At 45.7% G+C, this 144179-nt stretch overlaps 4 protein-coding genes across 5 annotated transcripts; 2 read left to right on the top strand and 2 right to left on the bottom strand.

Moving 5' to 3' along the window:
* Positions 1-32148: 32148 nt before the first annotated feature.
* On the bottom strand, positions 32149-42048 carry LSM3 (LSM3 homolog, U6 small nuclear RNA and mRNA degradation associated). Its single transcript, XM_079712879.1, has 4 exons — positions 42026-42048; positions 39482-39592; positions 37167-37262; positions 32149-32558 (listed from the first exon to the last, which is right to left on the bottom strand). The coding sequence occupies exons 1-4, from the start codon at positions 42044-42046 to the stop codon at positions 32478-32480; spliced, it is 309 nt and encodes a 102-aa protein (XP_079569005.1). The 5' UTR covers positions 42047-42048; the 3' UTR covers positions 32149-32477.
* A 330-nt stretch (positions 42049-42378) lies between these two features.
* On the top strand, positions 42379-78338 carry XPC (XPC complex subunit, DNA damage recognition and repair factor; the record flags this gene model as incomplete). Of its 2 annotated transcripts, none has more annotated exons than XM_079713006.1 (16): positions 42379-42463; positions 49338-49533; positions 51506-51624; positions 53883-54006; positions 54913-54997; positions 56514-56671; positions 56948-57068; positions 68351-68440; positions 69268-70164; positions 71371-71531; positions 74036-74117; positions 75088-75222; positions 75336-75505; positions 76272-76365; positions 76871-76960; positions 77689-78338. In XM_079713006.1, 16 exons carry the CDS (start codon positions 42379-42381, stop codon positions 77896-77898), a joined length of 2817 nt encoding a protein of 938 aa, XP_079569132.1. In that variant the 3' UTR covers positions 77899-78338. The 2 variants fall into 2 exon arrangements, with proteins under 2 accessions (XP_079569132.1, XP_079569131.1); XM_079713005.1 differs by having other exon boundaries at positions 42379-42526.
* Positions 78339-81009: 2671 nt separating this feature from the next.
* Positions 81010-103173, bottom strand: TMEM43 (transmembrane protein 43; the record flags this gene model as incomplete). The annotated part of the gene is made up of 12 exons (XM_079712967.1): positions 103036-103173; positions 90999-91148; positions 90095-90229; positions 89434-89528; positions 88595-88644; positions 88271-88340; positions 87451-87521; positions 86311-86432; positions 85973-86047; positions 85385-85486; positions 83899-84016; positions 81010-81212 (listed from the first exon to the last, which is right to left on the bottom strand). The coding sequence occupies exons 1-12, from the start codon at positions 103045-103047 to the stop codon at positions 81010-81012; spliced, it is 1203 nt and encodes a 400-aa protein (XP_079569093.1). The 5' UTR covers positions 103048-103173.
* A 378-nt stretch (positions 103174-103551) lies between these two features.
* Positions 103552-110591, top strand: CHCHD4 (coiled-coil-helix-coiled-coil-helix domain containing 4; the record flags this gene model as incomplete). Its single annotated transcript, XM_079714024.1, has 3 exons — positions 103552-103573; positions 109395-109493; positions 110305-110591. 3 exons carry the CDS (start codon positions 103552-103554, stop codon positions 110589-110591), a joined length of 408 nt encoding a protein of 135 aa, XP_079570150.1.
* Between the last annotated feature and the right edge of the window lie 33588 nt (positions 110592-144179).

The following is a 144179-nucleotide window of genomic DNA, read 5'->3' as shown; positions in this document are numbered from 1 at the left end:
ATGGTTTCATATCCCAACTCCGACATTTACTCTTCAAGTCTCAATTAAAATTGGAATGATAATACCTATGTTAGAGGGATGTTGTGGGAATGTAAGAACTATTACTAAGCGCTTTACTTTTGTTATCTTGTCATATTGCCACTGTTATATTTGTTACCAGACTGTGAGGCTCTAGACATCAGGGACCTCAGATTCTCCAGCACCCAGCAGTGGTTGCCACAGAGCAGAAACTCAATAAATGCTTGTTCAAATAAATTTGACCTCCCACCTATAGACAGCTATTTGGGGACAGCTGATCTGTCACTCCGAATCTTCTCTTCTTGTCCCTGCCCTCATCTTCACCATTTCTTTAAGTAACACAAATGGTTTTTCTTCTTAAAAAGTGTATTAACTCAATTATTCTGTGAATATTTATCAGTTACAACCAAAGGAATGAAAATAAGATCCCATGGTACAAAAAACCTAGATGTTTAGGTTTCTAACACAATATTCAACTATTTTACTTATTTAATGTTTTTCTCAAGAAACAGAACAAAACCAATCTGCCCTACAATTTGGAAATGAGATCCCTTTCTCACAGTATCTCTTGCTGTCTGTTGGGAGTGGTGTGGACACACTTGGCAGTCACAACAGGCTGCTGAAATGGGACGAGCAGGTAATAGGAAACAGCTGCTTGGCCTGCACTGTCTCTAAGCCCCAAACTGGTGACAAGGTGCCGCAGACAAAAGACAGGCAGTTATGATTTGGGTGGAGGGCCCACAAGCAGCGATGAACTCCTTGCCAAGTTCACCAGGCGAAGCAGCATCAGCTCGGCTGGCCACTGTGCACCAGGCAGCACGCCCCGCACACGCTCTCTGTCTTCAGAGCTGTGTGCACCCAGAGATGCTAAGGGAAAGCCTCACTGTCCTCTGTGTCCTGCAGTAGCTTCATAGCTCTAGTCCAGGATGCTACCCACACAGTAGCCAGAATAACCTCTGACAGCAGCAACTAGACCAGCAGTCAGCAAACTACCCTGTAAAGGGCCAGAGAGTAAGTGTCAAAATACCTAAAGGCTTTGTGGGCCAGGTGGCCTCTGCCACAACTATGCTGCTCTGCCATTGCAGCCTGCAAGCAGCCACAGACACTACGTAGACGAACGGGCAAGACTGGGTTCCAATAAAACTTTATTTATAAACAACAGGCATTGATCTGGACTTGGCCCTCGGGCTATAGTCTGTGGCTCATTGGTGCCTCTGTTCAAAACCCTGTAGTGGCTCTCACCCCCGCAGAGGCAAACCCAACTCCTAACCTGGGTAGCAAGGAGTGGCCTGGGCAGGTCCCCCCGCACCACGTGAGCTCATTCCTGCCTCAAGGCCTTTGCACTTGCTGTTTCCTCCGCTTAGAACAACCCCGTGCCCACTTCTCATTGTCACATGACTCATCATTCCCGTTATTTAGGTCTCAGAAAGGCCATCCCTTCAACCCTCCAAAGTGACCCTTGCCTTCCTCCCTAGTAGCTCTTTATCAGAGCACCGTTTTATCTTCTGCATAGCACGCATCACAGTATGAATGGATCTCTTCTCTTTTTAAAATTTTTTTACATTTATTTATTTATTTTTATTTTTTTGGCTGCACCACATGGCTTGCGAGATGTTCCCCAACCAGGGATTGAACATGGGCCGAGGCAGTGAAAGCCTGAAATCCTAACCCCTAGGTCGTCAAGGAACTCTGGAATGGATCTCTTCCCTTTGTCTGTTTACTTTTTCATAGTCCTTCTGCCATAAGCTCAAGAAGGGTAGGGAACCTGATGTCCAGTGCCTCTGTCCACAGGGTTGGGTGGCAGCACATGCGTGGAGAGTGAGGGAATAAATGAGCGGACGGGCATCCAGTAGCCTCCTAAGCGGTTCCCCTCATCCTCTAATTCCTTCGATTCCATAGCCGTCTGATGACAGAGGTATCTTTTAAAATGAATATCAGATCATGCCCTGCCACAGCTTTAAACACTCTAGTAACTTCCCACTGCTCAAAATCCAAACTCCTCACCACCGCCCCAGAGGTCCTGCACAAGCGATTGCTGCCTGTCTCTCCCAGCCCGACTCTCTGTTCTGAAGACAGATTGCCCAGAGGGTCCACTGATGGGACCCCAAAGGATACCACTTGGCGGTAGAGGGGTTTTTGCATGATCAGAAAACAGGTTACGTTCCAGGAATTCACTTCGAATCAAAGGGTGAGGCTATGAACACCTGACTCATGAGAGGCCGGGAAGTCATCCAGTTTCCTCAGATCACCCCGCCCAGGTCAGGCTCTCGCTGGGACGTGCTCTGGGCAGAAAGAGAGAACGTGATCTCTTCAGACTGCTGCCAAAGCCCAGAGGGGTTCAGCTCGGGGTGTGTGGGGATGTGGAACATAGAGCTTTTAGTGCTCTTCTGGCCTGACTGGAAAGATGAGTGTGGAGCTGTCAGGGGAATGAGGACGCAGAGTGGGCAGCCTGGTGCTGTGGGCTCCTGTGCACCACGCAGATCACACTGCATCCTCCGCTGCTGCACTCAACTCCATGAAACTGGATAGCAGAGACGAGACCATGTGGGCAGCCCACATGGGTCGGATATAGCCTATTGCTTGGCTGTATTGAGATGAGAGATTAGAAAGCCACTTTATGGCTTCTTCTCAAATCAGTCTAGACAGTAACATCTAAGTGGCTAAAAGTAGTACAGATTCTCTCATGGATGCTGCATAAAGTAGGTACTCGACATTAGAAGAAGATAACAAAGGTATTTTCATTTCAGGTGTGTGTCGGGGAATGAAGCATCTGTTTTTCTGAACTGACGCTCAACATGCAGTGTTAGCAAGACACAAAGAGCACCCACTTTGGGGAATTTTTAAAAGCCGGGCCAGTGTACCAGGCATTCACAACCTAACAGGCTTATAAAAGTGACTACTTCCTGTTTCTGACCTCCCATCCTATTTGATGTCTACTTGTTTTCACTTTATCTCACTGCCGTACTGTGAATTCTTATCGCCTTGCCCTGAATTCCTCCCCTTTTCTCATGATCTCTAGCTTTGGCCCCGCCCTGACTCCCGGGTGCTGGCTCTCCTTCTAAGGGTTAGCCTAGCTTGCTCACCGTAACTGCTGCCTGGTAGATAAGCCCTGGCCCTGAGCCCCTGAGCAGGGAGGAGAGGGACCGTGCTAACAGAATAGACATGGTCTCCCCACCCTGGGCGTCGGCACCTCTTCTACAACATCCCAACTGTCGGTTACCCTGCTCCACCAGGACACCTCCAGGGCCAGGAAACTGACTTCCTGGGACTGCCCTTGTTGTTTTCCGACAACTCTATCAGAAAGCATGAGCTGTTGAGCTGTCGACAGGCTTTAGAGCGGCCCTGAAGCCATCTGTTTCCTGCAGGGTGCTGACGCAGGGGTGTGAGCTCCGAGGCGGCTGTCAACATCCATTTTGCCTCTCACTTGCTGAGACCAACACTGGAGCCTGCGACATAAGTTAATCACTTCCTCTTCTCTACGGCACAGGCTGCTGTGCTTTTTCTGCCTCTGGCCATTCATGCGCAGCAGATAACCACAGCCAGAGCACCGTGTGGAACACGGTCAGGATTCTGAGCGAGCCAGATATAGCCCGTTATCAGTGCGGTTACAGTGTGTGGGCTCATTGAGAAGTTATGGGACATTTTATCAATGAGGGATGCTGTCCCAGAAACTCTGGTGTTGTTCATGTGAAGGAACGGAGGTGAAGATGAAGGCCGTGGAGATAGGGGGGCTGGCTTATCTGGCATGTTTTCCCAGTGAGGTCAGACACCAGTGCCACGCCATCTCCCTGGGTGGAAACAAACCATAGGATGCCAGAGCTGGACGCCCTGGGAAGCTTTACAGAGGGAGAAATGAGACCCAGCAAGAGGACAGAACTTGCCCAAGGTCCCTCAGGGAGACAGTGTCAGAGATTCAGGTCTATAAGCAGAAGAGCCCTGCTGCCCTCTGCAAGCAGCGTCAGGCTTTCGAAGGAGGAGCAGGATCTTTGAGGGTGTGAATGTTTTGCTTTTCTGCCTTTAAAACATAAAGAGGTCGGTAGGGAGTCAGGAATGAGGTGTTTCTTTAGAATCCCAGTTGGAAGCATGACTTTTCATTTACATCAAATGTCTGTATTTTTAAAAATAATTTCACTCATTTTCAGTTTCAGGTTTTCTTGCGTACATGTGAAAAATAAAACGACAGTGATAAGTATTGGTTCCATTAGAGGAAGCACGCTGAGAACTATTAAATATAGTTTTATATCAATGGCATTACATGATTTAAATAGAAAATTTGTTAATTCCAGTGATGTTGGTTTTTTTAAATCCAGTTCATTGAAGTTCATTCAGCCAAAGGTGATATGACATTATTGTGAAGACTACTGTAAATTTAGTTTAAAGTGCAACTCTAGAGAAAAAAACCATCTGTTTTTGAGGTGATAACATAAACATTTTATTGGCGTACAGCATCATGATAAAACAATATTCTACTTAAATAGAAATAAATAAGATAAAAAGCCTAAGGAACAGAAATATACTTAGAGTTAATTGTGGTACATACATACTTCATAGTTTTCTCCAAAATAAGCTGCAATATTAAATATATGAATATTTGTGTATCCCCATAATTAGAGTAACAAAAGTACAAATATTTTGATGATAAATGATAAAAACAAAAACAAAAAATTCCCAGTTCACAACTCTAATTACTAGAGAGTTCAACATATCCGTGAGATCCACAGGGAAGGAAGACACATTCCCATACTCACTGATCTGTCTATAACTATGTACTGAGCACAGCCCCATCCATTCCTTCAGCAGTCCTGTTCCAGGCGCAGGGGCTGCTGAGGTGAACCAGACATGCAGCTCCCACTTCCACAGAACTCACGTTCTAGTCAGGGGAGGTGGAAAATAAACAAATAAGAACATAGAATATAGAGAATAGAGAGAAAACAGAATACTGAATAAAGAGAATTTTGGATGGTGGAGGTGCTTTGAAAAACAATAAAGCAGATTAAGGGCACAGGAAGTTCTGAGGACATGGGCTGTTGTTTATACAGGGTGGCCAAGGGAGATATTGCAGAGAAGCCAGCGTTTGAGCAGAAATCTGAAGAAATAAAGGAGCAAGCTTCAGGGGCATTTGTGGGGAGTCCCGCAGGCAGGAAAGAAACAGTGCAAAGGGCCTGAGGCAGGAGTGAGCTTGCAAGCAGGCATCTGAATATAGAGTGTGGAGTCAGGGAGGAGACCCAAGCTGGTGATGCTGATTTGGGAGTTGTCAACCTATAGGAGGCATTTAAAACCTTCTACATGAGATAGGATGAAATCACCAAGGGAGTGAGTGTGGTCGGCGCAGAGGAGTTGGGGAGAGACAGCTTCAAGGAGAGAGTCAAAGCAGTGTCCACTGCTGCTGAGTGGTCAAAAAAGAATGAGGAGTGACCACCAACCATGGGAGTTAGCAACTTGGAAGTCATTGCTGGCCTTGATAGACCATCTCAGTGAAGTAACAGGTACAGAAGCCTGATTTTGAGAATAGGAGGAGAGTAACTGGAGAGAGGAGGTGAGGACAATTCTTTTGAAGACTTTTGCTATCAAGAGGAACAGAGAAACGAAGCACTAGGGGTTATAGGGTCAAGACAGAAGACAGCTGTCAAAGTTCCTGGAAATGCAGCCCCTCCCCAACCCCACATCCCCATCACCAGGAGAAAAGCCACACCCCAGAGCTCTGAGTGCTCCTGCAAGGCCCCCTCCCTACCTCTGAACACTCAGAGCCTTGCCACTGCCATCCATCTGCTTGGAGACCTTCAAGGCCCATCTCAACATTTCTATGTGGTTGTTGAAGAAAGATATTAATCATATATATAATATACAATAAATGTACCAAGACAACTTACTGTAAACAGAAAATGGACAAGCAAAGTGCCCTCTGAAAGAGAACAATGGAGGAAAATGATTTATATTAGAGGGCTTGGAGAAGGCCTTTCTGAGGAAGTGGCTTTAAAGCTAAAATCTGAAGGATAAGTAGTAATTCACCACGCAACAAATGATGGGAAGAGCACTGTGAGTGGAAGAGCATCTGCAAAAGCTCTGAGGTGGGACATGGCATCGCATGCTACAAAACTGGAGGAAGAATGGGTCCAGTGAGAGAGGGATATGGGGCCTGAGGGGAGGATGGAGTCAGATTTTGCAGGGTCCTACAGAGGACTCCTGTGTTAAAGAAGCTTTTGGTTTTAATTCTTCTTTCCAAGTACAACGGGCAGCCACTAAATGAGCAAACCATTATGTCTATCTAAGTGCGCACTATTTTATGCTTGAGAAGAAAGGAAAACAGTCGGAAGCAAGACATGAAGCTTCCCTGAGGAAATGAGGACAGACAGGGCCTCTTCTACTTCCACTCCTTGGTTCCCATGTAGTTTACCTGGTGGGGTAGACCCATCACCATATAATGGCTGCTATTTCAAAGTGCACATTGAATCTTAAAAGACAGTGCCCCAGAGTGAAAATGGCTCATACATAGGAAAAAAAGAAATGAATAGAAGTGTTCCCTAAGGAAGCCAAGACACTGAGCTCACTTTAAAAAAAGACTATAAGTCAACTATTTAAAATGTGCCTGGGACTTCCCTGGTGGTCCAGTGGCTAAGACTCTGCATTCCCAATGCAGGGAGCCCGGGTTCGATCCCTGGTCAGGGAATTAGATCCCACATGCTGCAACTAAGTGTTCGCATGCCACAACTAAAGATCCCGCATGTCACAACAAAGATCCTGAATGCGGCAATGAAAATCCCATGTGCCACAGCTAAGACCTGACGTAGCAAAAAAAAAAAAAATATATATATATATATATATATATGTATATACTCAAAGAACTAAAGGAAACAATGAGAATGATGTGTTGACAAATAGAGTCTATCAATACAGAGATAGAGATAGAAATTAAAAGAGGAACTAGAGAGAAATTCTGAAGTTGAAAAGTACAGTAACTAAAATGAAAATTTAATTAGAGAGGTAAACAGCATATTGGAGCTGGCAGAAGAAAGATTCAGGAAACTTAAAGACAGGACAATTGAGATTACCCAGTCTGAGGAGCAGAAAGAAAAAACAGTAAAGAAAAATGAACAGAGCCTAAGAGACCTGTGGAACAGCATTAAGCATACCAACAGATGTATAATGTAAATTCCAGAAGGAGAGCAGAGAGAGAAAGGAGCAGAAAGAATATCAGAAGTAATAATGGCCAAAACTTTTGCAAACTTGATGAAAGATATAAATATATACATCTAAGAATCTGAGTGAACCTCAAGATCCTCACTGAGACACGTTGTAATCAAACTGTTGAACGCCAAAGGCAGAGCCCTAAAAGCAGCAAGCAAGAGACGACTCATCACGTACAACATCTGCAATAAGATTAACAGCTAATTTCTCTTCAGGAATCATGAAGGCCAGAAGGCAGTGGGAAGATATATTCAAAGTGCTAAAAGAATAAAATGGTCAACCAAGAATTCTATACCCAGGAAAACTATCCTTCAAAAATGAAAGAGAAATTAAGACTTTCTAGATAAACAAAAACAGAGAGTTTATTGCTTGTAGACCTACCCTACAAGAAATGTTAAAGGAGATCCTTCAGGGTAACTGAAAGAATACTAAATTGTAATTTGAGTCTACAGAAGAAATAAAAAACACCAGTAAACATAATTTCATAAATAAATATAAAAGTCAGTATTAAGGTATTTGTGGTTTGTAACTCCTCTTTTTCTCCTGTATAATTTAAAGGATAACTACATAAAAAAAATTCTTAAAATATATTAATGGGCACACAATGTATAAAGATGTAATTTGTGACAATAAAAATGTCTATATGCTGTCTACAAGAGACCCACATTGGATCCAAATACACAAATAGGCTGAAAGTGAAAGGATGGAAAAAGATATTTCATGTAAATGGTAACTTAAAGAGTTGGAGTGGCTATACTGATATCAGACAAAATAGACTTTAAGACATAAATTGTAACAAGAAAGAAAGAAAGACATTAAATAAAGATAAAAGAGTCAATCTACCAAGAAGTATAACAATTATAAATATATAGCACCTAGTAACAAAACCCCAAATTTACAAAGCAAAAACTGACAGAATTAAAGGGAGAAAAGACTGTTCTACAATAATCGTTGGCAATTTCAACACCTCACTTTCAATAAAGGATAGAACTACTAGGGAAAAGATAAACATAGAAATAGAAGACTTGAACAACACTATAAACCTTTGAGACCTAACACAAACAAAACACTCCCCCAAACAGCAGAAAAATACACATCCTTCTCAAGTGCACATAGCACATCTTCCAGGAGAGAACATAGGTTAGGCCATAAAACAAGTCTCAATACATTTCAAAAGAACAGAGTCATAAAATGTTTATTCCATGACCACAATGGAATGAAACTTGAAATTAATAACAGAAGGAAAACTGGAAAATTCGTGAATACGTGGAGGTTAAACAACACGCTCTTAAACAACCAATGGCTCAAAGAAGAACCAAAACCTATCAGATGCAGTGAAAGCAGTGCTCAGAGGGAAATTTATAACTGTAAATGCCTACTTTATTTATCTTTTATGTTTATTTTTATTTATTTATTTTTTCTTACTGGTCATCCATTTTATACACATCAGTGTATACATGTCAATCCCAATCTCCCAATTCATCACACCACAACCCCCACCCCCCACCGCTTTCCTGCCTTGGTGTCCATACATTTTTTTCTCTACTTCTGTTTCTCAATTTCTGCTCTGCAAAGTGGTTCATCTGTACTGTTTTCTAGGTTCCACATATATGTTTTAATATACGATATTTGTTTTTCTCTTTTTGACTTACTTCACTCTGTATGACAGTCTCTAGAGGCATCCACATCTCTACAAATGACCCAATTTCGTTGCTTTTTATGGCTGAGTAATATTCCATTGGATATATGTACCACATCTTCTTTATCCATTCGTCTGTCGATGGGCATTTAGGTTGCTTCCATGACCTGGCTATTGTAAATAGTGCTGCAATGAACATTGGGGTGCATGTGTCTTTTTGAATTATGGTTTTCTCTAGGTATACGCCCAGTAGTGGGATTGCTGGGTCATATGCTAATTCTACTTTTAGTTCTTTAAGGAACCTCCATACTGTTCTCCATAGTGGCTGTATCAATTTACATTCCCACCAACAGTGCAAAAGGGTTCTCTTTTCTCCACACCCTCTCCAGCATTTGTTGTCTGTAGATTTTCTGATGATGCCCAGTCTAACTGGTGTGAGGTGATACCTCATTGTAGTTTTGATTTGCATTTCTCTAATAATTAGTGATGTTGAGCAGCTTTTCATGTGTTTCTTGGCCATCTGTATGTCTTCTCTAGAGAAATGTCTATTTAGGTCTTCTGTCCATTTTTGGACTGGGCTGTTTGTTTTTTTAATATTGAGCTGCATGAGCTGTTTATATATTTTGGATATTAATCCTTTGTCTGATGAACTCTGATTAATCCTTTGTCTGATTACCAAAAGCAGGAATGGTGGAGACAACATAGCACAGTTGTTGAGAGTCTGGACTGTGGAGCTAGACTGCCAAAAGCAAAAATAAAAGTGGGGACATCCTAATGACCTTACAGAAATAAACAGGATTATAAAAGATGGCTACGAACAACTACATGCCGACAAATTAGATAACCTAGATGAAATGGACAAATCCCTAGAAACACACAAACTACCAAAACTGGCTCAAGAAGAAACAAACTTTTACAGACCTACAACAAATAAAGATATTAAATCAGTAATCAAAATCTTCCAACAAAGAAAATCTCAGGACCAGATGGCTTCGTTGGTGAATTCTACAGTGTTAAAGAAGAATTAGCACAAACAACCCTTCTCAATTCTTCTAAAGAACAGAAGAGGAAACACTTCTTTTTTTTTTTTTTTGCGGTACGCGGGCCTCTCACTGTTGTGGCCTCTCCCGTTGCGGAGCACAGGCTCCGGACACGCAGGCTCAGCGGCCATGGCTCATGGGCCCAGCCGCTCCGCGGCATGTGGGATCTTCCCGGACCGGGGCACGAACCCATGTCCCCTGCATCGGCAGGCAGACTCTCAACCACTGCACCACCAGGGAAGCCTGAGGAAACACTTCTTAGCTCATTCTATGAAGTCAGTATTAATCTGACCAAAGCCAGACATAGACATCAAAGAAAAGAAAACTAAAAACCAATATACCAATAAGAGTATAGATGCAAAAATTCGTCAACATAATACTAGCAAACAGATTCTAGAAGCATATTAAGAAGATTATATATATAACCAAGTTGAATTTATCCCAAGAATGCAAGGGTGGTTCAACATACAAAAAGTAATCAACCAAATACACAATATTAATAGAATGAAGGGGAAAAAAACCCAACTGTGATCATCTCAATTTATGCAGAAAAAGGAGTTTACAAAACCCAACATCTTTTCATGATAAAAAATGCTCAGCAGGGCTTCCCTGGTGGCACAGTGGTTGAGAGTCCGCCTGCCGACGCAGGGGACACAGGTTTGCGCCCCAGTCCGGGAGGATCCCACATGCCACGGAGCGGCTGGGCCCGTGAGCCATGGCCGCTGAGCCTGAGCATCTGGAGCCTGTGCTCCACAGCAGGAGAGGCCACAAAAGTGAGAGGACCGGCGCACCGCAAAAAAAAAAAAAAAAAAATCTCAACGAATTATGAATAAAAGGGAAATTCCTCAACATGGTAAAGGCCACCTATGAAAAACCCACAGCTAACATCATAGTTAATGATGAAAGACTAAATGCTTTCTAAGATCATGAACAATACAAGGCTGTCCACTCTTACCATTTCTATCCAATATTGTATAGGAAGTCCTGCCTAGGGCAATTAGTAAAAAAAAAAAAGACAGCTAAAAATGGCAGGACTTCCCAAAGTGATCAACAGATTCAGTGCAACCTTTATCAGAATTCCATCTGCCTATTTTGCAGAAATGGATGAACTGATCCTAAAATTCATATATAATTGCAAGGGACCTTGATTAGCCAAAACAATCTTGAAAAAAATACAAAGTTGGAGGACTCACACTTTCCAATCCCAGGACTTACTAAAATGCTATGATAATCAAGGCAGTACGCTAATCACACACAAAGGAGTGAAGTTAGAACCTTACCTAATAAAATATTTAAAAATGAACTCAAAATAGATCAAAGACCTAAACATAAGAGCTAAAACTATAAAACTCTTAGAAGTAAACATAGGATTTAATCTTCATGGCCTTAAATTTGGCAATAAATTCTTAAATATGGCACCAAAGCACAAGCAACAAAAGAAAAATATATAAATGGGACTTCATCAAAATTAAAACTTTTGTGTAAGAAAGGGTTCTATCAAGGAAGTGAAAAGGCAACCTACAGAATGGGAGAAAATATTTGCAGACCATATATCTGACAAAGAATTAATATCTAGAATAAATAAAGAACTCCTACAACTCAACAACAAAAACAAGAAAACAACCCAGTTAAAAAAATGGGCAAAGGACTTGAATAGATAGTTCTTCAAAGAAGATATAGAACTGGACAATAAGTACATGAAAAGATGCTCATCATCATTAATCACTAGAGAAATGCTAATTAAAACAACAATAAGATATCACTTCACACCCACTAGGATGCCTATGATTTTAAAAAATGAAAAATAACAAATGTTACTGAAGATATCAAGAAATTGGAACTCATATTACACACTACTGGTGGGAATGTAAAAGGTGCAACTGCTGGGAAAAAGAGTTTGGCTGTTCCTCTAAAAGTTAAACACAGGGACTTCCCTAGTGGCGCAGTGGATAAGAATCCGCCTGCCAATGCAGGGGACACGGGTTCGATCCCTGGTCCGGGAAGATCCCACATGCCATGGAGCAACTAAGCCCGTGCGCCACAACTACTGAACCTGCGCTCTAGAGCCCGCGAGCCACAACTACTGAAGCCCGCATGCCTAGAGCCTGTGCTCCACAACAAAAGAAGCCACCGCAATGAGAAGCCTGTGCACTGCAACGAAGAGTAGCCCCTGCTCGCCGAAACTAAAGAAAGCCCGCACATGGCAACGAAGACCCAACACAGCCAAAAATAAATGAATAAATTTTAAAAAAATTAAGAATAAAAACGTTAAACACAGAATTACCATGTGAACCAGCAATCCACTTCTAGGTATATACACAAAAGAACTGAAAACAGATGTTCAAGATAAAACATCTACAAGAATTTCATAACAGTACTATTCACAATAGCCAAAAGGCAGAAACAACCCAATATTCACTGATGGATGAATGGATAAACAAAATGTTGTATATCCATACAATGGAATGCTATTAGGTCATAAAAAGGAATGAACACTGATCCATACTTCAACATGGATCAACCTTGAAAACACTGTGCCAAGTGAAAGAAGCCAGATACAAAAGGCCATATCTTGTATTATTCCTTTTATACAAAATATACAGAATAGGTGAATCCATGGAGACAAAAAGCAAATTAGTTGTCAGGGGCTGGGGTAAGGAAGAAATGAGGATTGACTGCTGAATGGGTATGAAAATGTTCTGGAATGAGATAGTGATGATGGTCACATAATATTAGGAATGTACTAAGGTCACTGAATTGTAACTTTAAAAAGGCTAAAATGGTGAATTTTATGTTATGTGACTTTTACCTCAATAAAAAAACACAGCACCACAATCCCACAGAATATCACCCCTAGGCTGGCATCTTAACTTTGCTTCAAAGAGGCCCTTCCAACACTCTAGTGGGCCAACAGTAGCTTCTGGTGACACATTCCCTGGGAAGATCAGTGGGTCCTGGGATCACGTGCCCATTGCCATACATCCTTTGTCATTAAGTGAGTCCCTTGGTATAAGACAAGGTAATGTGGGATCTTATGAAGATAAGTCAGACTCTTTGTAAGTTCTCAGATGGTGGTGCTGGCTGTCACCCTGTTGGCAGGAGAGGCAATGAGAAGCAGATGCTGGCTGCCGGAATTTGGGTCTGGATACAATGCACTGTAAAGGCCTGATGGGATAAGGGTGAGAAACCAACAGTGCATCTTTCAAAAACAGAAGTTCAAAACAAATGACAATGAAAACACAATGACTCAAAACCAATGGGACGCAGCAAAAGCTGTTCTAAGCGGGAAGTTTATAGCAATACAATCCTACCTCAAGAAACAAGAAAAATCTCAAATAAATTACCTAACCTTACACCTAAAGCAACTAGAGAAAGAAGAACAAACAAAACCCAAAGTTAGTAGAAGAAAAGAAATCATAAAGATCAGAGCAGAAATAAATGAAATAGAAACAAAAAAAATAGCAAAGATCAATGAAAGTAAAAGCTGGTTCTTTGAGAAGATAAAGAAAATTGATCAACCTTTAGCTAGACTCATCAAGAGAAAAAGGGAGAGGACTCAAGTTAATAAAATTAGAAATGAAAAAGGAGAAGTTACAACTGACACTGCAGAAATACAAAGGATCGTAAGAAACTACTATAAGCAACTCTATGCCAATAAAATGGACAACCTGGAAGAAATGGACAAATTCTTAGGAAGGTACAAGCCTCCAAGACTGAACCAGGAAGAAATAGAAAATATGAACAGACCAATCACAAGTAATGAAATTGAAACTGTGATTAAAAATCTTCCAACAAACAAAAGTCCAGGACCAGATGGCTTCACAGGCGAATTCTATCAAGCATTTAGATGAGAGCTAACACCTATCCTTCTCAAACTCTTCAGAAAAACAGAAGTTCAAACCCATGTAAATCTTCCTAACTGAGGTAACTTAGGCAATGCTAGCGCTCTGGGCAGCGGACCCCTGGAAAAGTGAGATGTCTTTCTACTTCTAAAAAAACCAAAGCTCCATTTATGATGCAACATGGTTAGCACCTATCTATGTACACTGTCTCCACTGATTCTTTTAGAAGTTCTTCAGGATGAATGTCCTCACTGTGCAAATGCGGGAACTGCTGCCTATAAGTCTAAGTAACTGCAATGTTATCACAGGACTAAGAGGTGGAGGTGGAGGTGAACAGGGCTGTTACACTCCATGATCCATGCTGTTTCTTTAATGAGGTTTTGCAAATACATGGCACATCTGCTACCATCACCTGCTCCAGTGCTCCTGGAACATATTATTAATCAATCATGGCTTCCTTTCCCTCTGAGTCTGGACTCAGCTGTACCATCCTCTGCAAGGCAGCCACTCTAAAAAACTAGCACTTAGGATGAAAACTCCTCTACTGCCCTAGCATCACACACCACACTGCCTCCTTCTGTCTGAACTGGCATTTCCTGAATCTACTTTTGAGCCAACAGAAAGTCCCAGGTCTATACAGAAGACCCCTCTAGGATGTGGCCACTTCTTACCTGGAGCCAGAATGATGTGTGGTTGTGAAGCCCGGGAAGCAGTGGGCCAACTGAAGACAGAGACAAGGGTCAGGAACTGAAAGAAACAGGAAGAAATAAAGGCAGGAGGTGAGGGTCCCAGCCCCATGTCTGCTTCATTTCCAGGAGGAAGCAAGTGGCTCAGGCCTGGCCAATCAGTCCCAGGAACTGAAAGCAGCACATGACCTGGGGCCAGGCCCATCATAATGAATCCTGGAACTCTGTTTGAAATTTTGGGAAAGAGGTAAGATGGCTAAGTTGTAGAATGTCCCCTTGGCGCTTCTGTGGCCATCTTGCCAGCATGAAGGGAGCGCCTGGCTGAGAACAGTCAGCAGAACTAAAGCAGAGCCAAGGGATAGAGCGAGAGAGTCCTGCTGAAACGGCTCGAGCCCTGGATGCAGCCATGTCTAGTCAGCTCCTGCTGCTCCTTTCTTTTTCCTAAGCCAGTTGGAGTTATTTGTCAATTGTCAATGAAAAAAATCCTGGTTAAGACAATCTATTTGTCTTCCATAGCTGTTCTTTGCCTCAATTATTGTTTAAAAATATGCGCCTCATCTTCTGTGTGGATTGAGCATCTCTTCACTCATCTTTGCCCAAATCACTACCCCTGCCCCACTCTTACTGCTGTGTGCCAACCTACAGGCCCCTCCTGGGCTATCTGCTCAGACTCCCCCAGGTTTATGAGATAGCTGCCTGGTGAGCCTCTGTGCGTCTTTTGGAAAACCTCCTTCTTCTAAGACAGGAAACATTGTGTTTGATACACAGTGTTCCCGATGAAGAAATCATGACATCAAATCCTCTCAGACTGCAGTGCCAGGAAAATATAGGTACTATTAATCACACAGTTATTCAGTGATGGGGCCAGGATTCAATCAGGGTGTGTGGCTCCCAAGCTCACTGCCACCAGTGAAGTATCCTGTCCCTATTCAGTAAGTGGCTATGATTGTTGTTACTAACAATGATAATCAGTCACTGCAACGTAATGGCCTGATCACCGGCCCTACCCCATCTTCCAACTACTCCAATTCGCTTTATAAGAAATAATCTACAGCTGGATAAGAAGTAAAGTAGCCATGTTAGGACCTGTACTCCAGAATGGAGAAAGTCACCTGAGGCAGACACAAAGTTTCCTTGTTCCATAGCTATCTTTTTCAATATAACAAGCTTCAAAAAACCAGTTTTCCTGGGCATATATCTAGAGAAAATCAGAATTTGAAAAGATACATGCATCCCAACGTTCATAGCAGCACTATTTACAATAGCCAAGACGTGGAAAGAACCTAAATGTTCATCAACAGAGTAATGGACAAAGAAGATGTGGTATGCATATACAATGGAATATTACTCAGCCATAAAAAGAAGGAAAAAATACCATTTGCAGCAACATGGACGGACGTAGAGATTATCATACTAAGTGAAGTAAGTCAGACAAAGACGAATACCATATGCTATCACTCATATGTGGAATCTAATTTTTAAAAAATTATACAAATGAACTTATTTACAAAACAGAAACAGACTTAAAAGATACTGAAAACAAACTTATGGTTACCAAAGGGGAAATGTGGCAGGGGGAGGGATAAGTCAGGAGCTTGGGATTAACATAAACACACTACTATATATAAGATAGAGAACCAACAAGGACCTACTGTATAGCACAGGGAACTCTACTCAATATTCTGTGATAACCTATATGAGAAAAGAATCTGAAAAAGAGTGAATATATGTATACGTATAGCTTAACTGAATCACTGTGCTGTACACTTGAAACTAACACAACATTGTAAATCAACTATACTCCAATAAAATAAAATAAAATAAACAATTTGGTACAATAAAAGCTGGGTCAATCCATACTTTATTACCTGGCTATCTCTCGTCTACCAATCTTACCTGGGCATTGTAGGTGATATGAATTATGAACCTAGGAGCTAAGAACTGTGTGGGTTCCAGGCCTAGCTCTCATGAGCCGTGTACAGCTTCAGGGCACTTTCTTCTCCTCTCTGAACATCACTTTCCACATCCGGAAAATTGGAAGGTGGGTATGTGTGCATGTGTGTGCGAGGTCTGACTAGAGTGATATTTCCCAAAGTGTTTTCCAGTAGGCATTTTTCAGAAGTTAAAAAAAATCCTCCCCCATCCCCCTGGTCCAGTAATTTTGGGAACACTGGGTGGGACCAAGTTAAACAACAGTATATTTACTGCAGGGCTTCTTGGAAACTTCAGTCTGCTCTTATGCATTGTGGCTCTGACAGGAAGGCAGAGCACACAGCAGTTCCCAAACTTACTTGACAGAGGAAATTTTTCTAGGTACACTCTCTTACGGGGGAGTTGTTTTGTGAAACAGAATTTAGGAAAAGTTAGATTAGGGGATCTGTAGGATCCCTTTCAGCTCTGAGAAGTTTTAACTCAAAATTCACTATTTTGGCCTAGGGCTCTGTGAGATGTTAAGCTACATCCTGAATCATGAAAGAAAAAAATAATTATGGTCAGTAAAGTTTAGATGGAGTTCAGTTGTAATTTATAGAATTCCAGTTGCTGAAAATGAGAGAACCCATAAGTGGATGGATGGTAACGATCCAATAAACCAAACATTCAATGAACTTGGACCATGCCAGTCAACAGAGGGAGCTATATTGTAAGCTGACATCGTTACAAGTTTCCCTTTTGGAAATTCGAGGATATACAGGTTACCCTTTCTGTACTCCCAGAGTCTGGAAATATATAGTCACAAATTCATGGCTTGAGGAAAGTGACTTAGAGACTCTGAGTCGTAAAATCAAAATGGCTTTGAACCATTTCAAAAAGGAAAAAGAACTACCTGTTAGCATGCATGTTGTCTGCAGGAAAGCAAAGAAGCAAAATGAGCTAACGAGCATCTCATTGAACCTGCCTGGGGAAGAAATTAATTCTGTAGCAGCCCTGATTACTAATTGTAAAAACGTGCACAATGCAATGTACATTCTATTCAGGGAGCTTTCTTCATTGTCTTATTTTGGTAAGTATAAAAAGTACTCATAGAAAAGGACTTCATGGATTCATTCTTGACTGAAGTCCTCTAAATCTATTTTCACTCAAAACTGAATTCTCCCGTCATGGGGGTTTTCAAGAGGCAGCTAGGTGTAGGGCAACGGGCGTGGCACTGGAGTCAGACATTTACTCGATGAATCTGTACTGGGTGGTCACTACGTGCCAAGCACTGGGAATACAGAAGTGACCAAAGCAGCCAGAAATCCCTATCCTGATAGAGTTGCCATCCTGGCTCTGTCACTTATCAGCTGTGTGAGCTTGGGCAAGTTATTTAATTAATGAGCCTTAGCTCATTATAGCATGGTCACAGGATTGTTGGGAAAGCTATATGTCAGATTTTGTACGTGGAGTATCAAACCTAGGGCCAGGCACCTAAATGTCTTCTAGAAAGGGCAGTCAGGATAATGGCTCTTGCAGCCAGAGGGGGAGAAGGGAGTTCAGATAGATCCAGGGAGGCCTCACACTACAGGCAGATCCTTTGAAGAAGGTGCAGGATGAGCAGGGGCATCTGGGAATAATGGCTCACCTCCCCAAAGAAGCCCCACTTGTGTTCCCTGCCTTTCAACCGATCCCCTCACTTTTCCCAGGTTTGCCAGCATGAGCAGCTGCTGGGCTTGGTGACCTCTTAACCCCAGGGCCTGCCTGCTGGTCCACGTCCTCATACAGGGAACCAGCTTTCCTGACAGAAGTTCAGCCCTCACTGCTCTAGCCCCGTGGATACTCTCCAAGGTCACAGGCCTCACCGCAGCCTCACTGCCAGGCCAAAGGCATCCAGGAGGTGGTCAGCACAGATCCAGTCCCACTCCATCTGAATGCCATTCACCCGCACATCCTGCCCAGCCTGCCGCCGTCTTGCCTCATGTCCTTGAGCTGCTAGCTTCCCCCTCTGAGTCAGGTTCTCCTCTGTAGACTGAAGGGATTTGGTCAGACTGCCCTATGGATGTCCCGCAGTTCTGGGGTTCTACAAGGTTCCTCTCACAGGATACCTGGCAGAGATCTGGAATTAGTCAAACTTCAGTTTTTCCATTATTACTTGAACTTTCGGAGCTCAGTTTTTCTACCTGTAAAAACGGGGTTAATAATCCCTACTTCTAAATCAAGACTGTTGACATGGTGGAGAGAACATGGATCTTGAATCGGACAGACTTGAGTTTGAATATTGGTGTCACTATTTGCAAGGCAGGTCACTTCTGCTCTCTGGAAGCCTCAGTTTCTTCATCTGCAAAATAGGCATATGGCACCTACCTTGAAGAATTGGAGAAGTGAGGCAAACTACGCATCATACCTGCACATAGTAGATGATCAATAATTGGCAGCTCTTATTATTATTGTGGTTGTTATTTACTCTAAAATAAGTGCCTGATTAAAAGCTGGTACCATCTCCAATTTCCACCACCACGCTCACCCTCTCTGGGTCTCTGAGGCTGGGGTTACTCCTGCCTCTAATCAGTGATGGGGCTTCTATGGCTGAAAGCTACATCCAGAGGGGTCTCAGTGGCTGCAACAAATTCCTTTTAGGCTGCAGAGTCCATGGTCCATGCAACACTTCCTGTTGAAAGGTGTGTTCTCAAATACATATGATGTGCCCTCAAATACACAATACCCTACTCGGCCTCTTCTTCTGGGATCCTAATTCTGGTTCATGCTTTGTAGTGGATATAAAGCCATCCTTTCTTTAAGAGATTTGAATCTCAAATTTTCCCATGACCTCACCCATCGCCGCCATTTGTCCCATGCTCTGCTGTACAGCTGGGACTGTCGTTTCAGAAGAGCACGTGACACCGAAAGGGACTAGAATTCCTGAATCTCAGGGTCAGAGGGGGATGAATGGTACTTAGTTGAAACCCTCTTCTGGCGCTTGAACTTTCTCTACTCCACCCTCTGATGAGGGGTCCTTCAGCCTATCCTTAGTTACCTCCAATGACGGGGAACTCACTAAACACAAAGGTGGTCGCTTCATCACCTACCCGGTTGCCAGTTAGCTGCCTGGCTTGCTTGAAAAAGCATCGATCAACAGTGAAAGAAAAGCTTCTCTCACAGGTAAGTCATCTGTGAATTGTAGTTCCGAAGAACAATACTGTTTTCTTGTCCACCCCCCCTCTAACTCTGAACTTTGTGGCCACAAGAAATAGAGATATGACAATTTTCTCTAGAATAACAAAACTGTTAATGTGTCTCTTTTATTCACCCACTCGCTAGACATTCCCACAAGGAATCTACTTTAGATGCCCAGAGAGAACGCATTTCAACTCTAAACATAATTAGCTTGCTTCCAGAAGGAGGAGGAGAGGCATTTATGGGCATAGATAAATCATATCCTTGGCCAAATACCCTCTTCTATTTTCCAACAGGGAACCCAGAGCAATTTCAGAACACAACACTGTTTTCCTTGTGCAGCTTCAGAAACCAAGGCGCAGAGAAGTGAAGGTCACCCAACAAATCAAGGGCAAAGGCATGAACTAAATCCCAGGAATCCAAGACCTCCCAGCATAGTAATTGATTCTCTAAGATAAATGTTTGTCTTGCTAACTAGGGAAATTTATTGTGGTCTTTACAGAGGGATTCTTGAGGCTCAAAATTATAAACAGGGAAACAGGGCCTGGTAATAAGTTGAGTGATTAATTGGCAGAGAAAGCTTTCAAGGAGGGAAAGGATCAATGAGCTGAAAAAAAATCAAACATCTTTTAGGAAGTTTCCCCGCTCTCTTACATTGTTTTAATTCTTCATGCTCGGTCTCATCATTAAACATTTTTGAAGTGGGTTTTTATTTTGTTTCTTGTTTTTTGCTTTTTCAGTTATTCTTCTGGTAAGGTTATTTGATTACATCTCCCACTTAGATTATTTCTTAGGTTAAACTGAACTTAACCTTTGCCCAGTGAAGCAGAACAGAGCCTTGCTTATCTGAAGTAAATGGGACCAAAAAGCCATGGAAACATAACCAGAAATGGCTGAGATACAGCACATTTTGTTTATTTGCTGAGGAAAGGGGCACAGTGAGGGTTAGTGTTGAGGTCACGGGCCATAGGGGCTGTGACAGCTCTGAGGGAGCCACCTGAAGAGTGGACCCACTCACAGCAGCAGCTTCTTGGAGGCAGCAGATGCCCAGCAGCAGGAGAGTATGGGCTCTGGACTGAGATGATGGTTACCTTCCCAGCTCTGCCTTGCGCTTGCTGTGTGACTTCAGCAAGCTGGGCAACCTTTCTGAGTCTCAGTTTTCTCAGCCAGCTCTGGCTAACCTGGGAAGCTCCATGGGGGTAAGGGCTGTGTCTGTTGTGTTAATCAGTGTTTTCGTAGTGCCTAGTGGATAACAGGCCCTTGGTAAGTGTCTGCTAAATGAATGAATGGAAAAGGGTCATTGTGAAGATTAAATGAGAGATTGTAAGTAAAAGCCTAGGACATTTTAGATGCTCTTTAAACAGTAGTTCTTACATTGCCAGACTCCTTCCATCAGTGTCTAGGCCGGAAGGAGTCTGGTGTTGCATCGTAGAGCAGCCCCTTGTCCTGCGGATGAGGAAACTGAGGTCTGTCTGTTCATTCATTTAACACACACACGTGAGGTGCCTCCTAGCTGTCAGGCACTATACTGGGGGTATACCAAGACAGATAAAATCTCTGTGATGATGAAGCTCATGTCCGAGTGGGAAGAGACAGTAAATGAGTAGACAGGTGTATAAACAAGAATACTTTTACATGCCAACCAAGTGCTATGAGAATAAGAAAGCAGGTGACGTGATAGAGAGGGTCTGACAGTGGTGGCTGGGGGCTGCATTAGATGGGGTGACCAGCTGGGGCCTCTCTGAGGAGGTGACAGAGCAGTAGAGACCTGAATGACCAGAAGAAGACAGTCAGACTTAACTCGGAAGCCAGAGTGCTCCGGATCACTGCTGCTTCCTTGGTTTATTTTGGTGTTTGTTCTCATAGGTCTTTTTTCGAGGGGAGGGGACATGACTCTTATTCTGATATAATTTTAAATTATAGAAAAGTTCTGAAATAGAATAAGAAACTCACATCTTCTAGATTCACCAACTGCTAATGTTTTGCCCTCTTCTCTCTACTCTCTCTCTCTAAACATATTACGTTATACACATATACATACACACTCACACACGCATACTTTTTTCAGACCATTTGAGAGTATATATTACAAACACACTGCCTCATTACCCTATACTTCAGTGTGTATTTCCTAAAATAAGAACATTCTTGGGACTTCCCTGTAGGTCCAGTGGTTAGGACTTCGCCTTCCAATGCAGGGGGTGTGGGTCCAATCCCTGGTTAGGGAGCTAGGATCCCACATGCCTCGCCGCCAAAAAACCAAAACATGAAACAGAAGTAATACTGTAACAAATTCAATAAAGACTTTAAAAATGGTCCACATCAAAAGAAAAAAATAAATCTTAAAAAAAAAGAACATTCTCTTACACAACCACAGCCCGTATTTAAACTTTGTCAATTGCTCCTACAATGACCTTTTAAAGTGACATATATTTTTCTGGGTCCAGGATCTCATACAGCATTTAGTCCTTACATCTCTTTAGTCTCCTTTAATCCGGAACACTTCCTTAGCCATTCTTTGTCTTTCTCGAACCTTGACATTTTTTAAGCACGCAGGCCAGTTACTTTGTGACCTGTTGCTCTTATTTGGGTTTCCTGATGCTTCCTGAGGAACAGATTCAGGTATGCCTTTTTGGCAGGAACGCCACGGAACGTACACTCTGCCCTCCTCAGCACCTCACAGCAGGAGGCACGTGGTGCTGGGCTGTCCCAGGGTGGGTGATGCGAACTTTGACTGCTGGGTGAAGGTGGTCTCTGCCAGGTTTCTCCACTATAAAGTTACTATTGTCCCCTTTGTAATTAATAAATCATTTGTGGGGAGGTACTTTTAGAATATAAATATTCTGTTCCTCAAACTTTCACCCATCAGTTGTAGCATTTGTGGCTGATTTTCTTACTCCATCTTTCCTTCTATGCTTATTTGTTGGCATTCTACTGCAAGGAAGTTTTTCCTTCTCTTTCATTTATTTATACAATAATTTATTTCCTTATAGCACTACAAACCCATTGGCTTTTATTTTATTCAACAGGTTATAATCCACTACTGCCAGATTTGTCTCCTATTTGGCCAACGAGAGCCCCTTTATCCCAGCCCCTGTGTTTTTTTGACATGTCCCCATCATTCTTCAAGCATTTCCTTGCTTTCTGGGACAAGATGTTTAAGACTCATCTTGCACTTTCCCTGCACGAGCCATGGAATCAGCCTTTTCTCCAACAAGCCTTTTGGTATTAAAAGACACTTAGAATCCAAGCTCTAGGTGCCAGGTAGGCTCCTGCTACCAGCGCGTTACTGCTCTTAGGCTCTCGCAGGGGACAGAGCTAGAAAGCTTCTCAAATGTTCATGTGCAGGAGGCACTGGGATATCGTTAAAGTGCAGATTCTGATTCAGGTGGTTGCATTTACCAGCTGGTGTCAGGTTCTGCTTTTCTAACAAGCTTCCAAGTGATGCTGACGCTGCTGGCCCACAAGCCACCTCTTGAGCACCAAGGATATAGGACAATGGTTCTCAAACTTAGGCACGCGACAGAACCTGCAGGGTTTGTTCAAATACATACTTCCAGGCTCTACTTTTAACGTTTCTGATTCAGTAAGTTTAGGGTGGGGTTCCCAGGTGATGCTACTATTTCTGATATGGGACCACACTTTGAGAACCACTGATCCAGGACATTGGTTCTCAAACGTGGCTATATTGGAATTCCTGGTGAGCTTTGTTTTGTTTCGTGTTGTTCTTTTTTTGTGTGTGGCTGCGTGGCATGCGGGATCTTAGTTCCCTGACCAGGGATGAAACCTGCACCGTCTATAGCGGAAGCGTGGAGTCCTAACCACTGGATGGCCAGGGAAGTCCCCTGGTGAGTTTGTTTGTTTTTTAAAAATACTGATCATTAAGGCCCCAGAGATGATGATTTAATTGGTATAGGATGCGGCCTGGGCACTGAGAATGCTATGACTTGCATAAGTGTTTCTACTGCTCAGCACAAGTTGAGAAGACTGTTCTAGAAAGAAGTAGGAGTAAATACAAAGGCCTTTGAGAGGGAATGAGCTTGACATTTTCAAGGGTCAGCAAGGAGGCCAGTGTGAAGGCCAGAGGAAGTGAGGTGAGAAAGGTGGGCAGGGGTAGGATCAGGGCGGGATGAGATGGGTGAGGTATGCAGAGGTCACTCTGGTGAGATGGGAAGCCACTGGAGACTTTAAGCACAGACGACATGACGTGAATGCCTTAACCATGACCCTCATCTGACAGTCCCAAGGCCAGCCCTCCTTATGCAGGTCCACAGGCTTTCTATCCAAATGAGTTAGAACTGTGACAAATAAAGGATGAATCATCTTCACAGCCTTCTCTTAGTGTTCCCTATATTTTAAGTACTGCCCATGGATTTTGTTCAGAATTACTTTCCAGAGCTTTGAAATCCTGAAAAAGTAAGTGTAGGCGTAGTAATAAGGTATTACCTCATGGAAGAAACACTTGGCAGATAGGGGACATCTCTAATCGTTGATAAACACACCCCAGAGCGCTTTGCTTTAAGAAAACACAATGTGTGTGGCACGATGTCAACATACTTAATGTTACTGCACTGTACACTTAAAAGTGGTTAAGATGATAAATTTTATAGTTTTTTACAATTTAAAAAAGATAATATTCATCATATATGTGAAAGACAAATCTACAAAGCTCTGAATTCTCTAATTTAACTTTTTTTTTGTTCTTCAGGAAAGTTACCATAGGTATTTCACTACCATATGGAAAACTCTATCATACCATTAAGAATAATGAAGAATTTAAGCCAAGAAAAAAAAATGTATAAAACCATGAATTTGGGAAATGGATAAAGTTGAGAGCAACCACTCACTTTAACAAAAGGATTCTTCATGTGAGGGATTTTGCCTCAGGTTCACCTAAGTAACAGTGTCCCTCCAGGGCACTAAAAACAGGATTCACCTGACATGCAGCAACTGCGGAAACATAACCAGCCTGGAGAGAGAAGCTGATGAGAGGCCTTCCGTGATGTCAATTCCAACAAAGTGAAAATAACTTTGAGATTTCGCTTATCTGCTCTATCCCCTCAAGGTCATTGCACAATATGAGTGTGCTTGGATCCGACAGGATTCCTGGGACACAATTCACATTCTATTTTGATTCTGGCAGTTGGTAACCTTTCTTCGAGGAAATGGAACAACAACAACAAAAAAAAACACCTGTTGGTGATATTCATGTCCTGAGCATGCGAGGGCAGGGAGGCTGCCCAGCGCAAACTGAGCAGAGGTGGGTGTGGCCCCGGGTAATTTTTAGCAACACTCCCGGGCCTGATAGTTGATGGCGGCCTGCAACCAGCTCTGTCAACCTGCCATGAAGATGACCTGTCCTTTCCCTCGGTTATTTGAGCCCTGGGTTTTTCCTGGGCAAGAGCTGACAGTGATGTCATCGTCTCGTGATGCTGCTGGGTGACCTTGTTCACAGACCTGGTTCCACTCATTTCTCTTGTACCCTAATATTGAACTGAGAAAAACACTGCTGAGAATCAAGGAGGGAGAGGGTCGAGACTGTGCACAAGGGAAGACCCCTTGACCTCTCATCTGATTTCCAAATCCTTGTCATGATTAGCTTTTATCCGACCCACTTCCTAGCAGTCCTCAGACTGGAAAAGCCTTTAAGGAAAAACAATGCAAAAAGAGATCAATGAGATTATTATTTTTTTAATGCTGTAGTAGACTCAGCCAGGCAGAAACTATGAACTCATAAAGAACAGCTTTGATCCTTATTATAAGACAGAGAAATATTTATGACTGGTCTTTTGTACTATGGACCAACCACAGAGGCCTGAAAGGCAGACAGGAGGAGGCAAGAAGAACAGTACATGGAGCTGCTGGCTTAATTAAGGAAAACAAAGATATTCTGGGCTGCTACTGCACGCAGACCCTGAGCCAGATCCTGGGTGGATGCCAGTGAATGCTTAGCCTCTTCATGAGGTGGGCATGGCTACCATCCTCGGTTTATGGAGGAAGAAACTGAAGAGCAGAGGCCAGACCTGTTGTTCACCTAGTAAGCAGTGGTGCGGGGAAATGAATGCAAGGCTTCTTGACTCCAGGTCTGTAACGTTCACCTAGCACACAATTGTTGGCTTTCGAATACTATAACCAAGAGTTTTTCAAGAACTCCAAACTGAGGCTCTTTTAATCAGTAACAGAATGATCGCAGCCTTCCCCCCAACACACAATGCTTAAGCTGAAAGGACACTGCACAGATGAAGGCACTGAGGCTGTGAGCAGGTAAGAGGATCTGTTCAACAGCGGCAGCATCTGGACTCAAACCCTGACAAAAGCTCTCTCCGACCACCTGTCGACCACATGCACACACAGGACAGAGTGCTGACAAAAGGCATGTTGTTTGGGATGTGGTCTTGTCAACAATCTCATTTTAATTCAGTAAGATGTGGGCACGAGGGACATTTCACCCTACAACTTAGTCCCTGGGGCCTAACAGCACGCTGTTTTCTTTCCTTCTTTGATCCTGGCAGCAACAGATATTGTTGGGTTAGAGCTCCACAAACTGTGTGGATTTAAGGAAATAAGTGGCGCAGACTTTGCTGGCCAGCACGAATCAGCGCTGACTGCAAACCAAGAAACGTGGAGGCAAAGTAGAGAGCACAGCGCCACCTGCTGCCGACACCTGAGATGGCAGTGGAGGCACGCTCTGAGCTGGACGCTGGGTTAGGAGCACAAGCCCATGGTGGGGGCGTCAAATTCTCCCTGCATCTCCCTCATGTGAGGCCAGAAAGGGTGCGCGGCTTGCCAAAATTCACAAAACACGGATGAGAGATCTATTTCCACCTCTGTTCTTCCCACCAGGCCACCTGAGGGGAGAGCAGTCATTTCCCCTCACGGGAACGGACTCCCAGCCGTCCCCGGCCTCAAGGAGGAAGATCCTTCCCTTTGAGAAGGGAAGACCCTTACTGGTGGTAACACCTCCCATGAGAGGGAACATGCCTGTGGCTCAGGCCCGCCATCTCTCTCCAGAAGAGAAGAGGAAACACAAGGAGAAGTGCCTGGTGCACAGCCCCAGGTCCTGCTTCATGGGTGTGAGATGCCCAGGGAGCCACGAAATCACCCACTGAAGCCACGCACATGGCAGCTTTGCACGTTGGCTGCTTCACTGTCCTCACCAGGCCACAGGAGGAAAAGCAGAACTTGCAGACACAGACAGCACTAAAAGCACTCTGAACCAAGATGAGTGCGAAACCATACCAATAAACAAGTTTTGAATTAAAAAAAAATGAGAGAGAGAGAGAGAAAGGAAGGGAGGGAGGGAGGAAGGAAGGAAAAGGAAGTGAAGTGTTACTGTGTGATCAGGAGGGGACCGTGCGGACTACACATCACGCAACGCCAGGGGCTGTGTGTGGGCCCTCAGGTCTTCCCCCTTCCTGCTGTTGGTCTCCCTGCAGACCCCTGACCAGGCAACACTGCTCTCGCCTCAGAGCTTCTGCATGGCTCCCAGGGGCCTGGACTAAGGCTCCTTCCTGCTGCTCAGACGTCTGTTCAAACATTACCTACTTAGACCACCTTCCACTGAGTCGCGCTGTGTGTTCAACACCTGACCCTCCACGTGCCTCACGGCACCACCACTGCACACTCAGCTTCTGTTTTCAGTCCTCCATGGACAGAGCCTGGCACTGAGAAGACATTTGAGAATAAATTTTAATTGACTGAATTAAATTATTTCACATTCATGGTCCTCCTGGAATCTATCTGGGGAGAAAGAGTGGGGATAGTTGAAATAAGATGAGTGAGTGACCACAGCAAACTGAACAGGCCTCCCAGTACTGCCTCCCTTTCTGTGACTTCTGAACCGGGGGTCTGTGATGTGTCTGCAACACTCCAGGCTCCGTCCTGGGCTTCTTATAGAAAAGCTTTCCAACCCTTACAGGCTGACCTTAGGGCATAAGTAATTTGCCCAGCTGGCCCGTGGCACAGCTGGGATTTGTAGCCAGGTTTATCTGACTTGACCACATCTCCAGACTCTGTGGTCAGTCTTCCAACCCACCAAGGGCAACTCCAGGGGTCCTGTCAACACCTAGAGCCCAGATCCCCATACCACTGTAGGTGGGTAGGATGACTGCCAAGAAAAAAATTCCCTGTTGTAATCAATATCAGAAACTGCGGTGGGGCATGCTACTTCCACGTCCAGGAAACTTCTAGAAGCAGCCAAGAAAATAAGAACCTACGTGCTCCAGGTATTAAAATTGAGCAATGGATCTAAAAGGAATTAAAACACTTGGCAGACTTCCCTCGTGGCTCAGTGGTTAAGAATCCACCTGCCAATGCAGGGGACACGGGTTTGAGCCCTGGTCCAGGAAGATCCCACATGCTACAGAGCAACTAAGCCCATGCGCCACAAATACTGAGCCCGCGCTCTAGAGCCCGTGTGCCACAACTACTGAGCCTGCGCGCCTAGAGCCCATGCTCCACAAAGAGAAGCCACCACAATACGAAGCCTGTACACTGCAATGAAGAGTAGCCCCTGCTCGCCACAACTATAGAAAGCCCGCATGCAGCAATGAAGATCCAACGCAGCCAAAAATAAATTAATTAAAAAAAATAAAACGCTTGGCTTTCTTATTTTCTGGTGTTAGTTTTCCATGTAAATTGATAATTAGTTAGGTATCTACTGTTGGCATATACTGCTATTCTCAGGTAAATGGTAATGGGGGCAAGATGGCTAGAAGGGCAAAGTGTCCAGTTGTGGGCAGGACATCACAAGTATCTGGAAAACAATGTGCAATGGTACTTTGAAAGTACCATTTGCCCTGAATGGATAAAGAAGTTGCAATCTACATATATATATATATATATATATATATATATAAATGATGGAATATTATTCAGCCACGAGAAAAGAAGAAATCCTGCCATTTGCAACAATGTAGATAGACCTTGAGGGCATTATGCTAAGTGAAATAAGCCAAACAAAGACAAGCACTGCATGTATCATATGTGGAATTAAAAAAAAAAAGGAAAAAGTCAAACTCATAGAAAAATGGTTTTCAAGGGCTGGAGGGTGGGAGACACAGGGAGAGGTTTGTATAAACATACAGACTTTCAGGTATGAGTAATATCTGACAATTTAATGTAAGCCATGGTGACTAAGCTGACAACACCGTATTACATAATCTAAATTTGCTGAGAGTAGAACTTAAAGTTCTCATCACACAGACATACACACAAAAGATGAATATGAGGTGACGGATGTATTAACCAGATGGTGGGACTCCTTTCACAACGTATACTTAAATCACCACAATGCCCACTTTAAATATCTTACAATTTTGTCAATTATCCAATAAAGCTGAAAAAAAGAGTACCATTTACCCTTTCCACCCATAGTGTTGTCACTGGCTTTCTTATGGTTTAATTACTCAGTCATTCAGCATTTATTGGGGACACACTCTTGGCCAAGCCCTGGGCCGGGGTTGTGACGATGGTCCCTGCTCACAAAAAGCCACTTGTTGGGTGGGGCTCGCTGTTTCTCACTCATATCATGCAAGTATCCCACCCTCCTCAGAGCTCTGAGGACTCCAATACCTACTCTCAGCCAAATACCCTCTTGTGTTGCAGGTCCCCCACCTTGGCCCCCCAAGAGGACTCGTTACTATCAGGCCCAGTCATGGAACACATCTAAGCTCCTTCCACACTGACTGACCCTGCTCAGGGTGCTCGAGGGCCTCTTACTAGATTCCAGAGTGATGGTTTCAAATCATGTCTGCTATGAAGTGTGTTCCAAGAAATTTGTTACTAATAATCAAGTATCAAAAGGGCTTATTTTTGTAGAAGTTAGAGGAGACTACAAATTACCCTTACGTAGCAGGCATTCTTTGTCTCCAGCTCCCATCCACTCTTTCCCCTGGTTCCCTTTAGAGAAGCTACCCCTCTCCACCCTCAGACCACATGGCACAGGCAGGGATAATCTGACTCTTAGTTCCAATCAGGACCCTGCATTCTCTTGGCCATGATGACTAGCCATGGATCAGCACGTGAGCCAATTGAGAATGAGATCACTGCAGCTGGCAAGCAGGTAGGTTGTAAGCCTGGATCTGCTACCGGGCAGGGCTTGCCCAAGAATGAAATCCACATAGCTCAGCAGAGCTGAGGGACACAAACATCAATGAGTCTCTGGTTTCTGCCGGGATGACTCCTGGAATTTTCAGTGACTCTCCCTGTCTGGTGCAGGTGAGCAGTGCTCACAGCTGGCAACTGCTCACACAATGGAACATTCCTCCCCTCTGACTACAGGCTAAAATCAGTGTAGGTATATATTACAGGCATTTCTTGTTTATTGTGCTTCACTTTATTGCGCTTTTTTACAAATTGTTTGTGGCAACACTGCATTGTTTATTGGCGCCATTTTTTCCAACGGCATTTGCTCAGTTCATGTCTGTGTCACATTTTAGTAATTCCTGCAATATTTCAAACTTTTTCATTGTTATATTTGCTATGGTGATCTGTGATCAGTGATCTTTGATGTTACTGTTGCAAAAAGATTTAGACTGGCTGAAGGCTCAGAGGATGGTTAGCATGTTTTAGCAATGAAGTATTTTTTAATTAAGGCATGTACATTTTTTAGACCTAATGCTATTGCACGCTTAATAGACTACAGTATAAACATAACTTTTACATGCCCTGGGAAAACAAAAAATCTGTGACACACTTTATTGCAGTGGTCTGGAACCAAACCTGCAATAGCCCCACAGTCTGCCTGTATATGTAATAAAAGGAAGTGTGAAAACAGCCTAGTTTGGGCAGATCTACAAAAAGCACTATTTAAAATGTGTGAAAATTGCCCACTTGTAGCTAATGCTTTTAGTCTTACTTGCGATACTCGTTACTCAGATTTCAATTTGGGCACATTTCATCTCAAAGCTGAGTGTGTAGTTCCACGTTCTGTCTGTCCATCTTTCTTTCTGGGAAGCCGTGACAATTCACGACAATCTCTTTCAGGAATCCACCAACACGGGGATCCAGGTATGGCATCTGCTTGAGAGGTTTCCAAAGGAAAAACGGGTAGAAGGCTCCCCTTGAGTTACGTGACACCGCGTTGCAGAAACCACGTCACCAGCTCCAACGACAGGCCGTCCAGCTGGCCAGAGCTCGGTGTGCTATGTGGCACCAGAAGTCCAAGGCATGGCTCCGGGGGCCCTCTCAGAGGGCAGCGCCCCTCCAGACCTGGAGAGAAAGCCTTGATGGGGGTCTGTGGCAGGACGCTGCTTGAGCGGCCCCTGCTGTGGACCGGGTCCCAGCTCCAACCCTCCAGGCAGGTAGCCTGAGCTCCAAAAGGGCTCGCAAAACCCCCATCTGGTAACATGCAGATAGTTATCCTGCAGTTAAATCTTTTGTTGCCCCCTCCCTGTATCTTAGCAGCCAGGAGTAAGTGGACATTTGTACGGGGCTGCTGAGTTTTATGTGCACGCGATGGCAACTGTGTCCAATTGTAAGGTTCATGGTTTTCAGAAATGTGTGCATGTATACAAGTCCTCACAGCCAAAAAAAGTTCTGCTGTAACCTATCAATTTTAGGAGAAAAAAGAGAAAGATGACCAAGAACCGAGTAGAGGAAGTACTCAGGAATTAGGCACAGATATCAGATGTCACTAAAAATAAATGCAACGCGGAGAGAATCGCAGAGTGGCCGTCATGGCTGTGGTGGACATTAGGAGCCAGAGCACCACACGCCTGGCCCACTCACTCACACAGGTACTTCCTCAGACCCACAGACAAGCAACGAAAGCTCGTGGAGCTTCAGTTTCTCGTAACATCCTGCAGGAGAGTTGTTGCAGGAATTAAATAGGAAGACCTACACAAAATGCCTTTGCCTGGTGTACTCTGTTCGACAAAAGGTGGCAATTATTACATGTATCACCATCAGCAGCACTCAGGCAAACATTCTACTCAGAAAGGGTGATCTAAAGGATCAACCACTTGCTACCATCAAACCACAGTCCCATTCCTTCAACAGTGAACAGGCTGCTGTAAACAGGTTGTGCCCTGGGACTACTGAAGCCTGTGGACAAAGTGCGGGGTGGCGGGAGTGGTTCTCTCCTGTCTACTCACGTAAGGTAAGGCATCTGTCAGCTTGCCCACACTAGTTTTTTTCTTCTCCACGAACTTGCAGGAACAGGCACAATAAATACAATGAAACTTATTACACAACATCTTAACGAAAGCATCTTTCTTGCATGTGGCTTAAAATATTGTGCATATGTTAGCATATTGTGCTAGATAATGGATTAACAACCACTGAAGCCTGGCCTTAGAAATAATCCGGCCAGAGAGAAGAGAACCAGGCTCCCATGTTTCACTGCAGTGCCAGTGTTTACGACGAGAGCCCCACCACCACGCCCGCCCACCCACGGTGCTCTTCTCTGTGCTCTCACGGCATCCCACACATGCACAACGCCATCAGCCCTGACCTCACTGTCCTGCAGTTACTGGCTTCAACAAACAACTGCCTTTCCAGAAGACTCCAGGGAGGGAAGCAAATGGACAAAACTGTCGTTCCCAGGACTCAACTTGGTGCCACAAACACAGTAGATGCAACACAATAGTGTACAAATAAAGTGAATGGAACACATGTGCTTATTTGAAAGAATACACAAGACAGGAGACTGCGTTAAAAATCAAAAAAGGAAACATCAAATTTAATTTAAAGAAAGAAACCCAGAAATTGTCTGAAAAAACAATGGAGCAAATCAACTCCTGAAAAAGTTCTGCATCTTGGTGATCACATTTATTGGAAGGGTTGGAGAAAAATAAAAATGCCATTTAGCGTAAGAATTTGTGAGTTATCTGCAAATCAAGTTATTTCAGAAGTGGAAGAATTCTTGGTTATTTCTTAAAATCAAAACGTACGCCGGTTTCTCTTTTGAATATCTTCTACATTTAAAGAGGCAATCATACAAAATCTCCTATTTTCCACACAGGATAAATTCTTTGTTTCAACCAACTCTCAATGGTGGGGCAACTAGCACAACACCGTCTCCCCGGACAAAGAGCATCGGAATATTCCGTTTTGTTGACTGGAAGAGGAAAAAAAAAACACAGAACACATTTATACAAATTTGTAGTAGTATTTATTTTTCGAGAGAGAAATTTGAAAACAAAAAACCATAGATTCATCATAACACAAATAAATTGCTTAAAAAACCTGTTCACTTACCTTTGTGGCACAAAGAACCACCTACTAACCGTTTCTTTTCCTGGAACACAACTGGGGCAGAGGCGTCAGCTATCCCCCCAGCCCTTTCTGCCCCTCTTCTTGGCACACAGCTAGACCACATTTCTCATGCTCCCTGCCAACCAGATGGTGCCGCGGACTGGGTTTTAACCAATGGAAAGTGAACAGAAGTGATGACCAACTTCCCACAAAGACGCCCCTGTGTTCTCCCCCAGCCATGGACTCAGATTATGGAGAACCCTGGGGATGGCAGAGCCAGGAAGCCTGGGTCCCTGACTGAGCACCTGCAAGAAAGCTACTGCACTGACCGAAAACCTCACCAAAGACTGTTGTGTGGGTACAAATAAAATCCTACTGTGCTAAGCCCTCATGTGTTGCTTCTATGTGCTACTGCACTCATATACAGAATGGATACCTTTTGCATTAGCCTAGGGGACAAGCCTCAGGCTGTAAGGAAACAGATATGGAAGGTCTGAAATTTTCTCATGCCTCCGCAAAACATTAACTAAAACTGTTGCCTGCAGTGACTCCAAAAGTAGCCCCAAAGATGTCCCAAACCTATAGGTTCTGGGGAAGAGGTTGGAAAAAGCCAAACATTAGTAGTGTTGCTGTTAACCTGATGCACTGGGCGGGGCAGTGTAAGGAAGAGATGAGCTTAGTTGAGAACTAGCTGGTTTTCAAGCAGAGATTATAAGAAACAGCATTCATGAGGTCATAAAAGCCAACTGTTTTTAGACTCCAAACTGTGGACAATAAGCAGGAAAAAAAGCTTTGAGGAACAAAGCAGCCCTGTAAATTTTCTCAGTTAAACAAACCCAGCCCTGAGGGGAAGATCAGATTAAGAGTGTCCCTTTCCCACCCAAATTTACTTTAGCAAATGACCCAAGGTAGTCAACATTAATTTGTGGGAGAGGAAGTTACACAAATTAGAGGTGAGGAACCAAAGAAATAAAGGTGTCTACAAGTTCTGTACAGAAAAAGACTTTGAGGTGACTGGCCCAAAGAACTGATTGGAAATAAACAGATCAGAGATATATGAAGTCATAAGTTTTTAAAGAAATGGTATTGCCAAAGAACCCATACATAGCCTGGCTAAAAAAAGCCTGTGACAATTTGAGTCTTCCAGCATAAGTGAGACGTTTCTGTGAACGTTCTGCAGCCCCCAGATTTACGAAATAAAAATACAGGTCGCCCAATTAAATTTGAATTATAGATAAACGAAAAAGAATTTTTTTTAGTATGTCCCAAATATCGCACAGGACATACATGACCTAACCAAGAGATTTCTTCTACTACTCATGCCTCCCCAGGGGATCCATCACTGCGAAGGACCAGTAACTGCTCTACGTTCCCGTTCTTTCCTTTTCTGAAAGGGAGTTTTTATGGCAGCAGATATCCTGTCCCTGCTGTGCTACAGTGGAGGTGGGAGGGGCAATGACAATTAATTTATCCTTTTTAGCTTACAGGAATCTGTACCACAACTGAGCACATGTAGATCCAACAGAGAACTCCCTCTCCGCCAGGCAGAAAATATTGGTAATAGCTATGTCTTCAGAACTTTTTTAAAATGTAAGAACCATGTTTTATGAGCTTCTTGGGTACTGGAACTAACATAAAAGGAGAACCCCCAACAGTAAATTCAAGTAGTACCTATAAATGTAGTATGCTAAATCAAGTACACTTATGTGTCATCCATGAATGTATCTAACTCTTTCCCAGATAATACACTCTCAGGGCAGTGGTTCTCAAGTTTCAATGTGCATAATATCACCTTTAGCGCTGTTTCCTGGCTCCATGCCCAGAGATCCTCACTCAGTAGGCCAGGGTGTGGCCCATGAACCTGCATTTCTAACACACTCCAGGTCTGCCCATACTCCTGGTTTGAGGAACACACTCTGAGAATCACTCTCAGAGAAACAAGGATCATGTCTGCTGTCTGCTACTAGGGAGCAGCACTGCCTTCTGGTTTCCTTCTAGTTGCAAAAGGCAACCTAGTCTTACCATAACCAGTTAGTGAAGGAGTCAGCGCTCATCAAAATAACTGATATATTTTACTCAAATCCCTCACTCAGTGGTCATACTTCTGAACTAAAAAGTTCCAACCTTACCTTCATTTGGAAACCACTTCATCCGAAATGATTCTCTATTAATTCAATTATAGTTTTCTGGAGATACAAGTAAGCAGCTTCTATGATCATCCCCAAAGATCCCTGCCTCGTGGTGTTCACCCACTTGTGTAACCCCCTCCTTCTGAGTGTGGGTAAAATTTGTGCCTTGCTTCTAACCAGTACAATCTACAAAGTTAGTGGGATGTCACTATCATGATCAGGTTACCTAAGACAGTTACTTCCACCTTGCTAGCCAGCTCTCTTGCTGGGTTTGATAAAGCAAGCTGCCAGTGGTAGAGGCCCTGCAGCAAGGAACTGAGGCGCTCTCAGTCCAAAACCCTCGAGGAAATGAATCCTCTCAACAACCACGGAAGTGAGCTTAGAAGCAGAACCTTCCCCACTTTAGCCTTCAGATGAGACCCCAGCCCTTGTGCAGCCTTGAGAGAAACCCTGAAGCAGAGGACCCAGCTGAGCCTGGACACCTGACCCACACAAACTGTGAGCTAATAAATGTGTGTCCTTTTAAGCCACTAAGTTTTCGGCTGACTTGTTATATAAAATTCTGAGATATAAGGTCCAAATAACTGAGAAAATCATGAACAAAAACAGGGAACTGAGAATGACCTCATTTTGAAGGTGAAGAACACCAGAAGTTTAGTTTTAAAGATACTGAGTTTGAGATAACATCCATCGTGGATATAGTTTCAATAAGAATATTGGAAATGAGAGAGTGAAGCTCAGAAAAGAAAAAAGCTGGAGACACAGATTTATCCATAATCATAATGGCCACCAATCACCACCTGCCACCAGCTTTACAAGCACCAAATTCAGTGCAACCTGTGAAAATCCTGGGAGGAAGGCACAATTATTGTATTGGCATTTTACAGAGGAGGTCCCTGAGGCTCAAAAAATTTCTAGAACTTGCCCAAGGTCACATAACTAATCAGCAGCAGCCAGGATCTGAACCGAGATCTGTTAAGCCAGAGCTCAAGCTTTCATGCTATACTATTATTACAGATTGATGGCTTATAACAAACAGTAATTACTAAATGACATCTGAGGGGGAAAAAGAAAGCAGATTAAAAAAAAAATCCCACGTTCAGAGGGAGAAAGAAAACTAGCCACGGAGTCGGGAGTGGTTGAAAAGAGGAGGAAAGCCGGGATAAAGCAGAACCACAAAAACCAACAAAGGCTGACATGTGAACACTTACTATGTGCCTGTCGCCACCTGAAGGCTTTTCACGGAATCTCTCAATGAATCCTCAGTAGCTGTATGAAGTGAGTCGTATTACCATCCCCATTTTACAGATACAGAAACTTAGTCACAGACAAGTTGGGTAACTGGTACAATTATATAGCTGGTAAGCAAGGGAGTCAAGATGTGAATCCAGGCAGTCCTGAGGGCCAGAGTGGCTTCTCAATACTTAAAAGACTGAACAACAAAATGTGCCAATATCTGGAAGATCTGCATAATTCAGTGAACCAATATTTTCCAAACGACCAGAGCTTGATGTTACAAAATCATGCATGTATTAAAAAATCCATTCCAAGCGCAAGGTAGACCAATGAATTTGCATATAACAAGAGTATGAAAAGTTCACTGATATAGTTTCAGATTCTACACTACAACTAACCTTTAAGAAACTACCGCTTGCTGAGTTTTGGTGTAGTATCAAAGGCAAGTATCCACAAGAAATACTCCTCCCTTTCCAACTACCTATCTGTGTGACATTCACAATACAGCGCAACAGATTAATGCAGAAACAAAGATGTGAGTAACTAGCTGTTGTCTATTAAGCCAAGCATTTGCAAAACATAAAACAAAGACACTTCTCACTGAATATTTTGTTTTAGAAAACATAGCTATTATTCATAAAAATGTTACTTATGTCAAAATGTAATAGATTTATTATTTTTAGTGAGTTAAATATTTTTAAAATTTCTCAGTTTTAGTTTCTAGTAAGTATTGATACATAAGTCCACATCAAACAAAACATTGTCCAGTATTACTGTGATACACCAGCACACAGAGGTATCTTACACAGCCGTATCTCAACGAATCTTGGCAACCCTACGACAGAAGTGACTGTATTCCTGCTTACCAGCGAGGAAGTTACATCTGCAAAGGTACTTCCCTTGCCCAACGTACCCCAGATAGGAAGCGGCCAAGACAGCACTGGAAACCAGGTCTGTCCAACCCCAATGCCTTTGGTTTTTTTAATTGCTACACTCTACTGAGTCCATGAATAGGTATCAAAACACGACAGGCTTTCCATAAATAACTGTTGGATTCTGAGAACAACTGACATTTTAAAAGCGATGAATGGAACTGCATGACTTACCTTATATATCTCTTCATATGTTTCTTCATCAATTTCTATAGTTGTCACAGTTTCTTCCACATCTCCCAATATCATATTTAAATGCTGATCATAAGCCTGAAGTGGGAAGGTGAGGGACCAAGAAATGTAATAAGCAAATTAGGAAATAATAAATAGGGGCTATAATATGCAAATCACTCAATTACAAGTAAAACATAATACTTACACCACAAACTTTTACATGCAAATAAAAAATAATCCTGCTGTGCTAATATACTGTTTCTCTGCCAATCATCTCCAATGATAACTTAATTGACCTGATACAAATATAAAACTGTTATGGTCAAAAATGAATTACTCAAAATAATTTGAAATTATTTTTTAAAGTGCCCACCCTATTTGTTATCTAAGGCAGTCACATAAATATTTATAATATTTAATTATGATAAAAAGCCAGTTCATATACCTTTCAGTCTACTTCTTTCAATTCCATCTGTAATAGTGTGACAAGAAAGATACAGTAAAGGAAATAAAATTCTTTAACTGCTAAGATGACGGCAATGCAGTCTCCTAAAAGCACAAGACCCTGTCACTCAACACGCCCTGTCCTAAACTAAACACCACAAAGTAAAGTAAGTAGAGCAACACCCTGCACATTATAGCCTCACCAGAACTAGCTTTTCGGCACCTGTGGGCTCGATCAACAAATACTGCAACTCAGATATTCAGGGATGTCCTCAATCCAAGCTCTAAGGTTCATGCATTTTACTAAAAGGTGGAGCTCCAGGGGGTGGGAGGGAGGGAGTGGCTTGTTTAGAACGCACTTATGCTTACTTCTAGTCAAGTGTTAAATGGTTCACCAGCTCACATCAAAATAAAAACAGCCAATTAGCAACATGGGGAACTGCTAGGCAAAGCAACGAACGGGGGCAAAGATCTACAGATGAGGGCCAGAAAACAAAAGGTTGGGGGTCATTTAGTACAGAGGCAATTGAGTGTAGGCAGGGAACTGAAGAAGCCTCCAAGAGTAAAGGCAACACGTCTGTCCTGGGGTGTTTGTCTACTTGCCACTGGCCCATGTGATTAAGTTCAATTCTATTTTTCTCTGCGAAGTTGCCACTATTCCATTACCTGGGGTTCCTGTTCCTTTCTTTAATTTAAGACTACTAGGTCCCCACTTCCTTTCCAAGCACAGGAGGTTCTTTACCTTTAGGTTTCATGTTAGGTAGAATCATAGTACTTAAGAGGGGGCTGAAGTCAGACTGCCTAGGTTCCTAGTCTGGCCCTCTTTTTACTGGTTGTGTCACCGTAAGCAAAGTAACTTCATCTTTCTGAGCCTGAGCTTCTTCAAACGTAAAATGGGATAATGAGTATCTACCCTCATAGAGTTGTTACAGAGATTAAATAAGATATTACATGCCAAACACTTAGAGTAACAGTACCTGGCATATAATTAATGCTCAATAAAAAGTAGCTATTTTTAATCACTTTAGGGTAGAACGGTAGTAATAAAAACAACTTACTCAGGGAAGTAACGAGTTATCAAGAAGAGGCAAAACCTTTAGTATAGTCTCTTTATGAATAAATGGGACCACCTCAAGGGACCAATCCCATAGAAATATTTGCAGATATACACAAAGGTCGATGTATAAAAATGCTTAGAGTAGTAAGAAATGGAAAACAATCCTAATATCACTGCTACCATATACAGAATTCTACATAATCATTTAAAAAAATAAAGATTTATATGCACTCATGATCAATAATTTCCAAGAATAATTAAGTGAAAAAGAAAGGTGTTCCCAAAAAGTATAGCAAGATCCCATTTATTTTTTTTAGAGGTGGTGTATATAGTGCAAATATATACATACAGACACACATTCTTGTATATATGTGTAAATATACAGAAAAGACCTGAAAGACTATAGACTCAAAAGAAGAAATGGCATTTCCCCTTTTACTCTATGTATGTCTGTGCTGCCAAATTTTTCACAACAAAACACAAATTTATATATATGTCAGTAATTTAAAGAACACTTAAATAAGAATGGAGGACAAATAAATGTTATTTACAAATAAACACAGGAAAAAATGAAAGAAATGAAAATATTGTTTAATAAACACACCATTTCCGTTAAGAGAAATAAATGTTAACAATATGAATAAAACACAGTTGCATTTGGCTTTTGGAAATATGGCTGAGTTTCCACCTCCTCCTTTGTCTACATTCAAACACTCTTCCAGAGTGGACAGTTTTTACATTTCAAAGGGGTGGGAAGAGGGAGCAACGGTAAGGAAATAATCTGATTTCAAGGTGATTTAGTAAACTTACTCACATGTAACCTGCCTCGAAGCTCTCTGTCGTTTCTCATTTTCACATAGATTCGTTCATCCAGACTGAGCCTGATGAGATCCAGAGGCTCTTCTACAGTGTTGGTAGTTTGTTGCTGATAAAAGAAACAGGCTTAGTAATACAGTATTAGAGAGTGAAGTGTCTGAACCATTGGTGCCCTGCATGACTGTGGGCAAATTACTTAACCCCTCTATGCCTCAGTCTTCTAATCTGCAAAATGTGTATAACGACAATGCCTACCTAACACTGTTGTTGTGAGGCTTAAATGACATATTTGAAGGCATAGAAGAGTGCCTGACACAGAGTAAGTGCTAGATAAAGGAGGGCTCAAACATACGTGCACAGAAAGGAGTTCTATGACAAAATAATCATGACGGCACTCTGTTCCCTCAAAATCCAAACTGACCCCATTTCAGTGTGCAGGGAGTCACTCTCTCAGAGACTTCAGCTTTATCTCAAATATCATTTAGTAATCTGAAGAACTTACATTTAATGACTACCACATACTAGTCAGAATGCTAAGCAGAGATGAATGTTTGAGGGAGGATTATGAGTTCAGTACAGGGCAAGTTGAGTTTAGGGTGCCATTTGGTCAGTAAGATGAATATATTTAGCAGGCAGTATAGAATACTGGTTGAAAGCATTGGCTTTGGAGTCAGGCAGTGTGGGTTCAATTCCTGACTCTGACACTTATGAATTGGGATTAAAAAATCATGCCATCTCTAATTCTCAGTTTCCCTGTTTACAAAATGAGGAAGCCACAATCTTCCCTTCATAATTCTTGTGAGGATTGGAGCTAATGTATTTAACTGAAGTATTTGATGTATTTTAAATAGTATCTGGCAAACAGAAGAGTATTATAAATGGTTCTTTTTATTACTATTAAAGAACTGTTGGAAACAAGTCTCAAGGAGATCAGGGCTAGGATGACCGGGGTCCATATGGAAGGGATGCTTGAAGCCAGGAGAGTTGATAAGATTATTCAAGGAGAGCTGCTTCAGTAAGTACATAAGGCCAGTGGAGGAAGGTGACTGAATGTTACAGGCTCTACAGCCCTAACATAGAGTAAAAGGGGGGGAAAAAAAAAGAAGAAAAAATACTGACTCACCTAGTCCCCATCCCCAGTTCAATAGGTGTTTGTTAAGGACCAGCTAACCAAATACTAGATTACAATGATACAGAAGTCAGTCCCTGCCCTCAAGCAGTTCATTCTAGTGGAGAGAGGCGTATAAATAAGTAATCATAACACTGTAAGGATATATACGTGACTGAGCCCTATTACCCACTGTCCACCCTTTTCATCCCGCAGTTTTAAACACTGCCTTCTCAAAGCGGACTCCCTGATCATTCGATTCATTCACCCAATAAATATCCGTTGAGTGTTTCCAGCACCGTTCTAAACCACGAGGACAGAACAGTGCACAAAACTCTTGCTCTTAAGGAACTCACATTCCAGTTGGGGGATACAGGCGTTAAACAAAGAAGCATATGCTTAATATGAAGCAATAACATGCTATGAAGAAAAATAAAGCAGACTGGGAGAGTGCCGTTTGATGCAGGTGGCCAGAGAAGTCCTCTTTGAGGAGGTGAGATTTCAGTAGAAAGCTGAACAAGCTGTAACCTGGTCCACAAAGATATCTGAGGAAGGGCTTCCCTGGTGGCGCAGTGGTTGGGAGTCCGCCTGCCGATGCAGGGGAGGCGGGTTCGTGCCCCGGTCTGGGAGGATCCCACATGCCGCGGAGCGGCTGGGCCCGTGAGCCATGGCCGCGGGGCCTGTGCGTCCGGAGCCTGCGCTCTGCAGCGGGAGAGGCCACAGCAGTGAGAGGCCCACATACCACCAAAAAAAAAAAAAAAAAAAGATATCTGAGGAGCATTTTGGAAAGAAAGGAGAGCGGGTGAGAAAGCCTGCAGGACCATCAGTTATTCTGAATACCAGTTCCCTGCTTGTTGCCTTCATACCACATCACAGCCCCGTATATCGCGCACACTTATGTTTACTTTTTACCCGTCCTTCCCCGAATATAAACTTCAAGTGGGGCCAGGGACCACGTACGTCAATGCCAGTGTCCCTGGTGCTCAGAACGGTGTCCAACCACACAAAGACGATGCTCACCAGGTGTTTGCTGACTGTGCAACAACTTCTGCGCTCAGTAACGATAACAACTCCTTAACTGTACTATCAGGCTTTCTATCAGAATCCCGACAGGTCCGTGAGGCAGGCAAGGATAATTATTCCCCACCCTACAGAAAAAGGTGAGACTCAAGAGAAAGGAAGTGACGAGAGTGAGGAATAACTAGTTTCCAGCGGACTTCGAACAGAAAAAAAATCTCAGGGCCTGAGGCAAAACTGGGAGGAGGCGCGGTTAACCAAGAGGCAGATTAAGGCCGTGAAGACCCAGAAAGAGGCGGCGTAATTGGCCACCTTGCCGTGAGCTTGGAGAAAGCAACCCTGACAGGCAAAGTGGGGTAGAGCCAGGTCTGGGCGTGGGGAAGCCGCTCCGAAGCGAGTTCTTCAGAAGACACTCACCTGATCCACGTCGTCCGCCATCTTTCAAACCCTGCGCTCTTTCCCGCCTCTCGCGAGAGCATGAGAACCCCCCCCCCCCCCCTCCCGTCTCTGGAAAGGCGAGGACGCAATGCACCGGAAGTAGAAAAAATCGGTTTTGCTGCTTCTTGCTTCCTGCAGTTGGCATTGGTCCTTTGGGGCTGGGGCGGAGCTTTAGCAGGGGCGCCGACGTTGGGGCGGGGGGAGTTGGGTACCTGGTGTCTCAGTGAAGGGGCGTGGCCCGCCTCGCCCCGCCTAGGGGCGGAGCCAGCGCGCGGCAGCGTCCCGGGGAGGCACGGAGCGTCAAGTGTCCGGCCAGTCCTGCCCAGGCAAACATGGCTCGGAAGCGCACGGCGGGCAGGGAGCCGGGGGGACGCGAGTTGCGCGGCCAGATGGCCGCGGGCAGGGAGCCGCGGGGACGTGAGTCACGCGGCCAGACGGCCAAGGGCGAGAGCAAAGCCAGGCGCGAGGAGAAGGAGGCGGGTGAGAGCGAGGCCGAGCCGGGCTTAGGGGGAGAGGCTGGAGGAGGGCGGGAGGCAGGCCGGGTGGGGGAGGGCGAGGCCAGCCTCCTGCAGGTGCGGGCGAGGCAGCCTCGCGCCCACCTGGGCCAGCGAGACGGCGTTCCGGTGACCGCGGGAGGCAGGCGGCATGCGGCTGCCCGGGGCCTCCCCGACGTCGCTGCGCCTTTGCCCTCCGTGCCGGGAGCGATGCGCCCTGAGCGGTTCCGCGGAGCCTGGCCGGACCGCGAGCTCCCCTGCTCAGCCTCTTCCTGCTCCGCGTCACCCGCAGGATCAAGTCCGGCCTCCTGGTAGATGCAGAGGGTGAATAGGCAAGAGGCACTGCAGTTGTTTTTTGTCCCCACAAGACGAACGGACCAGGACTTAGAGTGCTGGAGTGTGCTGATCTCCTGAATAGTACCTTCAGCCAAATCTCACCTCAGAGCCCCAGCTTCGGATCCCACCTGACTTCTTCACGTGCATGTTGAATAGGCTTCTTATATTTGCCCTGGGCAAAGCAAAACTCTTGATTTTCCCCTGTTAAACCTGTCCCTTCCCCACTTTCCCCCTTCTCAGTAATTGATCCCTTCACTTGTTAAAGCAGACCCCTCCTCTTCCTTACACACACACCTCCAGTCCTTCAGCAAGTCCTGTTAGTTCAACCTCAGAACCATATCTCCAATCTCTCCACTTCTCTTTATTCCCGTGGCCACACCCCCTGCCCAAGCCACCCTCACTTTTCAGTTGAGCGACTGCAGTTGCCTCTTCACTGGCCTCCTTACTTCCTTTCATCCCTCACCACATCAAGACACACATCAAGAGTGCTCCATGCAGCAGCGCAAGTGATCTTAAAAAAAATTCAGATCTTGCCATGCTCCTACTTCAGATCCTCTGTGGCTTCCCATTGCTCTTGGCATAAAATCCATTTTCCTCACCATGGCCTACAAGATCCTACGTGATTTGGCTCCTGCTTCTTCTGTTGTCTGCTACCACTGTCTTCTTTGCCAGATACCCTCCTTGTTGGCCTCCGTTTGGTTCCTCAGATACGCTGTTATTTTTCACCTGAGCCTTTGCCTTTGATGTTCCTTCTCCCTAGAATGTTCTTCCGTGGCTTTTGCCGTGGCTCACTTCTGTTCCTCCAAGTCTCAACCCAGGCACTCAAGTATCCTGCCTAAGGTGGTCTCTCCCAGGTACCCCTCGTGACAGAGGCTCTGACAGCCTATGTCACATCTGTAATGATCTTGTTAATTTATTTGCTTCCTTTTTGACCTGTCTTACCAGAATCTAAGCTTATGAAAACATGTTTTATTTTTTTGCTGTATCCTATCTTGTCGTCCCCCCTTCTCTGCGTATACTAAGTGCTCAATAAATATAAATAATTGCATAATGCATGCTGTAGAATGGATTTCTGGGGTACCTGATATAACTGGGTAGATGATTAGCCTAGGTCACCAGCCAGGGCTCCTGTGACATAGATTCAGTAATTCTGTGATTCTGTACATATTTTAGGAAATAGTCAAATGGTAACCATTTCTAAACTTAAAAGGTGATTTACCTCACAGTTAATACTACAAGTTCCATTTTATTCGTTGACTCATTCCTATAACATTTTTTGAGTACCTAATGTCTGCTGCACACGAGCTAGGTGACATGGGAGATAGAGGTTTTTCTTGGAGATGAGAGTAGGGTAGTGTTCACATTTACCAAAAAAATATCCAAGACAGCGTGTGATTTCATGGGAGAAGGTATAAGGCTTTCTGACTTCTGAAGGAATAATCAGGAGAGATTGGGAAATGCTCTCTGAAGAAGTTATGTTTGGTCTGCAACTTGAAGAATAGGTAATATTTCAGCAAACGACTGTGAAAAGGGGTTGTCATTCTAGTTAGAGGGAATGTATTCTGAATACGTGGCAATTAAAATTGTTTTTTGAAATCAAAAGGTATTGGAAATGCCACCAGCCTGGGTAGCATTCCTCCCTGCTAAACACTTCACCTTGGCACCAGGTTGGTATAGCTCCAGCATTTAGTAGTTATATGTGTTTGGGTTGTATATGAGAGGCAAATAATTTAGCCTCTCTGGACCTCGTCTGTGAAACTTAATTCTAACCTGCTGGGTGGCTGTGAATTTTCATCCCGTAAGGCTCCTGGCATGGTCCAGGTGAGGTAATCAGATAGGCTAGCTCATATCAATTCAGCCTACACGTAGGCAAGGATGCACTTCAGCTTCACTCACGCTCTGCGAGCCAGTGGAGCTGCAGTACGTTTCCAAGGTAGCTTCTGGGAAGAGTTATCAGCTTTGATGTGGTTGGGTAGAGGAGCAATTTGGTTGTGGTTTTGGCCGCAGGTGACACTGATTTGGTGACTCTCCAGTGTACTGTCTAACAGCACCATAGTGTGGGTTTTACCAGAACCTCAGTGCATGCACATGAACGTGACACTTGGCTGCTATCCACAGCTGGGGACAAAGAAAATAGTCTTCCACGTTATATCTTTGTTTCCATTAGGGCACCTCTGGTTTCTCCATATTTCATCGCAATGTTAAATCCTTCATCGATGTAGTTCATTAACTCCTTCAACAGATACTTACTGAGCACTTGCTATTTTCAGGCCCTGTGCTAGGCACTGGAATTATATCAGTGAACAGGATAGGCAAGGTTCCTGCTCTCATGATGCCTGTAATCTTTGGGGAAGGGTAGGTAGGACAAGTAAGTTAAAAAATAAATTCACATGGTGATAAGAGCTATGAAGAAGGTAGAACAGGTTGCTGTAATAAAGCTGACATGGGGACAGGGAAGAAGCGGCTGTCAGAATCGGTGGTCAAGGAACTCCTGTGTGAAGACGTGGCACTTTGAGCCAATTACTGTAATGAAGGAGCCTTTTGTAGGACGTTGTGCGGGAAGAGAGCTCTGGGCAGAGGAATCAGTACGTTTAAAGACCCATAGGAGGGAATGTTTTGGAATTGAGGTGAGAGACGTGAGTAGGACCCTTAGGTTGGAGACCAAACTAAGGAGTTTGCATTTTATTTTTTGTGCTATGAGGTGCTGCTGGCAGTTCTAAGCAGGTGGTTTTTTTAGTAAATCAGTGGCTGGCCAAGCAAGCCCCAGTGGTTAATTCATGCCCTGCTGAAATAACTTGGTTAAGGTCAAGGAGGCCGGTTAGACAGTTGTCCCTCGGTATCTGCAGAGAATTGGTTTCAGAACCTCCGTGTACACTAAGATGTGCGGATGCGCAAATCCTTTACGTAACAGTGTAGTACAGTCAGCCCTCCATATCCTCGGGTTCCACATCTGCAGATTCAGCCAATCCGAGGTTGATTGAATCTGTGGATTCAGAACTAGGGGGGTACGGCGGGCTGACTGTAGTAGACAGCTCTAGATCTTGGAGAGTCCTGGAAAATGTCCTCTTTTTTTTTTGTTAATTATAGTTGACTTACAATATTAGTTCAGATGTAAAATGGTGATCTGATATTTGATATTGGACTTTACTCCATATAAAGTTATCAAATATTGGCTATATTCTCTGTGCTATACATTGCATCCTTCTAACTTACTGATTTTATACCTAGTCCTTTGTACCTCTTAATCCTCTTCCCCTATCATGCCTCTCCCTGCACCCCTTTCCCCACTGGTAGCCACTAGTTTGTTCTCTGTATCTGAGTCTGTTTCTGTTTTGTTATATTTGTTCATTTGTTTTATTTTTGAGATTCCACATATAAGGCAAAACACAGTATTTGTCTTTCTCTGTCTTATTTCACCAAGCATAATACCCTCCATGTTGTTGCAAATGGAAAAATTGCATTCTTTCTATGGCTGAGTAATATTTCTAATTCCTTTAGATTATAGGTTAGGTTGTTTGAGATTTTTTCCTGTTTCTTGAGGTGGGCCTGTATTGCTGTAAGCTTCCCTCTTAGAACTGCTTTTGCTGCATCCTGTAGATTTTGTAAAATTGTGTTTTTATTTTCACTGTCTTAAGGTATTTTCTAATTTCCTCTTTGATTTCATGATTCATCCATTGGTGTTTTTGTTTTTTAGTAGCATCCTGTTTAGTCTCCATGTGTTTGTGTTTTTTTCTTTTTTTTCCTGTGACTGATTTCTAGTTTCATACTGTTGTCATTGGAAAAGATGCTTGATACATTTTCAGTCTTCTTGAATTTGTTGGGACTTGTTTTGGGGTTAGCATGTGATCTATCCTGGAGAATGTTCCACGTGCACTTGAAAAGAATGTGTATTCTGCTGTTTTTGGACAGAATGTCCTGCAGATATCTATTAAGTCCATCTGGTCTAATGTGTCATTTAAGGTCACTGTTTCCTTTTTTTCCCCCCATTTATTTATTTATGGCTGTGTTGAGTCTTCATTGCTGTGTGCGGGCTTTCTCTAGTTGTGGCGAGCGGGGGGCTACTCTTCATTGCAGTGTGTGGGCTTCTCATCGCAGTGGCTTCTCTTGTTGCAGAGCACGGGCTCTAGGTGTGCGGGCTTCAGTAGTTGTGGCACATGGGCTCTAGAGCACAGGCTCAGTAGTTGTAGCACACAGGCTTAGTTGCTCCGTGGCATGTGGGATCTTCCTGGATCAGGGCTCAAACCTGTGTCCCCTGCATTGGCAGGCAGATTCTTAACCACTGTGCCACCAGGGAAGTTGCAGGGTCACTGTTTCCTTATTGATTTTCTGTCCGAACGATCTGTCCATTGATGTAAGTGGGGGTGTTAAGGTCCCCCACTATTGTACTGCTGTCAGTTTCTCCCTTTATTTCTGTTAATATTTGCTGTATATATTCAGGTCCTCCTACGTTAGGTTCATATATATTTATGAATGATATCTTCTTGTATTGACCTCTTTATATAATGTCCTTTGTCTTTTATTATAGACTTTGTTTTATAGTCTATCTTGTCTGATACAAGTCTTGCTACCCCAGCTATCTTTTTGTTTCCATTTGCGTGGAATATCTGGATAATAGCCTCTTGATACTGTGGCACCAAAAAAAAAAAAAACAGCAAAGAGTAAAGAAAAAAATGCCATCTGTATGTCTACCATCCAGAAACCGCCACCACTAAATACTAGTGTATTTCCTTCTAGTCTGTGTATTTTTTTGTGTGTAGTAGAATGTATACTATTAAAATAATTTTGCATTCTTAGCATTTTATCATATATCATTTTCCTTTGTCTTAAAAGATGACTGAATTATATATCATTGTGTGACTGTACCATAATTGATGCTTATCTAATGGATAGACATTCAGATTTTTAAAATTTCGGATATTATGAATAATGATACTATGAACAGTTTTTTGATTCACAGTTTGTTTCCCTTGTTCTCACTTTTAACTCCTCACCCTCTCTCTTCAAAGCACAAAAATACACAGCTGTGCCTTTTAACCAACCAAGTGATTTTGGTGAGGAAGAAATAGTGCTTCTGGAGCAACCTCCCACCTGCATCTTTAGATTAGTAAAGTGAAGTATTTAACATCTTTGCTATTAACAAAGGGCTAAAAACCACTGTAAGATCTAGAAATTCTGATTTTAAGGGTGCCCTACCAAACTGTCAAGTCATAAATAAACTTTTAAACAAATTCTGGCCTTGAAATAAGAAATCTGTTTCCAGATTATAAATAACTAATTTTGAAATATTTTGTTTCTATTAAAATGTTTAAAACCTGGGAATGCATAAATTTCTTCTTTTATAAAACATTTTAAAGAAACAGAACTGAATCAGTGATTTTAACCAGCATTAAAACAAATGCTGTTATAAGGTGAAATTTATTAAAATTAAGTTATGATTTTATTTAGATCAAAAGGGAGAGTCTATTTCCCCCATGCAAAATTGTATTCTTGGGGAATATAAATACCTATGCAGAGAGTCAGCAGGACAAACCATAGATGAAAGGAATGAATTAATTTGATATTTTAGGTTAATATTGCAGCTCCTTTTGGAACCTCAGTAAAGGCTAGGGTATTTTTGTTTTCCACAGTTAATTGAAGCAGAGTTGTGCAGCAGCAAAAGATGATTTATTTCAGATTCAAGATAATTTGCATGAATATATTTATAATAGAAAATATTTCCCTGTCATATTAATGCATATTATAAATATATATAACAGTAATATGTTAATAAGGAGACCATGCTTTTAAATACCCTAGTTGAACTAAAACCAACAGTTTATGCATTTTTTATATTTCCCTTTAACAAAAAAAAGAAACAATAATTATTTTGAGAAAATAAAGTTATTTTTGAGTTACTGCTAACTCATTCCAACCCTAAGTTTGCTGAGAGTGGCACTGAGGTAAGACTGGAAAGATTTCTTAATGTATGTGTTTTGAGTAGTGTTTGGGTTTGAAAGATGACAGAAACTTAGATCAGGAGAAATCGGTTGTGGTAAAACTGGAAACTCGGACGTGTTTATGAACTTGAAACATTTCACTTAATAGGAGTGGATCATCCCTAAAATAAATAATGAGTCTTGGTAGGTAGTAAACAAGCAAGGTGTTAACTAATGGATTGATGCATTTTCCTTGCTGGATATTAGCTGAAATTTAAGGTTTGCAGTTTAGGTTGTATGAGTCATGTGGTGGTGTGTCTGTAGTCTTAGGAGGACTAGAATACAGTGCTGATAAAGGAAGAGTGTAGAGTGTAGACCAGCTGGAGGTGGGAAGAGTCTGCAAGCTGGTTGCTGACCCAACATGGGATGGTGACGGAGGTTTTGAGGGAGGTTACCAGAGAGGACTTCTCATGACCCTGCCCATGAAGCTGCAGTGTCTCCACCTTCCCTATTGTCCCTTATCTCATGTTCTGTGTGGTCATCTAGATGTCTTCGAAGATGAGAAACCTCTAAAGAAGAGCGTTCCCTCAAAAGTTTCAGGAGGAAAGAGGAAGAGAGGCTTCAGTGATTCTGGGGGCCCAGCAGATGGTCCAGCAAGAAAGAAAGCGGCCAAAGTGACTGTTAAATCCGAAAACCCTCAGGTTATTAAGGATGAAGCCCTCAGTGATGGGGAAGATCTCAGGTGAGATGGCTGAAAACCTCTTGACCAGGTCTTGATTGTTCCCATCAGGGAAGTGTGACTAAGAAAACCTGCTCTTTTTGCTCGTCACTGGGATGCGTGGAAAAGGTGGGATCTTTAAACTCTTCTAGGTAGAGCTCAGACCACTAGTAAGAGCTGGAAAGAGTCTTGGCAATTATATACTTTACCTCCCAGACTTTTCAGATGAGGACGACAGCTTTCAGAGAGTGGTTTATTCGTGGTTACACAGCTAGATGGTGGCCAAAACCAGGACGAGACCTCGGTCTTCGGACTCCTGGTCCAGTGCTCTTTATACCACACGAAGACGTTTCATACACGAGGCCTTTCCCTGACGTCTGGCCGTGTCCTGTCCTGCTCTCCTCGGGTGCGCTCCGCCCCTGCCCAGCTGGACTTCCCTCCTTCACTTGACAACGTGCTCACGCTCTTCCTTCTGCCTGGAACGCTTTCTTCCACCTTCAAGATGCAGAGCAGAAGTCATCCACTCCACAGCCTTAATTGATTCCTCCCCCTTTTCCTCCTCGGACTTCTTGCTGCATCTCTTAAGAGTGTAACTGATCCGCCTTGTGTTACACTTACTTGTGTCCGTGCCATATACCACTGTGAGCTCTCAGACGGCTGGACCCACACTGGTTCATTTTTGTATGCCCCGTGGTGTCTAGGGCAGGGCCTTTGACAGTGAATGAACATACTAATATGTGGTGAACAATCAACACTTGATCAGCTGCCTCCTAGGGAAACTGGGAGTGGGGAGGAAGGGGACAAACAGAGACACACTAGTTTCTTCTTTGTTTCAGAAATAAACCCTCACTCTTCGTGTCAGCTTTTCCAGCAACCTCCAGTCCTGGCTCAGGAAGTAGGCCAGGACAGGGCAGCTGTGGGAAGGAGCACAAGGAAGCACGCGGATTTTGCACCATCGTTCGTCTCTTCTTTTCCCTAAGACTTTTCCTGCGAATGCCTCCGAGCTTACTGCTTCCCAGTTGCCTCTCCCCACTTGTTGAATTCTTTCTGCAGAGAAATTCACAAACAGATAGACCAGGATGTTGCCAGGAGAGCTCTGGTCTCCCTTTCCTTCTCAGTTAAGAGTTGCCATTTCTGCCACTTTTACCCTAAGGGGACATTTTTGTTGCTATGGTGTTGAGAGGAAGTGGCAGGCTAAAAAGGAAGTGTTTATCTTTTTAGAGCTGAAGTCTGAGGCTTGTTATTTTAAATGTCTGTGCTAAAATCTTGGGTCATATTCTCACTGGATACCATGTGTCCAGTCTTACAAAAACTGTAAGTAACTCAATTCCCTGAACATATTTTATGTGTGAATTTGCAGAATTTTATTGCATATTAGCAACCGTTGACTCTTGAGCCAGTATTTAGCCAGCTCCGTATCTACGTAGTTCTCTCCTTACCCTTCCAGCTGTCCATGTTCCTTATGACACACATGTGTTCAGTCACATCCCCACTTACTTAGAAGTTAAAATTCTACCAACCTCAGTCTCCTTTCATCTTATTTCCCAGAGGTGGGGAAAGAATCTTCTGAGTCGGCTCATGGTAGGATCCGCAAATGTGATTTCTCTCCTTTCTGGCGTCTGGCTGCACATGTGTGCACACAGACATCGCAGCTTTTACTCCTGGGACTCACATTATTTTTGTGGTTTTTTTCTAACTTTCCCTGTATCATTTACAGACACAGCTGTTTCCCTTCACACAGCTCTAGGTTGTAGGTTCATCATGTTCCTCCTGTTTTGACAGCACATCTAGTGTGCGACCCATGATCAGAGCACATCTTGATGGGAACTTGAGACCCGGGCTAATGGAGGAAGTGAGGCTCAGAGCTCACAAATCATCAACTAATTGCAACAGTTTCTCAGTAAATAGAAGGAGTCCTTAAAGTTGAGTTTAGTTTAAACATAGCCCTAGGATGTCTGAGCTTTTCTTCATCTTCCCTCCTGTGATCTCTACACAGGGACTTCCCGAGTGCCCGCAAGAAGGTGCACCGTCCAGAGAAAGAGGCTGCTGCAGACAAAGGTGGGGGTGAAGGGGACGACGAGGAAGAGAGTGAGGAGGACTGGGAAGAGGTGGAAGGTAAAGTGTCTCCCTCTGTTCTCAGAACTGTTTGAGCCTGTTTTTCTGTTTGATTCTGTTTGGAGTCATGTCACTGCAATCCTGTCCTTTTCTTTTGAAACTAATAAAGACAAAGATAAAGTTGCAGTAGGGGACTTGCTTTTGATGTAAGGAAAAAGTCATGACCAGGTTAGCAAAGAACGTTGTATATTCTCTTCCTCTGGCGGTGCTCCATGGAGGGGATCAGGAGATAGAGAAGCCGCATCATCTCATAAAGAGAGCCCGGGCTTTGCGGGTTCTCATACCTGGCTCAGACGCCAGCTTTGCCACTTGTGCGGCTGGGTGAGTGAGTAACTCCAGCTGTCCGAGCTGAGTTTTTCCACTGGTGACAGTTGGTAAACATTGAACACTTACTGTGAGCTGAGCACAGTCTAGGCTCCAGGGTTGTTGTGGGAAAATGTGACGGGCCTGGTGCATCACATACTCACAATACATAGCCCCTAATGTCACCATCCTTAGCATGACTTTTCTTTCCCAGCTTTTTGAAAGTGTTCAAACCTACAAAAAAATTGAACATGTAGTCCATACACTGTTCACCTAGACTCACTAACTTTACCATTGTGCCGTTTGAATGTACCAGCATCTTTCCTTCTGTAAATCTGCATTGTGGAACCACGTGAAAGTAAGTCGCAGACATCCTGACTCTTCACTTGTAAATGCTTCAGCATGCGTCTCCTAAGAGTAAGACATTCTCCTGCATGATGAAATACCATATCACACCTAAATCAAGTCCCTAATTGTTATAAAACTATCCTTTATGACTGTTTTTTCCTTTTTTTTTGCTTTTCATAGCACTGGGTTTTTTTGTTTTGTTTTGGTGGAGTCCTGGCCTCTTGTTTTGTAGAATGTCTATATTGTGGTTTGTGATGGTGGTAAACTTGTTTGAATGCCCCCTGGATTTCTTATAAACTGTAAGGTGAGTCCAAAGACTTAGTTATATTTAGATTAAACATTTTTTGGCAGGAACACTTCAGAACTTTGTACTTCACAGTGCATCCATTAAGAGGCATCTAATGTCAGGTTGTACCACTACTGATGCTAAGTTTGACCATGTCTGTGGTACTGCCTGATTGTGCCAATCTAAAGGTACATTTTCCTTTTGTAATTTACCATCTCTAGTGGGACTCTGATTCTGTGTGAATATCCTGTTCCCCAGTCACTTTCTACTTAATGGTTTTAGCAAGCGTCAGTGGTCTTGACTGAATCAAGGATTATTATATTGAGCATTGCAAAGTGGCAATATTTTGATTCTGTCATCTCATGTATATTTATTAGCTGACTTTGATCTGTAAAGAAGAGCTCTGCCTTTTAAGAATTGTATTTATTTATTTTGGGTATCATTATGGACTTAAAATTTCAAATATGTTATCAGTTATCATCATTACACTTTCTGATCTTTGGATGGTCCCACATTTGGCGAGCAGGAGCCCCTTTAAGCTAGCTACCCTACAGAGTCCTTTTGACATGGCTTCATTAGTTTCTGAGCATGTTTTTGTTCTTTGGCACAATAAGATGTTCCAGGATCTCTCTATACTCTCCTTGCTGCAGACCTGGAATTGGCCTTTTTTCTCTCTAAGAAGCCCTGGATCATTTTAGTAGGAACAGGTACATAGAAACCAAGGTGTTCGCACTGGGTATTGTCATTGCCAGTGGGGTGTCATTGCTTCTAGGCCCAGAGCTGCTTTGAAAGGAACTCTGCTAATGAAGTTCACAGTTCAGCAAATTTAATTTATTTCAGCTGGTGTTTATAAGCAGTGTAGCTGAGAAAGAGATGAAGATGCATGCCTTGCCGTGTATTCAGTACAAGTTTACAGTTGAATCGGGAAGTCATGCCTCTCTACAAAGCAAATTTTTGTGAGCGTTACCATAGTGATACAGAGAATAGGAAATTGCTCCGTAAGTCTCTACTAAAACACACACAGATGAGCATTAGCTCCATGATACCAGGGGTCTGTATCTAATTCACCTCACTATCTCTGTGCCTAAGGTTCTTCCTCTGAGGGCTGTTTCTCTGGGTTCTTGTGCAGGTTAATGAGACAATTAGATTGTAAGAGCACAGGGCCTGGCACTTCCTAGGAGCTCAGAGCGTGGTCTCTACGGTTTCCTACCTCACACCCATTCCTCACTTGCTCCATCCCAGCAGAGCCTCGATTTTGTTTGGTACAGTATCTATTATAACGATAATTATTATTATTGATTTTAAAAATTACTGTTTGTAGAAGTTAGTGAGCCCGTGCCGGGTGACGTGGGGGAAAGCGCAACCTTCTCTACATCCATTCTGCCCGTGAAGCCCGTGGAGATAGAAATTGAAACACCGGAGCAGGTGAAGGCAAGAGAAAGAAGGTACGATTAAGCACTTGCTTCTAGTTTCTGTCACGTATCATCACCGGCAGCTGCTCCTCAATGAGAAGCACACAGGAGACCCGGGCTGAGTGTCAGGGCCGTCAGGAGCGTTAGGTGAGAGAGCCCCGGGCTCACCTTTAGGACTGAGGGAGACACCTTTGTGTCCTGGCTGGGGCAGGAGGTGTGCCAGGGGCTCTGCAGGTTGCCCGTCATCTTACTCCGTCTTTAGGACAGTGTGCGAATGGGGAGCCGGAGACTCAGAGAGGTTAAGTAACATTTCAGCTGTGAGTGGATGCGCCACGATCTGCGTCCCTCAGGCTGACCCGGCATTGCCGCTTGTCTCCCCACGTCACTGCAGGGCCTGCAGCAGTGCCCGCCGCGGCTTGGGCCCCCACTCCTCTCCAGGGTCCCCAGGCCCTCGGCAGCCCCTGGCGGCCCGGCCATACGGAGTGCGTCTCCTGGTAGTTAATTGGTTCCTGAGTCCCCCGTGTGATGGGCACGTTATTAGGCCTGAAAGAGGGAGACAGTAGCAGTCCAGAAGCCTCAGGTTTTCCTCAGGATGCTTGGGACACAGACATGAGAGAGATTTTACAGCAGGACAGCATCGCACAAACAAGCGTGCGCTAACTTGACATAAGGCAGTGTGTGCCGAGGAGCCGGTCCGTCCCGGGGGCGGGACACTCAGAGGGGACGTCCTGGAGGGCGGGCCCTGAAGCATGCTTGGGAGGTGTCACCGGTGCAGGTCGAGCGGAGGGAATGTCCTGGGCCAGGAATCGAGGGTGAGGAGGAGCGGGAACAGCCAGACTGCAGGTAGCACAGCCTCAGTCATTGCAGCTGAAAGGCGTTGACGGGAGAGTGGGGTCGGCCTTCACCCTTCATCCTCGGAGTTTTCAATGTGCATTGCAGTGAAAAGATAAAAACGGAGCTGGAGACACATCTTCGGAGGATGATGAAACGTTTCAATAAGGAAGTCCGTGAGGACACACACAAGGTATGGCAGGGAAGGAGGAGGGTGGTACGCGGGGGAACTGGGCTTTCCGTCAGCCCTGCCTCTGGGCTTGCACTCACTGTGTGACCTGGTGAGTTTCTGACTCGCTCCTGAGCAGGGGTGATAACAGTGTCTGCCTGGGGGGTGCGCGTGAGGAGTAAGCAGACAGCACGTGTAAAGCACGGAGCTCAGCGCCGGGCGGGCAGCAGGGGCTAACACCAGGCACTCTCCTCCCATCCCTTCTCTCAACTGTTTAATAACGTTGGTTCTGATCTCAGCTAAAGTTGCTGTGGCTTCTGGCTTCAGCTGGTACTTTCCGAACACACACTGGGGCCTTAGCGAGGTGCTTGGCATTGTGGGGAGAGAGACTTGTATGAAGCTTGTTTCCTACCATTCAGGAGTTTCTGATCTCACACACAGAACAGGAAAGACATCAAAACAGGGAGACTCGAGACGTAGAACAAGGAAAGAGATCAGTGTGGGCCTCAGTAGCTGAGGAAGGCCTCATTTAGGAGAGAGGATGGGGCGGGTCAGGAGGAAGGATGGCACAGGGAGACGCAGAAAGGCCGAGTGGTGGCCGGGCTGGTGGGACAGCCGGGGGGCCTGCATCTAGGAGGCAGCACACGCTGGAGGCCCATGGAGAGTGAGGCAAGGGCAGACTTTGGTTTTCCTCTGACCGGCAGCAGGCAGCGAGGGAGAGTGTAGCGATGCGGAGGGTGGAAGGGGCACTGCCTGCAGCAGCTGCAGAAGCCGAGAGGTGCGAAGAGCACAGAGTCGGGGTGGAGAGACGAGGGGAGAGCTGGCGTGGCACCCTGACAGGCCTGGGTCCCGAGCCAGGTGGCTGGGTTTCTTTTACCCCTTGGTGTTGGAGGTGAAAGAAGGGCGAGGATGACTGTGCCTCCGAGATGTGAAGCTTCAGTGAGGGGAGGAGGGCGGAGCATGGGCTTCAGCAGGCCGGCTGTAGGCAGGAAGGGAGGGGGACTGCCCTGAGGGGAAATGATGCAAAGCTGAGCGGGAGGAGGCGCAGACAGCCGCGTGGTCGTTTCCGGAGGCTGGGGAAGGCTGGGGTGGCGCGCAGGCGTGGGGACACGTGTGGGCCTGCGGCGGAGGCATTACACACACCGGGGTGGGGATGAGGTGCACATGGCCTGTCCCATCCCAGCTGCGACAGCGGCTCTCCCCCATTCCGTTTCCTCCTGATCTTTTTGGAGCAAACACCGGACTTTGTAACATTTCATCCACAAATCCTTCAGGATGTATCAATACCTCTAAAAGATAAGACCTCTTGAGAAAAAGGAAGTTTGTATTTTGCAGCTTTGAGATGTGATTGTTTCTTTGAGGGAAGGAGTACCTAGAGAGAAGAGGGGATCAAAGACAGAGTCTTGGGAGATGGCAGTGTTAGTATTTTTACTTTCTTGTATGTAGAAATGACAACAAATATTTCCTGTCCACAAAACGTCTTTGAATTTGGCAGCAAAAATCCCACTGGTTTTCAGCCTTCTGTTTTCCCTCTCCCCAGGTTCACCTTCTGTGTCTGCTGGCAAATGGCTTCTATCGAAACAGCATCTGCAACCAGCCAGATCTGCGTGCCATCGGCCTCTCCATCGTCCCAACTCGCTTTACCAAAGTGCCACCTCAAGACGTGGACGTCAGCTACCTGTCAAACCTGGCGAAATGGTAGGGCCCTCCGGCCTGTCCTGCAGAGCATAGTGTAGGATTTGTGTCTCAGAGGCTGGGTGCAGGTCAGTTCCACAGACCCTCCTTGAGGGGCTGGGAAGGCTTCCCAGGGGGAGGGTGTGAGTTGGGTCTTCAGGAGTTGGCCAGACACGCTGGGAAGAGGAGCACTGCCAGGCGGGGCTCCCAAGACACCCCGCTCTGTGTTTTGGCTGTAGAAGAACAGAATTCCTCTTTGCCCTGACCTCTGACGCAAAGGAATGCCTGATTTCTCTCCAGGTTCATTGGAACATTTACAGTTAATGCAGACCTTTCAACCAATGAGCAGGATGGCCTGCAGACGACGCTGGAGAGAAGGTTTGCTATTTACTCTGCGAGAGACAATGAAGAGTTGGTCCACGTGAGTGACTCCTGGCAGCACTGTTTTCATTAGGTCTGTTAGCTGGGGAATATGGCAGTCATGTGCCACATACCATTCCAGCTGTTTTATATATATTTCCTTGCTCAGTTCTCATAACATAAAAATAGGTACTGAAGCTCAGAGAGGCTAAATCACTTTCTTAGGGTCATTCGGTTGGTAAGCACTGGAGACAGGATTGGGCCCACGCGTGAGGTGAAAGCTGCCCTCTCTCCTGTCTCTTACTTGGTGTCCTGGTGTATTAAAGCACTTAATTTTTGGTCAGCTGCCCTCGAGTTGTTTACAGTATTCAAAAATCGTGTTTAAAAGTCCCAAGGAAATGTTTTTTCAAATTGGCTGCTGAAATCCTTAAGAAAGTGTTTCCTTACCTTCCAAGCTGGGTGATGATGCTGGCAGGTGGCCGTGCAGTGAGTAGGGTTCTGTCCAAAAGGAGTCGTGGCGAAGAGTTTGTGTGTAGACAGGCTTTCTCGCATGCTTAAAATACCCTTAGGGAAGGCTCTGTCTCAATACAACAAAAATAGGTGGAAATGTGGTTTTATCCCTGGAAGATTTCTGTTGATGCATATACTTGTGTCTGAGCTTCAGATTCTGTTTAGGGAAAGAGACTTTTTGTATCATTAGAGACCAAATGACTGGCATCTTACTTCTCTTCCAATTTGGCTTGAAAAAGTGTGGGTATCTGGACAGTAATTGTGCAGTGATATCACTACCCAGAGAAAAACACTCATATTTCAGTGTCATCCTCCCAGACTTTGTTCCCACGTATATCTGTGCATGTACATATTTGTTTTGTTTGTGTAGCTTTCTTTTTTTTTTTTTTTTTTTTGCGGTACGCGGGCTTCTCGCTGCTGTGGCCTCTCCCGTTGCGGAGCACAGGCTCCGGACGCGCAGGCTCAGCGGCCATGGCTCACGGGCCCAGCCGCTCCGCACCATGTGGGATCCTCCCAGACCGGGGCACGATCCCATGTCGCCTGCATCGGCAGGCGGACTCTCAACCACTGTGCCACCAGGGAAGCCCTGTGTAGCTTTATTAAGCAAAGAAATCGTTTTTTTTAAAGAAGTAAACAATTCAGTGATACTCAGTGCATTTTCAGGGTTGTGCATCCACCACCTCTATCTATTTCCAAAACACTCTTACTATCCCAGAAGGAGACCCTGTACCTATTACACAGTCACTCCCATTCTTCCTCCTTTTCCCACCTCCCCACGTATCTGGCAGCCACCAATTTGCATTCTCTCTCTATGGATTTACATATTTTGGATATTCCATATAAAAGAAATCACAATACAGTCAGCATTCCTTATCTGCAGGTTCCACATTCACGGATTCAACCAACTGCCAATCAGATTTATATCTGCAGTTGGTTGAATCCGCAGATGCAGAACCGGAGGATAGAGGGAGCGCCAGCTGTACTCTGCCATTTTGTATAAGGGACTTCAGCATCTGTGGATTTTGGTATCCGGCGGGGTCCTGGAACCAGTCCCCACAGATAACTGAGGGGCGACTATATGTGACCTTTTGTGTCTGGCTTCTTTCACTTAGCATGCTTTCAGGGTTCATTCACGTTTGTAATATGTATCAACGTCATTCCTTTTTATGGTGAATAATATCCATTGTATGGATAGACCACATTTCACTTATCCATTCATCAACTGATGGGCGTTTAGGTTGTTTTCCATCTTTTGGCTGTTATGAACAGTACTGCTATAAACATTGTGTGTACATATATTTATTTGGGTACTTGTTTTCAGTTCTTTTGGGTATATACCTAGAAGTAGAGTTGCTGGGTCATATGGTAATCGTATGCCAAACTGTTTTACATAGCAGCTGCACCATCTTACCTTCTCACCAGCAAAGTACAAGGATTCCAGTTTCTCCAAATCATCACGAACACTTGTTATTTTCCATTTTTTGGATTATAGTCATCCTTTTTTTTTTTTTTAAAAGTTTTTATTTATTTATTTTTGCTGTGTTGGGTCTTCGTTTCTGTGCGAGGGCTTTCTCTAGTTGTGGCAAGTGGGGGCCACTCTTCACCGCGGTGCGCGGGCTTCTCACTATCGCGGCCTCTCTTGTTGCGGAGCACAGGCTCCAGACGCGCAGGCTCAGCAGTTGTGGCTCACGGGCCTAGTTGCTCCGCGGCATGTGGGATCCTCCCAGAACCAGGGCTCAAACCCGCGTTCCCCGCATTGGCAGGCAGATTCTCAACCACTGCGCCACCAGGGAAGCCCTATAGTCATCCTTACAGGTATAAAGTGGTACTCACTGTGGCTTTGGTCTGCATTTTCCCAATGATTAATGATGGGTTAATGTCTTTTCATGTGTGTATCGGCCATTTGTTTATCTTCTTCGGAGAAATGTCTATTCAGGTCCTTTGCCCATTTAAAATTGGGTTCTTTGTCTTTTTCTTATTGAGTTGTAAGAGTTCTTTATATTTCAGTTACTAGACGCCTGTCAGATACATGCTTTGCAAATATTTTCTCCCATTCTGTAGGTTGTCTTTTTACTTTCTTCATGAAGTCCTTTGATACACAAAGGTTTTAATTCTGACAAAGTCCAATTTTCTATTTTTCTTTTTTTTCTTAATGAATTAATTTATTTTTGGCTGCATTGGGTATTGCTTGCTGTGCGCGGGCTTTCTCTAGTTGCGGCGAGTGGGGGCTACTCTTCGTTGCAGTGCGCGGGCTTCTTAATGCGGTAGCTTCTCTTGTTGCGGAGCACGGGCTGTAGGCATGCGGGCTTCAGTAGTTGTGGCACACATACTTAGTTGTTCCGCGGCATGTGGGATCTTCCCAGACCTGGGCTTGAACCCGTGTCCCCTGCACTGGCAGGCAGATTCTTAACCACTGTGCCACCAGGGAAGTCCTCTTTTGTTTCTTGTACTTTTGGTGTCATATCAAGAATTCATTGCTAAATCCCAGATCATGAAGATTTCCTCCTGTATTTCCTTCTAAGAGTTTTACAGTTTTAGCTCTTACATTTAGGTCTTTCATCCATTTTGAGTTAATGTTTTTATATGATGTAAGGTAGGTGTTCAACTTCATTCTTTTTGCACATGGATATCCACTGGTCTGAGCACCATTTCTTGAAGAGACTAGTCTTTCAACTCTTCATTGTATTTGTTGTATTATTTTCAATATTTGTTGAAAGTTTTTCAATGGGGATGAATGGTCTTGGCACACTTATCAGAAATCAATTGGCCATAGACACTTGGGTTAATTTCTGGGCTGTCTGTTCTATTCCATTGGTCTACATGTCTGTCCTTATGCCAGTACCACACTGTTTTGATTACTGTGAATCTGTAGTAAGTTTTGAAATCGGAAGTATGAGTACAACCTCATAATGCTATTTTGGCTATTTGGGGCCCTGTGCAATTTCATGTGAATCTGATGGTCTGCTTTTCCATTTCTGCAAAAAGGCCATTGGAGTATTGATAGGGTTTGCATTGGTTCTGTACATTGATTAGGGCAGCATTGCTATCTAGTCAATATTAAGTCTGTAAACATGGCTTTTTCCTTTTATTTGCTTTTTAAATTTCTTTTAGTTGTATTTTGTAGTTTTCAGTGTACCTGTCTTTCATCTTCTTTTTTTTTTTTTTTAATTTATTATTTTTTTTGCGGTACGCGGGCCTCTCACTGTTGTGGCCTCTCCCGTTGCGAAGCACAGGCTCCGGACGCGCAGGCTCAGCGGCAATGCCTCACGGGCCCAGCCGCTCCGCGGCATGTGGGATCTTCCCGGACCGGGGCACGAACCCATGTCCCCTGCATCGGCAGGCGGACTCTCAACCACTGCGCCACCAGGGAAGCCCTCATCTTCTTGGTTAAACTTTTTTCTAGGTATGTTATTCTTTTTGATGCTATTGTAAATGGTATTGTTTTCTTAATTTCCTTCTCAGATTGTTCAGTGAAGGTGTATAAAAAAATGGCTGATTGTGTTGATCTTATACCTTGCAGCTTTGCTGAATTCACTTAGCAGTTTCTTGTGCATTCTTTGGGATTATCTATATATAAGATCTTGACCTCTGTGAATAGAGGTAGTTTTACTTCTTCTTTTCCAGTTTGGATGCCTTTTGTTTCTTGTTCTTGTCCAGTTGCTCTGGCTAGAACTTCCAGCACAGTGTAGAATAGCAGTGGCAAAAGCAGGCATCTTGTCTGGTTCTTGATATTGAGAGGGAAAGCTTTTCACTCTTTCGTGACTGAGTATCTTGGTAGTTGTGGATTTTCGTGTACATTCTTTATCAGGTTGAAGAAGTTCCATATTTCTAGTTTTCTGAATGTGTTTTAATCATGAAAGCGCTTTGGATTCTGCCAGATGCTTTTTCTGTGTCAAATGAGATGATTTTGTGATTTTTCTCCCCTTCATTCTACTAACGTAGTTCATTGCATTCATGGATTTTCTGTTGATTGATTGATTGATTGACGTATAGTTGATTTACAATATTGTGTTAGTTTCAGATTACAGCATAGTGATTTAGTGCTTTTTGCAGATTATATTCCATTATAGCTTATTACAAGATAATGGGTATAATTCCCTGTGCTATATAGCAAATCCTTTTTGCTTATCTATTTTATGTATAGTAGTTTGTATCTGTTAATTCCATACCCTAATTTGTCCCTTTCCTCTTCTCACTCCCCCTTGGTAACCACAAGTTTGTTTTCTATATCTGTGACTCTGTTTCTGCTTTGCATATACTGTCATTTGTATTTTTTTTTTTTGGTTCCATGTATAGGCGGTATCATTACTGTATTTGTCTTTCTCTGTCTGACTTATTTCACGAAGCATAATATTCTCTAGGTTCATCCATATTGCTGCAAAGGGAAGTATTTTATTGTTTTTTGTGGTTGAGTAATATTCCATTGTATGTATAGACCACATCTTTTTAATCCAGTCATCTGTTGATGGGTACTGGGGTTCCTTCCATGTCTTGAGTATTGTAAATAGTGCTACTATGTTCACTGGGGTGCATGTATCTTTCTGGATTAGAGGGGTTTTTTCCAGATATACCCAGGAGTGGAATTGCTGGGTCATATGATAGTTCTATTTTTAGTTTTTTAAGGAACTTTCATACTGTTTTCCATAATGGCTGCACCAATTTAAATTCTTAGCACCAGTGCTCGGGGATTCCCTTTTCTCCACATCCTCTCCAACATTTGTTATTTGTAGGCTTTTTGAGGATAGCCATTCTGACAGGTGTGAGGTGATAGCTGATTGTGGTTTTGATTCGCATTTCTCTAATAATTAGCAATGTTGAGTATCTTTTCATGTGCCTGTTAGCCATCCGTATGTCTTCTGCCCATTGTTTGATTGGGTGGTTTGTTTTTTTTGTTATTGAGCTGTATGAGCTGTTTGTATATTTTGGATATTAACCCTTGTCAGTCTCATCATTTGCAAACATTTTCTCCCATTCAGTAGGTTGTCTTTTCATTTTGTTAATGGTTTCCTTTGTTGTGTAAAGCCTTTTAAGTTTAATTAGGTCCCATTTGTTTATTTTTGCTTTTATTTATTTGCCTTAGAAGACTGATTCAAGAAAATATTGCTACAATTTATGTCGAAGAGTGTTCTGCCTATGTTCTCTTCTAGGAGTTTTTAATTTATGTATGTATGTATGTATGTATTTATTGCTGTGTTGGGTCTTCGTTTCTGTGCGTGGGCTTTCTCTAGTTGCGGCAAGCGGGGGCCACTCTTCATCGCGGTGCTCGGGCTCTCACTGTCGCGGCCTCTCTTGTTGCGGAGCACAAGCTCCAGACGTGCAGGCTCAGTAGTTGTGGCTCACGGGCCTAGTTGCTCCGTGGCATGTGGGATCTTCCCAGACCAGGGCTCGAACCCGTGTCCCCTGCATTGGCAGGCAGATTCTCAACCACTGCGCCACCAGGGAAGCCCTCTTCTAGGAGTTTTATGGTTTCAGATCTTACAGTTAGGTCTTTAAGCCATTTTGAATTTATTCTTGTATGTGGTGTGAGGGAATGTTCTAATCTCATTGTTTTACATGTAGCTGTCCAGTTTTCCCAGCAACACTTGTTGAAGAAACTGTCTTTTCTCCATTGTATATTCTTGCCTCCTTTGTCATAGATTATTTGACCATAAGTGTGTGGGTTTATTTCTGGGCTCTTTATTCTGTTCCTTTGATCTATATGTCTGTTTCTATGCCAACACCACACTGTTTTGTTTACTATAGCTTTGTAGTATAGTATAAAGTCTGGAAAGGTTATGCCTCCAGCTTTGTTCTTTTTCCTCAGGATTGCTTTGGCAGTTCTGGGTCTTTTGTGGTTCCATATACGTTTTAGGATTATTTATTCTAGTTCTGTGAAAAATGTCACGGGTATTTTGATAGGGATTGCATTAAATCTGTAGGTTGCTTTGGGTAGTACGTTCATGTTAACAATATTAATTCTTCCAATCCAAGAGCATGGGATATCTTTCCATTTCTTTGAATCATCTTCAGTTCCCTTAATCAGTGTTTTATGGTTTTTAGTATATAGATCTTTTTACTTCCTTGGTTAAGTTTATTCCTAGGTTTTGTGTTTTGTGTTTTTGGGGGGTTTTTTGGGGGGGGGATGCAATTTTAATAAACACGATTGCTTTTTTTACTTTGTCTGATATTTCATTGTTAGTGTACAGAAACACAGTAAATTTCCGTATATCAATCTTACATCCTGCTGCCTTGCTGAATTCACTTATTAGTTCTAATAGTTTTTATGTGGAAACTTTAGGGTTCTCTATATAGAATATCATGTCATCTGCAAATAGTGATAGTTTTACCTTTTCCCTTCCAATTTGGATGCCTTTTCTTTTTCTTGTAGCTAGGACTTCCAATATTATGTTAAATAGAAGCAGCGAGGGTGGACATCCCTGTCTAGTTCTTGAATTTATTGGGAAAGCTTTCAGTTTTTCACTGTTGTGTATTATGTTGGCTGTGGATTTGACATAGTCGGCTTTTATCATGTTGAGTTATGTACCCTCTGTACCCACTTTGGTGAGAGTTTTTATCATGAATCATTGTTGAATGCTTTTTCTGCATTTATTGAGATGATCTTGTGATTTTTATCTATTCTTTTGTTAATGTGGTGTATCACATTGATTGATTTACATATTTTGAACCATCCTTGCAACCCTGGAGTGAATCCAACTTGAGCGTGGTATCTTTAGTATGTATTGTTGGATTCAGTTTGCTTATACTTTGTTGAGGATTTTTGCATCTATATTCATCAAAGATTTGGGGTTGTAATTTTCTTGTAGTGTCTTTGTCTGGTTTTGGTATCAGGGTAATGGTGGTTTCATAGTATGAATATTGGAGTGTTCCCTCCTCTTCATTTTTTTGGAATAGTTTGAGAAGGATAGATTTAAGTTTTTGTTTTTGTCTTTTTGTATGTTTGGTAGAATTCCCTACTGAAGCTCTCTGGTACTGGACTTTTGTCTGCAGGGAGTTTTTTAAATTACAGATTGTATTTCACTTCTAGTGAATGGTCTGTTCAAATTGTTTCTTCTTGACTCAGTTTTGGCAGGCTGTATGTTTCTAGAAACTTGTTCACTTGTTCTAGGTTGTCCAATTTGTTGGCATATAACTGTTTGTATTCTTTCATGATTTTTTTTCTGTGGTTTCAGTTGTTTCTCCTCTTTTATTTCTTATTTTGTTTATTTGGGTCCTCTCTCTTTTCTTCTTGGTGAGCCTCGCTAGAGGTTTATCAATTTGGTTTATCTTAAAAACAAAATCAGCTCTTGGTTTTATTGATCTTTTCTATTGCTTTTTTGATCTCTTTTATTTCCTCTCTGATCTTTATTATTTCTTCCTTCTGCTGACTTTGGTTTTTTTTTTTTAATTTATTTATTTTTGCTGTGTTGGGTGGGTCTTCGTTTCTGTGCGAGGGCTTTCTCTAGTTGTGGCAAGTGGGGGCCACTCTTCATCGTGGTGCGCGGGCCTCTCACTATCGCGGCCTCTCTTGTTGCGGAGCACAGGCTCCAGACGTGCAGGCTCAGTAGTTGTGGCTCACGGGCCTAGTTGCTCCGCGGCATGTGGGATCCTCCCAGACCAGGGCTCGAACCTGTGTCCCCTGCATTGGCAGGCAGACACTCAACCACTGCGCCACCAGGGAAGCCCTGACTTTGGGTTTTGTTTGTCCTTCTTTCTCTCATTCTTTTAGGTGGTAGGTTATCTTGTTTGAGATTTTTCTTGTTTTTGTGGAAGGCCTGTATTGCTGTGCGCTTCCCTCTTAGAACTGCTTTTGCTGCATCCCATAGATTTTGTAAGATTGTGTTTCTATTTTCATTTGTCTCAAGATATTTCTGATCTCTTTGATTTCATCATCAACCCATTTGATTTTTAGTAGCATGTTGTTTAGTCTCCATGTGTTTGTTCTTTTCCTGTTTTCCTTTCTATGGCTGATTTCTAGTTTCTTACCGTTGTGGTAAGAAAAGATGCTTGAAAATATTTCTGTCCTCTTAAACTTGTTGAGGCTTGTTTTGTGACCTAGTATGTGTCTATCCGTAAGAATGTCCCATGCTGGCTTGAAAAGAATGTGTATTTGGTGTTTTTCTTATTTAGTGTCCTGTACATATCTATTAAGTACAGTTGGTCCATTGTGTCATTTAGGACCTCTGTTGCCATACTGATTTTCTGTCTGGATGATCTGTTCATTGATGTAGGTGGGATGTTACAGTCCTCTATTATTATTGTAGTCCTGTGAATTTCTCCTTTTACGTCTTTTAATATTTGCTTTATATATTTAGGTGCTCCTGTATTGGAAACGTATATGTGAACAAGTGTAATATGCTGTTGTATTGATGCCTTTATTGTTATGTAATATCCTTGTCTTTCTTTATGGTCTTTGTTTTGAAGTCTACTTTGTCTTTAGTTAAGTATTGCTATGCCCGCTTGCTTGTTGTTTCCATTTGCATGAAATATCTTTTTCCATACTTCACTTTCAGTCTGTGTGCGTCTTTCGCCATGAAGCGAGTCTCTTGTGGCAGCATATTGTAGGTTCTATGTAAAATTCACTGCTTAGCTGCTGCACGTTGTTGAGGTGCCACGTGCGGCATGCACTGACACTGTCTTCCCAGCGTGCCCAGTGGCCCCTGTGTGTGCACTGAGGGGAGTCTTCACAGTCCCACCTGGATCACATCCCAGGCACCCCGTTTGCCTCTGCGCAGCTAGACCCGGTCTCTGCACTGATCTCACGCCAGGCCGTGGTGTGGAGTGAGAGGGGCCAGGGCATTCGCCCCTTTGAATTGGGAAGTGTGCGGAGGCAGCTGCCACCAGTGCAGGTCTCTCTGTCCTGGTTGTTAGCAAGCCAGCCCGTGTGCTCCTCTTGAGTAGAGTCTAGGCTTCTCCAGCCCTCCTGTCTGTCTCAGTGGGCTTCCCAGCAGGAAGGGGACTCCCCAGGGCAAGCAGAGAAGGTGTGTGCCGGTCCCAACCTGGTACCTTTCTTTTTTCCATCCTACCCGATTACATGGAGATCTTTCTTGCAGCTTTGGTTATGGGAGATCTTCTGTGAGTTTCCAGTTAGTTTTCTGTGGGAGTTGTTGTTCATGTAGATGTGTTTTTGGTGTGTTTGTAGGGGGAGGTGAGCTCCACGTCCTCATACTCTGCTGTCTTGATCCCCCTCTGTTGGGAGGGCTTGATTTTTGACTCAGTCTCTCATTATAGGTCTCTTCAGAGTCTCTATTTTCTCGAGTTAGTTTTGGTAATTTGTAGGATTTGTCCTTTTCACTTGGGTCACCTTGTATTTAGTGTAGGGATCATACAGTTTTGTAATTTAAATTTTTTCTTCAGTGACGTACTTGTGAAAGGTGGTGACCACGCGTCTTTGTGAGGCACAGGGTCGCTTCCAGAGCGCTGTCGTGTACCTGACCTTATCCAGTCTTCCCTGTGGTCTTGTGAGGAGGACGAGATGGGGATGTTCCGGATGGAGGTTCTAGGTTTAAACCATCATTCTGCCAGCCACCTGCTGGTGCTCGGTTTCCCTGCCTTTTACACCCATGCCCCTGCGCCACCCACACACTGAGAAAGTGAGGAGCCAAGCAACACTCATACGGTGTGCACTGTGCCAGTTAATAGTGTGTTGTCAGCCACACTGTAGGGATGAGTTCTCTTTTCCACGTTTTCCCACTGATGCCCTTTTCCTGTCCCAGGATGCAGTCCAGGCATTAGTGATCTTGTCGCCCCAGCGCCCCATCCTCTCCAGGCCATGACAGTGTCCCAATCCTCCTGGACACTCCTGAGGAGTGCTGCTTAGGAATTTTGTAGAGTTCCTCAATTTGGGTTTCTTTGATGTTTTCTCATCCCCCGTTTTTAACTTCAGAAGAAACAAGGCAAAAGTAGTTATTTTTTTCAATATAACTGGCTTTTCACAGAAAACCTGCCTTCTTGTTATTGACTTTTGCTCTTGCTTTCCGAGGAGGGAAAAATGACTGTAGTGATTCATGAGGACGCCGGGACCCTGAGGTCTGTGTGGGAAGATCTTGCTCACGTGCTGTCCCACTGTTGTTGTTTTGGAGGTTAATTCCCATGAGGAGGCTCCCATCCTTCCAAGTTCACAGAATTTTTAGAGCTGCAGGCTCTGGTTGAAAGATTCGCTCTGGGGAGGTTGAGTGCACAGAGGGATTCTCGGGCCTGATGATGATGATGCCTTTTCTCTCAAAGTGGTACTTTGCTTTACTGTTTTATCACAAACACAACACATGTTGAAAACAGGACAATCAGAAGATAGGTAAGCCGTAAAAAAACCAAACACCTATAAACACCCATAACCCAATATGGATGCTTTTCCAAATATACATACATGTTTATGTCTGGATGCGATTTTTTCTTACAAAAATTAACATAACTCCTTAAAAAACAAACATTTCTTTTCCTTTAATATATGGTTACCTTTCCCCATTTTTCTACAAAGATAAATCTGTACAGCATCTTTTTTTTTTTTGCGGTACTTGGGCCTCTCACTGTCGTGGCCTCTCCCGTTGCGGAGCACAGGCTCCGGATGCGCAGGCTCAGCGGCCATGGCTCACAGGCCCAGCGGCTCCGCGGCATGTGGGATCTTCCCAGACCGGGGTACGAACCCGTGCTCCCTGCATCGGCAGGCGGACCCCCAACCACCACGCCACCAGGGAAGCCCCTACAGCTCATTTTAATAGTGTTGAGGGTTCCAGGCTTCTACTGTTAGACAGTTTGGTTGTTTCCCTTTTAAAAACAGGCACCACAACAAACAGCATGGAATTATGCAAATCCTTAATTCTTTCCTGAGGATAAGCATGTTGTTCTTTTCCATTATAGATATTTTTACTGATTCTCCGGGCCCTGAATCTCCCTACCCGACTCGTACTGTCTCTACAGCCAATTCCTCTGAAGTTATCAGCAGCGAAGGTGAGGTTCCCAGGGCTTCCAGAGAAAAGAGTAGTTGGTCAGGGAGGAGTGAGAAATTATGAGACTTAAAGCAAACAGATCTGCTCATTAGACGATTTTTAAAAATCCGTCTTCATGGAGCACGGTTCCTCTGAGCCTGCCTGGCCCAGGCCCTGTGCTGGGAAGACTGGGCGCCTGGGTGGGCATCTAGCAGCCGGGCTTTGTGTGCGTAGAGGGGCCTGCGAGAGCCTGGGCTCCTTCGTGCTCTGGTTTCTGTTCTGTAAATGGTAGAATAAAAAGGTCCTGGTCGTCCTCAGCGGTGTGGAGAGAGGACGGTGAGGACTCAGAACTCCGCCATCATCCAAGGAGGCTGAACACTGCTCCTTGGGGTGCTGGCATCGTCTGAAATTCGGTCCAGAAGTCAAGTTTAATAATTTCTGAATTCTTAATGCTGTGACTTTGTTTGCAAAATGCCTTATATGCAAGGTGAGTACTATTGCTGAGGAAGCTGCGACTCAGAGGTTACATAATTTATCCGAATCACATTAAAAAATGAGAAAGCAGAAGTGGAGTTTGAACCCGGGTTTGTCTGTTTCCACATCCTGTGCTCTTTTCCCTGTGCTACACTTTGTATTGAAAAGAATTAGAGTGTGGCCTTATTTAAGGTGCTGCAGAATTTAGTGACTGCTTTCTTAAAACCCTGGAGGGTAGCCAGCCTGTCACTGTCTGAGCCAGGAACGTCTTGTGTACACTGGTGTTCCAGTGTGACTTAGCCCCGTTAGATGCCAGAGTCTTTATTGTATCATTAGCAAAAAAAGAAAACGCAAATATTTCCTATTCTGTTTAAGGGAAAGAAACCTTCCAAGGAGAGATCCACAGAGGGACCTGGAGGCTCCTCAGAAACTTCCAGCCAAGTTCTTGGAAAGCCAAGCAAACCAGAGACCAGCAGAGGAAGCAGACGAGAGGACACCTCTTCTGAGGGCACTGGCAGTGCACATGCCAAAGGGAAGGGGAGCAAGGCGGCTGCCATGAGGAAGAAGCGGAGAGAGCCCTCCTCCAGCAGGGAAGAGGAGGGCAAGGCCGGGGGGCAGACGGAGGGGAACCAGAGGCGTTCGCGGGGCCGGGAGCGGCGGGCGGCCGCAAGGGTGTCTTACAAAGAGGAGAGTGGGAGTGACAAGGCCAACAGCGGCTCTGACTTTGAGCTCTCCAGCTCAGACAGCCATCGCCCATCCGACGAGGATTCTGAGCCAGGCCTCCCAAGGCAGAGGAGGGCCACCGCCCCTCAGAGGATGAAGGTGGGGCCCAAGAGGGAGTCCAGGTCCCCGCGTGGAAGCCACCGTCAGCCCCCTGGCTTTCCAGAAGCATCTGTAAGTGCTTCCGGCAGTAAGCGTAAGAGAGGCAAGCATAAGATGCCCGTGGATGGTGAGGAGGCAGACGGCCGGAGAGCAGCTGGTGTGGACCAGTGGCTGGAGGTGTTCTCTGAGCGGGAGGAGAAGTGGGTGTGCGTGGACTGTGTGCACGGTGTAGTGGGCCAGCCCCGGACCTGCTACCAGTATGCCACCAAGCCTGTGACCTACATCGTGGGCATTGACGGCGACGGCTGGTTGCGCGATGTCACACAGAGGTACGACCCTGCCTGGATGACGGTGACCCGAAAGTGCCGGGTTGATGCCGCGTGGTGGGCCGAGGCCCTGCGACCCTACCGGAGCCCGCTGGTGGAGAGGGAGCAGAGGGAGGACCAGGAGGTGAGGCCTTGCGCACGCGCACCTGCTGGATGCCCAGCCCCGTGTTGTATTTTTACTTCATTTAATTATCACAGCAACAGTACAAAGCTGGGGTTATCGTAGCCTTAATTTTACCAGCTAAACATTTAGAATCTGAGAGATGAGCCAACCTGGTATTTGAACCCAGGATGCTCTGGCTTCAAAGCCTGTGTACTTTCAGTTATTGCCCAGTTATAAATTTGGAGCTTTAAGTCAGGTAAGTAGTCCTGAGTGAAAGAGGCAAACACGCAGTAATATAATTGTTCCCCCTTCTCAGCGTGAACACGCGCAGAGGTGTGCACGCCAGCACCCCTGCCCCGACCCAGAACACTCAGCTCCCAGGAGGAGGGCTGAGGAGATGGCCTGTCTGTTGAGGGGCGCCCTGAGGGGCGGCTTCTGGAGCAGCAGCGCGTCCCTGAGTCACGGGACAGCCATGGGCCCGGAAGAGGGCCCGGGGCTTGTGCAGGGCCGCCCGCAGGGTGGGCAGACTTGCTGGAGAATTATTCCTGGTTCCCTGGGGCAGGGAGTCGTCCCTGTGCACTGCATCGCTCAGGGTGTGGCTCAGAGGTGACAGGGTCGTGGGAGCCTTGCAGAGCGTGTCGTGACTCACCTGGTTCAAGGGCGTGTCATGCGAGCTGGCCGAGCGGGGTCCCTCCTGCTCCCCACTTGCCGCTCCTCCCGTGTCTGTCAGGCTTTGAAGAGATGCTGCGGGGAAGTGCAGGAGACCTGGTGAGTGGGATGCAGTGAGAGCATTGGGGTTGCCTGCGGGGAGCTGGGCTCCTCGAGGCAGCAGGGAGAACAGGAACAGGTGTCGATCGTGGTGGGCGGAGAAGGTGTGAGCGCTCCTTCTGGTTTCCGGGGCAGCCGAGCCGCTGAACCCGTGTCGCAGAATTGTAGTGTCACTTGAGGTGAGGCCTCCTCCCAGGAAGGCTCTGCTCGGGCCGGCCGAGGCGTCAGAGGGCAGGGATGACTTTTCCGTTGCTGCGAGCCGCAGGATTACCGGCCCCTGCGGAGCTTCCGAGGCACCTAAACCTGTGGGACAGAACGCCAGGTCACAGCGTGGTGCGGCGGCCCTGGGGCCCCGAAAGCCCCACGGCACCGTCAGTTACCTGGGCAAGTTTGGGGGTCGCCGCCCACCTCCCTCCCTCTCCGAACACCACGCCCAACATCGTCTCTCGGCCTCTGCAGTTTCAGGCGAGGCACCTGGACCAGCCTCTGCCCACCGTCATAGGCACGTACAAGAACCACCCTCTGTACGCCCTCAAGAGGCACCTCCTCAAGTACCAGGCCATCTACCCTGAGACGGCTGCCATCCTTGGGTACTGCCGCGGAGAGGCTGTCTACTCCAGGTGAGGAGACGCCCGGAGGCCCGGGATTAGCAGCAGCCTTCGCGGGGCTGGGCTTCGAGCTTCATGGTGTGCGCAGGCCGTTTGTGGGCGGGGGCACGGCAGAGAGGTTGTGGCCTGGAAATGAAAACCATGGGGATTAAAAGGTCAGCAGGGGGAGAAAAGTTATAGGGGGAAAGATACGTAGGACAGATAAGGTTTATATGGGGCAATAAGAAAACACATCCCAAAAACAGAAGTCAAAAAACATGCAAAAGGAAGGAATAAAGGATTTGATCATGAAACTTAAAATGAGCGGATATTTTAATGGGGACAGAGTTTCAGTTTGGGAAGAGGAGAAAGTTCTGGAGATGATGGTGGTGACGGTTACCTAACAGTGTGAATGTACTTGATGCCACTGAGCTGTAGACTCGGAAAATGGTTCAGAGGGTAAATTTTATCTTATGTGTGTTTTTTCCCACAGTAAAAAGAAATTGCCAAAGAAGGGGGGGAGGGGAACAGCATAGAAGATAAACATAAAATATATACAAAGTTAAAACTGAGAAAAAATGTAATAAACTTGAGGTGAGTCAGAATTAACAATGGAGGTAGAAATTTAAGAAATGTTAATAGAAGGAAAATAAGTGATTTTTAGAAACTCTAAAAGACCAAGACCAAGATGCAAGACCACAAAATAGAGGATGTTCTTAATAAACGGGAAAAGAAAGACAGGAAAGGAAACTTAGGGAAACTCACAGGAGTAGGTGGCTCAACTCCTCTGCCTGAGGGCTACTTCCTGCAGCTCAGCCCCGAGGGGAGTCATCCCCGACCCTCCGGTTAGGGTCACTGTGGGAGCTTTCTGTCCCCTGGCTGGTCAGGCAGGGGCCCAGCTGCCGACAGTCAGCGTCCAGGGCCTGGCGACCTCAATGGAGGGAGGATACAGCACAGGTGTCCTCACGTGCAGATGACATCTGGTGGGAAGGGGGTCCCTGCCTGGAGGAAGTTTTAGAGGCAGACTTTTTTTGTGTTTAATGTAATAAAATATACAGAACAGAATTTACCATTTAACCGTTTTACGTGTCCAGTAGTACTACGTACATTCACATTGCTGTGCAGCCATCACCACCGTCTCCAGAACTTTTCTGTCTTCCCGAACTGTCCGCATCAACGCTAACCCCCCTCCACCCACCCGGGCCCTGGTAACCACCCTCTAGTTTCTGTCTCTGTGAGGCTGACTCCTCCAGGCACCTCACAGAAGTGGAACCTACAGCATTTGTCCTTCTGTGACTGGCATCCATTGATGGACACTTGTGTTGCCTCCCCTTTTGGCTGTTGTGTTTAGTGCTGCTGTGAACATGGGTGCACAGACATCTCTTGAGACCCTGCTTTCAGTCCTTTTGGATGTATATGCCCAGAAGTAGGATTTCTGCATCACATGGTGATTGGTTAGCTTTGTAAAGAACCTCCGCACTGTTTTCTGCAGTGGCTGCATCATTTTACATCCCCCAGCAGAGCATGAAGCTCTCAGTGTGTCTACATTCTCGCCAGTTCTTGTTTTCTGTTTCTTGAGTAGCGTCCTCATAGATGTAAAGTGGTTAGAAGCTGAGATTTATTCTGAACGGGCTGTCTGTGCCCACTTCCCTCTGCTATCCTTGTGAATGTCCAGATGATGCCCACCTGCTTGCCCCTTCTCCGCTCCTACCGGAAGACCACGACCATGACAGTCACTCCTTCAGGCAGAGATGTGCCCCTGTGGTGGGCACGCGTGTGGAGCCCTTGGCTCTGGTCCCCCCAGCAGCTTGTGAGGCAGGGAGGCAGCGCTCACCGTTCCTGATGGATCGGGGGTCACCCCGCTAGGAAGGGGCTCAGAGGAGGTGTGACCTTGTCCTGTGCGCTGTGCTGGACGTCAGCCTCAGCCCCGGGGCAGGCGAAGGGCCGGATGTCCGCACCAGAGGAGCTTAGTGCCCTTGCTCCTTGGAGCCCTACTGAAGGGCGGCCTTGCTGAAGGCTCAGCAGGAAGCAGCTGGAATGTGAGGCGGGCTGTGGCTCTAAGCTCGGAAGGAGAGCGAAGCCAGAGCCAGGTGGAACCGATTGTTCCGTGTGCGTTCGTCCTAGCCTGTGTACTTTGTCAGCTTACTGTCGTCTCCGTGTTGTCGTCTTCTGGCTTCCCCACCCCTTCTCTGGACACTCGTCCCTCCCTCCCCCTCTCTGGTATTCAGGAGACCAGACCAGACCCTGGGTGAGGGCTTGCACCTGTGCTGCTGGGCCCTTCCGGGGAGGAGGGGGAAGGCACCACGGGAGGCCATTTAGTTGGGGATTTGTGAGTGGATGCACCCCCACCCCGCGAGACAGCAGGTGCCTGTTAACTGTGGGCCTGACGCGGGCCCCTGGTGCCCCGGGAGACACTCCAGGGCCGAACTCCCCCTTCTCCTGGGGGGGCCAGAGGAGGCAGCCGGGCCCTGCAGGCTACTGGGCACAGGGTGCTTCAGTGGGTGTGAACCCTGTCTTGTCTCCCGTTGGCTCCTTAGGGACTGCGTGCACACCCTGCACTCCAGGGACACGTGGCTGAAACAGGCCCGAGTGGTGAGGCTTGGAGAAGTGCCCTACAAGGTAACAGCCGCGGGACTGTGGGCTGCCGCGCACGTGTGGGGACAGACTGTTCTGGCATGAGAGGATCAGAGGAGAAGAGCATCTTAACCGAGGGCTTTGTTAAGAGATGGGCCTTCCCGAGCACGCAGGACATCTAGGCCAGCAAGCAGCCCTCCAAGCCCCGGTGTTGTGGGTCAGAACCTTGGCCTTGTGGGTCAGAACCATGTTACCCATTTGTTCTGAGAGGCCGGAGCCCTGCCTGGCGTGGACAGGCCCACCCGCCCTCACTGTCCCTTTGTTTTGCATGTATGTGATCTTTGCTGAGTCTCACAGGAGTTAGCATCAGGATGCCCGTTGTACAGATGAGAAAACAGGAGCTCAGAAAGGGAAACCTGTCCAAGGCCTGAGCTAGTGAGATGGCAGCGTGCAGCCCCTATGCCTCGTTCCCTCTCTGGCCGGTCAGCTGCCCACAGACGTGTGAATTCAGCACAGACCGCACAGGCTGTCACGGGACACAGGGCCCGCTTCAGCCGGCGGAGGACAGTGGCCAGTCATGAGACACAGTCGCTTTTCTTTGTCAGATCCCTGGGAGGAGCCCTTCGCGTTGTGAGACCCAGGGAGCTGGGCCGGGGTGCAGGGGCCTCTGGTTGGTGGGAAGGGGCCGAGGCACGGGGAGCCGGTCACTGCCCAAAGCAGGCCCGTCCCTCACCGGCCACAGGAACATCTCTGAGTCCCAACTTCCTCTTCAGTGATGGACGCCAAACACAGCATAGCTGTTCAAGACACAGGCTCTGGCCTCTACAAGCTGTGTGACTGTAGGTGAATTGTTTACACCTCCTTGGCTGCTATAAGATGGAGGCGATAATAGACTCTACCTCCTGGGTTTGTTGAAAAAGATTAAGTAATCAACTGAGAACAGTGCCCGGTGTACAGTGAACGCTCAGGAAGTGGTCACCTTTGTTATAAACTGTGGCTGTCCCCTCGGGTGTAGGTTGTAAAAGGCTATTCCAACCGGGCCCGGAGAGCCCGCCTGGCTGAGCCGCAGCTGCAGGACCACAATGACCTGGGCCTGTTTGGCAAGTGGCAGACTGAGGAGTACCAGCCGCCGGTGGCCGTGGACGGGAAGGTAAGGGCCGCGCTCAGTGGTACCAGGCCACCTGGTGGGTAAGGGCCACGTTCAGTCAGTACCAGGCCACCTCCCTCTGCGGCCAGCCAGACCCAGTGTGCCACCCTCCGCAGGTCCCCCGGAATGAATTTGGCAACGTGTACCTCTTCCTGCCCGGCATGATGCCTGTTGGCTGCGTCCAGCTGAACCTGCCCAACTTGCACCGCGTGGCCCGAAAGCTGAACATTGACTGTGCGCAGGCTGTTACGGGCTTCGATTTCCACAAAGGCTACTCCCATCCCATGTGCGTGAGGGGCCTCCCGTGGAGGCCAGAAGGGGTGGGGGGAAGTTATGGAGAAGGGGCGGGAGGTTGGTGTGGGGCTGGCGGGGGTTGAGGCCCAGTGGCTCTTATTTTTAAGGCCTTTTTTTTTTTTTTTTTTTTGCGGTACGCGGGCCTCTCACTGTTGTGGCCTCTCCCGTTGCGGAGCACAGGCTCTGGAAACGCAGGCTCAGCGGCCATGGCTTACGAGCCCAGCCGCTCCGTGGCATGTGGGATCTTCCCGAACCAGGGCACAAACCCGTGTCCCCTGCATCGGCAGGTGGACTCTCAACCACTGTGCCACCAGGGAAGCCCTAAGGTTTTACTCTGGATTTGCAAAATCAGCCTTAACCCTCGATGTTTTATACTTTTACTCTGGCTTCCAACCAGAGGCTGCGAAACCAGTGAAAGCTGCGAAACCAGCATCCTAACGACGTGGATTAACACACTGTTCTGGGGGTGGTCAGGGTGACTGAGTAGGGTCAGCATCCTTCCTGGTTGGTGACCTCTGTCCTGCCCTGCAGTGGGGGTGGGGAGGGGCTGGGAAGAGCACACAGCCTGGGGTCCACGGGCCTGCCTTCTGCATGGGTGGTGTCTGCCAGCAGCTGTGGCTGGGATTGTGGACTGCTGACCTTGGAAGTACTTCAGGGCCCCAAGTGCTTAGGAGCAGCCCACTGTCCCCTGTGGAGGGGAGTGGAGAGGCCAGAGCAGGCCCAGACTCGAGAGAGACCATCTGTGTTGATCCCCACAGAACCGACGGCTACATAGTCTGTGAGGAATATAAAGATGTGCTCCTGGCCGCCTGGGAGAACGAGCAGGCGCTCATTGAGAAGAAGGAGAAGGAGGTGAGCAGGCAGGGCCTGGGCGGGGCCAGGACAGGGAAGCAGAAAGGCGGGGAGCACACACAGCGGAGGTGGTGTTCCCTCCAGCCTCCCTCACGCCACGTGTAAGAGGAGAGGAGAGCCCGGGCTCAGCCCTCTTTCTGGCTCTTTCTTCCTGGGAGGCACCGGGGAGCCAGCACTGAGCAACAACCTGCCTGCCCCTCAGAACCCTGTCTCTGTCCACTGTCTGCCTGGATCCAGGCTCCGGGGCCACTACCCCTGCTGCCGACACCTGCCTCTGTTAAAGGGAGCTGCCCGTGGTCCAGGTCCTGGACCCCCTCCTCCACTAAACACTTTACAGTTGGTAACAATTAAGAAGAGGTTTTTGGTTTTGGTGCCTTTTGTGTGTAGCACTTTATGAATCACACCTGGTATGGTTGAGAAACTATTTGAACCTGAAGCGTTACCTGTATCTTTATGTTCCTGAAACGGCAGCCTACGGTGTTTTCCATTCTGTTTGCTTTTGCAGAAACGGGAGAAGCGGGCTCTGGGGAACTGGAAGCTGCTGGTCAAAGGGCTGCTCATCCGGGAGCGGCTGAGGCTTCGCTACGGGGCTCAGGTCAGGGTGGTCCTTGGAGGATACGCCAGGTTTGGGGGGCGGGTAGGGAACCAGAGGCCGATTCTGCTCAAAGATCAAGTCAGCTCTGTTCTGGTGCCACAGACCTGTGTCTCTCAGGCCCTGCGTCCTGTCCACGTTGAGAAAGGTGCCCAAGGTGTCCTGGAGTCAGGCTTCGGCTGCTCTGCCAGCCCCGCCCTGTCTGCACGAGAGGGTGCCCGCTATGGGTTGGATCTGGTGCTGAGCCCACTTGGGGTGGGGGACAGGTGTCTGCATCTCCTGGCCTTATGCTACCCCTGGGGCTGTGACCACCCCCAGGCCCACAGGTGCTCATTCAGGCCCCTCTCACAGCCCCTGCAGGCTCCCATGGGGGCACAGAGGCCCCCCAGACATAGTCACGTGGAGTGGTCAGAGACGCACAGACACCCTCTGGGGGCAGCTGTGACCCCACGCACGGCTCTCCCTGCCCTCCCCAGCCTGTCCTCGCAGCAGTGGGCACAGAGCGCTGGTGCTGTGCGTTCGTGCACTTGTTCTGTTCAGAAACGAGCAAGAAAACGCAGTTACCTCCTGGATTGGTCGTAGCTCCTCAAGGGCAGTTTTCTGTCTCCAGCCCTATGTGCACAGCAAGCGCTCTAGGACCTGCTGGGCTGAGCCCTGTCCTCCGGGTCACAGCTCGGCGCTGCTGGGGCATTGCTGCCTCTTGACGCAGCTTCCTCCATTGTCGCCCCCAGAGTGAGGAAGCCGCTCCCCACGCAGACGCAGGAGGAGGACTCTCTTCAGACGAGGAGGAAGGGACCAGCTCTCCAGCGGAAGTGGCCAGGATCCTGGCGGCCTCCTGGCCCCAAAACCGAGAGGTAGAGGAGAAGCGGAAGTGCCTCCGGAAGAGCAGGAGGGAGGAGAAGGAGGCAGCTTCCCACCTGTTCCCGTTTGAGAAGCTGTGATGTGAGTGGTCACCTCCTCAGTGGCTCAGCCGTACCCCAGACCTTGCTCCCGGATAGATCCCTCCTGCGTCCAACAGTCGTGCTGTTGCAGACTCGGGCCCCTTCTCTGCAGGCCCCTCGTTGCCCTCAGTCAGGTCCCAGATGCTGCCTGACGCTGTGGGGGGAGAGCAGGTCAGTGCAGGCCGTCTCAGGGTGACACAGCTGGACCTGCTTTCCCAGGTAACACTTAGTGGTGGCAGAAGACTAGAACAAAGAGCTAAAGTCAGGAAAGAAAAGGAAAAATGATGAGAATTAAAGAAATGTCAGGAAGAGTGGATCAGTGTTAAAACTAGATTTTATCCATTACTGGATACATTTATAAAGCCCTATGCACTGCAGATATTTAGGAGAAATAACTTTTATAACATTTTGAGGAAAAAAATAAAGCATTTCTCTAGAAAGACATGACTCTACGTTTTCTTTCAGATTTTACATCAGATAAGAACACTTGGATGACTGATTTGTATACAGGTCGTGACTACATTAAAGATCAGATCTTGTTTTCCCACAGGCTGGGAACTTACCATTACACACATGAAATTTTTTTCTTTCTATGTTTAATCCAGGAGATATGACTTAATCTTTGACAGGAGCCATTAAAAATTTGAGTCAGTTTTATCCAAGGGAAACAAACAAAACATTTGGGGTGTGACTCATGCAGCAAGAACTGGCAGGCAGGCTCCTGTTGTGAAACACATGGGGGTTGCCATGGAAACCACCTGGTCTGCGTCAAGAGCACTGCCCCGTCTCTGCAGGAATAACTAGTTCTTCAGGCAGATGGCACCTCCTAGGATGCACCTTGGAAGTGGAGTGAAACCTCAGGTTTTGAAAAGTTACCACTCACCTGCTTCAAATCCTGTAACAAGGGGAAAGAAGTTCAAATTGCAGGGTGGACACTTCACGGCCGCCCACTTCTTCAGGCGCTTGTGGGCTTTATCTCACTCCATAGAGAGGCACTGTCCCCGTGTCACAGATGAGGAAGCTGAGGCTCAGGTCACTGCCATGCCTAGCGTCACCCAGCTCATCAGCGGCAGATGCGGGATGCCTGTTGTGCCGGGTCCCGCCGGCTCCCTCCCACCTCTGAGAACGATCTGAAGACTGGCAAAGGTGGGAGCCGCTCTTAAGTCCACACAAGCCAGAGTAGGTTTCAAAGTGCTAGAGATATTGAGGTGCCTTCTCAAAAAAAGTGAAACCAATTTTAACCACTGAAAGCAATTTAGAACCTAAGTTCCAAAAATTCATAGGGTTCTTAATAAATTCTATGGCTGAATTCTTTCAGACAGAAATTTCAGACAGAATGCAAAAAAGGATAATGGCAAGTTCCTGTATCAAAAGATATTTAGAAATTTATTTTGAATTTTTATCAAAAATACAAAGATAATACAAGTTTCATCATGATTTCCCAAAGGCTTGAAATATTTTCTTAACATGATTTTGGTCTTTAAGAACACTTGAAATTGGCAGTAATTTAAAATCTGTACCAGAAAAATATTACACAAACCAAACATCAAGGATTTTGTATTTAGCCATCATCTCGTCACTGTGCTTTCCAAAAGCATCTTTAAGAGTTGAGAGATCGAAGAAACTGTTCATTTAACAAGCAACAGTGAACACTATTTCAGTCCTTAAACCCAGATAACTCATCGCTGGGGCTGGCTGTTTTGAATATGAAAAATCTCAGTTTATACCACAAATGCCCCAGGACAACGAGAGGTTATTAGCTCTTGAGTTTCAGAAGTTCTAAGCCCTATTCAGCTACCAAATACTTATTCCACTAAAGCAGCCACTCCCAGCAAAACACAACAATTTCCAAATAGTTGAAAGATAAAGGACACACAAGTCTTTTAAGACATCAGTGTTACAACATACTTTATCTTTCAAAGGGTGTTGAGAGTAGTTGGGAAACTTAAACTCTGTGAATTAAATAAGCATGGGTAGATCTGATTTAGGAATAAAGCTGTGGACACTGAACACATAAATCACCCAGAAGCAGCCACTTGAGGCCCAGATGCTAATGTCAAAAGCACACCTGTGATGAACAGAGCCAGGCCAGAGAGCTTTCAAATCTGCAGCCTCTGACGCCTGATTTTGGTTGGTGGGTGGGGTGTCACCACGAAGGAGCCCACTTAGGATAACTGACTAAAAACTCAAAATCATCTTCAAGAAAATCTGGGTTTTGATGCCAGAGGATGAAAGGAAAGGCCTTTCTCTCCCGGATAGAGACCCCCATCTCCTCCCAGAGGGAAAACGAGCCTTCTGCTAACACTGGTTTCAAAGCACCTGAAGCTTCGAAAAGCTGCTCAGGGACCCAGCATACCGACAGGTAACTTTCTCAACCAGGTAAGTAACAGCCCCACTGAACTTCCTGTGCTCTGAACTACCTTCAACTGACAGATGAAAGGGGATTTTTCTGTAACAGTCTGAGACGTAAATCATTCCAGAGGTGTTTGTTTTCTAGATCTGACTTGAAACCGCCCCCTCTTAGGGCAGGTCGGGGAGCTATGTGCAGAGAAATGAAGTGGCAAGAAACAACCAGGCCTGTGGGGGTCCTACACGCCACAAAGATTCTGCCAAATGGTAACATGCGTGCAAAGCCCAGCAAACGTCCACCTTCCTCATCACCACACCCCCTGGTTCTCTTAAGTACCGAATCAAGCTCCATGCACAGAGTGGGTTTGTGGCGCCCCTGCCACCCTGTCCTGGGACGCGGGCACGGCAGTGGCTGTGGTGGAGCCTGACACCGTCCCCAAGTCCGAGTGTCACCACTGCGGCAGGCATCAGCTAAGTGAAACACGCGAGTGGCCGCACGGCCCCAAGAGAAGGAAAGGAAACAAGCAGGAGGGCGCGTGTCACGCTGCCAGACAGGAGCCGCCTCCTGCCACCAAAGCTGCCCGCTGGCAAGAAGGGGTGCGAAGTGCTAACTGACGGACGCCAACCCGACACCCATGCACACTGCCAAGGCTGCCACCCGAGTGGGGCGCGTGCGGAATCCAAGACCGACGTGGGTTTGGGGGAGGGGATGACCTGGGTCCCGAGGCACAGGCAGTGTCCAGTGGGTGCCGGAGCCCCGGCTCACTCCAGCTTTTTGGCCGGTACCCGTGTCCGAGCAATGATGATGGGCACCAGGGCCAGGCAGCTGATGACAAGCGACCACAGGGGCCGGTAGAAGAGCCAGCCAGCGGCCACGGTCAGCAAGGTCAGCGAGGTGGCCACGCAAAAGGCAAAGGCCTTCAGGCCAATGTTGACCAGGTCTCGGAAGATGGGGAACCAGTCCACTGTGGGGAAGAGAGAGGTAGTGAGGCTTCCCAGGCCCCTGAGCTCTGCTGTTCTCCCCGCCCCGCCATCCAGCAGCCTGTCTGTCTCTGGACCAGGTGGGGAGGAAGAGGAAGTGGTGGGGGGTAATGTGGCCTGAGGGAGCTGGGAGGTCACACGAGGAGGAACCCTGCTCCCGACTGCAGCCCGTCCCAGCCCCAGGGAGGGCGCGTGGTCACGCTCTGAGACCGCGTGCGCTGAGGGCAGAACAGAGACTCTCCGGGGATGGTGGTGAGCACCTGGCTGCCACCCCTCACAAAGCAGGCTGGGCCAAACCCCCTGGGGGGCTTATTGGGCCCCTCAGCCCTTCCTGGAGGGGCCTGTTTGGTCACCCAAGCCGTTACCAGTTACCTGTGCACCCAGCTCCATGGAGGGGCTGAGGGGACTCAATGGGCCCGAGCCACCCACCTCGAGGACCCTGCAGTCTACCACCCAACGTGATACAGTCTCGGATCCGTCAACCCTTGTGGAATTACCCGTCCTTGGCCTCCTGGCCTCTGCAGGCAGGCGTTCCATAGCCATCATCCACTGGGGGGGGATCTGCACTCAGTTCCCATGAGCCAGGGGTCTGGTGCCGCTGGGTCTGCACGGCCGGCCCGGGTGTCTGCCACGACGGCAGGGCCCCCACTCGGCCCCCACAAGCACGCGTCACGTTTGGGCACTGACCGTGGGACCATGCGTCGCACCACACCACGCCCACCCTGTAAGGCCGGTACTGCTCTTTTTTTTAAACATTTCTTTTTTTAAATTTATTTATTTATTTTTGGCTGCGTTGGGTCTTCGTTGCTGCGCACAGGCTTTCTCTAGTTGCAGCGAGCGGGGGCTACTCTTTGTTGCAGTGCACAGGCTTTGCGGGCTTCTCACTGCGGTGGCTGCTCTTGTTGCAGAGCACGGGCTCTAGGCACACAGGCTTCAGTAGTTGTGGCATGCAGGCTCAGCAGCTGTGGCACATGAGCTCTAGAGCGCAGGCTCAGTAGTTGTGGCGCACGGGCTTAGTTGCTCCGCAGCATAGGCCGGTACTGCTCTTAACCTCAGTTCACCCACAAGATCACTGAGGCCTGGGAGTTAAACTTACAGCTAGGAGGTGGCATAACCAGGATTTAAACTTAAGACTGTCTGAGTGGGACTTCCCTGGTGGCGCAGTGGTTAAGAATCTGCCTGCCAATGCAGGGGACAAGGGTTCGAGCCCTGGTCTGGGAAGATCCCACATGCCGTGGAGCAACTAAGCCCGTGCACCACAACTACTGAGCCTGCGCTCTAGAGTCCGTGAGCCACAACTCACAGAAGCCTGTGCACCGTGAAGCCTGTGCACCTAGAGCCTGTGCTCTGCAACAAGAGAAGCAATGAGAAGCCCGCGCACTGCAGTGAAGAGTAGCCCTGCTTGCAGCAACTAGAGAAAGCCTGTGCACAGCAACGAAGACCCAATGCAGCCAAAAAAAAAAAAAAAAAGACTGTCTGAGTGCAGAACCTCAGGTCTTAGTCTCTGCGCTAAGCCCAGAGAGGACAGCAACCTTGTCCATACTGTTGGCTGTGTGGCCTCCAGGGCCCGGAGCAGCGTCCTCCGCACAGCAGGCACTCGGAAAGTGCTCATCACAGGAGTGGAGGTGTGAACGGGCGCCCTGCGCTGCAGCTTCCCGAGTCCCTCCCCTGCACTGTCCCTCTGTGCTCTCATGTCTGTTCTGACTCTGGAGGATCAGCCTTCCAGGGTGGAGAGAACCAGTCGGAGAGTCAAAGGAGGGCCCTCTGAGACAAACTTGACGATGGTGGAACTGGGCTCTGAGAGGGAAACAGCCTGTCCAAGGTCACAGCGATGATGGACTTAGCGATTGTGCCCAAGATGCGGTTGCCTTTCTGAGCACAGTTCAGCTGTCCAAGGGAAGCAGCCTTCCTTTCCCTTCACCTCAGTTTTCCCAGCTGTAAAATGATCTGACAGTCTGCGTGTACTGCAGCCAGACTCGCCCCAGCTGGAGAGGGTAAGCAGGGGACGGGTTTCCGGGCCCAGAGACGGTGGACAGAACCATCTCACTGGACGGGGCATCCCCCAAGAAGCCCCATCCTCCCAGAGAGCGGCCAAGGCCCAGCACTCAGTCACCCCGGGCACTCGGTCCTCCTGAGCCAGGCTGGGCCGCTCGGGCAGCTCTGGGGCTCAAGCGGGCCAACCTTGGGCCATGGGCAGCCCAGCACGCTCTCCCTTGCGCTCCAGACTTGCCAGCGGCCGTGCCAAGTCTAGCCCAGGATTTGGGGTGGGGGTGAAGCATAACAGTTCCTGAGTGTTTCCTATTTGCCAAACATTTCACAGAACTCTGCAAATTGGGTGTGAGGAAACCGAAGCCAGGCCAGGAAAGGAATCCAGAGCTCTGTTCAGGCCTGGCACGGGCCGGCCAGCCTCCTCAACACGGCTATTCGGTTGTGTGATGAAGGGGTGAAGGGCTGAGGGGATGGGCGGGTGGACGGAGCGGGGAAACCCACAGCCTCGGGGGTCCGCATCCACCCGGTCTTACCCTGGAAGCATCCTGACCCGCATCCTGCTTCCCCTGCTCTCTCGTCCCAAAGCCTTGGGGGCACAGGATGGGCTGAGTGCACCCCACCAGGCTGGAAGGGAGAGCGGCGGTGGGAGAGGCCAAGGAGGCCCTGTCTCTCCCCACATACCCAGAGTGTAGAGGATCCGCGTCATGAGGTTGAGGCCCACAAACATGGCTACCCAGCCGGCCGCCCGCAGGCCCCACGTCTTCATGGAGTTGCTCTTCTGTTCCCGACGAAACACCTCCTGGAGGACAAGCGGGGAAGGGCCGTCACGTCTCAGCTCCGAGGGGTCACCAGCCTACCCAGTCGGCAGGGCCAGAGCCGAGGGGCCCGGGCTGACCCAGGAGCCACTGCGTTTCTGGACAGACCAGAGGCAGGAAAGGGCACCACCCAGGCCTACGTGCCTTGCCCACCTGGCAGCACAGAGCAGGCAGGTTTGGGCCCTCAGATCACAGCCCGCCTCCTCCAAGAGCCGCCAGCCCACCGTCTCACCAAATAAACCTGACCCTCCTGCCGCAGCAGCGCCTTCTGGGGGTCATCTGTCCCCACGCGGCATCAAGCCACGAGCCCCAGCACTCCTCTCTGGGGGGCAGCTCTGAGACCGGGGCCCCACCTGCGGGAGGCTGGAGCCCCGGGACAGAGGCCTGGGCTGGGCCTCCTAATTCTAGAAACTCCCTGGGGTCCTGAAAGCTGCCTGAGAAAGGGTGACTCACAGTCGCCAGGCTGGGAGGGGCCAGCCCTGCCTTGAGGTTGGTAACTGGCTACTGGGCCGCAGCCTGACCACACCCTCGTCCCAAGCTCAAGAAGAAGGCACAGCCCAGCACCGCCTGGACTGGGGGCCGAAGGGAGGGGACGAAGGGAGGGGACGACAGCTGAAGGTCCAATAAGCGGGTCAAAAGGTCACAGCTAAGCCCTGCCGCCTGCCCACTACCTTAACCTCCCAAACCCTTATGGGTTGAGAGGGCAGGTTCAGAACAGCTCTCCATGGATACGCTGTGCTCGTCAACAAGCGTGCTTTCTGCTGAAGAGAAGGATTTCCTGCCTGGAGAGGAGAGGCTAACTTCTAAGGCAGGCCCTGAACTAACGGCACATCTCTGCACCCCTTCTCCTCGGGGCCTGGGTGAGGCGTGACCCCGTTTTACGGATGGGGTGGGTGCCCTGGTCTCTCCAGAGGCGCTGCCCTCACTCGCCTGGTCCTGGGGCCACACAGCTCAACCCCTTCACCCCAGCTCACGCTCAGCCTTCACGGGCCTCTGCCCGTCCCTCCCTGGGTAGGGCCACCTGGCGTCCTGGCCCCGACAAGGAGGGCCCTGGCCTGCCAGCGCGACTGACTGGCCCCTTCTCTTCACTTGGGACTCAGCAAAAACGTGCCCTGCCGCCCGCTGCCACAGGAGGTTGCCGTCTCCGTGTCTGTGAGCTCAGCGTCTGCCCCTCTCACCAGGCTGCAGGGGCTCTGCCCACTGCTCCCCGCTTCGGGGACGTGGGCTGCACACACAGGGAGACCTAACCCCTCTACAGCTTTCTCTCGCCTCGGGGCCTGGGTCTGCCTCCGTGGTGGCAGTGTGTGACACGCCACTGGAGGGCAGGGCACAGGTGCACAGTGGCCACTCACCTCCGCTGAGATGTCCCCGTGGTGCAGAAGCAGCAAGGTGTCCCCGGACTTGGTGGAGTACGGAACCAGCTGGTCACCCCGCTGCCGGGCAATCACGGTGACCTGGTCAGAGAATTCAGGCTTAGAGCTGCGGGGCCACCACCTGCGGGCCCAGCTCCCCTCCTCACCGTGTGCCAACGAGGCAGCAAGCGGGGACACCCACGCCACCCCGAGCCTCTGCCTCCACGTCGGCCCGGGGGACAGCGGCTCCCGCTTTGCCGCTCCATCCGAAGCTCCAGGGAGGACCCCGGGCAGAAGCGTGTGTCAGGGCTGAGCAGGGGCTGGGGCTGGGGTGACGGGGTCAGGAACGCAGGACCGAGTCTCTACAGAGCAGAAGCCGGGGCTGGTGGCAGAGGGGCTGCACGTGATTGGAAGAACCGCATTGGGCCCAGCTGCGAGACCCCCAGCACCGTGCCCTCAGCCTGGGGCCCATGGATGTGCACAGGGCACGTGTGCACACGGGGTGGGGTGGGGGCGCCCATAGCCTTTGCTTGGGCCCCAGCGTCTGCGCCCAGGAAGGCCCCCGAGTCAGCCCGGGGAGCTGATTACCACGTGAGCTGGGCCCAGGTCGGGGTCATTGCCGCTCAGCCCTGCGTAGGAAAACGAGACGCGCAGGTCTCCGACCTGGGGTGGAAGAGAAGCAAGTGAGGGAGGCGGGAGCCGTCAGCTGGGCCCATGGCGTGCCCCACTCCCATGACCTCCGCCCTTGCCCCGGTGGCCCCAGCACCCGGAAAGCCTCTCCCCTCCAATTTCACTGGCCGAGTGTAGCTGTGATTCACCAGAACCGGACCAGAGTCTGATGCTGGGCTCTGAGTCCCGTGCGCTGTCGGGTGCGGGACTCTGGGGCCCTGACCTCTGCCATCTGAGCGCCCAAGCCCGCTGGGTACCTCGGGGTACTTGGGGTTTTCACTGTGGTAGAAATAGTCCCCCCGGCGAATGATGTCCACGTGTGGGTCCTCCAGCTTGGACAGGCTCAGTGGCTTAAAGTTGTCCACTTTGTCGATGAGGCCTGAGAGAAGCGAGCAGTTAGAAACAGTCCTGAGGCCACTGCAGCTCCTGGCTGCAAACCCTCAGCCTGACGGCCTTTCCAAGCACCCTCACAAGCCCAGCCATGCGGCCACCTCCTGGCTCGCCCCCTGGGGACCGCACACACCCGGGGCGTCCACCCACGCTGTCTCCCACCCGGAGTCCCTCCTCTGGCTCCATCCTTCCACAATGCCAGCCCCCTTTAGTCTTCAGCTCCTCCAGGAAGCCTTCCCTGTCCCCTCCTCCCCATCAGAGTGACCACAGCTCTGCAAGGGCCTTAGCCTGGCAGCCACTCCACCTTGGGTCTGGTCATCTGTGCCCAGGCCTGGCTTCCCTGCTGCAGCAACAGCACGAGGCTGGGGCTGGCTGGCATGGCTGGCACCAGCTGAGCGCCAGAGCAGAGAGCAGACAAGCCAGGCCCTGGCTCACGCAGTCTCTCCCCCATCCCCCTGGCTATCTGCCACCTAAGTGTCTTCTCTCCCTCCTTCCTGGGTCAGGCCCAGGGACTGAGACCCAGGGACAGAGCCCCAGGAGTTTCTGCGGCCAGTGGTGCCACCCTGTCCCTTGCAAGCCTCTCTTTAGAGTCCCTTCGGGGCTGTGATGAACCGGACACCCCCGGACACATGGCTGGGTGACAGTGGGGCTCAGAAGTGGAGTCCTGGGGCCTTGTCTGCACTGCCGGCTCCAGGGCTGCCAAGGAAGGGCTCTCAGCTCTGCCAGGTCAGCCCAATAAGGACGCAGCACCTGGCAGCTGCTCCCTGGTATGGGTTTCAGGAGGGCTTCTACATGGTTCCCCACCTCCTGGGGACACACCTGCCCTCTGGCCTCGGCCCAAAGTATGATGCTGGAAAAGCGCTGGCTGACCCCATGCCCTGGACAGCAGGGGATCCCTTTAAGCATCTGAGGGCTGAGTGCTAGGGCCCCGGCTCCTGGGAGGCGGCCAGGTGGAAGTGCAGGGCCCCGGGTCGATGCTGGCTCATCTAAAGGGGCCTGAGACTCACCCGCCGAGAGGAAAAACCTGCCGATTTGGACGAAGGGGGCTGTCGCGGTGAATGACTCCACGGCCATCGCACTGTGGGACAGGGGGAGCTGCTGGTGAAGGAGGACGCTGGGCAGGCGCTGCTTGGGTCCCTGTGGGTTGTGCTGGGCAGGGTCCCAACCCAGAGGGCTCCTGCACGTCCAGCCCAGCCCCACAGTCTGGTCTTCACTCCCCTGCCTCAGCCTCTGCCCGGGAGGAGCAGCCTCCTCCGGCCTCCTGCCCCCCAGAGCTTCCTACTCTCTTGCCTGGACCCCTGCCAGCGTGTCCCATACTGCCCCCCGCCTTCAGATGGCCCTTCCACGGACTTCACACCCTCCTGACCCTTTCCAGCCCGGCTAGCACCCAAACCCCACTGTGCACGTTCAAGGCCCTCCCTGGCCCAGCCCAGCGTCACGCCTGTCTCGCCACCCCCATCCCTGCCCCTGAGCTAACCTTCCTCTGCCGGAACCCCCGCAGGGCCGGGTCAAACACTGCTGCCTCCTGAAAGCCCCTGCTGACTGTCCTCCCACCCACGCCAACCGCTGACGACCCCTCCAGGCACTCAGTCCAGCCTTACACCCGTGACCTGTTTGAGGGGAGGTTGCCTGGGGCCAGGGGTATCAGGTCTCGCCTCTGTTCCTGGTGCCCAGCACAGGACCTGGCCTCGGAAACCTGTCTCACATTTTCATCAGCTCACGAGACAGAGAAGCAACTCAATTCCATTACTCAGATGAGGAAGCTGAGGCTGGGCACCTGCTAATGGCTGACAAGGCTACGCTCAGGCCTGGGGACCCAGCTCTCACCTGGGGTTTTTGTGGCCAATCTCTCGGTCAAAGTTTCTGCTGTTGACGATTTCTGACCTCCATTCAGTGTCTGTTTCAGGTAGAGGGAACAATGCAGAAACCACAGTAAACCTCAGGTTTGAGGCCCACTGGCCCCACGTCCTCTTATCCAAGCCTGCGACCACTCGGGAGCCAAAGGGGCGGCTACTGGAGCCTCACTGGATGGATGGGAGAGCAGGGCTCTGAGGACCAGCACCCAGGGAGCCTGATGCTTGGTGAGGACAGAGACCACAGGTGTGCAGGGAGGTGCCCTGTCTGCCCGCAGGCCCGGGGCCGGGTACTCACTGTAGGAGTATCTCCTCTCTGTCTTCACCTGCCCGTCCTCGGTGTACTCCCTGCAGAGAAAGCACAGGCAGCACCAGAGTCAGCCCATCACTCCTGAGGCATCCCCGTCTCTAAGCATCTCCGGCTGGAAGCAACCTCGGGGCTCCCAGGTCAGACTCCCCAGATGGAGCAGGCTTGGTCCACACCAGCCCAGAAACAGGGTGCTCCCTGGCAAACAGCCAGCTCCAGACCTCAAAGGCGCTCACTAGAGAAAAGAGCTTTCTCATCCTGAGCTGAAACCGGCCTCCCCTGGCTTGTGTCCCAGCCCTGCCCTGTGGGCTCAGCTATCTGCCTGCACCCTCTGCTCTGCGACAGCCCTGTGGAGGACCCTGAGGCTGCCCTGCCCCAGACTGAGCCACCTGGGCTCCCCGAGTCCCCTCTCCACCCTCACTCTTAGTACGTGTGGTCGATGAGAGCCTGCCTGGGGCTCCCGTTAGATCTGATAGCACATGACCCAGGAGCACGCCCCCCCACCCCCCGCCGCCCCGCACACCATGGAAGAGAAGATGGGACACAACCTGGCACAGCTCCATCTGAGCCTGAGCTGGGGCAGCCCCAGACGACTTCCCCGGAAGAGAGCCAACCAAGCCCGCTTTCTCCTCCGAGCCCCTCTGCAGGAGATTCCTGCCGCCTCCACACAAGACCATCAGCCAGTAATTGGGGGATAATTTGACATTTCTCTGATAGGAAGATTTTATACTTTAAATTTCAGAAGTGTCAAAGTGAGCGCCACCTGCACGTCACCCTAATCCCCGCGCCTCCTTCAGCCCCAGCCAAGTCTTCACCCGCCGGCCCCTCACCTGGACTCCTCGGTTTCCACCCATTGGTACATCTCCACGTGCCGCCGCAGCTTCACAGCTGGGAGGTGGACCCCGTAGTTTGGATCAGACAAGAGCTTCAGATAGAATGAAACAAACAAGAAAAATAAAGGACAAGAATGCCCGGCTCAGGCGAAGCTGGGCTGGAGGAGAAACAGGTCCAGAGGGCAGAAGAGCACAGAGAACTCCGCGGCTGCTCGCATGGGGAGACGAGGGAAGCTGCCCGTCCCGAGTACTGAACCTGCAAGCCTGTGACACGAGCCGCGCGCACAGCTCAGGCTGCTCGGCCCAAGGGCGCGGTGCCCACACAGCAGTGTGTCGGGTGTTCAGACAGAAGACCTGGCACCAGACACACAAACCCATCATCACTGTTAAAGCGCCTCTTTGTGAGGCTCTTGCCTCGGGCCAGAGGCTGTGCCGGGAGGGTAGCTACTGTATCCCGCCCAACCTTCAGAACCAGCCCCTGGTCTGTTACAATTATTCTCCCCATTTGACAGAGGAAGACACTGAGACTCAGGAAGGATGGGTCCACACAGCTGCTGAGAGATACAGCAGGAGTCACACTAAGTGTCCCTGTCTCCATCAGACAATATCCTGTGATGTGTCCCGGCCTCCCCGGGTCAGCAACCACCATCAAGCCTACCTTGGACGTCCGCAGGGCCCCGGGGATGTGCACCAGCCTCCCCTCATTCTCCGGAGCCACACTGTGGATGCTGTCAGGGGTCACCACCAGCGAGAGTCCCTCAGCCAGCAAGGTCGCCACCTTCACTGTGCGGCCCTGTGCATAGCGGGGAGTGAGGATTTCAACCACTGGACACAGCTGTGCCCTCTGCCCTGGGCAAGAGGAACCCAGGACGTGCACTCTCCCAGGAAGGCCACCCAGCACCCATCTCAGCACCACCCATGCCAGAAAGAGCTGCTGCTTCTTCGTCCCTGCACCCCTCCCCCATTTTCCTCTGCCTTCTCTGCCCCTCCCCTCCTGCTTCACTTGGGGCGATCCCACGCCTGTTCAAACCATGTGACCCAGGCCTCGGCAATCACATCCTGTGTCCACTGGCCACAGGCAGCAGTTCAGAGAGAGGACTGAGGCCACTGAGGGATCGCCCTGCGACTTTTGCTAAACTGATTTAGAAAGAGATGGCTCCTCTTTTCCCTGGGGTTGCTGAGCTGCTTGGATGTAACCCTGGAGTTATGGGGCCACCTTTGCCACCACAAAGGAAGAGCCTGCCAAAGAAACGTCCACAACAGAGAAAAATGGGCAAGAGACGGAGAAATGGAGATTCCTAGTGACCCAGCATGAACGCCTGGATGCAACCATGCCTGAAACTGATACTACCCAGGACTGCAGGTGTGTGAACAGAGCCATTCCCCCTCCTGCTTACATCAGTTGTGAGGTGGGTCACAAAAGAAAGGACTCTGATTAATTCAGCTCCCACTCCCATAAAATCTAGACCCTTATTACCATATCCAGCCTCCGAATTCACAGCCTTTGCTCCCTGATACTGCAGAGACCCTCATTCTGCACAGAGGGACCCCGAACATCGTACCTCATTGGTAAAAATTAAGTAGAAGGAGAGCAGGAAGGTCATGAGCCCCACAAACATTCCACCCGAGGTCTCGCTCAGCCGCTCCAGGAAGCCTGGCTGGGACTTGGTTGTAATTTTGACATGTTCTTTCCTGTTACTCATACTGGAATACTGAAAAAAGACATAAAAAAAAAAAAAAAAAAGAAAATTGGTTTTCAAAAAATAAATTGAATTTCGCTATTTATTTATACTTTTTTTTGGCTGCGTTGGGTCTTCATTGCTGCGCGCGGGCTTTCTCTAGTTGCGGCGAGTGGGGGCTACTCTTCGTTGTGCTGCGCGGGCTTCTCAATGCAGTGGCTTCTCTTGTTGTGGAGCATGGGCTCTAGGTGCGCGGGCTTCAGCAGTTGTGGCCCGTGGGCTCAGTAGTTGTGGCTTGTGGGCTGTAGAGCGCAGGCTCATCAGTTGTGGCGCACGGACTTAGTTGCCCCACGGCATATGGGATCTTCCTGGACCAGGGCTCGAACCCGTGTCCCCTGCATTGGCAGGTGGATTCTTAACCACTGGGCCACCAGGAAGTCCTATTTATACTCAGTTTTTATTGAGTTTTAATTCTATATGTTAAAAATGCACAGACCAAGTGTTTGGTTTTGACAAGTGCATACCCCATGTGTCAGGACACAGAACACGTCTATCACCCAGAAAGCTCCTTGTGCCCCTTTCCTGACAATACTCCCTCTCCCCACCGCCCAGAGGTAACAACGATTTGAATCCGTATCACTACGGATTCGTTTTGCCTCTTCTAGAACCTGGTATGAATGGAATCACCACACAGCATCAACTCCTTCTGTCCAGATTCTTGGACTCAGCGTAACGCTTTTGAGGGTCATCTATGTCACGGTATCAGTAGTTTGTTTCTTTTTACGGCCACGTAGTATTGCACCCACGAGCATATCGCTTCTATTGATTCACTCACCAGTAGATGGACACCTTGGTTGTTTCCAGTTCCTAGCTATTATCAACAACGCTTCTGTGAACACTCATGTACAAGTTGGTGAAATAACATTTATATTTTAAGGCAGGACACGAAAATTTAAACATAAAATTCTGTGTCCATTTGGGCCTCTTCTCTCCCTCCCTAACATGCAGTCTGCATCTGCATTACACTGACCAGACCTTCTCAAATACAGGAGCGCCTGCTCGACTATAAAGCCCATTTTTTTTCCTGTTCTTCTGATGCTAGCAATGTAACTTCTTAAAACAACAGTGTTCTTTCCCAGCCCTGCAGGGGGTCATGATGACTTGCTGCTCGCTTTGTACACGTACCTACTTGGACTATGTATCTTTGGTGAACTTTATGTAGATCAGTATGTCATCTTCATTTACGATCCTTTGTCCCAAAAATGTACATGACTATGCCTTCGACCTCCAGCAGGCGAAACAGTTCTCAGAGCTTCTGAGAGTCTGGGTCTCAGAAGCCCTGGGTCATAATCCTGTTTGGCTCAAATAAAATGCCCTTTTTTCTTTGTCACTGGATTGTTAGTTGAATTTTCATGGACATTTGCTTGGCGTAGGTGGCGGGATATCAGAGACAGACAGCAGAGGACACCTGGAGTCCACCCCAAACGGGTGCTTGGTGCCAGCACAGACCCTTGGAGCCCCACTGCTCCGTATTCCTCAGGCACTTTGGTGGGTTCTCCTGGTACCTGGACAGCACTGCTTTAAATGACATCCTGAGTTTTACTTGAGCTGTTTTTCTTGGGACTTAGAGTCCTAAGGGGGTACTGGAACATCTCCTAGGCAGGGACCTCGGAGGAGCTGTGGAGTGAACGGGGTTCACTGGTCTCTTTTAAAAATTGACTTATATTGGAAAGATTATGTATATACGGTCTGAACAAACTGCTAGTGAAATGAGAGACTGAGCATGCTCAGCTCCGAAGTAAAGGGACACTTGCTCCTTCCAGCCACGAGCCGTTCTCAGGCGACTGAGAACCTGGGGGAAGTGTCTGAGGATCAAGTCTCTTAACGTGCATTGGTCGCACAGGAAGTCCCACCACAACCACTGAGTAAGTTCTGCTCGCCAGGTGCGCATCATAAAGGCTGATCACCCTGCGCTCTGAGCATCCACGGTGGTTTTAGACTGTCGGAGGGAGAAGCCAAGACGCGTGAGAGTCAAGCTGACCCAAGGGGAAGCCCTTAGGGAGACAGACACACATTCGATCCATCACACCGCCCTCAGAAAGTTGTTCAGATACTATCTGAATTGGGCTGCCAAATTAATAATGGGAAACCGTGCTCAAAGGCTGGATAGCCCCCAGATGGGCAGCCACTCTGGCTGGCTTCATGAAGAAACCGATGCTTTTTTTTTTTTTTTTTTTTTTTGCGGTACGCGGGCCTCTCACTGTTGTGGCCTCTCCCGTTGCAGAGCACAGGCTCTGGACGCACAGGCTCAGCGGCCATGGCTCACGGGCCCAGCCTCTCTGCGGCATGTGGGATCTTCCCAGACCGGGGCACGAACCCGTGTCCCCTGCATCGGCAGGCGGACTCTCAACCACTGCGCCACCAGGGAAGCCCAAGAAACCGATGCTTTTGCAAACACTTATCCTAACTCTTAAATGGCCAGGATGGAGCTCTTCTGACATTCCAACACTGTAGAGAAAGCTGGCTTGATAAAACATCTTTTAAAAATTCTGACCCTGAGAGAACAAAAGTATTCCTAGGAGAAAGCCTGGAGTTACAACTCTTTATGTCCCTGAAATGTAAACACTGCCCACATCGCCTGAGTCTACAACCTTGGCTTAACAGACTCTAAAACTGGGAAAAAAACGGAGGGGGGGCAGCGCAGTGTGTGCAAAGAGGAAGCCATTGTGAAACTCAAGCAGGAAAACCAGGAGGCTTCTGTCCGAGTCTGGCTGGATATGTGCATGTCTGCATGTATGTATGATCCGTCTCTAACTCCAAATGGTATTATCAATATTAATTGGTAAAAGAGGTTTACTTAACTGACTTAAAAGTAAATGCATACAAATCAAATATTTCTAAATGTAATTAAACTAGCCCGAATTTTTAAAGGATCACATAATCTAGGCTTAATCTTTAATGAATGAAAATGAGTCAGAATTGATGGTTTAATTAATACAGACATGTCTTTAGAGTCAAACGTTAAGTGTAATACTTTAACTGTACCTAGGTTTACTGAAAGTTAATAAGCTCATGTTATCTCTGTTATAAAATTTGTCAACAAGAAAATTAACTTGGTATGATAATATTTTCATAAGTAATAAATAAGTTTTGGGGTGAACTCTTTAAGAATAATTTTGTTTTATGGTATGTCTACCTAAAAACAGTTTCTCCAGATTTTTGGTGACTTGAAACTTTAGCGTTCTGCTAAATTAAGTCAAATGATGCGATTCACTGAATGTCTAGATCATTTTCTTAATAAGAAATACTGAAACATTAATTGCTAAAGAAGTCTATGTTTACCTACTTTGATCTCTTATTACAGAGAGATTAAATATGTTTGAGACTATTAGTAAATATATTCTGTGCTTTGTTGGAAGGCTGAACTATAAAGTGGCATACATTTCTAAAAATTAATTTTAAAAAGGGAACCCTGAGAAAAGAGTTTTATGCATGGCCAGGACTTACTAAGATCAGATTGAATTTAATTAAATGAATGAAATTTAATATTAAAGATGAAATGGTGAAAACTAGAGGTTTTTTTTCTGTTAAGAGGACAAAGTTTTCTTGAAATATTGATCTGCTTTTGATAACAGACTGTAAAGTTTCTTTACCTCTTAAGTAATCTGCTGTAACTTTCTGTATTTGCTTTTGAAATCTTTTATTATCACTTTGGTTAAGTGAATAAATATTGTTTCACAGTGACTTATGATTCTACTTAGCCAAACATTTAAAACCTCTTGATATCGTTCACAAACTTCCTCAAATCAAATTCTAAATGAAGTTCTTTTGGCCTCCAGCTAACTTTGGGAAGCTTCAGAAGGCCCCTAAGCAGCTCAAAGAGAAATATTTAAACTAATTAGGCTCATTTGGTATGTTGAATTACATGGGAAACATTGTCAAATGAGTAATGATAAATCTTGTTAGGTTATATTATATGGCTAAATATATTACTATAAATATTCTAGAAATTATATGAAGTTCCTAAAATTTGAAATGTCCTGGTATGTTGTCAGTCATGATTTACAGTATCTTAAAATGTTGTATGCCACAGAAATAGCCAAATTTCCTTGATAACTACACTGTAATCAGGTCTTTAACCATGCTTTTAAGTCTTTTGTCATTTATACACAGTTATGCCTACACAATAACTGATGCTTTTACAAAAATGTTTGTAGATGACTTGCTGTTATGCTCCGAAATTAAATTAGACTCGGTAGCAAAAGGACCTCCTCCTTGTATGAGGGCTATTTCAGCCACGGCTCTCACACAAAGCCACTGAAGAAACAGTAATGGGGTCTCCTTTAACTATTTATGTCCCACACTTGGGTGAGTTTCTTCTAAACTCTCACCACCCTCAGCACTATTCTATAAGCCAGCTAGCTTCCTATGAAGTAGCGTTGCTTTATGCTACCTTGGTTCCATGTAATAACCTTAACCCTGCAACTCTGCTTCCAGCACCACAGGAAGAAAACAACCATGACTGCATTTTGTTAACCAATTATCTTCTTGCTTCCAGGAAGCCCATATAATGCTGATCTAATTTAATTTATAGATGGTCCTACTTAAGGGATGAGCACGGACATGACTGAGCTGGATATGCAATAACGCCCACAGTAGACATAATTGAAAACTTTTACTTACCAGGAATAAAGTCAGCACAAGCTGAATTAATTGCCTTAACTCTAGCTAAAGACCAGGTAACACATATTTATACGGACAGTCACCATGCCTCTGGAGTGCACATGACTTTGGAATGTTATGGAAACAATGAGGTTTTTAAGCTCTTCAGGACAACCTAATAAAAAAATGGAAAACAGGTTGCAGAGTTGTTGTTATACGACTGCCAAAACGGTTAGCAATTATTGAAACCGTAATTTTCAATAATTTTCAGTTTTCACCTACGCCAGGCATTCCAAATCCGACGGTATGGAAACTACAGGAAATCAGCTCACTGATGCTCCCGTCCATGAGGCAGCTTTAAACACTCATCCTATCCAGCCTCCAGAATGGCCACTGCTCTGTTAACCCTGCTAACCCAGTAAAAGATTTCCTTCTACAGGCTCAAGAAATTGCCACTAAAGAAGAGAAACAAATATGGCCACAAAAAGGGGAATTCTGACCCCAGCACAGAAATATGGTTTAGACCTGACTGAAAAAAACCCACCTAGTGTCTGGAGCACAACGGCCATCACTCCAGCATGCACCCCCTTTAACTCACTGTGTGCCTGAGAAAACGGTTTCTGGGGAAAACAGTATTCTTGGAAACTTGCCTTCACGGTGGTTCAAGGGAAACATTACATTATTGTCAGGGTCTCACCGAGGCACTTAGAAAACAATCGGTAACAAACTCTTTTTACAGCAAGCTCCCAGAAAACCCTACAGATCATGGATTATAACCTAGTGATTTTGTTTATTGGAAAGGACATCGAATAAATGATTCTTTCCAGCCACAAGGGAAAGAACCTTTCTCGTTATTGTTAACTAATCCATGCTCAGCCAAACCGAAAGACATTAATTCATGGATTCATGTCTCTCATTTTAAAAAGGCCCCTCCACCTAAATGGACTTCGACCCGTTTCTAACACCCTGCTTCAACTAAGACGAGCACCACCAAGCTAGGATAAGGGGACAACAGCAGCAGACAGCTGACCCAAGAGTCCAGACCAGGCCTACAAGACCCATCCTACCAGTTCAATTGTACTATTTACCAAATGTCTGTCTGTCAAAATTGACAGTTACTGTTTTACTTCTAGCTGTGCTTTTGCCCCAGTGTTTAAGATGGAAGGAAAATTCCGTAGTACAGCTGTTGCAAAGTATAGCTACTGGAGGCAAATTTAACCGATCGTTGGATATGTCATCCAACTCTTCAGACAATACAAGGCCGACACAGGCCCTCATAACTCCTGTCATTGACTTTTCAGATGTTCCCAATGTTACCACTTACTTAGATCAACCTCCCTCTGGCCCAACCTTTCAGGTCCAAATTTTCTAATGTACTAATGTGTCCATGCCTTGTCTGACACTACACTACCCTCAGTCCTTAGGGAGCAGACACAACTTACGCTAGTACCCACACCCCAGCCACCCCCGCCCCGAGCTCCATCTCTTACTTAACTTACAAATGTCTTGAAGAGAAAAACACAAGGAACTTGTGCCCGCAACTCCCCCATCTCAAATACCATACAGACAGCTTTTGGAAAGCCTGCAAGAATGACCATGGTTTAATACCGTGTTAGCAAAACTTCCAATCGATGTGGCTATTCATGAGAGCTCTCTGGGAGGGAACACTTGCATCCCCAGGTTTTATCTTCTTATATGGTATTGGAATTGACACACCTACCCAAGGATGGGCACATAAATGTCTTAACAGCTGGCAGGTAAAAGGCTTATGTTTGTTGGGCATTATGTTACCCCACTGTCTCTACAATGAGGCAGATGAACCTCCTTTCTCTCTCCATGACAGAGTCAAGAGATCCATGTTAGCAGGATATCAAGATATCAGGTGGAAAGTCTTTTGGGAATCTTGAGTCCTAGGGCAGGAATATATGTAAACAGAGATACACTCAGAAATCTATCAGGCACCATTGGTCAAACATCCAAAGAGACTGAAAGCAGCATTGCAGCCCAACAGACATCCCTAAGTTCCTTAGCCCATGTAGTATTAGATAACAGTGCTGCCTTAGAAAACGTATAATCTATAAAATGTTTCCCCATCAGCATACACCTCTATGTTTGTTTACTCTAAAGGATTAATTTACTCAATTCTGAAGTTTCTACGATGGGAAAGTGATGTTGCAAAATCGAATAGCTCTTGATTTTTAACACCACCCTGCAAGGAGAAGCTTGTGCTATAACCCAGGCTAAATGTTGCATTTCCATACAGGATGAGTCCTCTAATACAACTCATTTAACAGCTCACACACCAAGTACAATTTCCGTACTGAAGGATCCCCTTCCTAGTCCAGGTGAAATCTCAGAGAAATGGCTCAACTCTGTGGATTCATGGCTTAAAGCTCTGCTTGTGACTTTGTTATTGTCGTTGGCTTTATTGATTTCATTTACAGAGTAATAATCTCTGTGCCTCTTGTATATTCAAAATTCCAGGGACTTCCCTGGTGGCGCAGTGGTTGAGAATCCACCTGCCAATGCAGGGGACACAGGTTCAATCCCTGGTCTGGGAAGATCCCACATGCCATGGAGCAACTAAGCCCATGCGCCACAACTGCTGAGCCTGCGCTCTAGGGCCCAGGTGCCACAACTACTGAGCCCACGTGCTGCAACTCCCGAAGCCCGCATGCCTAGAGCCCGTGCTCCGCAACGAGAAGCCACCACAATGTGAAGCCCGCCCACCGCAACGAAGAGTAGCCCCCGCTCGCCGCAACTAGAGAAAGCCTGCGCGCAGCAACGAAAACCCAACGCAGTCAAAAAAAAAAAAAAAAGAAAACTCCAACTAAAATAACGATGTCTAACGACTTGACACTATTGATCACATCTGTAGTTCTATATAAAATAGGTATGCACAACGCATGTGCAGGGTAAAACTGGCATAAGTCCTATTGGACAATTGACCATCAGTCCTTGCCAAGCAGTTTACTAGCCTAACCCCCTAAAACGAAAGAAAGAACCAGGCTATTAAGATCTGTCATCAAGGGACAGGATGCAGGGCAGGTAAGTAACCACCAAGCCCATCGAGGGACCAAATATTTGATCACCTAATGTATGCTACCAAAAGATTAATGATCAAAAGGGGGAAAATAATGACATGAGATTTATATTTTAAGGCAGGACATGAAAATGTAAACATAAAATTCTCTCTGTGTGCATTTGGGCCTCTTCTCTCCCTCCCTAACGTGCAGTCTGCATCTGCATTACACTGACCAGACGTTCTCAAAGACAGGAGCGCCTGCTCGACTGTAAAGATTATTTTTTTTCCTTTCTTCTGATGCTAGCAGTGCAACTTCTTAAAAGAAGAGCGTTCTTTCCCAGCTCTGCGGGCAGTCATGGTGATTTAGTGCTCCTTTGTACGTGCCTACTGGACAATGTGTCTTTGATGAACTTCATATAAAATATCAGCATGTCACTTTGATGTTCGATCCTTTGATTTGAAAACGTACATGACTGTGCCTTTGACTTTTTTTTTTAAATATGTCAGATACATTCATATAATGATAAGTGCAACGAAGAACATACTACAGGATAATGGGATACAATGACGGGGGTGGGGAGTGGGGTGGACTGGGGATGGCAGTTGAGACTTGAGTCAGTATACACAGCCTTGGGAGGAGGTTGACTTTTTTTTTTTTTTTTGGCTGCGTTGGGTCTTCATTGCTATGTGCGGGCTTTCTCTAGTTGCGGTGAGTGGGGGCTACTCTTCGTTGAGGTGCATGGGCTTCTCATTGCGGTGTGTGCCTTTGACTTCTAACATGTGGAACAGCTCTCAGAGCTTCTGAGAGTCTATCTCCTGGGTTATAATCCTTGGCTCAAATAGAATTAACTTTTTTTCTTCTTGACTGGTAATTGAATTTTTGTCAGAGTCTTCATGGAAACATGTGTTTTCATTTCCCCTGGGCATTAGGTACATACCTAGGAGTGGTACTGATGGATCATAAGGAAGATGCATGTTTTTTAAGAAACTAGCAAATTGTTTTACAAACAGGTTGTTAGAGATATATTTCTAATTCAGTTCAACGAATAGTTGCTGAGTTTCCTTAGGGCAGTGCCAGGCCTCACAGGGGTGAGAATGTAGGGGTGAGAGGCTTTAGGGCCACTGAGTCAGGGCGACAAACAGTGCCAGACCTTGCTGAGTGCCTGGTGAGAGGGGCAGATCCAGTGTTAAAGGAGTGATCCCTTCCAGCTGGGAGGGTCAATGCAGGCCCCCTGAAGAAGGGGGCATTTTGAGTGGGCTCTCAGATGCGGACCCTGGGGTGAGGGCATCCCCAGCAGGGGGAACAGTGGCCTCTCTGCTCTGGCTGGGTTGTGGAGGGCATGGGGAGGAGAGGAGGGCAGCTAGGCAGCTCTAGGTGGGTCATGGTAGGCTGTAAACTCCAGAGTCAGTGGGTCAGGCTTTGCCCAGCCGATAACAAAGCACAGTTTAGCGTGTCCGCTGCTGACCCAGAGTGTCATCATCCAAAGCAGGACTCTGGAGCCAGAAGGCTGGGTTTGAATGCAGGCTGTGCTACACAGCAGCTATGAGACCTTGGGCAAGCGATTTAACCCCTCTGTGCCCGGCACTTCCTCATGGGTAAAATGGGGATAATAATCCAGTACATAGGGTTGTGGTAAGAGCCAGAGGACATAATTATTGGATGCTCAGTGCCCAGGGCACAGGGAGCCCCATGCCGGTGCGGGCTGGTAGGAGTGCAGTCAGTTTTCTCTATCACTGATACCAAGGCTGGGCTGGGTTGAGATGACAAAAGCCACAAAGATGTAAGCGGTTCCCAGATGAGCACGCAGGGTAAGCTAGCCCATCCTGGCACTGGGGAGTCAGAGGAGAGTCAAGTCAGTCTCTGCTTAAACGAAGCTGGTGTCATGTTCTCTGACTGTCGCTGAATGCCACCAGCCCAGGCCTGCCAGGGCCCAGATGTCCACTGCGTTCAGAAATGGTCTTGACTTTCCAGGCCATTTGGAAGCATCAGTGGAGCAATCTGCTGCAGGCAGGTAGGTGACCATCAACCATCATCATGATGACAATGGCAAACACTCCAGTCTATCACAGGTCAGACATGGACAAGCCCAAGGAGGTGGGCACTATCACAACCCCATTTTGCAGACGGGAAAACAGAGGCTCAGCAGTTACACCACAAGTCCAGATCACACAGCCTCTAAGAGACGGACTTAGAATTTAAATCTGGGCAGACTGGAGGCCACTCTCCTACCACTCTGCTCTGGACTGCGTTCCTTACTCCTTGGGAGCTCGCTGCAGGCAGGCAGGCAAGACAGGAAAAGAAGCCAGTCCCGCTACAGCCAGTGCAGTCCCCAAGTCGATGGCTGGAAGGCCTGGCTTCCTCCTGGGCCTCCCCTCAGCACACAGCTAGGAGCCAATGTCAAGATAAGGGGCTCAAAGATGGCCTTAAGAGAAGAAGGTGCCCCTCAGGCTGGCGAGCGTGCAGAGTGGCATGACACAGCCAGCCCCCATTCTGGACCAAATGCCCAGTAAACACGGATGGTCGTGGAGACTTCCTCCCTGCTCACTCCCCTACCCCAGGCTTCGAATCAATGAGCAGTGAGTGGTGGGAACGGGGGTCGACATACAAGCCCTGAAAATCACTTGCTGTGTAACACTGGGTAAGCTGCTTTACCTCTCTGATCCTGTTTACTCATTTATAAAGTGGAGATGGTAACAGTAACTCCATCAATGGACAGATTTTACAGTGACTAATAATCCTGTGGCCTCCCTGCTCCACCCCACCAGCTTCAGATCTTTCTTCTTCACGGGGTCTGGTGGCCCCTGTAAATGTGCATCCCACTGCTGGGTGAATCAACAAAGGTTTGGCAGCAGAGGGAACCCTAATTCATCTACATTCCTTGGCAAAGGTCAGGACCCAATGTATCCAAGGTCTCTGCCCACCAGGACTGAAGACAAACTGTTTTCTTTTTTATGTATTCAGTACCTACTATGCCCCAGACAGTATGCTAAGCACAGTCTCCCTTAAACTTCACAGTAACTGCTCCCATGAGGAAACAAAAATCCCAAGAGATTATGGTCACACAGCTACTGAGGAAGAATCTGCATTTCCCCCAGGTCAGCCTGACTCCAAAACCTGCCCCACACCCTCCCATGACCTGCCAAGCTGGCTGTGAGACCCTGGGCAAGTTCCCCATCTGTAAGACATGGTGGTGGCGGTATGGGGGCAGGCCCGTGTCCTGCCACAGCCTGGGTCTCTCCCGGCAGCGGACCCTGCGTCTCACGGACCACCTCTAGGTGCACCATGTAAGGCTTCTCGGCCTCCCAGACAACTCTAATTCAGGCTGTGGGAGACACAAGCCCTGGCTTCTCAGGGGGTGTGGGAGGCAGAGAGGACGCTTGGGGACAGAGGAGGTGCCTGAAAAGAGCGAGTAACAGACCAGGGGAGAGTGGCTAGACACCACCACAGCAGTAAGGAGGAAGGGAGTGCCTGGGCTGGCAGGGCTGTGAGCTGGCTCCACACACACTTTCACAGAGAAGGAGAGTGTGAATCACCAGCTACTCCCATGCCCAGCACCCTGGCAGGAGGTGCCCCTCTGTTTGTTGAATGAATGTTGGGCTTAAATAGAAAGATTCCTGAGATAAGGCTGGCTGCAGGAAGAAGCAGCCAGCAGCCGTTCCAGGGGCACCACCTTCGGCCAGGGCCTCTGCAACCAAATCCATGCTAGGAGGCCGAGGGCCCGGCCGTAGGGAAATGCCCCCTTCTCCCCGTCGTCCTAACTCCTCCGCTCCCAAACTAGCCCACGCCCCTTTGCAGCATCACAGCCAGCGTTTACATACCCCCCCGGGGCGGGGAGCTCACCGCCCGCCCGGACAGTGCGTCACGGAACAGCTCCGCCCGGGCGGATCGGCTTCGCCACCGCCCCAATGGACTGGCCCCTTCTCTGCGGCCCCGTCCAGCCCTCAAGGTCCTTACATGGGAGAAATTCGAGGGCCCAGGCGAGAACTGGGAACAAAATGAGGAGCTGCGGGGAGCCGGAGCCACACGTCCCGAGGCCCGGTCCCCGCCGCCGCGCGCCCCAAGGAGTCCGGCCGGGCTGGGAGAGACGGACAGACAGCTCGGCAGCCGGAAGGCCCGGATACGGGCGCGAGAGGGAGGGGGTCAGCGGGCAGGGGGCCGCGGCGCGCCCGCGCGGAGAGAAGGCCGGGAGACGGGGAGGCCGGGGTGTGGCCGGCGAACCAGGAGACACTCACGTTCGCGGCCATGCCGCGGCCCGGTCGCCGCCCGCCTCGCTCGACTCAGCTCCTAGAGGGGCTTACGGCCGCAGCGCGGAGCCCCGCGTCCTCTCGCCTGCCGTAGAGCGGTAAACACCCGACCGAATCCCAGAGCCCGGGACGCGCCACAGTTACCACCCCGCGGGCGCGAGCTTTTGGGCTCTCGCTCGCCGCGCCGCCTCCTGGGAAATGTAGTCCAGGGGCGGGTGCGCTCTCCAACAGTTGCCACCTCACTGATGCGCCTGCGCACTGCAAGCAATCCTGGGAAATGTAGTTCCTGTTGCCTGGGGGAGCGTCCGGGCTGCATGCGCCCTGCTGGGAAATGTAGTTCCCGACTGAGAGGGCCGGACTAGACCCGCCGAGGCAGGCGCGCGGCGGGCAGGCCTGGAGGGGGCGGGCCCGCGCGGGCCTCCAAGCCGCCAGCCCCGCAGCGGAGAGGTCACGGCGTGAGGCCGCCGCCACAGTCACCGCGAGGTCGGAGCGCCGGGCTGCACCATGGCCTACTGCCGGCAGGAAGGTAGGAGATTGGGCTGCGTGGAGACGGCCTACGAGGGCCTGCAGGGGACACGCGGTCTGTGCAGCCCCCCGGACCCCCGCGCCCCCACTGCAGGCGCGGGGGACAGTCCTCGGGACCCTCGGGTTGGGCCCGGCGGCGGGGTCGCTATCCCCGGTTTTCAGATGAGAAAACCGAGGCCCGGGTGGGAGCGAGGCCGGCCGAGGTCACCGTGAGGCTCGAACCCGGACCTCGGGGGGAACAGCACATGGGGGAGCTCGTAAACTAGGCCCGGGGGTCAGGGCGGTGCGAGCGCCCTGCCTGCGGCTGGTAACGGGTAATTTATTGATACTAATTATAATGTTACTATGGCGCTCACCACACACCACGTGTTCCCGTTTGCACCGCCTTCAACTGTCCCGGAAAGTCGCCCCTCGGTGGGCGCTGCGCTGGGGGTGGGAGTGCCGCCCGCTGGGACGGATCAGGCCCTGGTCCAGGAGTTTTGTGTGGCGTATCTCGCGACGACCTTCCTAAGTCAGGCCCTGCTTTTATCCGGAGAGTAAACCAAGACCCAGAAGTGACTTGGGTAAGCCACACGGCCGGCAAGTCGCAAAGCTGCGGTTGGAGCCCCGTGGTCTGATTCCAGAACTGCTCAGTCTGGTGCCCAGTGGACTCCAGGGAGCCTTCCGCTCAGCAGACACCCTGCGAAGAAAACAAAACAAAATAAAACAAAGTTGGTCCCCGCCTACTGTCTCTCTGCTTGTTACCTCTGCCCGGGACCTCAGAAGTCTCCAGGCCGGGTCCAAGGGTCTTCCTGCACAACCACTAACCGGCTCTGTCCCTGAGCTGCCACCCAACTCCGCCAGGGCCTAGTGTCCAGTCTTGTAAAATGAGAAGTTGATCTTCATTTAGTCCGCGCATATTCATGAAGCACCTTCTCGGTGCCAGGTGAGGGGAATGGTGGACACCTGAGACTATAAAGTTCCAGAGAGAGAGTTGGAACTCACCCAGAAATCCTTTAGCGAATAGTCCAGCTCCCTCAGTTAATTAAGGGAATCTTAATTCCCATTGATGGAAGTGACCCACCCAAGGTCATGCTTCAGTTAGGAGAAGAGCTCAGTCTAAAATGCTAAGCCTTTTCCCAGTACCCAATTCTGCTCCTGGAAATCTCCTTCCCAGGCTCATAAAGCCGTAATACTCACTGATGTCTCTAATGAGTAGTTTCCATTGATTGATATTTAACTCTGCCATGAGCAAAAGTCCTCTGCCCTCACCACTTTGTTAGACAGCAAGTCTCGTTTTTAATTTCCTTCTTCTAAGTCTAATTTACTTCTTCATTTAGCAAATTTTTTTTAACCTTTTGGGTATAATGAAGCTATAATCCTCATTCATTGAGGGTTTCTAGGGGTTGCAGGTTCTCTGGGAAGCAGAGGCAGGTGTTTAGATCCCTATCTTTTCCTGGATCAAAGATCTCTCTCTTTCTTAGTTTGGGAATGAGAATTAAAAGCACTCACTTTAGGCCTTCCCTAGTTTTTATCTTATCCATGCCACTGTCCCCTAAGGCCCCAACTTCTTGTTTTTCTACCCACCGATTCTCTATGCTTCCCATGGGACTTAGAGAAACGATCCCAAACTCCTTCCAGATTAAGGCTGATGTGAGTGAGCCCCTTGCCTGATCTGGCTCCTGCTAGTCTCTAACCACCCATCACGGACCAGCCGCACTGGCCTCTGGCCCTTCCCTTTGCCTGGTGCACCTTCTTCCAGTTCTTCCCATGGCTACCTCCTCATCCTTTAAGATTCAGCTCATATGTCACCTCAGTGAGGTCTTCTCTGGGCCTTTGTGTCTTTCACATCCTAAACTCTTTGAAATTACCTGGTTTATTTTTGTCATCTTCTTTCCTGTCTATGTTCTTGCAGCAAGCTGGGAGCATTGTGGGCCATGTCCCAGGCACCTTTATACCCAGTGAACCCATACACACGGCTGCCCTCTGTTCTGAGTCAATCACTTGCCTGTGCACATTTACTTCAGGGGTCCGCCCCCCAGCCTTGGGGTTAAAGGCCTTAGCTGGGCGTTCAAGGTGTTGGGCAGCGTGGACTCAGGCTCACTCCCTGGCCCAGGGCCACACTGTTCCTGTCTTTGTTCCTCCTTTTCTAATGCTGACCGTGTTCTCTCCTCTTGTGTCAACAAACGTTTATTGAGTACCTGTGATATGCCGGCCACTGATCACATGGCAGTGGGCACAGGTGGGTGGTCTGCCCTTGTGGCATGGTGGAGGTGGCGGGCGCCCCTTCTGGGTTGGATGTACCAAGAGATTCTGCTGTGTAAAGACCCACGTGTGTTCTAGGGGGAATGAGACCACCCATCCAAGGTTTTTTTTTTCTCTAACCTACTTCATAGTGATAGCCGTTCTGTCTTCCACCCTCTGCTGGGTCTGGGGTCTTCATATCTGAATTCAGAGTTCATTCCTCCATTCACTTTTTCAACAAATACTGATTACCCACTATGTCTTGGGCACTGTTCTAGGCTCCGATGATACTGCAGTGAATGGAATAGACAAATCCTTGCCCCTGAGGAGCTGACATTTCAGTGGGGGAGACAGGTGGTAAACAAATACATAATTGTTAGGTGAGAAAAAGCAGGTTAAGGGTGATGGGGAGTGATGAAGGAAGGTGGCATCTGAGCAGGAGGTGTGAAGTCAGGGAGGGGGAGGCTGTGAGGGTATCTGAATGTGCTCCTTATTTTCCCACTGCTACGATATGAATGTGTCCCCCCAAAATTCATATGCTGAAATCCAAACCCCAAGGGTGAATGGTATTAGTCGGTGGGGCCTTTGAGAGGAGCTTAAGTCATGAGGGTGAAGTCCTTATTAGGTTGTTTTAAAAGGTTGATTCTCCTGTAGTGAGTCCAGCATCAGGGAATCCCTGCTTCCTGAATTTGAGAAATATATTTTTGTGTTGATTTTTAAATTTTTCTTTTATTACTGTCATGTAAACGTCTAAGGAACCTGCTCTTATAAACATGTGCCCGTGGGCTTCAGTGACTCTAAAGCCAGGCAGATGAGTGGATTGAATTCTCACAGCATTCAGTTTACAACATTAATTCAGTCTCGTAGATGATATTTGACTGAATTGCCCCTTGCATGGAGAATGTGCTTCTGTGCCAGTGGTGGGTCCTTGAGGTTAGTGTCCCTGTGCCACCGTCTGATGGCCAAGGTCGTCCAAGGCCAATCTCTGACTGAGGAGCCTTTGCTGTGGAGACCAGGAAGTCGCTGGCCCTCCTTGGCTGGGAGTTAAGTCCACCCCAGGCCTTTTCTCCCATCGGCCGTGATCATGAAAATCTTGACTTGGAACTCTAAGAGGGCGTAAGGTGGTTATCCACATCCTTCTGAATATGCTTGTATCGACTTTTTAAGGTTATCTTGGAAGTGAAAACAAGCATTTTTATATTTTCTCCAGAGAAATGTAGTGAGACTTCCAGTCTAGCTGGTTACCCCACTAGTTGGCAGTCGTGATGAGTTCTTTTTTCACAGTTGGGACTCGGAGATCGGTGAACACTGTCCTTTTGTCAGTCCTGTGTCCAGCCTCAGACATTCCTGCTGGGACAGGTGTGCAGTGGACAGGGTGACACACTCGCAATCTTTCAGACCAGAGTTTGTGTTCCTGCTCTGCCTTCACGTACTATGTGCCTTCGGGCTGGTTTCCTACCTTCTCTGGGCCTCCGTTTCCTCTCTCTGTAAAAAGGAGGTTAGTAATACCCACCTCACAGTGTTGGTATAAGAATTAGATGAGCAACGGGTGGGGAAACTCATCGAGTAGGGCCCAAGCATGTAAAAGATGCAGTTATGTTCTGCCGTTAACGATTCTGATTCCAATTCCAGTGTGTGGGTATTTCCTCCACATCAAGCAATTCTCTGACACCAGCAGTATGTCCTCCAATTCAGCTCAATCTGTCACTGTTTACCTGGAGATGGTGTCAGATCCCACAGTTTAAGGGCTCAGTCCTGCAACACCCCTCCCCCCAGCCCCAACTGCAGGTGCCAATCACAAGTCCAGGTTGTCATCTGTTCTTCTTAACCACTGGCTGTAGATCAGAGGTTCCCACGACCTCCTCCTAGCATTGGATTAATTTGCTAGAGCAGCTCACAGAACTCAGAGAAACAGTTTACTTACTAGATTGCTGGATTATTATAAAAGGATAGAATATTATATTATAAAAAGATATAACTCAGGAACAGCTGGATGGAAGAGACGCACAAGGCAAGGTGTGGGGAAGGGGCGGAGCCTCTATGCCCTCTCTTCCGGAACCTCCACGTGTTCACCTGTCCGCTTGGGCTTTTGCGGAGGCTTCATTACATAGGCATGATTGATTAAATCATCGGCCACTGGCAGCTGATTCAGCCTCCAGCTCCTCTCCCTTCCCCAGGGTGGGGTGTGGGGAGGGGGTGGTGAGACTGAAAGCTCCAACCCTCTAATCCCAGGGCTGTTTCTCCTGGCAACCAGCCCCCATCCTCAGGCTCCCCCAAGTCATCCTATTAACATAACAAAAAGACCTTTATGCTCTCATCACTTGGGAAACTGAAATTTTAGGAACTCTGTGCTAAGAATGGGGTCAAAGGCAAAATATATATTTCTTATTCTAAATGACAGTATCACATCCTTCGATCCAGTGTAACCAATCTCTCTGGGGGATGTCCAGGAAAGTGCCTGGGAGGACTCGGCCTGTGGGAGGGACCTGGAACATTCTGGGTGGGGTTGTGCATCGGTCACTTGGGAGCCCATCAGTGGTGTGGACGTGCAAAGAGCTTGATTCAGCTTCTGTTCTGTGAGGCTGGGCCTCTGGGCCTCATAAGCCCCACAGGTGCCTCCCGTACCCAACAAGCTTGGACGCCTTGCCTTGGCCTGAGACCGGCCTCCCCATTCAGCTGGGCCTGGCTGAGATCTTGGTAAACAAAACTGTCAGAGCTGAGCTGAGCAATTGTGTCCGCTTATTTATTTTGCTTAGCACGCAGCACTTTTGCAGGCTGCTTTCAAGTGTTCTGAACACTGGCCAGAATTACCAAGGTCTTTAGGTTCTTCAACATGCCCTGGCTGCCCAGCCCCAGTCCTTTCCCGGGCCCCTTGGGACAAGCCACCTTCTCTGAGATAGAATGGGAGGTGTTGGAGCAGAACCCTCAGGTGTTCTGAGCCGGCCGTGGTCCTGAGCGTGCCGAGGGTCAGCTGCCATTACTGTCACCCCTCCTGGGAGACCCTGTACAGCTGTGGGGAGGGTGTAACCACCAAGTACCTTCCGTCTGTCCCCTCTGCTGTCCTCACTGGCACGTCTCTCTGGTGCTTACTGTCACCCTTGTGCTTTTCCCAAGCCTCTTCCGGAGGAGCCCGATAGGCGAAATATTATCTGAAGGCGCCTGCTGGCAGGTCCCGAGGGGCCTGGAGCAAGTGGACCAGGTGCTCACAGGGACGGGAAGTGACAGAGCCGTCAGAGCTCATCGGAGTTCTGAGCAGAGGAAGAAGACCCGTTTGTTAGATTTCAGCAGACTTGGGGACTGAAAACAGCTGCATTTGATGGCTTGGGGCGTCTCGTCTCCCACCCGAGGATGCACATGGCTCCAGCAGGAGCCGTCTTCCTCCTCCCCAGTCCGGTCACAGGCACGTGATGCACAAGCGGCTGCTAGACCTTCCCCCAGAGTCAGCAGTGAGCGAGTCCCCAGCCTGGGGAGCACCACTAAACTCACTTCGGGGTTCCAAATGGGACAGTCTTCAAACAAGGTTTTCGTGGCTGCTTGGGTTTAGGACTGATTCACAGCTCCTGGGTGAAACATTTCTCCCTCTGTTCTCCAAACACTAGGGAAGGATCGAATCATATTTGTGACCAAAGAAGACCATGAAACTCCAAGCAGTGCGGAGCTGGTGGCCGATGACCCCAATGATCCTTACGAGGAGCACGGTGAGTGCCGGGCGGGGGTGGGAGTCCAACGTCCCTGGCCGCGGCTGGGTTTCCAGGTGTCTGCCTTGGACACCACTGCTGCTGGGACACTGAATGCAGCTCCGTCAGGTGTGAGGGGCTGTGTGCTTGCCAGTCCTCATTCCCACGCGCTTCCCTGGCCATCAGGCTGAACCTAGGAGTTTCTTCTTTCTTCTACCTCTCTTTCTTCTGAGTTCTTGAATGGTTTTCCGTTTTTACAAGAACGGAGCGCAGTGCTCTGGCACGTCACTTGCTTTTTCCTGCCCACCATGCCTTGGACATCTTCCAGCCTCGCTTTTACCAGCCCTCACACTGTGCTGAGCTGAGAGCAGCTGAGGAGCGGGAGGGGCTTGAGGAGAAGGTCCGTGGCGCAGGGGGTCCTGACCATCTGTGTGAAAGGAGGAGACCAGCACCTTGACTCCTTCAAGTGTTTGGGCTTTCAAAGCTTCTCAGTAACCATCCGAGCGGTTACTTCCGCTTTGGATTAAACGGTTTCCCTGTGTAGTTCTTGGAGCACAGGCACAGCCACAGCACTGGGAGGCGGCTTAGGACACAGAGCAGTGCTGCACACGGAGAGAGTCGCTTGATGGTGACCTTTCCGACTGAGCCGGGAATGCTGGGTTTGTGCCGGGCATTTGAACCCCATCCCGAGGGAGTGGCAGGTCCACCGGTGAGTGCTGGCCAGGCAGTGGTTCATGTTACCGTTATGCCTATGAGGGCTGGTCTTGGTTTTGCTTTTTCTGAAACCTCAGGCAGCAGCTCTCACACTTCCTTGCTCACCTTCCTGTCCCAGGACTGATCCTGCCCAATGGAGACATCAACTGGAACTGCCCGTGCCTGGGGGGCATGGCCAGCGGCCCGTGTGGGGAACAGTTCAAGGCGGCCTTTTCCTGCTTCCACTACAGCACAGAGGATGTCAAGGGGTCGGACTGTATAGACCAGTTCCGGGCCATGCAGGAGTGCATGCAGAAGTACCCGGACCTCTATCCCCAGGAGGAGGAGGAGAAGCCAGCGGATCAATTAGAGGAAACGGCTGTCTCTGAAGCCACCACAACCAAAGAAGAGGAGGGGTCTAGCTAATGAGAGCCTTGGGCACTGGGCTCCAGCCTCCTTCAGAGAGGATGAACCTCTCCAAGAAAGTATCTCTCCCTCTGTAGTTCTGTGCACTGTAATGTACAAAATAACTTATTGAGTTGATCAGGGGTCTTGGTCCCTTGACATGTACACTGAAATATGGGTTGTATGTACGTGTGTCTCACATAACCTGTCAGTGAATGTAGCTGCCACTTTTTTTTTTTTTTTGCGGTACGTGGGCCTCTCACTGCTGTGGCCTCTTCCATTGCGGAGCACAGGCTCCGGACGTGCAGGCTCAGCGGCCATGGCTCACGGGCCCAGCCGCTCCGCAGCATGTGGGATCTTCCCGGACCGGGGCACAAACCCATGTCCCCTGCATCGGCAGGCGGACTCTCAACCACTGCCACCAGGGAAGCCCTAGCTGCCACTTTTGAATGCTCAGATTGTCCTGAATTTTGCCATTTTGAAATAATGTGCTGAATAATCTCAGCAACCAAAAATCTTTATCTGGGAGTGTCTCTTGTGAGTGAGCTGATTTATTCTGATTCATTGTATCCCTTTTAGTAGATTGTATACCCAGTTGGAAAGTGAAATAGAAACAAACATCTTCCTTTAAAAATGCTGGGGGGGGGGCATTCCTTATAGAAGAGGTGGGATGATCAGACCTTGAGTATTTGACGAAGCACTATGCTTCATTTCTGATATATTTTGGTTTCCAGTTTGCATTGAGCTCCAGGTTTTCTACCCTCTGAGTGACCCCCTTTGTAAGTGAAGAGAAAGGCTGTTTTTTTCTCTTGTTATCCCAAAAGCCCTGCTTTGGGGTCTGTGTTCACACTGGCTCTGTCTCAGCCTGTTCAGATGCAATGGTCTTGAGAGGTGGGGACCTAATTATTACCAAAGTAGCACCTGACAGAGGAAACAGTGTCAATTAAAAGGAAAACATGATTTTTGTCTGATTTTTGAGTGGGTTTTAATTTGCTTTTCCTAATTAAAAATGTTGTGATATAAGGAAATATAAATTATGAAAAATTCAATTGAAATTCTCCTTTGAAGATACTGGCACATCACTCTGAATCTGTTAAAATTTTCTGTGTTGCATCCATACGGAGCTCACTGATTCTGTCCGTGAGCAGATGCCTTCACACAGGCGTCGCTGTCAACATTAACGTGTTGTATTTGTTAGAAATGAGTCCCAGGCCACACTGCCCAGGGGACATGAAGCATGAGCACAGGAGGCTGCCTTCCACCCCAGAGAGTGAGCTGTTGGCTCTCTGAAGCCTGGAGGCCTGGCTCAGGGTGAGGAGTGTGGTTCTGAGTCTGGGGTCAGGAAGCTGGAGCCACCAGCTTTGGAAGCCGTGCAGCCTGGAGGAGATCTGGGACTTCTTTGAGCTGCAGGCAGAGCCTTGCATGTTTAACAAACATACTTTTTCAGGAAACGTTTTGATCAAGATGTCACTGACCTGTGACTAGTCCTGGATCCCATTCATTTGATACATTCAGGGAACCTCTACCATCCATGTGCTAGGGACACGGGAAGGTGACTTATCCGGCCTCTGCTTGTATGAAGCTACAGTCCAGCCAGGGGTCAGCATTTACTAGAAGGCAAGAAGAATCAGAAAAGCAGATCCCAGGGGCAAGGACAGGATGGCAGAGTAGAAGGACCTGAGCTCACCGCCTCTCATGAAAACACCAAAATCACAACTAACTGCTGAACAATCATAGACAAAAAAGGACTAGAACCTACCAAAAAAGATATTCTACTTCCAAAGACAAGAAGCCACAACGAGAGGGTAGGAGGGGTGCATTCGTGATACAATCAAACCCCATACCCGCCAGGTGGGCAACCCACAAACTGGAAAATAATTATATTGCAGAGGTTCTCCCACAGGAGTGAGAGTTCTGAGCCCCAAGTCAGGCTCCCCAGTCTGGGGGTCTGGCATCAGGATGAGGAGACCCCAGAGCATTTGGCTTTGAAGGCCAGCGGGACTTGATCGCAGGAGCTCCACAGGACTGGGGATAACAGAAATGCCACTCTTGGAGGATACACACAAGGTCTTGTGTGCACCAGGACCCAGGGGAAAAAGCAGTGACTTCATAGGATCCTGGACCAGACCTACCTGCTGGTCTTGGAGGGTCTCCTGGGGAGGTGGGAGGCAGCTGTAGCCACTGTAACTCACTTGGGGACAAGGACACTGGTGACGGAGGTTCTGGGGCATACTCATTGTCGTGAGCTGTCCTGGAGGTCACCACTTTGGCACTGAGACCTGGCCCCAACCATCAGCCCTTTGGCTCCAGTGCTGGGATGCCTCAGGCCAAACAACCAACAGGGCAGGAACATAGCCCCACCCATCAGCAGATAGGCTGCTTAAAGCCTTCCTGAGCCTGTAGCCACCTCTAAACACACCCCTTGATATGGCCCTGCCCACCAGAGGCAAAAGACCCAGCTCCACCCACCAGTGGGCAGGCACCAGTCCCTCCCACAAGGAATCCTGAACAAGCCTCTAAGACCAGCCTCACCCACCAGGGGACAGACACCAGAAGCAAGAGGAACTACAATCCTGCAGCCTGTGGGACTGCAAACACAGAAAGTGAGACAAAAAGAGGTGGCAGAGGAATATTGTTCCAGAGGAAATAACAAGATAACCCCCCAGAAGAACAACTAAGTGAAATGGAGATAGGCAACCTACCCAAAAAAGAATTCACAGTAATGATAGTAAAGATGATCCAAAATCACGGAAAAAGAATGGAGGCACCAACTGAGAAGATAGAAGAAATGTTTAACAAAGAGCTAGAAGATATAAAAAACAGAGTTGAACAATAAAATAACTGAAATGAAAAAATACACTAGAAGGAATCGATAGCAGAATAAATGAAGCAGAAGAATGGAAGGGAGCTGGAAGACAGAATGGTGGAAATCACTGCCACAAAAGAGAATAAAGAAAAAAAGAATGAAAAGAAATGAGGACTGTTTAAGATACCTCTGGGACAACATTAAATATACCAACATTCACATTGTAAGGGTCCCAGGAGAATATAGAGAGAAAGGGCCTGAGAAAATATTTAAAGAGATAATAGCTGTAAACTTCCCTAACATGGGAAAGGAAACAGTCACCCAAATCCAGGAAGCACAGAGTCCCATACAGGATAAACCCAAAGAGGAACATGCTGAGGCACATATTAATCAAATGGACAAAATTTAAAGACAAACAAAATATTACAAGCAAGAAGGGAAATGCAACAAATAACATACAAGGGAATCCCCGTAATGTTATCAGCTGATTTTTCAGCAGAAACTCTGCAGGCCAGAAGGGAGTGGCACAATATATTTAAAGTGATAAAAGGCAAAAACCTACAACCAAGAATACTCTACCCAGCAAGGCTCTCATTCAAATTTGATGAATAAATCAAAAGCTTTACAGACAAGGAAAAGCTAAGAGAACTCAGCACCACCAAATCAGCTTCACAACAAATGCTAAAGGAACTTCTATAGGCAGAAAAGAAAAGCCTACAACTAGAAACAAAATTACAAATGGGAAAGCTCACTGGTAAAGGCAAACATACAGTAAAGGTAGGAAATCATCCACACACAAATATGATATCAAAACCAGCCGGAGAGTACAAATGTAAGATATTGGAAATGCATTTGAAATGAAGAGACCAGCAACTTAATCTTGAATATATATAGACTGCTATATCAAAACCTCATGATAACTGCAAACCAAAAGTCTACAATAGATAGACAAAAAAGAAAAAGGAATCCAAACACAACACTAAAGACAGTCATCAAATCACAGGAGGAGAGAACAAAAGAGGAAGGGAAGAAAAAAGACCTACAAAAACAAATCCAAAACAGTTAACAAAATGGCAGTAAGAATATACATATTGGTAATTAGCTCAAATGTAAATGGATTAAATGCTCCAACCAAAAGACACAGACTGGCTGAATGGATACAAAAACAAGACCCATATATATGCTGTTCACAAGAGACCCACTTCAGATCTAGGGACACATACAGACTGGAAGTGAGAGCGTGGAAAAAATATATTCCATGAGAATGAAAATCAAAAGAAAGCAGGAGTAGCAATACTCATATCAGACATACAGACTTTAAAATAAAGACTGTTACAAGACACAAAGAAGGACACTACATAATGAGGAATCCAAGAGGAAGATATAACAATTGTAAATATATATGCACCCAACAAAGGAGCACCTCAACATATAAGGCAAATGCTAACAGCCGTAAAAGGAGAAATTGACAGTAACACAGTAATACTGGGGGACTTTAACACCCCACTTACATCAATGGACAGATCATCCAGACAGAAAATCAATAAGGAAACAGGCCTTAAATAACACATTAGGCCAGATGGACTTAATTGATATTTATAGAGCATTCCATCCAAAAGCAGCAGAACACACATTCTTTTCAAATGCATATGGAACATTCTCCAGGATAGATCACATGCTGGGCCATAAAGCAAGCCTCACTAAATTTAAGAAAACTGAAATCATATCAAGCATCTTTTCCAATCACAACACTATGAGATTAGAAATCAACTACAAGAAAAAAACTGTAAAAACCACAAACACACGGAGGCTAAACAATATGCTACTAAACAACCAATGGATCACTAAATAAGTCAAAGAAGAAATAAAAAAATACCTAGAGACAAATGAAAATGAAAACACAACTATCCAAAATCTATGGGATGCAGCAAAATCAATTCTAAGAGGGAAGTTTACAGCAATACAGTCTTACTTCAGGAAACAAGAAAAATCTGAAATAAACAACCTAAACTTACACCTAAAGCAGTTAGAGAAAGAAGAACAAACAAAACCCAGTTAGTAGAAGGAAGGAAATCCTAAAGATCAGAACACAAATAAATGAAATAGAGATGAAGAAAACAATAGAAAAGATCAATGAAATCAAAAGCTGGTTCTTTGAAAAGATAAACAAAATTTAGCCAGACTCATTAAGAAAAAAAGGGAGAGAGCTAAAATCAATAAAATTAGAAATGAAAAGGGAGAAGTTACAATGGACACTACAGAAACACAAGCAACTATATGCCAATAAAATGGACAACCTAGAAGAAACGGACAAATTCTTAGAAAGGTACAGTCTTCCAAAACTGAACCAGGAAGAAATAGAAAATATAAACAGACTAATCACAAGCACTGAAATTGAAACTGTGATTTAAAAACTCCTAATGAGGGCCTCCCTGGTGGCGCAGTGGTTGAGAGTCCGCCTGCTGATGCAGGGGATACGGGTTCGTGCCCCGGTCTGGGAGGATCCCATATGCCGCGGAGCGGCTGGGCCCGTGAGCCATGGCTGCTGAGCCTGCGCGTCCGGAGCCTGTGCTCCGCAACGGGAGAGGCCACAACAGTGAGAGGCCCGCGTACCACAAAAAAAAAAAAAAAAAAAAAAAACTCCTAATGAACAAAAGTCCAGGACCAGATGGCTTCACAGGTGAATTCTATCAAACATTTACAGAAAAGTTAACACCTATCCTTCTGAAACTATTTCAAAAAATTGCAGAGGAAGTAACATTCCCAAACTCATTCTATAAGGCCACCATCACCCTGATACGAAAACCAGACAAAGATACCACAAGAAAAGAAAATTACAGGCCAATAACACTGATGAACATAGACGCAAAAATCCTCAAAAAAATACTAGCAAATCGAATCCAACAATACATTAAAAGGATCATACACCATGATCAAGTGGGATTTAACTCAGGGATGCAAGGGTTTTTCAACATACGCAAATCAATCAGTGCGTTACAGCATATTAACAAATTGAAGAATAAAAACCATATGATAATCTCAATGGATGCAGAAAAAGCTTTTGACAAAATTCAACACTCATTTATGATAAAAAAAAAAAACCTCTCCAGGAAGTGGGCATAGAGGGAACGTACCTCAACATAATAAAAGTCATATATGACAAACCCACAGCTAACATCGTACTTAATGGTGAAAAACTGAAAGCATTTACTCTAAGATCAGGAACAAGCCAAGGATGCCACTCTCTCTACTTTCATTCAAAATAGTTTTGGAAGTCCTAGCCACGGCAATCAGAGAAGAAAAAGAAATAAAAGGAATCCAAATCAGAAAAGAAGAAGTAAAATTGTCACTGTTTGCAAATGACATGATACATATAAATAGAAAATCCTATACATAGAAAATCCTAAAGATGTTATCAGAAAACTACTAGAGCTCACCAATGAATTCAGTAAAGTTGCAGGATACAAAATTAATGTACAGAAATCTGTTGCATTTCTATACAATAACAACGAAAGATCAAGAAGAGAATTTAAGGAAATAATCCCATTTACCATCACATCAAAAAGAATAAAATACCCAGGAATAAGCCTACCTAAGGAGGCCAAAGACCTGTACTCTGAAAACTATAAGACACTGATGAAAGAAATCGAAGATGACACAAACACATGGAAAGATATACCATATTCTTGGATTGGAAGAATCAATATCATCAAAATGACTGTACTACCCAAGGTAATCTACAGATTCAATGCAATGCCTATCAAATTACCAATGGCATTTTTTGCAGATCTAGAACAAAAAATCTTTAAATTTTTATGGAAACAAAAAAGATCCCAAACAGCCAAAGCAATCTTGAGAAAGAAAAATGGAGCTGGAGGAATCAGGCTCCCTGACTTCAGACTATACAATAAAGCTACAGTAATCAAAACAGTATGGTACTGGCACAAAGACAGACTTACAGATCAATGGAACAGGATAGAAAGCCCAGAAATAAACCCACACACCTATAGTTAATTAATCTACATCAAAGGAGGCAAGAATATACAATGGAGAAAACACAGTGTCTTTAATAAGTGGCGCTGGGAAAACTGGACAGCTACATGTAAAAGAAGGAAACTAGAACATTCCCTAACACCATACACAAAAATAAACTCAAAATGGATTAAAGACTTAAATGTAAGACCGGATACTATAAAACTCTTAGAGGAAAACATAGGACACTTTTTGACATAAATCGCAGCAATTTTTTTTTGGATCCACTTCCTAGAGTAATGAAAATAAAAACAAAAGTAAACAAATGGGACCTAATTAAACTTAAAAACTTTTGCACAGCAAAGGAAACCATAAACAAAAAGAAAAGAAAACCCACAGAATGGGAGAAAATATCTGCAAACAATGCAACTGACAAGGAATTAATCTCCAAAATATACAAACATGCAGCTCAATATCAAAAAAACCCCAAAAACCAAAAAACAAACAACCTAATCAGAAAAAGGGCAGAAGATCTAAATAGACATTTCTCCAAAGAAGACATACAGATGGCCAAAAAGCACATGAAAAGATGCTCAACATCACTAATTATTAGATAAATGCAAATCAAAATTACAATGAGGTATCACCTCACACTGGTCAGTATGGCCATCATCAAAAAGTCTACAAACAATAAATGCTGGAGAGAGCGTGGATAAAAGGGAACCCTCCTACACTGTAGGTGAGGATGTAAATTGGTACACCCATGGTGGAGAACAGTATAGAGGTTCCTTTAAAAACTAAAAATAGAGCTACCATATGATGCGACAATCTCACTTCTGGGCATATATGTGGAGAAAACCATACTTCAAAATATACAGGCACCCCAGTGTTCACTGCAGCACAATGTACAATAGCCAAGACATGGAAACAACCTAAATGCCCATCGACAGATGAATGGATAAAGAAGATGTGGTACATATATACAATGGAATATTAGCCATAAAAAAGAATGAAATAATGCTATCTGCAGCACATGGATAGACCTAGAGATTATCATACTAAGTGAAGTAAGTCAGAGAGACAAAGAGAAGACAAATAGCATATGATATCACTTATGCATGGAATCTTTAAAAAATGATACAAATCAACTTATTTACAAAACAGAAAGAGACTCACAGACTTAGAGAACAAACTTATGGTTACCAAAGGGGAAAGGTGGTGGTGGGGTATAAATTAGGAAGTTGGGTTTAACATATACACACTACTATATATAGAATAATCAACAAGGACCTACTGTATAGCACAGGGAACTCTACTCAATACACTGTAATAACCTATATGGGAAAAGAATCTGAAAAATAAGTTATATGTATATGTATAACTAAATCACTTTGCTGTACACCTGAAATTAACACAACATTGTAAATCAACTATACTTCAATATGAAATAAAAATTTTTAAAAAAAACAAGCAGGAGGAATGTTTGCACAATGGCTCTGGATCCCAGGGCAGACCATTTTCTTCCAGCCATGTCTGAACGAAACTGTCTCTGCCCCAGTCCACTTGGTTAGAGGAAAGATTCCATCCTTTCCGCTTTTCAGAGGGAAAACACCATGGTGATAAGAGGGTGGGTGGGGGTTGGATGGTTCATTTCTGAACTGTCATGTATTTTTATAAGCAATAAACCTTCAACAGGCTCCAGAGAAAGAGACATGCCGAGGTGATGGTTTCTAGAGAACGGCAGCTCAAGATCACTCTGACTTGGAAGTGCCAGCTCCCCAGTGTTTTGTGTCAGTTTTGTTATTGTGTGACGCAGGCAAGTACACCAGCCAGGCTTCTTAGCAGGATGCTGAATTTTAAGTCCTCAGGAAGTTCTGTGACAGCACAGATTTTAACTTAGTAATAATATTTTTAGTAACCCATAGTGTCTTAAACACCTAGAAAGTAGAGACCGTATGTAAAAGGTTCCTCACTCACCTGGAAGAAGCAAAGAAAAGTCATGTGTGTCTGCATAGTTTCACCAGTAACTTTCAGGATCCACTGGGCCTGGGAAGCTTCTGGAAAACACCTGTCAGTGTGATAAGCAGACAGACTTTGCTCACCTGAAGAGTGGAGAAAAGGGGCACTTAGTTCATCCAAACAGGGCAGGAAGAAGACAGAGTAGGGGCACCTATGAGCTGGAACCTGAATCATTCTACTTTCCTACACGTGTGGAACTTTCCGTAGTAAAACGTTAAAAAGCATATGCTAAGCAACAGTATCTAACTATGTCTCATTGCCTCACGCCGGTGGAGGCTCAGAGCTGCGCTGCTCTGTCCCACACGGTGGCTACAGTGTCTGTGTGAGGCTCGGCGGTAATTAACACTCCACGCTTCAACTCAAGGCTGATGGGAGAAGTGGTTTAAAAGGATACTGATCAAGTTGACATCCCTCTTGTTCCCATTCCTGTCCTCTGCATCTTCCAGAGGTTACTTATAATTTAGTCTATCCTTCCACTCTATATTTTTCTGATTTTTAAAAAATTGTGGTAAAATATACATAATATAAAATTTATCATTTTAACCTTTTTCAAGTCTGTGGCATTACGTACACTCACACTGTGTAGCCGACACCACTATTCATCTCCAAGACTGTTTCATCTTCCCAAACTGAAACCCTGGCCCCATTAAACACCAGCTCCCCTCCCACCACCTCCTACTCTCTGTCTCTAACTTTGACTCCTCTAGAGACCTCGTATGAGTGGGATCCCTCAGTATTTGTCTTTCTGTTCTTGGCTTATTTCACTTGGCATGAAGTCCTCAAGCTTCATCCATGTTGTCATGTGGACACTTGCGTTGTTCCCACCTTTCAACTACTGTGAACGATGCTGCCATGAACATGGCTGCACACTGTCCAATCTATTTCTTTTTCAATTATTTATTTATTTATTTATTTAATTTTGGCTGCATTGGGTTTTCATTGCCGCACGAGGGCTTTCTCTAGTTGCAGCCAGCAGGGGCTACTCTTCGTTGCGGCGCGCGGGCTTCTCATTGCAGTGGCTGCTCTTGTTGTGGAGCATGGGCTCTAGGCTTCAGTAGTTGTGACACGCGGGCTCAATAGTTGTGGCTCGCAGGCTCTAGATAGAGCGCAGGCTCAGTAGTTGTGGCGCACGGGCTTAGTTGCTCTGCGGCATGTGGGATCTTCCTGGACCAGGGCTCGAACCTGTGTCCCCTGCATTGGCAGGCGGATTCTTAACCACTGCGCCACCAGGGAAGTCCCTGTCCAACCTTTTTTTTTTTTTTTTTTTTTTTTTGGCGGTACGCAGTCTTCTCACTGTTGTGGCCTCTCCCGTTGCGGAGCACAGGCTCCGGACGCGCAGGCTCAGCGGCCATGGCTCACGGGCCCAGCCACTCCGTGGCATATGGGATCTTCCCGGACCGGGACACGAACCCGTGTCCCCTGAATCGGCAGGTGGACTCTCAACCACTGTGCCACAGGGAAGCCCTGTCCAATCTATTTTTAACACATCTGTCACCAATATTAAATTTTAAAAAATCTGACATAGTAACATGCTAGACACAATCAATGTTCTATAGCCAGCTCTTGTCATTCATGTTATTTGTGAAGTTTATGTAGTGCTAGGTCATTTTGAGTAATGTATGGCATTCTTACAACATGATGTAAGTATATCTTATTTTATTACTTTAAAAATTATATTTATTTATTCTCTTGATGGCTTTAGGTAGTTTCTAACTTATTTCTAACCTACTGAAAGTAATGCTGGTGGGAGAAACCTTGTATATTCTCCCTGTGCACAGACACCTACGCTGGGGAACAGATCTAGAAAGAGAATTACTCAGCAGAATGTGCACATTTTATTTGATTTTCTGAATTTCCCTCTAAAGGGAAATTTCGTGGATATTTACATATGTCAAAACATCAATTTGCATACTTTAAATGTGTGCAGTTTCTGGTATGTCAATCATAACTTAATAAAGCTATTTTTTAAAAAAAGATATTTTCTCCTAGGAAAGAAAAAAAGCAGGCAGAGATAAATCAAGAATAAGTAGATATGGAAAAAATGGAAAACTTAGAAAAAGATCATCGAAAGGAAAAATTCCTCAAAAGTTGAGAATAGGTTTAAACTGGTCATATGACCAATGGCCAATGCTTTAATCAATCATTCCTACATGATGGAACCTTCATAAAATTTCCTAAATGGTGGAGTTTGGGGAGGCTTCCAGATTGGTGAGCACATCCATGTGCCAGGAGGGTGATGCACCCCAACTCCCTAGGGACCAAAACTTCTGTGCTCAAGACTCTTCTAGACCCTATGCACCTCTTTGGCTTTTCACTCATATCATTTATAATATCCTTTATAACAAACCTGTAATAAGTTTTTTAAAAAGTTTAAACCAGTCGCAATAGAAGGGAATAAACTTGAAGATGGTGCTTAACCAAAATGCAGCACAGTCATATACAGAGACCTTTTAAAAAAGAACTACTATTAGATACTGAAAATAAATTGGGCAATTTCAGTAAGTCTAATATGGACCCAAAACAGAGTAGAGAAAAACAAATTGGGAGAAATATCCAGAGACAATTGCTGAGGATTGCCCAGAAAGGAAGAAAGACTTTGTCCTCAGGTAGAAATTGCACACAAGTAGAGAAGCCACAGATAAAGTCAAGGATAAAGAAAAAAACCTCAAATATCTACCTGGGAAAGAGAATTTGCTGAAAATGAGTAATAGTAAAAAAAAAAGACAGTGGGTTTCTCATCAGGAAACTAGATGACAGAAAATAAATTTAGAATACCTTGGAAATGCAGAGGGATCATCGTTGGTCCCTCAGTAGAATCCATATGCAATTAAACTATGGTGGGGGAAGCGCAAGAGTATTTGCAAATATACAAACAATGTGAAATCTTATCACTTAAGAGCCTTATTGAAAATTAAAAAACAAATTCTAAAGGAAAAATGTTCAACAAGAATAAAAATCCATGCAGTCAGAATCAGCTTCTCAGCCTCCGTGTAAGTATGCCAACTACTTGGCTATGGTTTCGAGCTGGTGGCAGCACAAACCAGCAGTGCGGTGAGTCATGAGGCCCCTCCAGGCCCAGGTCGTCCGATGGGACGAGGTGTGTGGGGACCAGACAACGTCCATCTGGGCTTGCTGCATCCTCACCGGTCAACGCTGCACAGTGGGGCAGGCCAATCTCACAGCCACAGGCGTGATCGCTGTGGCCCTGGCGGCTTGACTGCTTGGCGGTGGGGAATGCAGAATGACAGGTGACCGTAAGTACAGTCACGCACTGATGCAATTTGTAGCTATGATTCTGGGTACCTGGCACAGGCTTTCTCTTCTGGTAGGCTTTATTTTCCATTCTAACTGATAATAAAATAAAAAATAGTTTGTGTTTCTGTGGCAGTACCAACAACCACCTTTACCACCTGCCACATGCAATCCATTATTCTCCTCTCTCTCATCGTGAAGCCTGGAAGGACCAGTTCATCTTTCCAGGCTCCAGGTCCTCACGTGGGTACCAGGCACCATGCTAACAGGGTGCGGGGAGCCGCATTAGGAAGCACCCTGAGGGTCTTACTAAGACAGTCAGGTGGCAGGAGGTAAATCCTGTAACAGTTCGGTGGCAAATGGTCGGAGTCTAAGAGTCCCAAAGTCCGGAGCACGTGGGATGTTCACCTGAGAGGGACGCGCTGCATTTTGTACCACCCATAGCAGAGAAAGAGACACAGTCTTGAGGGGCCTCTCAGGATCTTGAAGGCAACACATCTCACTTTGGGACATCATCCATTTACTAGGTGATCCATGAGGTGGCCAGTTTGGAGTGGGACTTGGGGCAGGACGTCTCTGCAACAGGAAGAGCTGCCCCCACAGAGCCAGCTGTAGGAGAGGCATCCGTGGCAGACAGACTGCTGTGGGTTCCAGTGGTCGACCACGCACTGGAATCAGCGTGCTGACCAGAGGGAGTGAGCCTTTCCCCGCTGAGCCCTTTTCTCCATTTTAAAAGTTATCCCTGCTGCCTATGAACACTGGGAGTGACTAAACACCTGGTCAAGGGGCAGCAAGCAAACTGAACTTCTTGTCACGAACTGGGTACGATGGGATCCACAGAACCACGACACTGCACGTAAAAGAAATATCAGTTGATTTGGCACATACAAGTTTGGGCCCAAGTCCTTTTGAAAGGCACAAATAAACCTGATGGGCTGGGAGCTCAGACAATCATGGTTCTTTATCTACCGCTTTACCTTCTCTCCCTCAATTCACATGTACATTCGGGAGTTCCCAATGACCAGCTAAGAGTAAAGGAAAAAAGCCAGAGCATGATTTATAGAAAGATTTTCATGGTTTGGCAGTGCCAGCTGGAGGTGACCAGTTGTACACCCTCACACAGGAGCGGCCTCTGAAAGAGAGTGGTGAAGAGGGTGTACAACTCCCAGTGGACAGAACTTGTGTGGTACACCTCGCTGGACACCTTGATGGCCTGAGGGTAGATTTGCAACGATTCATGGGCACTGGCTAATAGTTTGCCATTGTTGATCAAGGTCTTGGAAGAAACAGACTTGGAAAATTGGTGACTAGGAGGTCTTAGGGAGGGTATGAGGGTCAACCTCACAGAATAGGTAGAATATGAAGATAGCCATTACTACACAAATGCCCACCAGAGGCACCTGCACCAGAAGGAACTCTCCAGAATCAGCAGACATGATGACATGTCCTGTGGGTATCACTCAGCTGCTCTCCCAGCCTCCTTCATGTTCGTGACCACACACACAACAGCCAGGGCAGCAGGGGTCGGGGCCCAGCATGGTGGCATCATGATCTGACACTCATCAAGGCTGATCTGGCACCACCTCTGCCATGTGCCCAATCTCCCAACCACAGGGGTTGAGATTGAGTCTTTGATGTGGAAATAGTCCACGGTGACAGGTTGACTATATCGAAACTCTCCTGTCATGGGGGAGGGCAATGGTGTCTCCACTGGAATAGACATTCTGAGTATGGATTTGACTTCCCTGCCCACAGCTTTTCTGCCAGCAAAACCATTCATGAACTTCCAAAACCCTCTGGGCTTGGGATGCTGCCATACAGTCTTGTATCGTATTCCACACATGGAGCTGCGTACCCCAAAGCCAGGATGCAAGATCTTGAATTCAGTGGTGGAGTCAGCTCTACAGAATTACGTGGAGTTGAGGAGAGGAAGGGGTTGTTTCTCAGTGGGAAACTGAGATACCTTTCACCTATAGGTATCTACTATACTCTGACTCACTTTTAACTTCTGTAAAATGGCATAGCCTATGGTTCCCTCTTCAAATCATCTATATTTGGGCCCCATGTCTATGTGGGCACACACTTTCTGGGATGTCCAAAACCACATTCTGCATTTCTACACACGTCTCTAATCCTCACAGGCCTTCATTCAAGATTTCTACAACACCCTTGACATAACCTGCCTGTTAAATTGTGCATCTTTACTTCATGACATTCATCAAACTTATCTTTTATGTTATTTGTGTGAATATTTTATTAATGTCTGGCTCCCATATTAGGCTGTAACCTTTATGAGGGCGGTGACTATGTGTGATTTGCTCATAAATTTATCCTGGTTCCATGGATATATGCATATTCTAAACCATCAAACTGTATGTATTTAATATGTGCAGTTTTGTGTTTATCAATTATACCTCAATAAAGCTGTTAAAAAATGAAAAACAAAATAAAAAACAAATTTGTCCTTGAAAGCCTTCCTCAGCAGCTGGCACATATTAAGGGCTCAAGAATAGTTTTGGATAAATACTTATGTAAATGAAAAAAACATGAAAGACTGAAAACAACATATATTCAGAGTGAGTAGGGAAGTAGGGAAGAAATACAGAGGAATAACTGAGTTATCAGGTTCTGCAAACTACAGAAGTACAGATCAAAGCACGCAGCCCAGAGAAATAATCCAAAGTAGAGTCACGGGGCTCAGAGCTTCTTGGACATACAGCTACAGCTAAGAGTACAACTGACCCTTGAACAACGCTGGGATTCGGGGTGCCAGCTCTCTGTGCAGTTGAAAATCCGCCTCTAATTTATAGTCCACCCTCCCTCCATACCGACAGTTCCTTCATATCAGCGTTCAGCATCTGTGGATTCAACCAACCATGGATCGAATCCTGTAGTACTACAGTATATATTAATACTCATGAAAAAAATCCACGTATAATGGGACCCGCCCAGTTCAAACCCCTGTTGTCCAAGGGTCAGCTGTACTTCTTGGATTCTCATAGCAGAACCAGAAAAGTAGAACACTCCCTTCTTGCCTTTCTGAACTTCCTGAAGTAACTGGTCCAAGGTCATGCTGTTAATGGATAAGATTATTGTGTGGGATAGTGAAAATGAGAAATGATGGTGGTGTTTTTGAGAACCAGAAATTTGGGAAATTTTTGGAAATATTAATCCTTTACCAATCATATGTCCTACAAAGATCTCCCAGTTTGCAACTTGTTTTTTACGCTGTTTATGATGTCTTTTTCCAACTTTAAACTCTTTATTATAGAAAATTTGGAATAAACAAAACCAGAAAGGAGGGTATAATATCAGAAACAAATATGTAAAATTGATGAAGTGTATAGAATAAATATGTAAAATTGTTAAGTATAATAAAACCCTTAGTTCTCAATTTAAATTTTAATTATCAGTAAACTCTTATGTATTTTTCTTTAATAAGATAATTTTAAGTTTTTCCATAGAAAATGCCTAGAAATAACTACAAACTCAATAGTAATAAATTTTCTAGCACCCAGATTGTGGTCTGTAGAAACAGTTTTTCCTAAATGTGTCAGGGATTTTTTGGAGAAATGGCTGACTTCAAGTCTGGGGAGGAAATGCACAAGACAGACCTGGAAGCTCTGACATGAGGAAGGTGGATGCAGCGCTATCAAACACCATGAGGTTCAACGTTCAAGACTTGGGAACCAAAACAAATGGACGCCTGTCTGCCAAAGACAGGACAGTTTGATCATCAGTAAGGATAATGATTGCAATATATTTTTACACACATTAAATATGTTTAAATCTATGAATTCTTTTTTTTTTTTTTTTTTTTTGCGGTACGCAGGCCTCTCACTGTTGTGGCCTCTCCCGTTGTGGAGCACAGGCTCCCGACGCACAGGATCAGCGGCCATGGCTCACGGGCCCAGCCGCTCCGCTGCATATGGGATCCTCCCGGACCGGGGCATGAACCCGCTTCCCCTGCATCGGCAGGCGGACTCTCAACCACTGCACCACCAGGGAAGCCCTATGAATTCTTAATGATACAAAAAATAATTCTTTGGCCCTAAATAGACATTTCTCCAGAGAAGACATACAGCTGGCCAATAGGCACATGAAAAGATGCTCATCATCACTAATTATTAGAGAAATGCAAATCAAAACTACAACGAGGTATCACCTCACACCGGGCAGAATGGCCATCATTAAAAAGTCTACAGGGACTTCCCTGGAGGTCCAGTGGTTAAGACTCTGCACTTCCACTGCAGGGGGCACGGGTTTGACCCCTGCTTGGGGAACTAAGATTCCATATACCACATGGCACGGCCAAAAAAAAAAAAAAAAGTCTACAAATAACAAATGTTGGAGAGGGTGTGGAGAAAAGGGAACCCTCCTATACTGTTGGTGGGAATGTAAATTGGTGCAGTAACTATGGAAAACAGTATGGAGCTTCCTTAAAAAACTAAAAATAGAGCTACCATATGATTCAGCAATCCCACTCCTGGGCACATACCTGGAGAAAACCATACTTCGAAAAGATACATGCATCCTTATGTTCATAGCAGCACTATTCACAATAGCCAAGACATGGAAACAACCTGAATGTCCATTGATAGATGAATGGAAAGAGAAGATATGGTAGTACATATATACAATGGAATATTACTCAGCCATAAAAAAGTATGAAATGACGCCATCTGCAGCAACATGGATGGACCTAGAGATTACCATACTAAGCGAAGTAAGTCAGAAAGAGAAAGACAAATACCACATGATATCACTTATATGTAGAATCTAAAATAGGACACAAATGAACCCATATACGAAACAGAAACAGACTCACAGACATAGAGAACAGACTTGTGGTTCTCAAGGGGGAGAGGGAACGGAAGAGGGAAGGATTGGGAGTTTGGGATTGGCAGATGCAAACTATTGTATATAGGCTATATATGATATATATATATACTTAATATATAATATATTAATATATTATATATATATATATAGCACAGGGAACTATATTCAATATCCTATGATAAACCATAATGGAAAAGAATACGAAAAAGAATATATATATACGTATAACTGAATCACTTGGCTGTACAGCAGAAATTAGCACAAAGTTGTAAATAAACTACACTTCAATAAAATGTTTTATAAGGTTAACTTCATAGGAAAAGAGAAGTTTACTGTGTAAAGCTTAGGCTACTGGTATCACTTGCATTGCAAAAAACTCTTATTTAAAACATTCAATATTAAAAATACGTGTTTTTTCATTTAGCAGCTCAAAAAACCCAATAAGAATATACGTTTAAGCTAGCTTAAAAACTGGCTACTCCACGACTATTTTTTTAATATAAATTTATTTATTTATTTATTTTTTATTTTGGGCTGCATTGGGTCTTTGTTGCTGCATGTGGGCTTTCTCTAGTTGTGGCTCACGGGCTCTAAAGTGCAGGCTCAGCAGTTGTGGTGCATGGACTTAGTTGCTCCGAGGCATGTGGGATCTTCCCAGACCAGGGATTGAACCTGTGTCCCCTGCAATTGGCAGGTGGATTCTTAACCACTGTGCCACCAGGGAAGTCCCTCCACAACTATTTTTTAGCCTAGTATTATGATCAAATGTTGATCATAGTGTTAATGATGTGGTAATCATTAGTTTCTGTAACTTTAATCAAAAACTGAAATATGAGCAATGAAAACTAATGATACAATATGTAAACATTGATGTAATACTGAATTTCCTGATTAAAATGTTAATATATCTGAAATTTTTTTTTTTTTTTTTTTTTTTTTTTTGTGGTACGCGGGCCTCTCACTGTTGTGGCCTTTTCCGTTGCGGAGCACAGGCTCCGGATGCGCAGGCTCAGCAGCCATGGCTCACGGGCCCAGCCGCTCCGCGGCATATGGGATCCTCCCAGACCGGGGCACGAACCCGTATCCCCTGCATCGGCAGGCGGACTCTCAACCACTGCGCCACCAGGGAGGCCCTGAAATATTTTTTTAAAAAAGAATCTTTGGTCACTATAGATAGTGCTAGGAAATAAAGTAAAATGGTGAAAACCAGGACTATCCAAGAGTACTTGGGATGTACAACACCCTCTCAAAATGCAGATCAATAAATCAAGCACAATGTTATATACTTTATTTGGACCGGATTCAAACAAACTGGAAAAAAAAATCTGGAAAATGCAAACATTGGCTACTTGATAATATATCTAATTACTGTTAAATTTGGGGGTGTGATAATGATATTGTGATTATGTTTAAAAGGGGAAGTTCCTATACTAAATAGAAACTTACTGATGAAGTGATATTATTAATGAGATTTGTTTCAGCATAAAATGGGGGGAGTAGTGGGTGTAAGTGAAACAAGATTGGCCCTGAGTTGATGACTAAAGCAGGGTAATGAGCACGTAGCTGATATTATGCTACTCTCTCTGGTTTTGTTTATATTTCAAACTTTGTGTAATAAAAACTTTACAAGTTGAAAGAAGGTACCATAAACAGGGTAAAAACCAAGTTACAAACTGGGAGAAAATACTTGTAGTATAGGGCTTCCCTGGTGGTGCAGAGGTTAAGAATCCATCTGCCAATGCAGGGGACACGGGTTCGAGCCCTGGTCCAGGAAGATCCCACATGCCGTGGAGCAACTAAGCCCATGCACCACAACTGTTGAGCCTGTGCTCTAGAGCCCATGAGCCACAGCAGCTGAGCCCGCGTGCCGCAACAAGAGAAGCCACCGCAATGAGGAGCCCGGGCACCGCAACAAAGAGTAGCCCCCACTCGCCACAACTAGAGAAAGCCTTCGTGCAACAACGAAAACCCAACACAGCCAAAAATAAAAATAAATTAATTAATTAAAAATACTTGTAGTATATAATTGGCTAATGATTAATATACAGAATATCTAATGGACTTCTAATAATAAAACTACAAGCAACCTGATAGGAAAAATTTTGCCACTGGGCAAAAGACATGAACAGGCTATTCAGAGAAAAGGAAATGAGCGTGTTTAATATGCATTTGAAAATATATTTATCTTCATTACTAATCAAGGCAATACAAAATCAAAATAAAATAACATACAATTTCAAGCTCACCAGATTGGAGTAATTTAAAAACTTTGATCACAGTTTAGCTAGAATGAAAACTCTTACATACTGAAGGTGCAGGAGGTAAATTTATAGAACCATTTGGAAAACAGTTTAGCATAAGTGAATATAAATCAACAATGGCATAATTTAGCAACAAGCAAATTCTCTCAGTGGTATTTACCCTAGAGAAAATATTGCACATGTGACCAGGAAACATCTGGAGTCATGTTCAGAGGAGTCTTGTTACATGCACATAGTCAGAGGGTTGGAGAAAGACATCTTGTTGTATTCACGTGATGTCATTCCATGAAGTGCTGATGAACTAAGCTTCACACATCAACAAGGATAACTCTCAAACCAGAAGGCTTAGCATAGGAAGCAAGTCACCAGAAATGGATATAGAATGATGCCACATATATAAACTGTGAACTTAGCAAAATATCTTAATGATATATTCATATACATGTATGGCAAGAACTTTAAACAGAAAAGTAAGGAAAATGATAATAACAACCAAGATAGTGATTCATTTGGGAGAAGTTTTTTGTTTGTTTTTGGTTTTGTTTCAATACATTCAAAGAAAGGTACACAGGGGCTTCAAATATATGAATAAACAAACTCCCATTTTAAAAATAAGCTAAATGGTGGTTTTTAAAAGGTTAATTCTATTTACTATAATAATAATAACAATGACAATTTAACATACCAATTTCCCAAATTTAAAAGGAAGCAGGGATCCCTTGGAATTTATTTTGAAGCATTTTAAGGACATCACAAAATCAGTATTTCTCATGAGACACTATGGCTTAACATAATGTATTAGTCTAAAGAGTTTTTCCCTCATATACACAGTAGTGGTTCTTCTGGTGATAAAGCCGACTAGAGACACAGAAAAACTTCCCAGTACAAATGTGTTACAAGCCACGTATAAAGCAACCTTTATAATGTATAACCGAGTTTACAAAATAGCATGGGAAATCCCTGGAGTTAGAAGGAAGAGGGAGCTGAACCTGGGATCAGGTTCCCCCTTGGGCTGTTTACTGATAAACCCCGGATCTCCACAGCTATGCAGGGACAGGAGACAACGTCATGAATCCACATGGGGAGAGACAGGGTCAAGGATTCCACACAGAGCCAGTGCTCATGAGAACCAATGTCTTGGGCAAAAATTTTGAGTCAGAAAAATCTGGCAAAGGAAGTCACCAATGAAATTTCTCTGCTACTTCCTTGGCTTCTTCAGGGGAACAAAATCTTGCTTCCATGTTGGTTCAGAGTTCACATTTATCCCATGCATAGAGTCCAGAAAAATCTAAACAAAACGTCAATCTGAAAATTCCCCAGATTTGTGCCATGTAATAGGAGGAAGAAAATCCAAATCCCCTCTGGATAAAAACTTCTCACCCAGGATGCTCAGTTTCCCTACGTATTAAAATTTGCCAACAGGAACCCATGATACAAAATTAGACAATGCTAAAAGCAGCCATCAGAAACTACAGTGGAATTATACTTCCATGGATATCAGCTATTGGCTAATAGGTAGAGAAGATACTTTTAAATGTTTAAAGACGTACAAAAGTTAATAAAATATGAACAAAATATATAATTATAAAGTATTACCCAGCAGATTTTTAAAAAAACAACTGACATTATTAGAAAGAAAAATAATAAAATAAATGTAATACACTATTAAGTGGATCTATGAAATAGCAGTTTGCGGGCTTCCCTGGTGGCACAGTGGTTGAGAGTCCGCCTGCCGATGCAGGGGACGCGGGTTCGTGCCCCGGTCCGGGAGGATCCCACATGCCATGAAGCGGCTGGGCCCGTGAGCCATGGCCGCTGAGCCTGCGCGTCCGGAGCCTGTGCTCCGCAACGGAAGAGGCCACGACAGTTAGAGGCCCGCGTACCGCAAAAAAAAAAAAAAAGAAATAGCAGTTTGCACACAGCTGAAGAGAGAATTAGTGAATTAGAATATTAGACTAACTTATTCAGGATGCAGTTTAGAGAATAAAGAGATGGAAAATATAAAAAAGATGATGAGATATAGAGAATAAAATAATAAGGGTTAACAAATACTGAATTGGAGTTTCATAAGTAGTGAGTGGGAGAAAGGAGAACAAGTATTTGAAGAGATAAAGACATAGAACTTGACGTGGATTGGATAAAGGATAATTTACGTGAATTGAGGCTTAACAGGACACATTATATATCAAAATGGATGGAGAAAGACTATCCACACATAGATACATTTTAGTGAAAATACAGAATACTTAACACTAATACAAGAAATTAAAACTAGCCAGGAGTGGAGGGAATTTTCCTAAAGAGGACAATATCCAGAATAACTACATAATTCTCAATATCAACAATGAGGGCCAGAAACCAATAATAATTTCTTCAAAGTGTTGAAAGAAAATACCAGTCCACATAGAATATCTTTCAGGAAGATATATTTCAAGAAAAAGTACAACATGAAGATATTTTTAGACAAAAAGGAAAAATGTACTTTGAATAGAAGTTCACTAAAAGAATTTTCAAGGAATATAATTCAGGAAGAAGGAAAATAATCCCAGAATAAAGGTCTGAGATGAAAAAAGAAATGGAAAGCCAAGAAATTCATAAATATACAAATGAATTCTACTGATGCAGATATAGGGAAAATTATCCTCAATGTACTTCCTAGATTGATCTATCTATCATCTATCTCAAGACTACTCTGTCATGACAGAAGATGTATAATCCCACATTAATCAACTGTTTTTCAGAGAGAAAATTCTGTGAAACATAAAATGGTTTCTAATGAGGGCAGAAACAGTCTTTCCCCAAGATATTTCTATGGCTGTTTTGTTAAACACTGACCTTCCTTCCCCCTTGTGTTTTTGCATAATTTTTAATATTTGTTTCTCAGTACTGATTAGCAAAGGACTGACTGTGCCGTAGCCATTGGTCACAAGCATCTGGATACAGACCAGGATTGGGTCATTTGTCCACATCACGCCTACAGAAAACAAAATGATGAAGTCCACACAGTATATGATCACAAAAGAACTCGAAGGCAGCAGAATTGTCTGAGTAGCCCTTTTTCCTGGGGAGCTTCTTGGAGAAAGGCTTTTGCTGTGAAGATGCTGGGACTGCCACTTATGTCCGTACCGGAAAATCACATGTATCCTTTTGACAGGACCATGAACCCCACGAAGAAGACATCTCTAAATAACATGAGTGTGAAAAATGGGCCCCTGTGGGTGCAGCTCAGGCAAAAAGGAGCAGTGCTCAGTGAAGAACAGAGGTTGACCCAGGTCTCACTGGCTGTGGCCTGTCGTAGAGGAGCGGGTTGCTACAGATGGACACGCTTAGGACCCAAAAGAAGAGAAATAAACCCAGGATGGGACTGGGAGATTTAAGCTGGAAGTTAGCCAACCAGGAGCTGCTAGGGCTGACAGTGGTGGCCTGAAGCACTCTAGCGGCAAGTGGTACAAAGGGAGAGGCCCCTCAGCACCTTGCTAAGGAAGACAAGCACCTTACTGTTGAAGTCATTCTGAATGTCCTGTGCCCCCAAATGTCCAGAGACACGAAGAAGCCCATGGTGAGGAGCATCGCTGTATGTACCACAGCCAAGTGGGTGCCAGTCACGTCAGTGAGCTTGGCCTTGGATCCCACAGGAAAGCTGAAATATGGAGGAAAAGAAGAAAGGCGTTTGCTGAGATCCCAATGCCAGCTTGGGGATAAAAGGCATTTTTTTATAGCAATATAACTGGAATGTTTGTTCATTTTCATGGAAATGTTAAAGCAAATAATGTATTTCTGGAAAGAGAAACAAGAGATTCTGACAACAGCAGCATTGCCATCGACATGCTTCCAATCATCACATCACCCTTTTCAACCTCTACAATCATTATTCTTCACCAAAAAGTAACAATTACCAAAACAATTCTATATAAATATGACATCCTCTTATTCAACACTGAAGTTTCAACTCGTTGCTCACTCCTGCAAGGATATCGTGTTTGTGTATCTCCTGTCCGCCTCGGCGTGGCACTCACATCACAGCTTCTCTGTGAGACTGCAGTACCTGCCTTTAGGGCACAGCCTACCCTATCTAATGGGGAGCTTTGGTTTACTTTTCTATCTCCCCTGCAGGTTCCCCAAGGGCAGAGATGCTGTCTTATGCGTCTTTGGATCCACAGCATTTGGAGCACTGCTGCTTACATAACAATTGTTCACTAAAGCCTGGTGATGTAAATTTTGGACAAGTGGAAACAAGAACCTTCTGGTTAGACAATCCCAACAGGACCACTCTTGTGGTTTATTTAGGGACAAGCAGAACCGTGAGGGATTCCATAGTTTGCACCCTGGACCCACACAGCCTTTGTTTAAACCCAGAGTCCGCCCCTCACTAGCTGGGTGAGCATGGTCACTCACTTAACTACTTTGATCTCAGTTAACAACCTGAGTAGAAGGGGGATAACGGCAGTACCTGCAGCACAGTATTGTTGGAGAAATGCCTAAGTCAATCTATGAACAGCATTTAGAAAATGCCTGACATACGACACACTAAAAAGTGCTCGTTACTGATTATTTATTGCCACCTAACATCGGCTTGAGAGAGCGAACGGCATGTATGGAGGATTTCATTGCTGAGAGAAGAAAGGACAGCACTGGCCTCCTTGACAGACTTTCACCCTTGGATGCTGGCAGTATTCTATCTTCTTTTATTTTCCAGTGTCCCCAGGAGATAGCTCTGGTGTTTCCCACATTCACAACCCATTTCAGGGAAACAGGGAGATGCCTGACAGGGTCTCCTTCTCAATGATCGGTAGTAAGAAATGCCGCATTTTATGTTCTCGTCTCTTCTGAGACCTGTGGATTAGAGAGAATGCCTCCACCATGTGGATGATGCCGGGCATTTTTCACCTATGACGTCTCTCAGGTACCCACCCAGGCCTGAGAGACACTGAGCTGGTGAGGAGGAGGAACCCACACCTTCAAGTTTCCTTTAATTGATCTGTAATATTTATCCAGAGTTCTGTGCTACAGGTTAACAATCACACTGAAGGACTACTGACCGACCTGAATTCAGGCATTTTACTCAATCTCTTTAATATAATCTACGCCTTAAAGTTTTTGATCTTTATCGCACCATGAAAGTGCTCCTGTTTCCCTCAGAACCTCCATGTGAATAGTAAGAATGATGGAATAAATGATTCTAAAGATCTATTGTAGTTCTGATTTTGTCAATACATATACATTTCTAAGGGACACCAGAGATACTGAGTCTGTGTCCTTGACGTAATGTTCACGAAACCACTGCCAACACCATGGCGAGAAACACCTGCACAGTCAAGGGAGGCTGAGAGTCCCTTCTGTGGGATAGACAAATGCCATGGGACCGAGGAGAAAGATGCTTATGTTTGTAGGAAGACAAAGATGCTTCCTTTGTCTGTCAAACTCTTTTATAGAATATATCTTTCCATTTTTACTCTTTTATGGAATATATCTTACATTTTTATGGAATATATCTTTACATTTTTACACAAAAAAAGTGATATGCCTTTGGGTTAAACAAATAAAGCTGAATCCAGTGAAAGGTGGAGCTAACATTCATTCTTTCTTCTGCAAAATTTACTACCCGTAGGCATTTATATGTGGCTTGTGAACAAGCAGGAGGAGGGAAGTGGTACAGCAGATTTTCCCAAACACCGTCCCGCTCCCTCCTGCCCAGGATGTGAATCGTCCCTTTGTGTAGCACATCCATGCCAGTCATTTAGTGGTCTCCGTTATCAGATCCACGGTATGGCAGTGCTTGTGTTCAAGTAACCCTTATTTTACTAAACAATGGCCCCAAAGTGCAAGAGCAGTGATGCTGGCAAATCGGATACTCTCTTACTGTGTTTAATTTATAAGTTAAACTTTATCATACTTATGTTTGTATATATAGGGTTCAGTGCTATCCATGGTTTGAGGCATCCACCGGGGGTCTTGGAACATTTCTTCCCCCACCCCCTTAAGAGTGGGACTACTGAATCATACCCTTCTCCTTCAAAGTCACTTAATGGAGAATACTCTTAGTTTACCTTATTTATACACCCCAAATTTGAAATTCATGATAATTCAATGACTGCATTAAAATTCTACTTGGCCAATATTTTGGGAAGAAAGTTCTCAATGAGAACATCATCACTTGAAATGTGGGAGGAAGGAGCAGTGAAAACTCCTTTAGAAGATAACATATTATTGATCAAAAGATAAAATATGCTTCTCTAAATTATTATGAACTTTTCTTATTTATTACAGAAAATTCAGTGAGACTACAACAAAGAAATTTCTTATCTTCATCTAGAGGCTTTAATAAATTTAATGTAATGAAATATTTAAAAGTAATATCTGGAACTAAATTCTATATCCTCTCCTCCATGATTATGAGTTAGCAAAGAATAACTCTAAGGTTAACATATCAGCTGGGAGAAGATGGTGATTCCAGATATATGTCAGATATCAAGGAAGAAAATTCCTCAACATAAGGAGATGTAAATTGTAGTCAGATAAATAGGCCCCTGTGGTTGTCTATGATAATATGCCTATGCTGAACCATGAAAAGTACCATGTTTTATTTTATCACAAATTTAAATTTATTCTACTATTTTAGTTGTCTCTTTACATCCTAGAATGTTTTAAAAAGCATAAAATGTGCCTAAGTTTCAAAGAATATCTATGTGGTAGTGAGAAGGAAGACGAAGTCATTCTGATAGAGTAGCCAAGAACATTTTACAAGAATGCAACGTCAGTTTCTTGTAAATACATACTATACATTTTATTTGAAATTCTAAAAATCAGATATTAATAGAATTTTTAGTATTCAGATTTATCTTTGAGCTTGTGAATTACCAAAACAGGATATGAAAAGTTTTAAGTCATAGAAATAAATGTAAGCCTAGGAATTCCTGGCTTTTTGAAATAGTTTTACTTATGTGAATCTTTATTCAAGAAGAATCATTCATTTAAGATAAGATTCACTAAATAATAATGCTATGAAAGTTCAAAGACGTTCTGTAGTGCATTTAGAGATAAATACCTGTGTCCTGGTTCTGATTCAGTGCAAGTCAGAATTTAGGATACCTCCTCCGCTTCCTCTTCCACTCAGATTTTTCGAGTCTGAAAAATCAAGAGACATTTATTCAGCTGGATCTCTGCAGTGAGTCAGTGTATCTGAGGTGAAGCTACCAGGTGTGCTTATATGGAAAGACCCCTTTAGCTACTCTCTCCATAGACCAGTAATTTTGCTGTTGCATCTAAAATCTGACAGTACCTGTCATGTCATAGGGAAAGAGGGAGTCCCCAAAGTAAAAGAAAAACACTTCTTTCATTCTCAGAAAATGGTAAACAAGCAACATCTGGATGAAAACTTTTTTGTGTGTAGTTCTCAATTTCCAAGGCCAAATGAGCCTCTTTTTTTTTCGTGTGTGTGTGTGTGTGGTACACAGGCCTCTCACTGTTGTGGCCTCTCCCATTGCGGAGCACAGGCTCCGGATGTGCAGGCTCAGCGGCCATGGCTCACGGGCCTAGCCGCTCCGCGGCATGTGGGATCTTCCCGGACCGGGGCTCGAACCCGTGTTCCCTGCATCGGCAGGCGGACTCTCAACCACTGCGCCACCAGGGAAGCCCGAGCCTGGGTTTTTTATGAGGTGCCAATCATGGAAACTAAGTCCCCTCACACTGATCCAAAATTGATGGTGCTGGGTCTAAAATACAATGAAGTCTAAAAGCCACACAATGTTATATGTGAGAGGAAATACATTTTAAAAATATATTTCTTTCTCAAGATTGTTTTGGAAATATATATTTGGTGTATATATGTATATATATATATTTGTTTGGTATACATATATATAATGAAATACTAATCAGCCATAAAAAGAATGAAATCCTACCATTTGCAACAACATAGATGGACCTTGAAGGTATTATGCTAAATGAAATAAGTCAGACGGAGAAAGACAAATACCATATAATTTTGTTACCTAACTAGGTTTGTTTGCTCAATGCATAGCAAGTCAAAATGCTGAGACACCAAGGTTTGCAAAGAGAGGGTTTATTTGAAAAGCAGCCAATCAAGGAGAACAAATCTCAAATCGACCTCCCGGGAAGGCAAGGGGCTCTGGGTATTTATGGGATAACAAAGAAGCAGGGGGGGTCTGAGGCATGGGGGTTGTGGGGAGCATGGGGAAAGGTGATTGGAAACAGGTGTGATAACCATGGTTCTTCGCAGGTATAGCTAAGCTACAGGCCTCTGCAGGTTCAAAAGGTCGCCTAGAGGACACTCAGGCAGGCCGAGCTGAAGGGTCCGTGGTTTTATCCAGTCTTAACCAGCTCAGCTTGAACTAGCTGCAACTGACTGCAAGTTTCTAGGAAACAACTCGGGCAAAGATCTACGTGCTTGGAAGACATGCAAGTCTTTTTTTTTTTTTTTTTTTTTTACATCTTTATTGGAGTATAATTGCTTTACAACGGTGTGTTGACATGCAAGTCTTAAAAGGACCTTGATTAGTGAAGGCAAGTGAAATGGATTTAACCCGTGGTTTCAATTTCACTTATATGTGGTATCTAAAAAGACAAAACAAACCAACAAACAAAATAAAACAAAAACTCACAGATACAGAGAACAGAGGAGAAGGGGGGTGGGGTGGGTGAAATGGGTGAAGGGGTCAACTGTGTGGTGAGGGATGGCCATTAGACTTGTGGTGGTGATCACTCTGTAGTGTATACATGTGTGGAGTTGTAATGCTGCATACCTAAAACATATCTATTTATTAGCTCTGTCTACTGAAACTAGCTAAAAGCAATGGCATCCCAGCATCAGTGAACAGAACTCACAGCCAGGTTTTGATTTCTAAATTCCCTGGTTTTGAGCAGGAAATACACAGATTGAACTGGGACATCCTGTGCTAAAAGGAAAGAAAGCCAGCATTCAAAGACTAATGGGATTGTCTCAGGTGGACATGGAGACGGATGAAAGGGGCTCCCACAGACCTAATCTGGGGAAATCTGAAGATTATAAGGAAAATGACTATAATGAATCAACATTGAATATATATTTTCTGAGGTCCATATTAAAATAATTTCCATAAAAAGACATGAAAGAAAGGAAATTAACTGACCATAATTACATGTGAATATTACACCAGTTCTTTATATTTAAAATTAGTAAGTAACGGAAAGTATTAGATATTTATGTTACCTTTTCAGAGTGAAATGTACTTCAGGATAACCAAATAGTCATTGCTATCAAGGAAAAGCTCTTAAAAATCAGTGTCATCTATGACCACTTGGCAATCTCTAATGAAAGAATTATTCAGATTGGGGGCTAAAATAGGGCCAAAATCTCCAGCTGAAATGTGGATGGGAAACTGGAGAACCACGGCCCTCAGGCATCACAAGGCACATGGCCAGCTGCAAAGGGAATGAACGGCGCTGGCTGCTACCACCCAGCGGAGCAATCCTAGCCCCAGTGTGTGTGGCAGCCAAATGCCACGTGGATTCCTCGTGTGAGGCATACACAGCCACCATGAAGCATTCTTGCTGAAGGGGTTTAGCTTGATCCAATTAAGGCTTTAGCTAGACCTTTAATTGTTTTATCTTCTTCCAGAAGATACAGGAGATTGATTATAGTAATTAGCTGTTATATTTTCATTATTAATGAGAAAAACCAATGGAAACCACATCAGCCAACTCTGTTCTTTGAGATAATTTTGCCAGCTCCTGGAGACTCCAGCTTAGCCCAGAGATGTGTGGGCACTGGATGCTGGTCACCCGAGATTCTCTCCCTACCAGCGCAGTCATAGCATGAGAGAGTGCCTTACCTGTTAACTTTGGCTAGAAATTTAAGGGAAGGTAATGACTAGCCCTTGCCAAGTGCCCACTCTTGATTAACACTATTTTGAGGACAAAGTGGAATTGAATGGGCCAGAGTCGACCCACAGGCCTCTATCCTTCTTCTGGTAGCTTAGTGTCAGCCACAGCCAAGCCCCTGAAAAGGTGCCCCCCCCCAGGAAGAAGGGTTATGTCATTAGAAACACTGAATAGCTACTTCTACTCTGCTCAGCCACCCTATGTTTCATAATAATATTAAGCACAATTTATTTTAAATATTTAATGTGTACCAGCTGACCTCTTTACATGAATTATTTTGTGGAATTCCCACAAAAGCTTTGTCAGGTAAGCAAAAGTATTCTCATTTTATACGTAATGCAATGGAAGTGAGATGGACTATTTAACAAACCATCAGATCATCTTCTCAAAAGGAAGGAGTAAAATCACTTTGAAGCAAATTTTCTTTGCTGTTTAAGAAATCACCAGTTATGGAAATGTGAGTTAAGAAGTCCCTCTTGTTCAGTGGAAGAGTGTATCAAAATCCATGGGGACTTAAAGAACTGTTCCCTCCCTGAGGCCTTTTGTTCACTGATCCCTATAAAGAGAGTGGAAATTGTAAAAATGGACTTGGTTGACCTGCTGATTGGAAAGGGCCACCAAGACCTCAAAGGGAAACTAAAAAGAAGGTGGAGTTTGTGCAGGTAACCAAGGCTCTATACAAAGTCACCTGTGTTCACTGAGCGAGAGCTGGTCCGAGTTGTGTGTGGCCGAGCTGGGAATTCCCCTGAACCTGCTTTATTTGTTTAATTAATAGACTTTATTTTTATTGAGATATAATTGACATATAACATTATGTTAATTTCAGGTATACAACATAATGATTTGATATATGTATATACTGTGAAATTATCACCACAGTAAGTTTACTTAACATCCATCACCATAATAGTTACGCATTTTTTTCTTGTGATTTTAAGTTCTAAGATCTACTCTCTTAGCAACTTTCAAATATGTAATACAATATTATTAACTATAGTCACCATACTCTATGTTACACCCCCTGGATCTACTTATTTTATAACTGGAAATTTGTACGTTTTGACCCCCTTCACCAATTTTGCCCACCCCCATCCTCACCTCTAGCAACCACCAATTCAGAAAGCTCAGTGAATCCCACACAGGATAAACCCAAGATTATTCACACAAAAATACTTAACAAACAAACTGCTGAAAACTAAAGGCAAAGAAAATATTCTGAAGTCAGTCAGGGGAAAATGATGCATTTTGTGTAGGGGAAACAATATTCAAATTACAGTACATTTGTAATCCGAAACCACGAGGCTCAGAAGAAATTGGAACCACATTTATAAAGTGTTGGGGGAAAAAACCTCGCAATCCAGAATTTTAATTCTGGCAAAACATTTTTTGGAAATGAAGATGAAATAAAGACATTCTCATATGAAGGAAAACTAAGAGACTTCATTGTCACCAGGCTGAGTCTAAAAGAATTGCTAAAGGGAGTTCTTCAGAAGGAAGGGAAATGATATCAAAAGAATATTTGGAACATGAAGAAAGAAGAAAAAAAAGATTCAGAAATGGTACATATTGGTAAACTTAATAGACTATTCTTCTCTAGAATTTTTCAAAACATGTTTGATGGGGGAAAGCAAAAATTATAGCATTATCTGATAGGTTTTTCCATGTACATGGATGTAAGACTGAAGACAACTACAACATAAGGAGAGAAGTTAAAGTGACCTATACAGTGATAAGTTTTCTTCATTCCACTTAAAGTGGTAAAATACTGATTTTAAATAGACTCTGAAAACTCAACTATGTATACTATAATCTCTAGAAAATCTACAAGAACAACTATAAAAATATAGTCAAAGACAGCAGTAGATAAATCAATATGGAATACGAAAAAAATGTAGAAATAACACAAAAGGGGACAGGACAGAGGAAACAAGAGGAACAAGAAGTAAGAGGAACAAACAAACAAAAAACAAATGAAAAAACATAAACCCTAGCATATCATTAATTACAATAAATATCAATTGTCTAAAAACACCATTTAAAAACAAAGATTGTCAGAATAAAACAAACATGATCCAAATAATGCTGTCTACAAGAAACTGACTTCAAATAAAATTATATATATATGTGTGTAAATATATATATATATATAATGAAAGGATGGAAAAAGATATACCATTCAAATACTAATCAAAAGAAAGCTAGATTCAACATATATTTGTAATAACAACTCTCAACAAAGTGAGTATAGAGGGAATATACCTGAACATAATAAAGGCCATATATGACAAGCCCACAGCTAAAATCATACAAAATGGTAAAAAGCTGAAAGCTATTCCTCTGTATCAGGAACAGACAAGGATGCCCAGTCACCACTTTTGTTCCACATAGTATTGGAAATCCTTGCCAAAGCAAGTAGGCAAGAAAAAGAAATAAAAGGCATCCAAATGAAAAGGGAAGAAGTGGAACTGTCCCTATTTGTAGATGACAATATATTATGTATAGAAAACCCTAAAGACTCCACCAAAATACTGTTAGAACTAATAAATGAATTCAGTAAAGTTGTAGGACAAAAAACCATTATACAAAAATCAGTTGTGTTTTTATACACTAACAACAAACTATTAGAAAGAGAAATTATGAAAACAATTCCACTTACAATTACATCAAAAAGCAGAAAATACCTAGAAATGAATTTAACTAAGGAGGTGAAAGATCTGCACACTGAAAATTACAAGACATTGATGAAAGAAACTGAAGACACAAATAAATGGAAAGATATTGTGTGCTCTTAAGTTGGAAGAATTATATTGCTAAAACGTCCATATTACCCAAAGCAGTGTACATATTCAATGCAATCCCTATCAAAATTCCAGTGGTATTTTCCACAGAAATAGAAAAAAAAATCCTACAAATTGTATGGAACCACAAAACATTCCAAATAGCCAAAGCAATCTGGAGAAAAAACAAAGATGGAGACATCATGTTTTCTGATTTCAAACTATATTAGAAAGTTACAGTAACCAAAACAGTCTGGTTTTGTTATTAAAAATAAACACAGAATGGAACAGAATATAGAGCTCAGAAATAAACTCATGCATATGTTGTCAATTAATTTACAACAAAGGAGACAAGAATTTACAGTGGAAAAAGGATAGTTTCTTCAAAATGATGTTGGGAAACTGGACAGCCACATGTAAAAGGATGAAACTGGACCACTACCTTACACCACACACAAAAATCAACTCAAAATGGACTAAAGACTTGAACATTAGACCTGAAACAATAAAACTCCTAGAAGAAAACATAGTGGTAAGCTACCTGACATTGGTCTTGGTGATTTTTTAGATATGGCACCAAAAGCAACAAAAGCAAAAATAAACAAGTGGGACTATATCAAAGTAAAAAGCTTCTGCACAGTAAAGGAAACCATCTACATAATGAAGAGGCAACCTATGGACTGAGATAATATATTTGCAAATCATATATCTGATAAGGGGTTAATACACAAAATATATAAAGAACTCATACAACTCAATAGCAAAAAAAAAGCAAACAATCCAATTAAAAAATGGGCAGAAGATTTGAATAGACATTTTTCCAAAGAAGACATACATATGGCCAATAGGTACATGAAAAGATGCTCAACATCACTAATCATCTAGGAAATGTAAATCAAAACCACCATGGGATATCATCTCACACTTACTAGAATGGCTATTATCAAAAGGACAAGAAATAACAAATGCTGGCAAGGATGTGGAGTAAAGGGAACCTTTGTGCACTGTTGGTGGGAAGGTAAATTGGTATAGCCACTATGGAAACAGTATAGAGGTTCCTCAAAAAATTAAAAGTAGAACTACTGTATGATCTAGCAATTACCCTTCTGGGTATTTATCTGAGGGCAATGAAAACACTAACTTAAAAAGATATTTGCATCTCCATGTTCATCGCAGCATTGTTTACAATAGCCAAGACATGGAAACAACCTAAGTGTCCAGTCATGGATGAATGGATAAATAAATGTCATATATATCTATAATCTATATATATTATATGTATTTTATATATATATATTATTCATCCATAAAAAAGAAGGAAATGCTGCCATTTTTGACTACATGGATGGACTTTGAGGGCATTATGCTAAGTGAAATAAGTCAAACAGAGAAAGACAAACAAACACTGTATGATGTCACTTATATGTGGAATCTAAAACAAAAACAAACGCGAGCACATAGATACGGCAAGCAGATTGGTGGTTGCCAGAGGCAGGGGTCGGGGGGGCGCAAAATGCTTGAAGGGGTCAAAAGGGACAGACTTTCAGTTTTAAGGTAAACAGGTCCTGGGGATGTGAGGTACAGCATGGTGACTCTAGCTAATAATACTGTGCTGCATATTTGAAAGCTGCTAAGACAGTAGGTCTTAGAAGTCCTCATCACAAGAAAAAACTTTTATAACTATGTGTGGTGATGGATGTTAACTGGACTTATTGTGGTAATCATTTCACAATAGATACAAATATCAAATCATTAAATTGTATACCTGAAACTAATATAATGTTATATGGCAATTATACCT

Source organism: Hyperoodon ampullatus, assembly GCF_949752795.1.
Source record: "Hyperoodon ampullatus genome assembly, chromosome: 10".
Classification (NCBI taxonomy): domain Eukaryota; kingdom Metazoa; phylum Chordata; class Mammalia; order Artiodactyla; family Ziphiidae; genus Hyperoodon; species Hyperoodon ampullatus.
The sequence above is the reverse complement of the archived record's forward strand: the minus strand, read 5'-3'. Positions and strand labels throughout refer to the sequence as shown.

Excerpts from the sequence above, each read along its gene's own strand:
- LSM3 (XM_079712879.1), bottom strand. The coding sequence starts at position 42,046 with ATGGCGGACGACGTGGATCAG. Across the intron at positions 39,593-42,025 it reads TGGCGGACGACGTGGATCAG|CAACAAACTACCAACACTGT; the intron begins GTGAGTGTCTTC and ends TTCTTTTATCAG. Across the intron at positions 32,559-37,166 it reads CATATGAAGAGATATATAAG|TCAACAAAACGGAATATTCC; the intron begins GTAAGTCATGCA and ends TTCCTCTTCCAG.